This window comes from Dendropsophus ebraccatus, chromosome 5, assembly GCF_027789765.1.
Source record: "Dendropsophus ebraccatus isolate aDenEbr1 chromosome 5, aDenEbr1.pat, whole genome shotgun sequence".
Lineage (NCBI taxonomy): Eukaryota > Metazoa > Chordata > Amphibia > Anura > Hylidae > Dendropsophus > Dendropsophus ebraccatus.
In genome coordinates this window covers 46,491,365-46,615,828 of record NC_091458.1, presented here as the reverse complement: position 1 = coordinate 46,615,828, position 124,464 = coordinate 46,491,365, and the positions used below count along the sequence as shown (strand labels likewise).

Below are 124,464 nucleotides of genomic sequence, written 5' to 3'. Positions count from 1 at the left end.
CAGCCTGTGGCCTATGGCTGTATCCATGTTTTCCAGGACTCCCTCGGGCTGCATCCAATTCCTTCAGCCACTGGGAGTCAAATACAGAGCGTTCGGGTTCAGACAAACTCAAGCATGCTCGAGGTTCACTCATTTCTGTTGAAAACCATTCCAGGTGACTACTTCATGAGACTATTTTCGAGGCAATGCAAAGCTGTCATCAAAACTAAAGGGGTAATGTCAAAGATTCTAAAATATGAAACATGGTGGGGGAAATTTATCTATGCTTTTACCAGAAAACAAGTGTAAAAAGTTGAAACTTGGCATAAAACGTACACAAATTATTATTATTATTATTATTTTTTTTTTACTTTTCTCTGGTTATTTAGTTTTCATGTCTTTAATATGAATGTACAATGTAGGGAATGGAAAAAAAAGGAAAAGCGTGAAATGAGAACTTTTGCTTGCTGCTTGTGTTAATACCCGATAAGCTGCTATAGACATATATGCCATCTCTATGTGTTTGCTAGATGTTTGCATATCCCTGACTGTTTAAATGTGCTTCATATTAACCAGCCCATAAAAGGAGGCCTCTGCAGCGTCTGTGCCTCGGGCCATTTAAAGAGTGCTTCCTTGTTTTTATTCTTGCTCTTAAAGGAAGAGTGAGATTTCTACGAAGGGACCCTGCTCATTGCACAAGGCTCCCATCTGGGCTTTATGTGTTGACCTAGGGTTTTCTGCCGGAATCTCCTTAGGTAACACTTTGATTCTTAGATATTGCACAACTACTGAATGAGAAAGCACGTTTAGCAAAATTTACGTTCCGTGCATGTTAACCTAAAACAGATTTCACCCAAATGTCTGAACACATGTAACTGACTTTCATTGCTGCTCAGTTTAGCAAACGGGTATCAAAAACTGGCACATTACATGATAGCTGAATATGGTAAGTATAGAGTTTTCCTTATGTATGTACTGTACATTTTATTAACTATATGCCATGAGACTACATATGCATACCTCCCAACCATCCCAGATCCATCGGGACAATCCTGATTTTGGGGTGATGTCCCGCTGCCTAACACACCCGCTCCGGCGTCGGCACTGAGATCTTCCTGCATTGGAAGTTCACAGTTCCAGCCCCACAGTGCCAGCACTCTTCCTGCTTGGCCTAGATGTGATGTCATGTCCAGAACCAAGAAAGAGAGAAGAATAGCATCTCCAGGAGGAGAGACTATGGGGGAGCGATGTGAGTATCCTTTTTGTTTTGTTTTTTCACATGGAAGCTACTACACAGGGGGCCTTTACTATGTGGGGGCTACAAGGAAGGATATGTGGGGGCTACCCAGGGGAGGGCTTTACTTTGTTGGGGCTACTGCACAGAGAGGCTTGTAATTTTGGGGTCTCCGGTAGAGGATCAGGCCCTATACTATATTACTATATTGGGGGGGGGGACTATATTATATGGGGACTGCTAAACTGGGGGGGGAGGCTATATTATATGGGGACTGCTGCACAGGGGGACCTATGCTATATGGTGGCTTCCACATGGGGGGGGGCCTAAACTATATGGAGTCTATGTGGGGAGAGGAGGCCTCTTGAGCACATGGGGAACAGATGGGGCCAGAGTACTATATGGGGCTAATAATCCATTCCTGGTTTTGGCTTCAAAGATCTGTCAGATAATGTGTGTGTGTAAAGGCACCCTAAGGGTAGGTTCACACTACGGAATCCGCGCAGATAGTTCCAGCGGATTCTGTCGCTCGTACCTGTTCACGGCGGCGTGCCTCTCTACCCGTGCCATAGACACCATTCTATGGCCATAATTGACATGTCAGTTCTTACAGCGGAACATAGAATCGGCCCGCCCATAAAATGGTGTCTATGGCACGGGCGGAAATCCGCGGATCTATGGAATCCGCCAGAACTTATCTGCGCAGATTCCATAGTGTGAACCCACCCTCACTGTGTGAAGCAGATGTAGATGATACTGGAGAAAAGAGCGTAAAATGTTTGTGTCACAGAATCTGCAGAGACGAGTCATGGCAGGAGAAGTTTTAAGATGACTCGGCATGATGGCAAAGAAACACAAAAGTACAGCCTTATCTACCGCTATGTGGTCAATGCTGATGGAGAATATTGGTCTTTTTTTTCTTTTTTTTTTTTTTTTCTTTAAAAATACATTTAATAATTCAAGCATGATACATTAAACAATCATATCGGTAAGTTTACTTATGCGTTGCGAAAATAGGAATTGAGTAAAAATTAGAGATGCGGGTTAATCATTTTTTATTGCTCCTGATAATTAGGGCAAGTGAATCACAAAAATGCCTTAGGCATATTTATACCGTCTATAAAATCCAGAAATACCCAGCTGAGTCATTTTATGGGAGACGGTCTAAAACCCTATAAAATATGGAATCATACCTATATAAATAAGGGGGGAAAAAACAAGTTCATAGGCAATTTTGTGAAAATTATGAAGCAGTTAAACACGAGAATCACTAACTGCCATAACCATGAAAACCTTCCACTTATATACGTTTATTCAGTATACAGACGAAAAGTAAATGATTCAAAGAAAAGGCCTGTTAACTATAGACAGGAAAATTTAAAGGGAACTTGTGATTACTTTCACGGTTCCCGAACCACAGGCTGCATGCAACTCTATCATAATGATGGAGGCCTCCCTATCATAATACACCGTGCATTCTGAACCGCTGCGCAATCGACCAACCGTGATTGACAGGTCTTTTTTTTTTTATTTTAATTTTTTTTTTTTTTTACATTTATATTTTTCCTTTATTTTTTCTAATAAAATATACAATACACCATAAAAAAGAACAAAATCTCAATCCATACAAACAAACATATTCAACAACCCCTAAATTTCCAACCCTACCCCCCTACCCGCCCCGCCGAAGGGAACAACAAAAAAAAAAAAAAAAAAAAAAATCAACCCACAACCATAATTACTGATAGTATTCTTCATATCTAGATCTACACCTCTCCCAATGCACAATGTTAGGGACCTCAGAACTAATCCATTTTCTTATTAGCAACAGTCTGGCATAAAAAAACCACCTCAGTATTTTCTTCACCGTTTTTTTCCCCTTTTTAATCTCCCCAAAATCACCCAGCACCGCAAGGAGCGGAGAAGGTACCAGTTTAATTGCAAATGCTTCATTGATCTTTTGTCTTGGTCTTTATGTAGTGGATGTTACAGTAAGTCACTGTGGTGAAGATGTAGTGATATTTGTTATATAATAGAAATAGGTGATGTGGCTATAGGGTGTGTCACATTGCCGAGATTGTCTCTTTTTTTTCTCCCAGTAAAAAGTAAGGCGGTATGCATATGTGTCCAGTTCTGTAGACCTCATTTACAAAAAGATATTGATAAAAAAGAACAGGTCCAAAGATGGGCTACAAACATCAGGAAAAACGTAACTAAGGGGGAGGAAGTGATCCAAACCTTTAAGTCTTCTTATTGACAGTCTATTATGTTTCTGTGTAATTTATTCAGTATCAATAATGTATGATCGTCTTGTCTTGCTTCTTATCAAACCTGACCTTTTGCTTCAATGAAAAAGAGTCACCCATGATTAAGTCCATTGGAGCACGCCAGTCATTGTTGTGTTGTAAGAAGACTACCTGAGCACAGACACCTGAGCCCTGACAGAAGACAATGTGACAATTCCTCCATGGTTTCCTTTCAGAAGTGCCACCAGCCCCCTCAGGTATGCACGCAACCTGCAGTTTATGTAAGCCATGCTAAGAGGCTGAAAAAGCTGTCAAAGGGGGAGGTCATTGCCAGCCTCCCCAGAGAGAAGACCTCTACTAACTTCTCAATTGTTCTGTACAGTAACCACTATAGAGATAATTATTCACAATCACATCATTAGAGCAATTCTGTACTTAAAGGGGTTATCCAGTGCTACAAAAACATGGCCACTTTCCCCCTACTGTTGTTTCCAGTTTGGTTGGGGTTTTGAAACTCAGTTCCATTGAAGTAAATGGAGCTTAAAGGGGTTATCCAGCGATACAAAAACATGGCCACTTTTCCCCCTACTGTTGTCTCCAGTTCAGGTGTGGTTTGCAATTAAGCTCCATTCACTTCAATGGAACAGAGTTTCAAAACCCCACCCAATCTGGAGACAACAGTAGGGGGAAAGTGGCCATGATTTTGTAGCGCTGGATAACCCCTTTAAGATGGACCTGCTGGGAGGAAGAACACAGTCTAACACAGTGCTCTCTGCTAATGTCTCTGTCCCAGACAGGAACTGCCCAGAGCTGGAGAGGTTTTCTATGGGAATTTGCTGCTGCTCTGGACAGTTCCTATCTCGGACAGGGATGTCAGCAGAGAGCACTGTGTCAGACTGAAAAGCAAACACTATTTACTTCAGGACATACAGCAGCTGATAAGTATTGGAAGGATTTTAAATAGATGTAAATTACAACATTCTGTAATTCTGATGTTGTTATAAGGGCATGCACAGATTTCAGAGCCATGTATAAAGACTATACTTTGTGAATAAAATGTAAATTGTAAGTGCATATGGTCATAACCTAAAGGGGAACTATCAGCAGGTTACACAAATCTAACCTGTTGATAGCCCCCGGGACCTTAAGAAGGAAGGTATGTGTGTTACCTTTCTCCTTGGCGCCGGTACCATGCTTAGTTGCTCCGGAGTACTGTTAGGAACACCGCCATGTCATCTGGCCCGCCCCTTCTAATGATAATCAGTGGAGGGGGTGGGCTGGATGACATTGGCACTGGCTGCTAACGGTGCTCTGGAGTCGAGTTTATTCCGACTAACAACGCAGGACAGCAGGGAAGGTTAGATGTGTCTAACTTGCTGGTAGTTCCCCTTTAAAGTGTACCTGTCCCTTTTAATCATGTCGTAGTGATTGGTTGGGGTGTGAACAATCGGAACCAGGTTGTCCAAAACTTTTGGCATGTGTCTAACGTCAAATGTTTTTAAAAGTAATGGTGCCCATTTAGGACTCTTATGCAAGTGGCTTGCAACCTCATGCCATATGAGTCCCAATGACATACAATATACACTGTCCTAAATAGGCTCTCTATATCCACCTAATGTAAAGTAGTATTTATATATTGTATGATGCTGATTAATCAGACTCCTCTCGGCTTCCCCACCACTACTTCTGGAGTAATAAATGGCTAAATATAGTGTAGAGTTGGTTTGAGGGAATGTAGCAGAGTGGTGGGAACCCGTAGAGCGGAGGGGATGGCGCTTGTTCAGGACATGGGAGGATCTCTGCTCCTGCTGCCCATATTAGGAGCCCGTTCAGACAGCACAGGAATGTCTCTGGACTTGTGTTTATCCTGTGTGTTCTGCACTTACCAGATGTGTGACCTTCTCAGAGCTTTCCCTTAATGTGGTAGCAAAAGTAACATTTTCTATAGTCTTATGAATAAGCAGTAAATGCAGAGCGATCCTGCTCATGTATAAATTGTGGGGTGGAGAGCTTGGGGAGAAAGGATTTTCCAAATGGGATTACAACATACAATGCGCTGCGGAATCTGTTAGCGCTATACAAATAAATATAATTATTATGCATTCAGAAAGATTTCACTTTTTGTCCATAGTTATGTTGAGGCCTTGTGCTAAAATTAAAAAATAAGCACATTTCCCCTCATTCTGCACTAACTGCTCCATAACAAGAATGTGGAAATCATCTCTGAGATGTTTCTAGACCTTGATTTTTTTACCAGTCATAAGGGGGGGGGGACTGCAACTGCTTGTAGAGTTTATGGCCCTATTCCACGGGACGATTATTGTTTGCATAATCGTAAATGATAAACAATTTCAAACGACCGCTATTGCGAACGGCCTGAAATCGTTTACCCATTTCCATGGAACGATAATTGTGACTTATGATCGTTCTCGCAGTTGTCTTGTCGTCACTATTGTGTTCATTGCTACTGCTAACGACCGAACAACGTCTTATTCAATGCGAACGATTTGCGAACGAGCAACAATAAAAAATAACTCCAGGTTTTTTTAAATGATCGACGATTTCTCGTTCGCCGTTTAATCGTTAACTGCTATTCAACCGAACGATTATTGTTTAGATCCGAACGATGTACAATTCAAACGATAATCGTCCCGTGGAATAGGGCTCTTAGAGACAGGATTGTGTGGAGGCACAGACTGGGCTGAAAGTTCACCTTCCAGGTCAAGACAATAAGCAAACGGGCAAAACATGAGTGGCTTAGGGTCTATTTACAAAGAAAGATTAACTGCCAATAATTTGAAGCCAAAGCCAGGGATGGATTTGAAAAGAGGAAAAATCTCAGGCTTTCCTTTATGACCTGATCTCTGTTTATAGTCTGTTTCTGGCCGTGGCTTCAAATCTTTGGCAGATAATGTGTCAGATAATCTCTGTGTAAATGGACCCTTAGGGACATGAGATAACACCGTGAACGTCCCTGAGTATATCAGCTAGAGCCCATACAATATCATAAAGGGAGTGGGGAAAGAGTTTGGCCTTGTTCCCACATTGCATTTACTGCGTGGGGCTGAAACCAAGCCCCCATGTGGTCACCAATAGCCACACAATGTTGCCAGGACTGATTGGCAACATTCTATGGTTTCAGTGGCATGCAGTGACTGAAATGTAGGAATGCGGTCTTTGGAATCACTAGGGGCATGAACCAACATGTACATATGCCTTGGTGTACAGATAATTCCTCTATTTATACAGTGATATTTATTTTGCAGCACTTTATATTGCTTGTCATTACTCATTGTTCCATCTCCCCATTTGGGCTCGCAATATAAATTACAAATCCAATTCCCTTTTTGTAAGAGTTGTTTATTGTATTTCCATTAGAAACATGTAAATACTAATGTACTTATTGCTTATCTGTGACAGACAGGGATGCTGTTCACTTGCATTGTGCAGTGCCATGCGTAAAGGCCCTATTATATAGAATGATTATCGGCCGAACCCGTGTAATAGTAGGCAACGATCAGCCGACATGAACAATGTCGGCTGATCGTTGCTGTCGTTTGTCTTTTAACATGTTGAAAGACAAACTATGTTAGCAGCGATCTGCAGACGCCGCTCCGTGGAATAGGGGCGGCAGCAGCAGACCGCCGCTACCCTCTATGGGCTGCCTGGACGATCTAGCGATCACCCGGGCAGCCTTCCCGTGGCTGGCAGCAAGCGGGGAATGAGGAGCAAATGAGCGCCGATAGCACTCTTTTTGCTGCTCACAGTCGCCCCGTGTAATAGGGTGTTAACACAGCCAAACAGGCTATTTTCAGGACCGGCCATCAGTATTACATTGGTGATCGTCTATAGCTCTCTGAACCCGCACTGATAAGGTATTTAAAGAGGCCACATGGCCCAATCCAGTCGCTGTAATCTTTACTTGCACACATACTTTTTGGAGTGGAGTTGGAGAGGTATTGTGGGTGATACTGTAATGTGGCTATGAACAGGATCTCTTCACTAAAGCTTTTTGAAGAAAAATTAGGGGGGAGATTTATCAAAGTAGAATTGGCTCAGTTGCCCCTAGCAACCAATCAGATTCCACTTTTCATTCCTTACAGATTCTTTGAAAAAAGAACAGTGGAATCTGATTGGTTGCTAGGGGCTACTAAAACAATTCTACTTTACACCAGTTTGTCAAATCTCCCCCCTAGTCTCTTAATCTAGAATATGGTTTTATTACTGGACTAGCATTACAGTGGGTGCATCCCCATTAAGCATTGCTATATGAAGGACACAGAATGGGGCATAGCAGGGGATTCTACCTACTTGGGGCAACCCACATACCTACTGTCACTCTAGTGCGCATGACACCAAACAGCGGAATTACTACTGTTTGGGGGCCTATAGATTGGAAACAGGGAAGAAAGTTGCTAAAGAAGTGTAGAGCCCAAGATGTTTGACAAACAGATTCAGACTAGATGAATTGTCACCGGAAAAAAAAATATCATGGTCTCCTGGGGCTGATAGAGAAGCTGAAGGAAAGTGAACGTCTTAGGTCAAAAGACAACATCACCTGTGAGTCACTGAATGCAGTTTTTTGTAGAGGATTAATTGGTAGGGGTGCCCCAAGGTGGGCTGGGAAACCCTAGTATTGGGGCTCCAGACTCTCCCAATTTTTAATGCATCCAATCTTGTGACAGTGGCCAAATAAAACTGATGGGGTATATATCACTGCTATAGCATTACAGCATTTCTCTGCCAACAACTGTTGTTGCAGAAACTGAAGTTTCGTGTGAAAATTATTACACAATCGGGTTGCAGCTCCTGCTCCATTCTCTTGCTTCTTCCTTGACATCATTCAGCATTAGGCAGCATGCTGTATTCACTCTGCATTCGATTAATATTTCAGTAAAGTTAAATATGTATCTGTGTGTATGACAGGGAGATGGTGATGTGGGCTAGAGCTTGGTGACATGGTGAAGCTAGAGCATATCAGACAGCAGATCCAGCCAAGCCTTCTGTGACCTCACAGGATATGTTCACACTAGAGATGAGCGAACCTGGAGCATGCTCGAGTCCATCCGAACCCGAACTTTCGGCATTTGATTAGCGGTGGCTGCTGAAGTTGGATAAAGCCCTAAGGCTATATGGAAAACATGGATGTAGTCATTGGCTGTATCCATGTTTTCCAGACAACCCTAGAGCTTTATCCAAGTTCTGCAGCCCCAGCTAATCAAATACCGAACGTTCGGGTTCGGAACGACTCAAACCCGGTTCGCTCATCTCTAGTTCACACTAAATTATTAAGTTATATTTCTTACAGTAATAGTTGGGTTTCAATACTACCCAATAACAGAATACCCCTTTAGGTGTAAACACAGCTTTAGTGGTGCAATTAGGACACGTACTAGCTACTGCTTTCTATGGCTCACATGTTACAACATTATTCTACTTGCAGCTAAGACAAAGCCAGAACTTGGTTGTATGTAGACTTTATTGCTTCTCCTATCATGGATACAATATGAGTCAGACAACATTATTCTGTATAGACAGTATTTATTTTGAGCAGACCTCATCGTATAAAATGCAATTTTAACCTCTCATTGTTCCTGACTGTAATTTCCATAGCTATACCTGTTAGTACAAAGAAAATTCACAGGGAGGTTTTGAAGAAACAAAAAAACATGACATTTTCTGTATTTGGCGAGTGGGAAAATAGAATCTGGAGTCTCTGTACTACCACTCAAATAGTAAATTACTCTTTTTGCCGTCATTCACTCTTGTGGGAGCAAAACTTGCAGTCAAACAGTGCACGGTGGGCACCAGCTTCTTTAGGAGATCTGATGATAACACCACTTCGGAGAGAGAGAGGGACGAGTAGGACAATAAGGGGGAAAGCTTTCAGGGCCCTTTATTTCTATAGCCCAAAGGTCCCTCCAAGTTAAATACCATAACAGATAGAAACATTAATACATGAAGCTGTCCCTCCAGTCTGGCTGGTAGTATAAAGTGCAGAAGATTCAGCCGCTCATTACCATCCGGACAAGTTCTGCAGAAGGAAACGAAAGACAACATTATCATGGAGCCACAGAGCCTGATGTGGGATGTGTGCCCAGCTGCTCGGCACAGGAAATATGAACAATCTTTGAAGTCTTGTAATGTCCAAGCTCAGGCAGAAATTGCTTCAAAGTTGTTTCATATAAACTAAAGCATGAAATGCTAAAAGGCTTGTACACCAGCGAGTCAGGGAGCACACATTCCCATGTGGAGGGGGCAAGAGCTCCTATATTAGCAGATGGGGTGACCATGACATTGACCTTCCAATGTGAATTATATACTGTAAGCCACCTACACAACCTGGATTCTGTCTGTAATCATGTAAAAAGCTCTGTTCACTAGGAACCACCTTTGGATGAACATACAATGTCTGTTCAAAAATACCTTGGCTCTAGATACATCAATGCAGGAAACGTCTAAAATGTCTGGCATGCTTCAAGGTAATGCTGTATAGTGTATCTTACTATAAAGGTATGTTAACTCAGTTTTACATTGTGCATTATAGTTAGGCTGAGAATTTCTGATAACAGGTTAGGCACCTGCTGTGCCATCATTTCAAACCAGCTGAGAGGAGGACAGAAGGGCCCAAATATCTACACTACAGATGATGAGTTGTCAAAACCCTTTAATTTGTGATCTAATAAAATGGATGATGGCAGTAAAATGTATACTGAATGCTTATATAGAATAGTGGAATACTACCCCCATCCAGAGAACCATAGGAGCCCCTCTCCCAGACTAGCAATCTAGAAAGCTGTACTAATCATTAAGGCAAGTCATCTACAGCAAACTAGGCATACATTGGCTGGCAGAGGCAGAGATTTCTATTTACTACAGAAAAGTTGGAAGCAATCAGCAGATTGCCATCAGATGTAAAGCGAGAAGTTTCAGAACTGCAGGACAGAAAACACAATTCACACACCAATCTGATCTCACATCTGGACCATTGTCTGTCAGAACAAAACAACATGCCAGAGACAGTCCAGGGTGTCCATGTAGTTTTTTTTTTCTTATGGTGATCTGACATCAGACTATGCTACTCTATATAAAAGGACAGCATTGCATGGGGACAGGTTCACTTTCCTATTAGAACACCACACACACACCAAAAAAAATATATTATATATCAACCAATTTGCCTCACAGGAGTGATCAGAATGCACAGAATGTGGACAGAGTTAGGTGTATTGCTGAACAGGGTGCTCCCATCCCTCTCAGCAAATGATGGTTGACTGCTGTGTGTGTGTGTGTGTGTGTGTGTGTGTGTGTGTGTGTGTGTGTATCGGCATATAAAGCAGCCAGCAACAGTATGGAGAGGGAGGGGGTGCTCTCCTCAGTAATATAGAAGTGATCAGAGAATACTAGTGTAAGTCAAATGGCCCTGTCCCTATACTATGCTGTGCTTATGCAGCTGATGGCAGACCCACTTCAAGCAGCTAATAATGTTCTGCTTCTGTGGAGAGAAGACAAAAAGCTCACACAAAGCTTCTTACAAAATATCAATTTTAAAAGAATATTCCAGAGGGAAAAAAATATCTACAGCTATTTATGCTGGGTTTTTGGAAAACTCCCGCTGCAGCTTTTGTGCCAAAGCCAGAAAAGGATGCAAATGGGATGGCAAATATAAGGGGAGGACTTGTACTTCTCTTTCCTGTTTGACCCATTTCTGGTTTTGGCACAAAAACAGCAGTGGAAGTTTTCCTCTAAAAAAAATGCTGTGTGTGATTCCAGCAGTAATAATGTTATATAATTGTCATAATGTTAAAGATTTAAAAAATTTCTTTGAGTTATCTACTTTTCTGTTGGGAACTGCTCATGTCTTGGCCCTCCTCACCATTCTATGATCTGCAACGCACACAGTGCCTCCCCTTCACAGCGCCCAGCTAAAATGTATCAGCATATACAATACACTAGGGAAATCTCTCTGTTACTAGTGCTGTGTGCCTTGCAGATCCTAAGCATGGCAAGTGAGCAGACATCAGAGCATGAGCAACCCTGCAGTTCCCAACAGAGAAATTGGTGGCAGCGGAGAGACCCATTTCAGGTCTGACTGGTGCCATACAGGATGTAAAAATATATTACACAAAAATTATACACTTAATTTATTACATAACCAACTTAAGGCAATGTATTAATTTTTTTTCTCCAGAATACCCCTTTAATATGTGGTAGTTTTGCACAATACATATGAAAGCATCCTTAGCTCATAAAGATTTAAGAACTGCTAAGTTTTAGAGACAACTAAGAAGAACTTAAATGGGTTGTCTGGAGAGCAATATACAGCTGATGCTCTGCACTTCCCAGCGCTCTCTCCCCATGTCTCAGAAGTAAACCTGGTACATATGGTGAATATCCTGATCATTGTGTGTGGGTGAAACCACACGTTCGCCAATGGCTGCACAATACTGTTGCATGGTCCGGATCTACACGCCTCATGTATCAGAGAGTATACTCCAGAGATGTGGGAGGAGAGGGAGTAAGTGCCAGGAAGCAGAAAGCATCAGTCGTATTCTAGTCCCTAGATAACTTCTTTAAAGCATAGAATATAATGAGCAGATTTACTACTGCAAATCCACCAAAAGCTGGCTTGTCACTTTTATTCCTTACACACCGTGTCTTGCTCAGCAAAGAAGCGTGGCTTAGCAAAAAGTGGACATGGCTTACCTACAACTCTATGCACCAAAATTGTGGTGTAACATTTTGTTGTATGGTAAGCCAACTAATACTTGGTATATAACTCAGACTAGACAGTCTAGAGAAGTGTCAGATTTTATACCTTCTAGTCTGAGCTTGCACTAAGAATTAGGCAGTATTAGTAAGTCTAAGCCAATGTGTTACAGTCTTCATTTCTACTTCTCAAGCCTAACTACTACACACATGGTCCACACTCAGTCACTGCAGCAAAAGCAGCTGGCCTTCTGCATAAGAGGCTTGGCAGAGTATATAAAGGTGCCAAGGCAAATAGTAGTATGCAGCTCTGGCACAGCAGAGAGCATGCAGAGACATGCCAAGGCATCCAGGAGATTCCAGAGGCTTAGAGAAGGCAATAAGAGTCAAAAAGATCACAAACTGAACCGGATGATGGAACAAGCGTACCCAGGGGTGAGGTCACGCCGACATGATGTGTCTGACAAAGTCTGTAGGAAGGAAGATTCATCAGAGACACTCCATATAAACTCACATACATGGTCCCCACAAATACAGGATAACTCCATTAAATGGCTAAACAGGAGAGAAAATATTAAGCAGTTTTCCCCTAATACACATACTGAGGAAGATGGGAGGTGTAATTGCTGTTTTCAGAGAGCCACACCACTGTCGGGTTACCCCACAGAATAAAAGGTACCAGTGCCATGGCTGAGGGATCCTGGAGGGCTGCTCTGACCACAGATATCAGGGGCTCTGGGGCTAGGTCTTTATTAGTTATCTTTTTAAAGACTGAACAGATAACTAGAGATGAGCGAACCGGGTTCGAGTCGATCCGAACCCGAACTTTCGGCATTTGATTAGCGGTGGCTGCTGAAGTTGGATAAAGCCCTAAGGCTATGTGGAAAACATGGCTGTACCATTGGCTCTATCCATGTTTTCCAGACAACCTTAGAGCTTTATCCAAGTTAAGCAGCCACCGCTAATCAAATGCCGATCGTTCAGGTTCGGATCGACTTGGACCCGAACCCGGTTCGCTCATCTCTACAGATAACCAAAGATTTGTCAAGATAAACCTAAAGCAAGGACATATACAAACCCCCCAGTACTCCTAATAAAGAGTAGTGCAAAGTACATTTGATTTGCAAATCCTCTCTAGATTATGTAACATATTGGATATTGCAGAAAAATCTTATCAGTAAAGGTGCAACCACCAAGAACATGCGCCCTCACTGTGTACTACAATAACTTTTCTTGATAGTGACCATACATGAACCAGACACCCCTGTGCATGACCCATAGATCATACATTTATAGAATAACCAGTTAATAGGAGAAAGTGTCTGTGGTGAGAACAGTACACACCTTTATAAAGTGTCACACTGTAAAGGTTTCTTTTCAGCGCTCATATTGGATATGTGAAGTTACTATGTACTACCAGAACAAGCAATGCACCATCTGTAACCAATATAAAGAATGCTCTCACCTTCATAATTAATGCACCCATTGGCATCTTCATGGCCAGACAGTAGCATCTCCACCTCTTCCTCGGTCATCTTTTCTCCTAAAAATGTACAGTTCCCAGTTAGAAGACATTTGTATATGGCAACACTGGGCTGCTGATGAGGACTATGGGCAACATATAACAAATGCCTAACTAACCAACATACCAAGCATCCCTGGCAGATTAGTTTTGTTCTATAAAGCCATAGACCTGACCAATCTATGGTAAATAGGAGTCAGCCCACAAAAAAAAAAAAGTTATGGCTCATGGAGAACAGTGAAAACTGCATTCCCGAGAAAATGGAGATATTGTGCAAAAGTAGTAAAAAAAAAAACAAAAAACAAACAAACATATATTTGGTATTGCTGTACTCACACTCCCCCCCCCCCCCCCCCCTCCTCCCAAATCATTTCCTTCCTATGCACACAGGCCAAACCCCTCCCTATACTGTCTGCAGCAATAAGATCAGAGGCTGCATGCATCTAGAATGTGACGGCCAGAACAATCTACCAGTGGAGTCTCTCACCACAAACGGCAGGATATCCAGCCTACAGGGGAAGTAACCACAAGTCCCATATCAACAAGTCTCATTACCTAGTGTGACAAGTACATGACGGATCTCTGACCCCATCACTGTGCCATTGCCTTCCTTATCGAATACTCTCATCCCCTCAATAAAGTCGTCTGTTGTGCCCTGGTCCTTGTTCTTTGCAATGGTTTGCATCATGGGCAGGAACTGATCAAAGCCAAGTGTCTTGGTGTTCAGCTCTGGAAGATTAAAGAAATGGATTACATCAGAGGAAACAGGAACAATCTGAAGTGTTACAGACCTGGAGCAGACACAGCTACATATACAAATGAGATTCTAGAGAAGAAATGCTAGGGGGAAAAAAAAAAAAAAAAGCACAGCTACTTTCTTGCTAAAACTGTGCCACCCCTGTCCTCAGGTTATTTGTGGTATTACAATTCACTTCAATAGAGCTGAAAAACCAACACCCAAACCAAGGGCAGGAGTGGTTCGGTTTCTGGAAGACATAGCCATGTTTTTCTTTATTGCCAATCTATTATGTTCTATGGCCGCTGTTTTAGTATGGTCAGACAGAACACAGACTGTTGTATAGGCCACTGGTACAAGTTTATATCCAGAGATCACTCACCTTCAGCCTTAGGGTTTCCTAAGACTTTGAGAACCTCAGCATTTGTGGGGTTCTGGCCCAGAGCCCGCATGACATCCCCACACTGGTTGTATACAATCCTGCCATCTCCAGTGCGATCAAAGAGAGCGAAGGCCTCCCTGAAGTCTGGTAGGAAGAAGCAGATAAAATAAGGGATCATAAAGAAAAAACTTTCAGGTATAGATCCATTGTCATTTTATTTACTCAATATTCTGATATCACCTGTCAGCATGAAAAGCGCAATGCCATGGACACTGGTCACTGTACTTACCTATGGGAGCTAATAGGAAACCTACAACGAGGAGCAGCAGGCAATTTATCACAGTCCGTATGTTACAACCAGGTAAGGTGACGGAAGAACAATATACGATCACTTGCTATAGATAACTACTCTACCAAGGCTCCCTGATGTTTCATGTGGGCCAAGTGTTCTTGCCCCACAAGGTGACAACTGCTGTATAAACAAACCATGGGAGTACATCAATAAGCAGCAGTGCAGAGACATACGTGTCCACTACATTACAGTATGGCGGCTCAGCGCTTAGCATTGTTGCCTTGCAGTTCTAGGTCCTGGACTCATGTCTGACCAATGGCAACATTTGCATTGAGTTTCTATGTTCTCTCTGTGAGTTTCCTTCCTGCCTTCAAAAAACCCCGAAACAGCTGTCTGTGGATGGATACCTTGCTGAGGTGGTTTCCTTGACTGGAGAACGCTTTGGCTTGGTTGTTCCTTTCCGGAGGGAAGGTCTGGCTAGTTCACTGACGTTGAGACATGTGACTGTGTCTCTGCAGTGTTCTTTTGCATATTCGATTTCCCAGGGGGCAATGTTCTAGAATACACTGACGTTGAGACACGTGATGGTGTCTCTGCAGTGTTCTTTTGCATATTCGATTTCCCAGGGGGCAATGTTCTAGAATACACTGACGTTGAGACACGTGATGGTGTCTCTGCGGTGTTTTGGTTGATCTCCCTGAGGTCAACCAGCGTCCTTTTGCATGCACTTACTAGTCATTGCTCCCACTAGCCAGAAACCTACTCCACCCTGATGAGGGGCAAAACCCCCGAAACAGCTGTCTGTGGATGGATACCTTGCTGAGGTGGTTTCCTTGACTGGAGAATGCTTTGGCTTGGCTGTTCCTTCCCGGAGGGAAGGTCTGGCTAGTCCACTGACGTTGAGACATGTGATTGTGTCTCTGCAGTGTTCTTTTGCATATTCAAAAAATGGGCAAACAGGCCCAAGTGTACATATCAGATAGGGTAATTCGATTATTAGCTTTACTGAAGACAAACACAACTAAACTCTGCATAGCCAGAGGCTTTGGCACTTTTAGTCAGATCTGATGTACATCCATAGAGCTATATCCCCAGGATAGTTATGCCAACCTGAATAACCAGATGATCAGGAGGATGGTGATGCACAAGCTCATATACCTCATACTCTGATCAATGTCCCCTGAAGCATATGTACCGAAGAGAGAAACATGTTGGGATAATAGATCACAAATTGCCACCTCATCTATAGATTAGGCAGGGCAAGCCGGAGCAGGGAGTGGGAAGCATCTCAGTGAAGTCTGATCATCGGGACCACCACTGATCGTAAGCTTGCCGATAAACTCAGACCACAAAATAAGCGGGAGAATAAATGCACCTCTGACCAACACAATATTGCATCAGTCCTGACACGCAGTCACAAAGTGCAAGTTACAGTCTATAAAACAGAAATGTGTTCTAATAAATGCTCCTATATCCAGTATATCTGGTTTGCCATCTATACAGACTGTGCATCCTTATATGCATCAGAATGGCAACCATGTAAAGAAGCCCCCACAGCCACAACTGTGACCCCCCGATACCAGACCTCAACCCCCTATATATGAGCACGTAGCCCACCACGTACACTTTCCTAAAGAGCACAGAAACCACTTTATGAGTCTAAAAACCTTAAAGCTGTCCCTGTTATTCTAACCATAAGGCACCATGTAATAAGCAGGATACAGGCATGTTATTACATATAGACCATATGCACACAAACAGGTCTGTTCTAGAATGTTTGTGTGTGTAATGCAGTATAACGTCTATCCTCTATGACATCTCTCCCATAACACGTCCAGCTATCCCCAGTCACAGACCAGGTCTCTGCCGCCTGCCACTTCCTTCCTGTGGCACTCCCTGTATCCACCCCTCCTGCTGCATTCCAGGGAGGGAAGCTCAACCCGTCCCACACAACACCCATAGTAATTCATAGCTGCTATGTCTTTCTGCACCCATGAGAAATCCTCACAGTACACCGTAATCTAGCATTGTGGCATCTGCAGGCAGGGAAGAGAGGGCAGGGATGCCTGGGGCACTCTCCAGACAGGAATGCACAGTCCTGACTTCCATCGACTCCTCCTCCCCCGCAGCTCAGTACTAACCGCTCAGGATGAGGCTTTGTTACCATATAAGGCTTAGAGAGCAGCCTGGCGGCCATCTTCAGGGAGGAGGGAGCGAGCGAGCGAGCAGGGATGTGACACAAGAACAAGGCAAAGAGCTGCATGTACAACACAACATCCCTGCAGCGGAGGCAGCGACCCCTCCTTATAAGGCTGATGCCGCCACATCTGTACAGCATACCGCCCAGGGGGGACAGTGTATCACACGTACATATATGCCGTATACACCAACATAGTAACCATAACTAGTGCAAGATACTTTACATATACAGAACTAGCAGCCATGAAGCTGGGGATATAGTATATACCACAGGTAGCAATCCTAAAACACAGGCCTATAAAAAGAGCTAATACACATCAGGCTGTCATACATCCACATCATACACACTGACACTGATCAAGCAAAGGGTTACACCTCTATAACATAGGCGCTATATCAGAGTAAGGCATGCAATAGGATCACACTATAAAGTACACACAGCATGCAGTTTCACAACTTTATGAGACCTAATTGCATATGATCTTAGGTTAGGGATTTTCTGCAAAAAGCCGACAAATACTAAAACTGCACCGTGATATTGGGTAACTATACACCAATATTAATAAAACCTTCAAAAAACGCATATTTGACACCTATATGGATATACTTGCCCCATAATCAATCGGCTTTAGGATGTGTTCACACAGTCAGGTTTTAGATGCAGTTTTTGGACGCCAAAGCCAAGAAGCGCACACCATCATATACACACATGTAGCATAGACACTGCAGATTTGCTGCAGTTTTCAGCTATTTGTTTGTACAACATCAATTCTGAAGCAGAAGCTCCATATGTGAATATATCCTACAGCACAGGTGTCAAACTCAGGCCTCCCAGCTGGTACAAAACTAGAACTCCCATCATGCCTGGACAACCAAAGCTAACTTAGATGGGAGTTGTAGTTTTGCAAAAGCTGGAGGGCCTGAGTTTGACAACACTGTCCTACAGGATATTCTCATCAAAATGCTTATGGCATATACACAGTGCATGACACAAGTCTGATAGGTGACGGGGGGGGGGGGGGGGGGGGTCCCCACTTATAAATTGTTGGGAATTTAAATACCCTGAAGCGGTTGATGTGCACAGTGTATAACTGCTAGGAACACATCATAGCTCACAGCATTAAGCTGCTTATAAAACTCCCCTTAAAGGGGTTATCCAGCGCTACAAAATCATGGTCACTTTTCCCCTAATGTTGTCTCCAGATTGGGTGGGGTTTTGAATCTCAGTTCCATTGAAGTAAATGGAGTTTAATTGCGAACCGCACCTGAACTGGAGACAACAGTAGGGGGAAAAGTGGCCATGTTTTTGTAGCGCTGGATAACCCCTTTAACTTCTACAGGAGTTACATCACCTGTGCCAGTCTTTCCCGACCACCACAATCCTCCCAGAGGTGGCCACTCATCTCAAGACACCCATGAGTCTCCAAACTGTGGCCCTCCAGCTGTTGCAATACTACATTTCCCATCATGCCTGGACAGCCAAATCCAAAGCTTTAGCTGTCCGGGCATGATGGGAATTGTAGTTTTGCAACAGCTGGAGGGCCAGATATTGGGAGACCCATGCTGACCACACCTGACATTTCTGGGATATCCTATAGATGGGAACACCCCTGTAATATATGTTTCCCATATCTGACCTACTCTCAGCTTTGACTTCCAAAACTGCATAAAAAAACCTGAGTGTGAGAACACACCCTAATGGTACGTTTACACAGACAGATTTATCTGACAGATTTTTGAAGCCAAAGCCACGAACGGATTAGAAGAGAGGAGAAATCTCAGTGTTTCCTTTATGACCTGGTCTCTGTTTATAGCCTGTTCCTAGTTTTGGCTTAAAGAATCTGTCAGATAATCTGTCTGTGTAAACGCACCATTAAAAGTGGCAGTAATGCTCAGGTGTCCAACACGCAGCCCTCCAGCTATTGCAAAACTGCAATTCCCAACATGCTTTGGCTGTCCAGGAATTATGGGAATTGTAGTTTTGCAATAGCTGCAGTTAAGGAACCAAGAAAGGCCCCAGAAATCTCCGTAATAATGAGCTGATAACCTGACCGCAACCGTTCCGGATCATACAAAAGCACCAATATCTGAAGAACGGACATTATAGTTACTGTTAGATGTCACGGTACCAAACAACGGTCTCTGACCAGTGAAGACCACCCGGGTTATGGCAATGCAGGGTTATATAGGCGGACACCACCACCACTACTAGCATAGACATGAGATTAGTAACAGCAGAGGTTAGATGTAGTGTAAGGAGCACAAGACGCGTGCAGGACCCTCCTGGTGCTGGGCAGCTATGGATGGTTGGGGTAGTAGTCCTGCACAGCACACTGCTCACTTACCACCAATCAGGGGACACTCAGCCTGGTCACCAGAGGGAAGGAGAGAGACAGAGAGGGAAGAGCTGGAAGTGAAGGATGACTGCAAGAAGGAAGGAGAACAGAAGCGATGACCCCTGACCTCCCAGACAGCAGAGCACTGGCACCACACACAGGATCGGCCACTTACCGGCGATCTGATCCTCTGAGAAGTCGGACTGTGTGAACAAAGACAAGAGAAAAAAGTGTCAGACAATACACTGACAACTCCCATCCGCACCCAGAGTCTGGGAGGATGACGTCACTTCTATACTGTGCCCGGAGCAAAGGTGAGTCCCCTCTAACCCGCACCCACCGACATGACAGCCACAGCCCCACCGGTTACAGTGTGCCGGGCACTAACACCACTCCGTGACAAGAACCCGGGGACCAGCTGCACCCAGGACACAAGCTCCGGCCCCGCTCACCATGTTGCCTGCTCGTCCCTCTTCCGGAATGTGAGCGCAGTCTGCCGGGGGAGCGCTTTCTAGCTCTGAATACGTCACCGGCCCTGCCTGACCGCTCCCAACCAATCAGACTGCAGCTAGCGTGCGCGTCAGCTCCGCTCAGAACCCGCTTCTACTTTACAGCGCCATCTCCTGCTAGCTTTTAGAATTGTAGGCTGGTGTAGCTCTAAAGACTGTGCGCTCATTCTCACAATGTTTTGACGCGTTTTTGGCGCCGTTTGTTTGTTTGTTTTCTTCAAAGACGACAAATGGAGGAATTAACCCTTTGAGGACCAGGCCCAAAATGACCCAGTGGACCACGCAAATTTTGATCTTAGTGTTTCCGTTTTTCCCTCCTCCCCTTCTAAGAGCTCTAGCACTTTCAGTTTTCTATCTACAAGCCATGTAAGGGCTTATTTGTTACAGGAATAGTTGTACTTTGTAATGGCGTCATTCATTTTACCATAACATGTATGATGGAATTCCAAATATATTATTTATGAAGATATAAATAGGTGAAATCGTAAATAAGAATGCAATATGGTAACGTTTGGGGGGTTCCTGTGTCTACATAATGCACTATATGGTAACAGCGACATGATACTATTATTCTATAGGTCAGCCCGAACACAACCATATGCAGGTTACACAGATTCTCTAATGTTATATATATTTTTTAAATGAAATCCTTTTTTTTGGCAATTAAATATAAATAAAATGGGACTATTGTGACGCTTATAACGGTTTTATTTTTTCACCTACGGGGCTGTATGGGGTGTCATTTTTCCCGCCATGATCTCTAGTTTTTATTAATACTATATTTGTGAAGATCGGACGTTTTGATCACTTTTTATTAATTTTTTTTTATATATAATGTAACATAAAATCGGTAATCCGCGCACTTTTTTCCCTCTTTTCGTGTACGCCGTTTACCGTTCGCAATGACACTTGTTATATTTTAATAGATCGGACAATTACACACTCTACGGTATATTATATGTTTATTTGTTTATTTATTTTTATATGTTTTATTTATATAATGGGAAAGGGGGGTGATTTCAACTTTTATTGGGGGAGGGGTTTTGGGGTAGTGTAATAGTGTTTTTAACTTTCTTTTTTTTACACATTTGAAGTCCCTTTGGGGGACTTTTACATAGATTACTTTGATTTCTACACTGATGAATGCTATGCCATAGGCATAGCATTGATCAGTGTTATCGGCGCTCTGCTCATTGAGCTTGCCTGTGCAGGCTCAGTGTAGCAGATCGCCGATCGGACCGCACGGAGGCAGGTAAGAGACCTCCGGCAGTCCGTTTTACCGATCGGGACCCCCGCAGTCACACTGCGGGGGTCCCGATCGGTAAGTGACAGGGGACTCCCCCTGTCACTTACACTTAAACGCCGCGGTCACGCCGCGGTCGCGCCGCGATCGCGGCGTTTAAGGAGTTAATGACACGCGGCAGCGCGATCGCTGCAGCGTGTCATTGCCGGTGAGGTCCCGGCTGCTGATTGCAGCCGGCCCCCACCTGCTATGAAGCGCGCTCCGCTCCGGAGTGCGCTTCATAGCGGGAGAAACACCCAGGGCGTACAGTTACGCCCTAGGTCGTCTGGAGACAGACTTCCATGGCGTAACTATACGCCCTGGGTCGTCTAGGGGTTAAAGGAGTACTCTGGCAAAAATATTTTTCTTTCAGACCAACTGGTGTAAGAAAGTTATATAAATTTGTAATTTACTTCTATTTCAAAATCTCAAGTCTTCTAGTACTTATCAGCTGCTGTATGTCCTGCAGGAAGGGGTGTATTCCTTTCAGTCTGACACAGTGCTCTCTGCTGCCAACTTCTGTCCATGTCAGGAACTATCCAGAGCAATAGTAAACCCCTATAGAAAACCTCTCCTGTTCTGGACAGTTCCTAACATGAACAGAGGTGGCAGCAGAGAGCACTGTGTCAGACAGGAAAGAAAACACAACTTTCTGCAGGACATACAGCAGCTGATAAGTTTTGGAATTTTTAAATAGAAATAATTACAAATCTATATAACTTTCTAAACCCAGTTAATTTGAAAGAAAAAGGTTTTTGCTGGAGTATCCCTTTAAGGATGTGTGGGAGAAAATACAATATTTTGAACATTCCAGTTTTGTTTTGTTTTTAAGTAAATTTTGTGTTTGTATGAGCAAACAGTCAGTAGCACTTGGGACTCTTATTACTGTGTGGGACCTAAAGGGGGCGCTATGAGTGTGTGGGCCAATTGGGAACTTGTACAAAGGAGGGGAGGATGTTAGAAAAGGAGATGCAGAAAATATTCTGCCAGCCAGCCACCAGATTACTTAGGGGAAGGGGGTGCTAGAGTGGGTGCTGCACCTAGTACCTTTACTGTAAGCACTCTTAATTGGGATGAGTGAGTGATAGAGCTATTCACTCATCCATGCTGTCAGTAGTAGGGCTGGCGTAAGCAATACATTTTACTGCGGCGTCACAATACTGCTATATTGTGGCACAGAGGGGACCTAATAACCCTAAGGGGGCACTGAGAGGACCTGACTACAATATAGGGACACAGAGGGGGCCTTACTACTATATGGTGGTACAAAAAGGCCCTAACTACTAAATGGGGGCACAGGGTGACCTAACTACCATATAGGGGGCACAGAAGGAGCCTAACTACCATATGAGGGCACAGAGGAGGTCTAATACTATATGTGCTAGAGTAAGAAACCTAACATTATGCAAAAAAAAGTTTTGATCGGGTCAGATGGAAAAGTAAAACTGAACAAGGTGATTAGAGAAGACATCCCGGGATGTTCACCAAGCTTGCCCCCCCCCCCCCCCCCCCCCCCCCAAACCCACTGTAACTATGGCGGCACTAGCTTTAGTCTTTTTCTTCCATAATGCAGCCTGTAAAGGACCTGTGGTGACATCATTGTCACATGGTAAGGTCCTTCAGTATGTTCTCTAAAACTACTGCATTGTCTCCTGGCTGCAGTTTGCCCTGATTTATGCAAAATTGTGGTAAAAAGCTGCCATTTTTATGCAAATCATGGCACAACTGAAGCCTGGAGATAATACACCACTGAAAGTCTGTTTGGGGGGCCATGGGCCCCGGGCTACCACCCGAAACGGACCTTTTTTTTAATCCGCTACTGGTCCCTTGTATTCTGGATTATTGGTATTGATCTTGGTATACTGGATTTGCCCACATCTAGCTGTCATCTAGAGGTTCAGTGTAGTGCTGCAACCAACCAAAACCCAAAATGCAAGGAGACATGCACTGCAGGTTTTACACAAAGTATAAAAGTGTATGTTCAGCTCACCCTCCTTGTGGCACTGCAAGAATGAATGTCTGCCCAGCCACTTGTAGTATCCAAAAAATCAGGCATAACTTTGCATAAAATACTTCTTTATTTATCCACGGATCCGCAATTACGGACAAATTTAGAACCCATTGATTTCTATTGGGCTGTTCACACTGTCCATAGATTTACAGATCTGCAAAAATGACTGACAAGCTCTAGTACAGACCATAATTGCAATTATTGGACCACAGATTGTCCCATAGAAATCTATGAGAATTTCACTCCCTGCTTTAGGGCCCTATTACACAGGACGATTATCGTGCAACTCTTCGTTATAACATTCAAATTTAACCAATAATTGTTTCGTGTAAATACAGGCAACGAACAAGCGACCAACAAGAAATCGTTCATTGGTCGTTTGGTGCAGACACTAAAATCATCGTTAATCGTTTGCTGTTATTCCACATTCGTTCAGTAATCATTGAGTGTATTTCCACATTGTTCCTTCATTTGCTGGGATCCGGTGGAGTAAATGATTGTAGTAATCAGAAACAGCACCAGTCTTGTGCTCAGTTTGCCCCAGTACAGTAAGACCTCGGTTCCCAACGGGCGGCTATTTAAACTTGCCACCATGCTCCTGCTCCTTTCAGCTGCGGGGGACACCCTGTAAAGAAGTGGGGAATCCCATCATAATGAGGGGAATTACAGATTACAGGTGTCCCCCGCAGCTGAGAGGAGCAGGAGCAAGGCGGCAAGTTTAAATAGCCGCCCGCTCCTGCCTCTCACTGTTGCGCGGAACATGGAGCGTTGTTACGCTCTGTGGGCCAGGTGCCCTGCACCTGACTCATGGAGCGTAAAAAACAATTAACCAGATTTATGGGAACCTACAGCTCGGTTCTCGAAATGCTCGGTTCCGGAACAGCCTTTCAGAACAGATTATGTTCGAGAACCGAGGTACCACTGTATATAGGTGCCGACAGTATATGGAGGCAATGGTTCTTTGGTCTGTAAAACCCTGCAACTGAGTGCAGCTTTTAACTGTACTCTAAATGCATCTGTAGGGGTTATCCAGGCTTAGAAAAGCATGGCCACTTTCTTTCAGAAATAGCATGATTCTAGTCTCCGGTTTGGGTTTTGCAGCTCAATTCTATTGAAGTGAATGGAGCTGAATTGTAATACCACACACAACCTGGGGACAGGGGTGGCGCTGTTTTTGTGGCAAAGTAGTAGAAATTTGCCAGTGCAAATCATGATCCTGGCAAAATGGTATGTTTATGTATACTGGAGCAGGTCAAGTCACAGAGCCCAAAGAAAATGAGAAAATGTATAGTGATTACAAGCGTTTAGTAAAACAGAAAGGTCAGAAGAAGTGACAGGTTCTTATATTTGGGCTTTTTCTTTGTAATAATGTGACATTTGTGTTCACTGCTTATGTTCTTTTCATACAATAAATCTTTCATATCATATAGCCCATCAGTCGAACTCAGAACCCCCCCCCCCCCCCTAAGAATCACTTCCTGTTACAGACAGACAGCGAGACCATTTTATTGGATAACAAGTAACAATGGTCCAGGATGAATAACATATTGCTAATGGCATAACAAACAAGTGTACAAGCATACATAGAAGTACAGATAGTGCAAATGTTGCTTATCCTTCTCACAGCCGCATATTTAAACTATATTCATATAATAGAAAAGGTAACACAAAAACACAAAATATAAAAAGCTAAACTTTGGCTTCTGCTGGAATGCAAACAATAGGATAATACTATAAAAGAGGCCTAAAGCGGGAATGAATTCACAGGTCCAGACGACACACTGCTGCTCCAGCTACTAACGTGGTTGACATTAATATAATTTCAAGGAGTCCATTGATGTGGTTGGTGTGACTGAGACATGGCTGGACTCCTCACATGACTGGGCTGTCAATATTCAGGGATTTACGTTGTTCAGAAGGGACCGGGTGGGCAGAAGGGGAGGAGGAGTATGTCTGTATGTCAGAAATGATATTAAAGTGAGTGTAAAAGATGCAATAGTGGGAGATGACTGTGATGATGTGGAAGCATTATGGGTAGAACTACAGAAGGAGGTAAAGAGTGAAAAAATTATTCTTGGTGTAATCTATAGACCCCCCAACATTACTGAGGAGGTAGATGGCCAGTTGAATAGACAAATAGAGCGGGCTGCCCGGGAGGGAACAGTAGTGATAATGGGGGACCTCAACTACCCAGATATAGATTGGGGTCACGGTTCAGCTAAAACCACAAAGGGGAGGGAATTTCTTAACCTCCTGCAGGATAATTTTCTGGGCCAGTTTGTGGAGGAGCCAACTAGAAGTGATGCCTTGTTGGATCTGGTTATTTCTAACAACGCTGAGCTGGTTGGGGATGTCACTGTCCATGAACACCTTGGGAATAGTGACCACAATATAGTGACTTTTAGCTTAAAGTGTAGAAAAGAAAAACATGTTGGGAGGGCAAAAACTCTTAATTTTAAAAGGGCCAATTTTCCTGGGTTAAGGGCAGAACTTCAGGGCATAGACTGGGGGCGGCTGCTGTCACATACTGATACAGCTAATAAATGGGAAATCTTCAAATCCACATTAAATAACTGTACTGCCAAATATATTCCTATGGGTAACAAATATAAACGGTTAAAATCCAATCCCACATGGCTTACAACCGAGGTTAGAGGGGCTATAAATGATAAAAAAGGGGCATTCAAAAAATATAAATCAGAGGGGTCAGCTGTAGCATTTAAACATTACAAAGAAGTCAACAAAACCTGTAAAAATGTAATAAAAGCAGCAAAAATTCACAATGAAAGGCAGGTAGCTATAGAAAGCAAAAGGAACCCCAAAAAATTCTTCAAATATATTAATGCAAAAAAACCAAGGTCAGAGCATGTAGGACCCCTAAATAATGGCGACGGGGAATTAATAACTGGGGATCAGGAGAAAGCTGAGTTACTTAATGGGTTCTTCAGTTCTGTATATACAAAAGAGGATGGAGCTGTGGTGGGTGGGGCCAGTACTAAGGTGGGTGGGGCCAGTGCTGCTAACACATGTAATGTACTGAACTGGTTTACTATAGATATGGTCCAAGATAAATTAAACAAACTCAATGTAACCAAAGCTCCAGGGCCTGATGGATTGCACCCCAGAGTTCTTAGGGAACTCAGTTCTGTAATTTCACTACCCTTGTATGAAATATTCCGTGATTCTTTGCTTACTGGTATTGTGCCGAGGGACTGGCGTAAGGCAAATGTAATGCCGATCTTCAAAAAGGGCTCTCGAACTTCCCCAGGTAACTATAGACCCGTAAGCTTAACGTCCATTGTGGGGAAACTATTTGAGGGGCTTATAAGGGACTACATCCAGGAATATGTAGTGGCTAATAGTATTATAAGTGATAACCAGCATGGCTTTACTAAGGACAGAAGCTGTCAAACCAACCTAATATGTTTCTATGAAGAGGTAAGTAGAAGCCTGGATGGCGGCGCGGCTGTGGATATCGTGTACCTGGATTTTGCAAAAGCGTTTGACACAGTTCCTCATGGACGTCTGATGGGTAAGTTAAAGTCTATCGGTTTGGAAAATTTAATGTGTAACTGGATTGAAAACTGGCTTAATAATCGTACCCAGAGAGTGGTGGTCAATGATTCCTACTCCGAATGGTCCCCGGTAATAAGTGGTGTACCCCAAGGGTCAGTACTGGGCCCTCTTCTGTTTAACTTGTTTATTAATGATATTGAGAATGGAATTAACAGCAATGTTTCTATCTTTGCAGATGACACCAAGCTTTGTAGTACAGTACAGTCTATGGAGGATGTGCAGATGTTACAGGATGACTTAGACACACTGAGTGTTTGGGCGTCCACTTGGCAAATGAGGTTCAATGTGGATAAATGTAAAGTTATGCACCTGGGTACTAATAACCCACATGCATCATATGTCCTGGGGGGAGTTACTCTGGGAGAGTCGCTGATGGAGAAGGATCTGGGTGTACTTGTAGATAATAGACTACAGAACAGCACACAATGTCAGTCAGCTGCTTCTAAAGCCAGCAGGATATTGTCATGCATTAAAACAGGCATGGACTCACGGGACAGGGATATAATATTACCGCTTTATAAAGCTTTGGTGCGGCCCCATCTGGAGTATGCCGTCCAGTTTTGGAACCCGATTCATAAAAAGGATGTTCTAGAGCTGGAGAGGGTACAAAGACAGGCAACTAAACTAATAAGGGGAATGGAGCATCTTAGTTATGAGAAGAGATTAAAAGAATTACATTTGTTTAGTCTGGAGAAGAGACGTTTAAGGGGAGATATGATTAACTTATTTAAATATATAAATGGCCCCTACAAGAAATATGGGGAAAAGATGTTCCAGGTAAAACCCCCTCAAAGGACAAGAGGGCACTGCCTCCGCCTGGAGAAAAAAAGGTTCAAACTCCGGAGGCGACAAGCCTTCTTTACCATGAGAACTGTGAATCTGTGGAACAGTCTACCACAGGATCTGGTCACAGCAAAAACAGTAGAGGGCTTCAAAACAGGGCTAGACAAGTTCTTAGAGCAAAATAATATAGATGCATATGTATAGAACCTATCACCCCTCCCCCTTCCCTGTATCCATCCCCTCCTTGGTTGAACTTGATGGACATGTGTCTTTTTTCAACCGTATTAACTATGTAACTATGTAACTATGTAAGGCTTGGCAAATAGTTTGGGTACAATGCAAATATTTAGGTACGTAGATGTAACAGCTGTAGCTATATTAAATTGTAAAAAAAAAAAAAAAAATCTTCGCTATAATCATAATTCTCCATAAGGTGCGTCTGTGTTTCAGGGTTGTCCAGACAGGGAGTGATTTTTGATATGTTCCTGGGGCTGCTGGGAAAATGGAAGTATACTTACCTGCCCTGCTCCCCCACTGCTATTTTCCTGAGTGCCCATTCCCTGTCATGGTCATCTTTGTTGTAGTTCCACTGAAGCAGACAAAAATTGCACATCAGGAGCAGGCCAGGTAAGAATACCTCTATGTTATTTTATCTGCATAGAAACATAGAAGATTGTCGGTAGAAAAAAAGACCACTTGGTCTACTTAGTCTGTAGCCCCAGCAACATATCAAAAGTCCTTCCCGTCTGGAAAGCCCCTTTAAGGTGGATATACCCATAATGAGGCTGATTTACTAACTTGTTCATGTCAGAAAATTGCCAGGATTGCTGCCAGATCTGCCATATGTATTATAAAACTTATTCAGCTTTTAAAAACCAATAGCCTATCTGTAGAATGGGCCATCAAGATTAGATTGGCAGAGATCCAACTCACAGTACCACTGCCAGTCTGCTGGAGAAAGGCTTTATCAGGCATGTTGCATTTTAGGGTGGGTTCACATTGAGGAATTCTCGCGGATAAACTCTGCGGAGTTCCGACGGCTGTATGCGCTCACGGCCGTGCGCCTTTCCGCCGGCTCCATAGACACCATTCTATGGGCAGGCTGATTCCGCATTCCGCCGAAAGAATTGACATGTCAGTTCTTTCGGCGGAATGCGGAAACAGCCGGCCCATAGAATGGTGTCTAGAGCCGACTGAAAGGCGCGCGGCCGTGAGAGCATACAGCCGGCGGAATTCCACGGAGTATATCCGCGAGAATTCCTCAATGTGAACCCACCCTTAGAGTGCTTGATCCTTATTTTCTGCAGGACATAAACCACAGATATACAGGAGCAGACAAGAATATCCTATCACATTGGTACACCTCAGCACCTGTGGACGTAACATGTAATACATTCAGAATTTATCTTTAGTTGCAGTAAGCATCAGCTCAGAGGCAGTGTTGCTTTAAACCAATATACACATATTCAGTTGTCTCTTGACCCGCATGAGAGGACATCTCACAAGATGGCAACAAACGCTTAAGCTACAAAAGGTATAAAATGTAATTCGCAGGAATATGTTATGTCTCTAAATCGGGTGTACTCTGCCCTCCCTGAACTGTGAACATGATAAATAGCAGCGATCATACACCACTGAACGTTAGATCTTAGCATCCTGGTGCACACCAAGAACAATGGAACGCTCTATCCAGCTGAATGCATTGTGTTAGAACATTATGAGGCAGGTGAGGCACTACTTCGCAGTGGATGGCGTGTATAAAGCTACAAAAAAATACAGTAACATAAAATAATCAAATGTAACACTGAAATGTTAACAGGACAAAAAGTAACAAAGTTAGGTGTACACTACACTCTGGAGATCAGCTCTCCTGGACATCTTTCTAGATTGCAGCACAAGGTAGATGGAATGCATTCCTTTTTATTCCCTTAAAGTGTCCCTGTCACTTTAATAAAAAAAAAACAACAACTTTTGACAAAAAAGTTTTAATTGATTAGGGTCTGGGTGTTCAGACCTCCACCATTTATTAGATACAGCCGGGTGAAGCGCTTGGCTAAGCACTTCAACCCTCAGCTCAATCAAGGAGATGCATTCCATTGTAAGTCTATGGAGCCGCCTCCTGCAGTGTGATAGAGAAGTGCTCAGCTGTAACTAATCATTGGTGGGGTTCTGAACACCGAGACCCCAATCAATCAAAACTTTTGATGTGTCTGTGCGACAAAGACACATCATAAAATGTTTCCTGTCTCCTCCATTCCACTATATGGGTCTGAATATTAGTCTTAAAAGATGCAGGAGAAAACAGATCTGCCCTAGGTGATGTTATCCTGACCTAACGGGTAACAGGGATTCATATTCCTTTAAAAAAAAAAAAAGTAAAAAAAAATATATAAATGCAGTTAAAACAGCCCAAATAGCTATTAAAAAAGGTAAAAACTTATAAAAATTGGCTAAATGCTATCTACTCACAAAGTATGTAGAAGTGGATGTAACCGGAATAACCAGGGTCAGGAACAAAAGAAATGATGTTACTTTAGGGTTTTAGTACAAGTTGCTGGAAACCATAGAAGCTAAAATGGGAAAATTATAAAATCAAGAACATCCAGAGCTAACAGGTTCCCAATTGCCAGCATGTTTGTATGTATATATATATATATATATATATATATTACATACACACACCTATGTATGTATGTATGTATGTATGTATGTATGTATGTATGTATGTATGTGCACATACATACTCACACACAGACTACTACTTCCAAGTGGACATTCATCTTTGTAAACTAAAACTAAGCACTAAACCCTTCTCCAGACATTTCGATAAGTCTCCCCTATCAGGTCCTCATGTGACAGGGAGACATCTTTCTAATTGATGTTTCATATCCCCACCTGTTTTCAAGCAGTAACACGTACATACATTAAGTTCTTTACGGAAAGGGCCAGCAGATTGCTGTACATAACTTGGACTACATTCCCTTGTAACAACAACAGCATCGGCATCAGGTCCCATTGTATTGTAAGGTGCAGAAGATCCCAGGAATGTCGCCGCTTCTCTTGATATTGTGAGATGTTCTCTTCTGCTAGAGATGCCCTTAGATTGTCCATCAGGTGAGGAGTTTGGCAGGGAACATCTCCCAGAAGAGAACAATGGCTCATCTTATTGTCATTGATGATACAGGTTACACACTTGTATTCTCTCCCCTCAGGTCGTACCTGGAAATGAAAAAAAAAAAGTTGTGAGAAAGAGAAGGAAAAATACATTTTGGGGAAAGGGAAGGGAGATTGGAAAGCATAAAGCAAAGATGGGGAACCGCCGGCCCTCCAGCTGCTGCTAAACTACAAAACTCATCAAAGCTTTGGCATAAATTGTCATTTTGCAACAGCTGGAGGGCCAAAAGTTCCCCATCCCTGCCATAAAGGGGGACCCGTTCCCCTCACTCCCTGCCTGCACTGTATTTATCATTCTGGCCGGACGTCTACTTCAATGTTTCCATTCGACACATGATAGCCTTCAATAAAGGCTTCTAATCTACACCCCACTGCATGCACTAAATATGTAGTTATGTAAGTGATTACAGGTGCGGTCTGATAACACAATGGGAGTTACAAGAGGGCTTAAAAGTACCCCCCCTGCTTTATAAAAAGGCTCTCAGAGGCTACTTTTGGGTAGTGTACCTATAGAGATCATTGACTGAGCAGAGCTCATTATGAAGTAGCCTTTCAATGCCGGTTATCACAGCTTCATTTTGCACCTAGACGGCATATTACATGACGGTGACAGCTATCTGAGGTCTGTACAGGTTCTGCTTCCTTTGGCAATGCTGCAAATGCATACTGCTGGAAGCATGCTGCAGGGTTAGAACGTGCACCTAGTAATGGGGCATCTACGATGGGCATATGATGGGTAATGGGGCATCTATGATGGTCATTGGGTGTAAAGCCAACCATAGAAAACTACAGACATAGGACAAAATGTCTGCCTCCTACTAAACATGATTGTTTAATATGTCCATGCCTCTTTTATAGGAAAGATGGTGACAAGCGGTTGACAAACACTTCTGACACTTCTTTTATCTCCAGGGCGCAACTAAGGATTGAGCTTGTTGAAGTCAACACCCACATTATTGTGAAATCCCTGAGTGTTATTAGGTAATAACTGGAGGTCTAGTGTACAAGACTTACCATTGATTCAGTCCCTTAGATAAGTCAATCTGGGAAAGGTCAATAATAACCTGTAGGATGAGAAGGAGACAGATCTCATCAGTATCAAACATCATGAAACAGCTTTTATAATGCTACACTTCTGTCCAAAATCTGAAGGATCGGTATGATTGATCAGTCTAATATTTGATACATTGCAGACAGTAATATGAAAAAGTATATGCATTTTTTGTCCCACTTATAAATTAAAGGGTTAGTCCTACCAATAACACATCTCCTTGGATGTGGATAAGAGTAGGATTGCTGGGGGCGGGGGGAGGGAGTGGAATTCCATGCAGAAGGGCACATCAGTCCAATAATAAGCATACATTAGGATATACTGCTGTGCATAAGCCTATGTGAAAGGATGATCAAATGTTTTTATTCATTAAGAAGAATGAATGAATGAATGAATGAAGCATTTCTATAGGCTGTACCTTCCCAAGCAGCTCTTTTGAACTTGACATGAAGGACACACTGTTCTTAACAGAGATTTCTAGTTTTCGCTTTCTTGCTTCTTCCAATGGTATTTCCCACTCCAACCTGCAGAAAACACAAGGATATGTAAGGGCTATATAGATTTACCAGTCCTTGCATCATACGTTTGGCTCTCTGATCAACACACAGCGTCTACAACTATAGGCTGGGTTCACACTACGTATATTTCAGTCAGTATATGTATATTTCAGTCAGTATTGCAACCAAAACCAGGAGTGGATTAAAAACACAGAAAGGATCTGTTCACACAATGTTAAAATTGAGTGGATGGCCGCCATTTAATGGCAAATATTTGCTGTTATTTTAGAACAACGGCTGTTATATTGAAATAATGGCTGTTATTTACGGTTATATGGCGGCCATCCACTCAATTTCACCATTGTGTGAACAGATCCTTTCTGTGTTTTTAATCCACTCCTGGTTTTGGTTGCAATACTGACTGAAATATACTGACTGAAATATACGTAGTGTGAACGCAGCCTTCGGCTGGGTTCACACTACGTATATTTCAGTCAGTATTGTGGTCCTCATATTGCAACCAAAACCAGGAGTGGATTGAAAACACAGAAAGGATCTGTTCACACAATGTTGAAATTGAGTGGATGGCCGCCATATAACAGTAAATAACGGCCATTATTTCAATACAACAGCCGTTGTTTTAAAATAACAGCAAATATTTGCCATTAAATGCCGGCCATCCGCTCAATTTCAACATTGTGTGAACAGAGCCTTTCTGTGTTTTTAATCCACTCTTGGTTTTGGTTGCAATATGAGGACCACAATACTGACTGAAATATACGTAGTGTGAACCCAGCCTCAAGGTGTATGGAGTCGAATACTCTACAAGAAGCAGTACCTCTAGAAGAGAGTATTTTTGTAAGACAACTTTCAGACAAGCATATTATATATGGATTGCCGCACACCTCTCTGCTATATACAGAGATCGATGGGAATCAAGGAGACAATGATTGATTTAAAAAAAAATAGTTTTAAGTGCTCTAACACTTTAATACACATGTGATCATGAGGCCTTTGTCCTTGTGGGTTTTCCTTGGATTTGTTCCATGTCTATAGCATTGTTAAACAGGTCGGCAATATACCCCACGTCTTTACCGTCAAACACATAGTGATCATGTGAAGGCGCTTACTTTTCATTGAACTCTGGATTAAAGGTCCGTTTCTTGACACTTGTTTTTCGTTTTGTAGCACGGTTTTTATCTGGTAACAAGACAGCTGACAAGTAGGGATCAGGAAGCTCCTTGAAACTGACGCCTAAATTCCTGACAGGGGCCAAAAAGGAAACATTAAATTCACATTACAATAAACCCATAATGACCATGGCAGACAGCTTGAAAAACTGATCTTAACCCCTAAAGGATGCAGCCAATTTTTATGTTTTTATCATCGCCTTTACTTTTAAAAGCCATAACTTTTTATTTTTTTTCTGTCTAGACACCTAACAGAGCTCCTTAGAATAGCCAATGGGGGTCCCCAATCAATCAGCTGATTTAAAGGGGCCATTGTGGTTATGCAGTCTCTTCACTTCCTACTAAACCCAGTGCACTGAGCAGCAACTTTCCTGGTATATCAGTGAATATATTCATGTACTATCAATAATGTGCTAACAAGAAACACATATGAAGCTTACCTGCAGCGATGCATCACTGCTAAAAGCTTGCCCTCTTTAGCTGGATAATACACTGTCACTTGTAGCTGACTTGCTTTGGATTCCATGGCATCTGGATCACTGTGGGGAAAACATCAAAGGTCATTTACTTCTTATTGTTTCCTATTTATATTATTGTAATTGTCCCAGGCTTCTTCCCTGTACAATTTATTTGCCTCAAGTTGGAAAGATTCTTTGTCAGCAATTACAGATTTTGAGGTACTACTGGGTTTGGGCATTATTTTCTGGGGATCTTTCAGGACCACTCCCAGGGCAGATAGAGAAACACCTATCAGACTTTAGAGAGAACCTATTATAACAGGTTCATGTGGCCTTGATTGAAAGATCTCTCCTTATACCCAAACAGACAGAGACCTATTAACCCTTAGGGGACACAGCCAGTTTTCATTTTTGCGTTTTCGTTTTTCCCTCCTCGTGTATATAAGGCCATAGCGCCTGCATTTTTCCACCTAGAGACCCAAATGAGCCCTTATTTTTTGCGCAACTAATTGTACTTTGCTAAGGCAGATGTAATTTTTGCCTAAAATGTGCCGGGAAACCAGAAAAAAATTATATGTGTGGTGAAATTGAAAAAAAAAACGCATTTCTTTTATTTGGGGGAAATGTGTTTTTACGCCATTCGCCCTGGGGTAAAACTGACTTGTTATGCATGTTCCTCAAGTCGTTACGATTAAAACGATATGTAACATGTATAACTTATATTGTATCTGATGGCCTGTATAAAATTCAAACCGTTGTTAACCAATATACGTTCCTTAAAATCGCTCCATTCCCGGGCTTATAGCGCTTTTATCCTTTGGTCTATGGGTCTGTGTGAGGTGTCATTTTTTGCGCCATGATGTGATCTTTCTATCGGTACCTTGATTGCGCATATATGACTTTTTGATCGCTTTTTATTACAATTATTCTGGATTTGATGCGACCAAAAATGCGCAATTTTGCACTTTGGGATTTTTTTGCGCTGACGCTGTTTACCGTGTGAGATCAGGAATGTGATTAATTAATAGTTCGGGCGATTACGCACGCGGCGATAGCAAACATGTTTGTTTATTTATTTATTTGTTTACTTTTATTCATAAAATGGGGAAAGGGGGGTGATTCAGACTTTTATTAGGGGAGGGGGTTTTGTGTTATTAAAAATACTTTTTTCTTTTACTTTAGACATATACTAGAAGCCCCCCTGGGGGGCTTCTAGTATATGCACTCTGATCTCTCATAGAGATCCATGCAGTATAGTTATACTGCATGAATCCATGAGATCGGTGTTCTATTACTTTTGGCTGCTGCAGCCAAAAGCAATAGAATGCCGAGCCGGGATCAGCGCCATTACGGAGCAGACCCCGGCCCGGTATGGATGCAGGGATCGCCCCCCCGCAATCGCGCCGCAGGGGGGCGATCCCCCCACTAGACCACCAGGGATGTGTAACCGCAAGTATTTAGAAGCAGCTGTCAACTTTGACAGCTGCTTCTAAGTACTTAATTAGCGGGCACGGCGATCGGACCGTGCCCGCTAATAGCCGCGAGCCCGGGCTACTCGCGGCACCCGGGATCGCGGCAGTTCAGAGGGTGGTCGCCGCGCGACCCCCCTCTGAACTCCCATAGCGGCACGAGGACGTTAAATAACGTCCTGGTGCAGCTATGGGTTAATCAAGACGTACGTGTGTGTGTGTGTGTGTGTGTGTGTGTGTGTGCATAATATAGATAGATAGATAGATAGATAGATAGATAGATAGATAGATAGAGATATACACACACACACACTAAGTATCAGTCCTTTTAGGATTGCTGTGCCATGGGAAGTAGCAATGACCAGAAGTGTCAGTGATTGGTACTACCAGGCAAAATCAGTGTTTATATCGATGTTTCCCATGCACACGAGGGTGGAGAAAATGAGACACCCCCATACATGCTGAGAGTGTCATCACCTGTACTTCTTTCTAGCAGTATAGATGTGGGTGCTCACCTGTTTGTATTGGCTAGTCTGTGTCTCAGCTCCCCTGCAGAGCTCTCGTCATTGTCCACAGCAGACTCTAAGGTAAATGATGAATCCGGATGGTTTGGTGGTTTTGAGGGTGCAGAAGAGCTCAGGCTAAGAGCAGCGAGCTCTGGACTGACATTAGGTGAAGAGATGATCTGAAAACAAAAATTATTTTAGTGTAAAACCGCAAAATACTGTATTGTTAGGAATATGTAAATATGCATACAGTTTTGTGCACCACTTAAAAGTGGTTCAGTGCAACGCTTTCTATAATTCCTTAACATTCAATGGAAGTGACTTTATAGGCTGCTATCCCTCAAATAGCCACGACATAAGTCAAAGATCTGTGTCACACTGCCTGGGTTTTATTGCATCGACATTAATAAAGTGAATGTGGTCACGCTGCAGCACAAGATGCTTAATGTATTTATGGAGAAATTGTGTGCTGGAACACGTTCACTTTTACCATCTGTATCATTGTGATCTTTGTCTGTGCTTGTGTCTTGTGGAAAGAGTTGCCATGTAGCCCTTGCCTTACTTTGAAAAGCTGCAGCACATCAGACCGATTCATAACTGTCAATGGGGCCAAGCTTCGCTGGGAGAAGTTGCAGTGGAGCCATCCAACATTGTTCCCAGACTCTTTTTAAAATGTAATTCTCCAGGACTGACTTCAATCCTTATGTAGTGTCCCAGTACAGGTGTGCCACTAAGTTTTTATTGCAACTGGGCAAAGTAACTCACTCAGGTTCCCACAGTGGGATATAGTCAGAGTGTATTCTGTGTTTTTCCCACTAGGTGACACTACTGTGTTTTTGTATGCCTTATGTTATGCACAGCTGAAGGAAGCATTGGGTTAACTGTTTGTTACATGTTTATTTTCCTCCTATCACAGGTGCAGGTCTGGATTCCTCTCACTTTTCTACCTATCCTCTTTCTTCTCTTTTTGCACAACACAGCCCCACCAATCACAAGGGGGTTTGCCCCTATGAAAGGAGGTTAGTTCCTGGTGGGAGGGTCTTCTAGTTTCAGTGACCAGAGAGAGTAACAGAGTGTAGTTCCAGCTGCAGTGAGGTCAGGGACCAAAAGACTTTTTCTATTTTTTCTTATGCAAGCAACTACCACTAGCATGCAGTGCTAGACCACTCAGGAGGAAAGGACATCCTCTGAGGATCACCTTGTCCACATCAGGGATACTTTCTACAAGATACAGGGCAGCATACCTGGGTTAGCTACTGACCCCAATAGCACAATGCTGCTTCTTGCCTACGTATCCTGCTGTAACGCACGGCTGTTCTCAAAAGTTTCGGGAAGTCTGCTCAGGACCTTGTACTACCTTAATAGGACAGATATCCCAACACTGTAGTGCATAAGGCAGTCAGATTCAAGTTAACTATACATGAGTACGAGCATCTTCTTCTTTTCCTCTCAAATACACTATCCCGGCAGAGTACACAGCTACCTTGTACAGGGCCCTCAAGACGCTCCTCTACTCTCACTTCTACAGTTACTGCTTCTTCTACCTCTTGCCTGCATCTGCAGTTACTGAAAACTTATTTTCGTATTGCACTGAAGAATTTAAGTAAACGGATGTTATTCTGGTTAAGCTACTGGACTCTGTCTATCATCTTGCACCTACGCACAAGGTTACACTTGGGCTATTTAAACCTGCGGGAGCAGGCCTGTATGTGTCCTGCTCCTGGAGCCGCACCCGTTACCGAGATATCACAGTCGAAAGTCCGGCGTGCGAGTCAGAGAGTCGTCATACGCTCATAGAGAATGATGGCTGCCTTCATTCTCTATAAGCGTCGGACTCATCTGACGCGCACCGGGCTTCCAGTGGTGATATCTTGGCAACGGGAGCGGGACTTCGTGCACGGGGTAAGTATAAGGGGGGAGAAAGTCATAAGAAGCACAGTGCAGAACGCTGTAGATGCATTTATTGTCTATCCTAACACACAGAGACTCACCCTCATTTTAAGTCTCATGAGAACCTCACTGTTTGCTCCAGGAGAAGTTAGAGGGAACCAGCCATCAAGGGTCATAGACTCAGCAGTCATGAGGTCAGCAAGCGGCATGGTGAGAGACCCTAGGGACTTATTAGAATCATCTTGGACCTTAAAGAAAACAAAGAACCAATATCACCATCTGTCAAGATAAAAGAGAATTTTGTTTCCAAGAACTGCCAATGGAAGGAAATCTTCAGACTATGGTTTTCTACTCACTTGAAGCTGCAAAGTCTCATTTTTGGGGTTCTTGACAAGGAAGGCACAGCTCTCATCCCACACTGGCTCACTGCTTTTCGCGAAGACCTATGGTAAATTATTATTAGTATAAGTAACAATAAACAACCTATGCTGTGGCACTCTATGAATTTCTAGATATAGTGTGCGGCTGTTAATTTCTCTATGATCTTCATTACCTTGCACAAGATGAGCTTCATTTTAGGTCTACGGAGCTCATCTTAAGCAGAGAGGCAGAGATCACAGGGAAAAGCACCCAGCCTCACACTTCTCCCAGCTGTAACTAGAGATCACTGGGGGTCTAAACACTTACATGTCATTTCTTAAATGACTAAACACTTTAAGGCTGGGTTCACACTATGTATATTTGAGGCTGTATTTGTGAGGCTGTATAGCAACCAAAACCAGGAGTGGATTGAAAACACAGAAAGGCTATGTTCACATAATGTTGTAATTGAGTGGATGGCCGTCATTTAATGGCAAATTTTTGCTGTTATTTTAAAACAACGGCTGTTATATTGAAATAATGGCAGTTATTTACCGTTATATGACGGCCATCCACTCAATTTCAACATTGTGTGAACAGAGCCTTTCTGTGTTTTCAATCCACTCCTGGTTTTGGTTGCTATGAGGACCTGACTTGAGGACCAAATACTGCCTGAAGTATACAGTGTGTGAACCCAGCCTAAGGGTATAAACCCACACACCGTATATGCAGCGTATTTACTGCTGCGATACGCAGCAAATACGCAGCAAACACGCAGCAAATACGCAGCAGATTAGATCTAAATAACTGAACACAGCATCAAGTCTGTACTAGGGATGTCACGATACCAAAATTTTGAGTTCGATACCGATACCAGCTTTCGGATTTCGATACTCAATACCAATTCGATACTAAATAAAAAAGTTTGAGAAAAAAACACGTAAAAATACAAATATAATTTCCCTTTTCCCTGACTACAGATATGTTCCCCCCATGCACAACATTTTTATTTATGTGACTTCTTGATCACTTTGTTACATTTTATAGTTCGGACAATTCATATGTAATGGATACATGTATGTTCTTTTTTTTTTTTTTTTACTTTTTTTTTTAAAAAAAGGGAAAAGGGGGGATTATTAGAACCTTTATTTTTTGTTTTATTTTAAAACACTTTTTTTTACATTTTTTATTCCCCTCTAACCTCAAGCATACCTCCCTGTGCACAACAACTCCCAGAATACCTTCTTGTGGGGAGTTGTAGTGCACAGGGAGGTATGCTAGGAGTTGTAGTTCATAAGAAGGTATGCTGGGATGTTTTGAACGGCTGCTGCCGCGCAACTGCAACTCCCAGCATACCTCCTTGTGCACTACACCTCCCAGCATACCTCCTTGTGCACTACACCTCCCAGCATACCTCCTTGTGCACTACACCTCCCAGCATAACTCCTGGTGAACAACAACTTCCAGCATAATTCCTTGTGCTTTGCAACTCCCCACAAGAAGGTATGCTGGGAGTTGTAGTGCACAAGGAGGTATGCTGGCAATTGCAGTTGTGCAGCTCCTGACACAACTCTGTGCAGCATACATTCTTGTGCACTACAACTCCCAGCATGCCTCCTCGTGCACAAAGAGGTATGCTGGGGGATGTAGTGCATAAGGAGGTATGCTGCTGGGAGTTGTAATGCATTAGCAGCCTCCTGGCACAACAACTCCCAGCATGCCTCCTTGTGAACAACAACTCCCCACAAGAAGGTATTCTGGGAGTTGTTGTGCCACTGTATCGGTGGGCCCCGCGGGAATGGAGGGGCGGCGACAGGATTGTGGACCCGGAGGTTGGGGAACTGGCTGGTGTAAGGGACCGCTGCCGCAGCACCGGCGGGTCCCGTATTTGGAATGGTTGAATGACTGCCGCCCGCGGGATTGCGGGCCGCAGTCATTAGCAGTGAGGGGCCGATCCATATGCAGCAGACTCGTGCTGCATATGGAGCGGCTCTGCAGGGGTTAAATGCCGCTGTCGGTTATGACAGCGGCATCTACCCTTTAGGCCAGGGGTACTCAACAACTTTTAGTGAAGGTCCACTTACCGGGGTCCATTGTCAGGTGAAGGTCCGAGCTGAACATCAGTAGGAAACGTGTTTTGTTACTTTGTCACAAACGTTCAACTATTTATATACAGAATTGCTGCTTCTTAGCGGGAAAATTGGCATTTTTTTCTCTCTCACCAGGCCTTTGATATTAGGTACAAAGGGGGTGACTGCCCTGGTAGTATATAGCCCCCCTGTTGCTCCCCCAGTAGTGTATAGCCCCACCTGTGCGCTCTCCTTCAGTAGTATATAGCCCCCTGTTGCTCCCCCAGTAGTATATAGCCCCCCTGTGCGCTCTCCCCCTGTAGAATATAGCCCCCTGTGAGCTCCCCCCAGTAGTATATAGCCCCCCTGTGCGCTCTCCCCCTGTAGTATATAGCCCCCTGTGCGCTGTCCCCCAGTAGTATATAGCCCCCTGTGAGCTCCCCCCTAGTATATAGCCCCCCTGTGCTCTCCCCCTGTAGTATATAGCCCCCTGTGAGCTCCCCCCAGTAGTATATAGCCCCCGTGAGCTCCCCCCAAGTAGTATATAGCCCCCCTGTGAGCTCCCCCCTGTAGTATATAGCCCCCTGTGAGCTCCCCCTGTAGTATATAGCCCCCCCATGCGCTGTCCCCCTGTAGTATATAGCCCCCTGTGAGCTCCCCCAAGTAGTATATAGCGCCCCTGTGCTCTCCCCCCAGTAGTATATAGCCCCCCTTGTGCTTTCCCCCTGTAGTATATAGCCCCTGTGAGGTCCCCCCTGTAGTATATAACCCCCTGTGCGCTCCCCCCAGTAGTATATAGCCCCCTCAGTAGTATATAGCCCCCTGTGAGGTCCCCCCCGTAGTATATAGCCCCCTGTGCGCTCCCCCCAGTAGTATATAGCCCCCTAAGTAGTATATAGCCCCCTGTGAGGTCCCCCCTGTAGTATATAGTCCACCTGTGCGCTCCCCCCAGTAGTATATAGCCCCCTCAGTAGTATATAGCCCCCTGTGAGGTCCCCCCAGTAGTATATAGCCCCCTGTGCGCTCCCCCCAGTAGTATATAGCCCCCTCAGTAGTATATAGCCCCCTGTGAGGTCCCCCCCGTAGTATATAGCCCCCTGTGCGCTCCCCCCAGTAGTATATAGCCCCCTCAGTAGTATATAGCCCCCTGTGAGGTCCCCCCTGTAGTATATAGTCCACCTGTGTGCTCTCCCCTTGTAGATGCCCCCCAGACAGAAAAAAAAAATAACAAAAACAACTCACCTAGCACCTCGTTCCCCGCTGCGGCTGTCTTCGTCTCTTCCCGTCGGTCCGGCCCCCGGCTGATACGCGCTCTGTAGGGATGTCCCGGGGATTCCCCAGCAGGGCGCGCATCAGTGACCTCAGCGTACGCCGCCGGCCTGCACTTCCGGGAAGGACAGGCCGGCGGCGTACACTGAGGTCTGTGGTGCGCGCTCTGCTGGGGAATCCCCGGGACATCCCCAGAGAGCACGTATCAGCCGGGGGCCGGACCGACACTGCCCCCAGCCCCACAGGCGTACTGACATCTAAGGACAGTACGCCTATGGGGCGGGCGGCAGTGCGGTGGGGAGCGGGACGGACCGGATCCAGGGCGGTTAGGAGGTCTGACCAGGGGTCCGGACAGCTGGCCTCCGCGGTCCGGGTTCGGACCGCGGTCCGCCAGTTGAGGACCCCTGCAAATAGCCGGCACTACACATCGCTGTGTGCCGGCTATTTAAATTTGGCGCCGCCGGGAGCGGAGAGCTCGCGGGCAGAGGAGGGGACACCAGGGGGCAGGGGGCGGCACACAGAGAACACGGCCGGCGCTCAGGTAGCTGCCGGCCGTGTTCTCTGCACCATACTTCATGTTGATCTGCACTATTATGCAGATTAACATGAAGTATCGATACCAGGAAATCCTGGTATCGAACCCTTTTTCTGACCGAAATATCGATAGTAGTATCGATATTTCGGTGCATCGTGCATCACTAGTCTGTACCAACAAATCTTCTGCGTATTTGCTGCGTATTTGTTGCGTATCTGCTGTGTATACGCTGTGTGGGTTTGTACCCTAAATAATAAAAACACCTGAACAAATACACCTCATACTGACAGCCAAACCTGGTGCGGGTGACTGGTATAGCTGACAAAAGTATAAAGTGTATGGGGACCTTAAAGCTTTAAGTTGAAGGTTTCTTCAATTCATTTCTTAATAGGGGAAGTGTAATATTAATTTCTTAAGAGGTGAACTGTAATATTAAAGATGAACTCTAAATAGTCAAGTGGAAAACTATGTCCATAAACCAAAACATTAGGAAAACAGGAAATGGAGTATATACAAAGTAAGATATGTACGGTTTTGGTTGTAAACATTACCTTGGTCTTGTAGGTGACTTTCCTGACTGCTATCTGTGCACTTGCTGTAGGAGGTTTGTCACCTTTCTTTGCCTAATTGAACAATGAGGTTAACAAAAAATTAAGGGAGTAAATGACACATGGAGGCACAGAAAAAAAAAATACAGAACTGCAATGTGTGTGTGTGTGTGTGTTTGTGTGTGTGTGTTTGTGTGTGTGGAATAGACACGATGAACAAGATGCTTCCATTGTATTTGTTTTCCACTCAGGCAGAGGCATATAAATAAGTGCACCAAGGTTACCATGTCTGCCAAGCAGGCCGAATGGTCTCTTGAGCCAGCACTCCTTTGCTGACAATTCAGGTTTATTAGAGAGCGGAGTTCTGTACAGAATCAGAATGTGGTACAGAATTGAGACCACAACACCTAGAATCAGCTGGATAGCTTGCCTCTGTCGTCTTATGCTTTCCAACTTCCAGACTGCATTGGTTTACCCTTTCCTGTATACACTCTAGCCACAAATTTAGACAATTCTTCCTCCCACTACACTTTCTTCACTATAAGCCCTCTCAACCAGTGCTAGAGAGAAAGAGTTGGCTGTATTACCAGCTAGAGTGTACAGCAGAAGCAAGATGTTCGTTATAGAATGTACACAGACAAGGCAAAAAGTTGGGCTAATGATGATAACAGAGCAAAGAGTTTGCATTTAAATTAAAAGGAAAGCATGACAGACTCCAGAAAGAGAAACACCTTTAGGATATCACAGTGGCATCATTTACACCAATCTAATTCTTTTTAGATATTCAACTGTTGCAAATTTTTCAAGAACATTGATGCATTTTGTTTATGAAAACAAAAGATGGAAAAGTAGAAGTAGCAAAAATTATAGAACTCACTAGCAGGTTAGCGGCTCGCTCCAGATACACACACAGGAGGGCGCTAGAGAACTCCTCACTATGTGCTGACTGAGAAAGGCTGTTCACCATCAGTACCTGGCAAATTAAATAAGGACAGTTCAATACCATACAAGAGATGCAGGTGAAAAAAAGCAGCGTAAACTGAGGAGAACCAGAGGGGGTGTGTGCATTATAACTTTATCAATGTAGAAACAAAAGCAAAAGACTACAGACCACAGCAGGAAGGCGGTATAAAGACATTACCTGATCGAACTGAGAAGGGTCCGTAAGCAGAGACAAACACTCTACTTTGACATGCAGCCTTCCCGATTTTACCTCCTCCAGGGGCAGCCACTGTGGGACAGTCACAGAGTTAGTGAATACAGCCCTCTCTCCTTTGTGTTATATATATATATATATATACATATATATATATATATATATATATATATATATATATATATATATATACATATATATATATATAAAAACCTTTTTATATGGGGTAGAGACATATCAAAAGATTTGACTGGTCGGGGTCTGATTGTTCAAACCTTAAGTGCTAGTTGGAGCTGGGTGTGTTCTCCGTACCACGTGAAAGAGACGGTCTCATAAAGCAGGTCTATGGAACCATCTTGGTGCGAAAACAGAGAGGGGCACATTTATTAATGTGTGACCCTGCCGTACGCCGTGGAAAGGTAAGTAGCAGGCTTGGCCTCTTTCCATGCCTAATTTATCATGGTTTACGCCAGGTGTATATTATGGCAGAAGTCTACACCTGCTCTGCAGCAGGAGCAGGTCCTGATGGATTTTCTAAGAGGCATGTCTCTTAGTAAATCAGTCTAGGTGAATGGTGCAAGGCTTGATTTAAAACTGGTACACAGGTATGCCAGCCTTAAAGGAGAAGTCCAGCGAACTTTTTTTATTAAAGTATTGTATTGCCCCCCAAAAGTTATACAAATCGCCAATATATACTTATAATGGGAAATGCTTATAAAGTGCTGTTTTCCCTGCACCTACTACTGCACCAAGGCTTCACTTCCTGGATAAAATGGTGATGTCACGACCCAACTCCCAGAGCTATGCGGGATGTAGCTGCTGGAGAGGAAAATGGCAGAGGGATGCTCAGTGTCCCTCCAGTGCCCTGTGTCCCTCAGTGTCCCCTTGCCATCATCCTCTTCAGCAGCCACAGCTGGCACAGCTCTGGGAGTCGGGTTGTGACATCACCATTTTATCCAGGAAGTGACATCACCATTTTATCCAGGAAGTGAAGCCTTGATGCAGTAGTAAGTGCAGGGAAAAAAGCACTTTATGTGCATTTCCCATAATAAGTGCATATTGGTAATTTGTATAACTTTTGGGGGGCAATACAATACTTTAATAAAAATTTTCGCCGGACTTCTCCTTTAATAAATGACCCTCAGAATGTGGAGAGAAGCACTCAGTGTTGTGCTTCTCTCCATGCTCATTCTAGTGATTGCTCAAGGTCTGAACACTTAAACCCCAACTGATCAAAACTCTTAAAATGACTAATGACGTTATTAAAGTAACAGCTACACTTTAAATTACACAACACAGTGAACACGAATAGATCATATAGGATTTCATGTGTAAAATGGGATCACAATACTGGTTCGATCACAGTGATGGAACCAAAAATGTAGCACAGGAATGCATAGGAGAGTATAGCCTTATACGTCCTGTGTTACTTTCATCAGTTATACGATTATTACACCTGTTTTCTGTGAAGATGAGCAAACCTTAAGCACGCTCTAGTTTGTCCGACTCTCAGCATTTGATTACAGGTGGCTGAACAAGTTGGATGTGGCCCTAGGGAGTCCAAGATACAATCATAGGCCAAATTCATGTTTTCCAGGTAGCCCTAGGGCTGCATCCAACTTCTTCAGCCACCGATAATCAAATGCTGAGAGTCTGAGTAAACCAGAGCGTGCTCAAGGTTTGCTCAGCTCTCATTTTGTCCAGTGATACAAGCACATATATACAGGGTTTAATCATTACCTCATCAACGGTTTTCTGTTTTAGCACTTTTTTCACTGGAACTTTACAGCTGAAATGAGATGAAAAATCTGAAATGCTTCATTGATAAATACAGGTATTTCAGTACAGACACTGAAGGGACAGACACTGGCGCTATATATATATTTATTATTATTATTATTATTAATATTGGAACAGTCACACTAGCCAAAAGCCTTCAAGTTATTGATGTCCCAAAAATTTCCCTCATCTAATAAACTGGACACAAACCTGGAGGGTGAAGAGTGAAAAACATCTGAACCTGCCACATAGTAAACTTATTTTCCTGTTGATGGGACTATTACTCCCTATAGTTCTCACTTCTCATGTTACAGCTCAAAATACCAGTTACTTTTAGTACAAGGCACACTAGGACCCCCAGTGACGTTGAGCAATGTTTGGAAAGAGTTGAAGAGAACTTTCTTGCCACCTGAACCACAAGTTATTGGAATGATCAGAATAAATGGCCAACCATGTACTACTTGATCATGGACGTATCTTCAGAATGGAGGCTGCTCTTTCTTAGAGGGATTTTTTCATCTCAAGGTCTTAAGTTCCTATAACTAAGATATGCTACCACTTTATAACTGATGACGACTTGGGTCCTATTAGCTGTCACCAACATTTGTGTCAGGAACTGCAAGGCTGTCTAAGTACTGCAGTTCTCAAACCCCTGCTCTGACAAAATGCCCACGTACAGCGATATACAGAGCAGGGGCCTGTTCCCACCTGACACTATCGCTTTGTGAGGCAGCCTCTGTACAGTGAAAAAATATACAGTACATGGATTGGGGGGAGAGGGGATCATCTGTATAGCCTTGTTTGGCAGTAAAGTGGGCTGTGTTGCCCCTTATTGCAGCAAATCAGTTCCTCCTCCGGAGTACCCCTTGAAATATTTCCCTGCATAGTGGCGCTCCTGACCACACTCTGCTATAGGGGGAACTGCCGCTAGACCAAGTCCCTTGGTAAATAGGGTGCTGCTGCAGCTGAAAACCAGGCTCTGCTGCAAGGTAGAAACAGTGAGGTAAAGAAGCAGCTTACATTCCCACTATCAGTAGGGTCTCATAGGTCAGAATCCTACTATTCATAAAATGATGGCATATACTAGTGACCTGCCATCACTTTATCATATGGAAATAACCATGTATATTGGCTGTAATAGAACTTTTGCAAAGTACTTAAAAACAACTTTCAATGTATAGCCCCACAACAGTGAATAATTCCTTTCCCTTATAAGTTCTTTACAGTGGACCTGGCATGGGTGGTCTGCTTATGAACAGAGATTATCCTTCACATATACTGACCTTCCAAGAGAATCATCTTTGTCAATATCTTTGTCAAACAAGAGAAACTCTATATCCTGTCCTGGGACGTCAGTGACCATTATCTGCAGAATAAGCAGAATGTATCTGTATCATATTCTCTGGTAAAAGCCTTCACAGTATCAATCCTAAAGGCTCCGCATGAACAATACCTCAAAGGTCTGATCCCAGCGTGGATTCAAGGTCTCCTTTATTACTCGGGTTTGCACAGATTTTCCTCCAGATCGAATCACGACATAGGGGTCAGACTTCCCTTTAATCATACCTCCCATGAAGTTATCCTTTGCGATTAGGTTTTCTGCTTCAAGAATAAAGACACGCAGCACATTCTAGAAAAAGAAGGGGGAAAAAAGTTACCTTCTAAATTTCTATTTACATGATTTAAAAAATAGCTGTATACACTGCCATAATCATCATTTGGCATCCTGATAATACTGTCTACGTATTATTGACCCATTCTACTTTTATACATACAGGTCAAGGATTAGAACTTATGTGTCTCGGAAGCTATTTTTACTTAGGTAGGACTCCTTACCAAACAAGAGGAATATTTCCAGACCCTGGACGCTTACTATTGCTGTAGCAATATCCTATAAGAATTGCTCTTTTATTACTTTACAAGTTTAGATGCAAAAGATTGCATTGGCACATCCTCCATTACTGTATATGTAGAGAGGTGTGTTCTGTTCCAATATTTCACTGGATCCTCTCCCAGTAGACGTAAGCGGTGTACCTCATATACTACTCATACCTGTATTCTGTTCTTTGTGGTCTGGCATTATTATTTTGGACTATTGTGAGAAACAATAGAGCTCAGATCTTCTAAACCAGGATGTTTACTGATCCTTCTAACAAGCTAATAGCTAACAATACCAAAATACATTATCTGGCACAATGATAGGTTATTTTGTGCAAATGCAGCAGCTGGTAAACATCACAGAGCTGGCTACACTACAAGGTCATTCATAATGATGTGTATGTGTGTATATCCACCTCCATGGGTGAAAATGATCGAAATCTACTACACAAACCAGGATATTTGGAGTGGAACAATTCATGGGAGAACCTCCAGTTGTGATCAAAGGTGAACTCCGGTTAAAATCTATTTTTTAATATGTTATTTAATAAGCAAAGTTAGACAAATTCCTACTATACACTAATTATGGGAAATACACATATACTGGTATCTCCCTCAATTCTGCAGGTCAGGCAGGCTTCAATTGCTCAAAAAATATCTATACCTGAAGGGTCCAGCAGGGGGCAGAGTTCAAATAGAAATTACAAGTAAAAATTTTGGCACAAGATTCAGCTACCCCCCCCCCCCCCAACCCTCTGAAAAGCACAGGAAGGCTTATTATTGTTATAATTTTTTACACGTAATGTCTACATATACTGCGCCCCCTGCTGGACCCTTCAGGTAAAGACCAAGTCGGGATGTACCGTATTTTTCGCTTTATAGGACGCACCTTTTGATAAGACGCACCCCTGATTTTAGGGGGGAAAAAAATAGAAAAAAAAATATTTTGCTCGTTGTCACAGTTTGGAGATAGCAGCAGTGTGATTGGTGCCGATCCCCCCATATAGTGCCCCACATAGTAGCCAATGCCCCCATACAGTGCCCCACATAGTAGCCAATGCCCCCATACAGTGCCCCATATAGTAGCCAGTGCCCCCATATAGTGCCCCACATAGTAGCCAATGCCCCCATACAGTGCCCCCATACAGTAGCCAATGCCCCCATACAGTGCCCCCATATAGTAGCCAATGCCCCCATACAGTGCCCCATATAGTAGCCAGTGCCCCCATATAGTGCCCCACATAGTAGCCAATGCCCCCATACAGTGCCCCATACAGTAGCCAATGCCCCCATACAGTGCCCCCATACAGTAGCCAATGCCCCCATACAGTGCCCCCATATAGTAGCCAATGCCCCCATACAGTGCCCCCATATAGTAGCCAGTGCCCCCATATAGTAGCCAATGCCCCCATACAGTGCCCCCATATAGTAGCCAATGCCCCCATACAGTGCCCCCATATAGTAGCCAGTGCCCCCATATAGTAGCCAGTGCCCCCATATAGTAGCCAGTGCCCCCATACAATGCCCCCCATGGTAGCCAATGCCCCCAGACAGTGCCCCCATATAGTAGCCAATGCCCCCCATAGTAGCCAATCCCCCCTGCGACCAGAAAAACAACAAACAGGCTACTCACCCGTCCGCTGGCCCCAGCAGCTCCTCTCCCGACACTCCGGTCTCCCGCCATCCTCCGGCACAGGCAGCGGGGGACAGAGAGACTGCCGCTGCAGAACACTTTTGGGACACAGGCAGCTTCTCTGTACCCCGCTACCTGTGCCCGGAGGATGACGGGAGGCCGGAGCATGACGGGAGACCGGAGAGTCGGGAGAGGAGCTGCTGGGGCCGGCGGACAGGTGAGTAGGACAGCGATCCCCTCCGCCCGCCCAGCCGGCCCCCTCCATCGCCGCTTAGCTGATCAGGATCCCAGGAAAGTGCTGCTCATTGCACTTTTCCGGGCTTCTGATCGGCTCAGCTGAGCGGCCATAGAAGGGGCGGGGTAGGCGGGCGGAGGGGGTCGCTCAGGGCCGCTCACTATACATATGCATAGTGAGCGGCAATACAGGGGGCGGGCGGGTCGGCTTCCATGCGGTGCTCAGCACTGCTTGGGAGCAGTCTTCGCTTTATAGGACGCACTTAGTTTTTCCTCCCACTTTGGGAGGAAAAAAAGTGCGTCTTATAAAGCGAAAAATACGGTAACTTTTTTTTTAGAGAAATTAAAGCCTGCCTAATCTACTAGATTGAGGGAAATAGCGCTATATGTGCATTTCCCATAATTAGTGTACATTAGAAATTTGTCTAACTTAGATTTTGGCCGGTGTTCTCTTTCAACTGTAATGTTAGTGATAGTGAACAATGGCAAAAAAGCCATCTTTGCTGGATTTTTGTTCAAATGTTGCACCCAGCTTTGCCACCACTCACCTCTCATTGTTCTAAAAGTTGGCTATCTAGTTAACAGAAAAATTGCGCAACTATATTGGTCACATGACTTGATGATGCAACTTGCTGTCACTGGGTAACCCAAGTTTTACTAATGGAGGAACTGTAATTGGCAAGTTTCAGTAAGTGTACGATGTATGTTTCTTCTTCCAGTATAACGTTCTGTCCAACATGAGCATGACACACTTACATTCTAAGCCGTATCCAAAGGTTCTTGCGATGTAATATAACTAGATGTAACAGTGAATTATAAGACATCTTACTTCTGTGCCAAAGTTCTCAGGGGGGCTGGTTGTATTTGGTCTTGGCGGCATATCCACACTGGAGCCACATGTTGCCTCCTCGACATCAGAGACTTCAGATCCTGTGACCACACATACAGTTGGGTCCAAGTACAGAACCTGGGTGTCAAAAGAAAAACAAAAAATTATTAGCAAGTATCACAGAGAAACAGGTCTTAAATGATGTGACAGTGCTTGTTGCTAAATGATGTAAATCTGATAGAGATAGGTGCTGGTGCAATAGATGGTGCAGGTGCAATAGATAGCAGAGCTGTACGTCAACAAGATGCAACTCAATGATAGCTTATCAGTCCAGGCTGACATACAGGGACACGATAACCCCAACAGGACATTATAGCAAAATAAAATGTTGCTACAGAAAAAAAAACAAAAAAACACAGCCTTGGGAAATTACAAACTAACTTTTTACCTCTCACCAACAATATGCCATATAGCGTAAAATAGAGGGATAAAAGCAAAGGATAAATGGGATAGATTGCTCGCAGAAGCATGCTGTCCAGGTATTCTGATAAGGAATATTGCTGTCATGAGGGGGTCACTAGGTTTTTCCAATGTTTAGGTAGGTGGCATGTGTCAAATTAACTTTCTGAACATTTGAATACAGAATTTTAGCTATTAATGGGAATCTCGGCACCGCATTCCCACTGGTCAATACTTCTGTTCGAAAGGGATAGCCATGTTATGCAGTAGTTTTTAGAGGGAACACGTCTCATTGTGCATGCAATTTTATACGTGGGCATCATGTTACAGGGCAGGAGATTTTGCGATAAAGGGATGTCATTAAATAAATCTTTTATGTACAGGAGTCCAGTGGGCGGTCCCTCTCAGTGACTGACAATCTATTCCCTATGACTTTCTAAACAGAAGTAGATATCAGTAGGTAGTAAGAATTACTACACTACAGACAGAACAGGAAGTGTCAGCTAAGTTTTAGCCCCAGTGGTGAGAATGAAAACTACAAGATTTCCAGATTATTTTATAATATAGGTGGAAAATTTATTTATTTTTTAAAAAAAGGTTACCAAAAATTCATAAAAAAATTACTTAAAAAATAAATAATTTTTAGATGACACAATCCCTTTGAGGCTGGGTTCACACTACGTATATTTCAGTCAGTATTGTGGTCCTCATATTGCAACCAAAACCAGGAGTGGATTGAAAACACAGAAAGGATCTGTTCACACAATGGTGAAATTGAGTGGATGGCCGCCATATAACAGTAAATAACTGCCAATATTTCAATATAACAGCCGTTGTTTTAAAATAACAGCAAATATTTGCCATTAAATGGCGGCCATCCACTCAATTTCAACATTGTGTGAACAGATCCTTTCTGTGTTTTTAATCCACTCCTGGTTTTGGTTGCAATATGAGGACCACAATACTGACTGAAATATATGTAGTGTGAACCCAGCCTAAGACTGTAAAGACAGCAGCCAACAAGGTGTAGGATCAATTCTAAGCATATATTAGTATTACCCTCATAACAAGCTTCAGATAGATCTTGCTTCTCTGTCCAGAGTTCTCGAGCTGAAACCATTGGTCTAACGTCAGCTGATCAGCAGAAAGGATTTTCGCCAGTGGAATGGACAAAGAGCCCAGAGTGTACTGCCGGTCATCATCCTTCACCTGGTGACAAACAAACACAGGTCTCTATCTAACCCAGAATTATAGTAGTAGTAACTAAGAAAAGAAGTGATCTCACCTGTATGTCTAGGTCATAAAGGTTAGGATTACGTAGAAAGAATTGGAAGGGCTCCTCCCATAGAGGGCTGTTTGTATTGTACACAGTCTGCAAAATCACACAATAGAGTGAATTACTGCAATGCTATAAGCATCGGGGGTGAAGCACAGTTAAACACTCTCTTAGGCTCTGTTTATATCACAGTCATGAGTTGCCCTCTAAATGGAGCAAAGAAAGCATGTTCAGAGCCGTATCCAAACTGTTCCCAACAAATCCCACAGACTTCTAAAGAGATTCATTGTTCTTGATGGAAAGAACACAATGTTGCAGACTACGCTATTTTAGTTGTCAAATGGAAATTCTGGTGTGAATAGAGACTTACATTGACATGCATTGTAAATAACCCCGATTGCATTGTGACTAAAGGGGTTATACAGTGTTTGAAAGAAAGTGCCCATGTCTTTCTGAGACAACATGACTCTCGTCTCCAGTTCAGGTGCGGTTTGCAATTAAGCTCCATTTACTTCAATGGAATTTATTTGCAAAACTTACACCCAAACTAGAGAAAAAAGTGGTGTTGTCTCTGTAAGAAAGTGTCCATGTTTTTGTAGAGCTGGATAACCCCTTTAATGGAGTGTGAACCTTGCTTTACTAGTCTAAAGGACCTATTAGGCTGCATTCCCGCGTCCCGGAAAATTGTCTGTGGTTGTGGATCCGCATCCACAGACAATTTTAGGGACCATTGAAGTGAATGCAGCCATTCACATGATCCCGGCAGCGCAGCCTTCTTCTCCCAGGAGCACAGTGCAGGTCACCTTCGGTGAGCGTGTGTAGCTGGACTGCACAGGGGAATAGGTGAGTAGTAGATGCGATGACAGGAGAACACATCATGGGGGCGGCAGGGGGGCTCCAGCTAGGGAATCCGTGCCATGATCCTCCTCCGGATCGTGTGAATGCAGCCTTACACGGGACAATTTAGAGGAGCAAGCGAGCAATGTCGTTTCAGCGCGCACTTGCTCCTCGTTCCCCGCTTACTGCCAGCATTATTACACACACCGACAGCAAGTGGTTAAGGGCGGGGGGCCGCAGGGAGCTACGGGCAGCTCATAAGTGTCCAGCAGACCTTCGTTATGGTTCAAAAAAATTTCAACAATTTGAAAGACAATGTTGAGCAGACATCGTGCATGTCGGCTGATAGTTGCCTTTTACCAGGAGCTATTACACCAAGTGATCATGGGCCATAATGGCCAATAATCGTTTGATGTAACAGACACAATCGCTCGATAGCTCATATGCAAACCGATACATACAGCCCCCTTCTCCCTGAGGGGGTCAAAAGTGTGCCATACATGTCGAGCTTTGCTGAATGGAATAGCACAGACTACCAAACTAAATGTTCAGCTGTGCCCAACATTCATGTGTATGGGGAGGTCAGAAGAGATCGATGTTGGCTGAACGAATGCATGGTTACCTTACTATTCATCCGGTAGAGACCAAGAATACTGTAACCTCATAACCTGGGATAGTCTACATTTACCAACACTTTGGGCCCATTTCTTATTTCTCCACTGCTAACTGAATCTTACTGTAGACCCCACCACTTACCTTGCTTTCATGTGTCACGTCCTGTATTGATAACTGTACCATAGGATTTGGCGGTTTTATTCCTTTCTTTAGCTAAAGAAACAAAGCAAAATTAAAAAAAATAATAAAATGTTATAGAAAGCAGTCTGGGAATTATAACTAGAGGGTGCCTTCACACGTACTGATCCACAGCGAATTTCACGCTCCGAAAAATCCACAGCCTGGGCTCAGAACATACATTACCTGCTCGGCATGGCGCCGAGCAGGTATTGCATGCTCCGGGCCGGGGGCTGCAGGGGGTTAAAGGGGCCAGGTCACATACTACTAGCAGTGGAATGAAAATTCCACTGAGGGTATGTGACCCCATGTAACTTCATCATACCAGGATCCACAGCGGATTTTGCTGCAAACTAAGGGGGCCTTCACACCTACCGGATCCGCAGCGGGTCTCACTTCTGCGGATTCGTAGCAAGAACCGCTGTGGATCTGGTACCATTCACCCCTATGATAGCACATACTCGCAGCGGGATTGACATCCCACTGTGAATATGTGTTTTTACCACCCGCTGTCCGCAGCCCCGCCGCCGCATCCCCCATCCCCGGCCGCATCCTGCAGCCCGCCGCCACCCGCATCCCCCCATCCCAGGCCGCATCCTGCAGCCCGCCGCCGAGAGCATACATTACCTGCTCGGCTGCAGTGAGGCTCCTGGCTCTGGTCGCACTCAGCTGATCTGTATGCAGGTACTGTATGCTCTCGGCGGCCGGCTGCAGGGTGCGGCCAGGGAGGATGGGGGGGGATGCGGGCTGCTGGATGCGGCCAGGGATGGGGGATGCGGCGGGGTTGCGGACAGCGGGGGACTAAAGCACATATTCACAGCGGGATGTCAATCCCGCTGCGAGTATGTGCTATCATAGGGGTAAATTAATACTGGATCCACCTCTGATCTCGCTGCGAATCCGCAGAAGTGAGATCCGCTGCGGATCCGGTAGGTGTGAAGGCACCCTAAAGGGGTTTTCTAGGCAAAGCATACTGATGAGCTTTCCACAGGTGCTGACACCTGGCACTCCCACTGATCAGCTGTTCAATACACAGTGAACAGGGCATGAAGCCTTTGTCTAAATTCACTATGTAGCAGTGGTGACACAGTAAAAAATTATCAGACGCAATCTTTGCCTAACAAGCTGTGTAACAGCTTGACCAAAAAGATTATGTTAGGGTAGCAAAAAAAAAAAAAAAAATCACATATGATAAAAATCAGCTGAAAAAGGTAGCTAATTTGAAACCATGTCCTCTCCTGGTGCAAAAACTAATAAATGGAGAACGTGCCTTGATGAATGTTGCATTAAAAAAAAATTAAATATACACTGTGCAAAATTAAAAAAGCAAACAAGGTATACTACTGAGCAATGGCGCAGCAGACCAAGTCACATTCAACTAGCATTTATTAGAGGAAATTGGGCTGAATGGAGCCACCAGGTCACTATAAGGAATGGCCCCTACTGTTGTACACCACACTATACAATGGGATGCCCTAGGGCACTTGTTTAACCCTTTACGATCATCCGCTGGATAATATGCCTCTTGACACAAGCTCTACAGAAGAATAACTGGTCAGTGCAGTGACTGGGTATAACACCAGTAATGTATTACACTTGACTTGTTTGACAACTAAAAAGCTTGAACCCGGCGGATACAGGCGGCTCTTTGTCTGTAAATGTCGCTTTCATAGACATGAAGCAGAACCTAATGGCAGCCGTGAAGTGAAGCAAACGGTCACCAGAAATAGAGGCAGCCATGGCAACATAAGGGGAAGAAAACAAAGCCGTCCATTTGTAATGTGCCACATTTCATTAGGTTCGTGTTAACACGACGCACAACACCTGCTTTATTATAAGCCACAGGGAATAAACGTTCTACACTTAGCAATAGGATCCGCTGTTTGATGTCTGTTCACAACTAAACTCCGCAGGCTGTATACCCGGCCGTAAAGAAATAATGCTGAATTTACACTAAGGCTTAAAGGGGCATTCCAACTGCTCATTGTTCTCATCCTTTACATATATGATAATAACCTCCATATGAAAATGAATAGATTACAAAAAACAATCAGATTACACAAAAAATTCATTTCTACTGTCTAAAAAATTAAAGGAGAACTCCAGCCAAATGTACATAAAACAGGGAGGGCAGAAGGTGGTGGGAACATAAAAAAAGAAGTCATACTTACCCGTCCTGGTGCCCCCGCAGTAGAGAGTCACCACTCGCACTCACCCGCTGGTCTCCTGTAGCTCTTGATCCTGTGACATCAAGGTAAGGCTCAGAAATGCCCGCTTAGCCAGTCAGTGACTGAGGCCAGACACCACTGCAGTCACTGATTAACTGAGCAGATAGTTCCTGCCAGGTTATGATGACACAGAACTGAAAAAAAAGCAGGAGACCGGAGGCTGACAGTGAGCTGGTGGTGCTCATTGACCCAACTTCCTGTCTTGTGTACATCCTGTGACAGACTTCTTGTGTACACTCTAGCTGGGAATTTAGTCAACTTTCTCTCCCTCCCATAGCACCTTGTTCACTATATCCTCTCATACATAGAGAGAGAGACCCAGAGTTGGCTGAATTCCCATCTAGAGTGTACACAGGAAGTCTGTTACAGGATGTACATTGGACAGGAAGTTGGGTTAATTATAATAGAGCAGACAGCCTGCTTTAAAAACAGAAAGAAATCATGAAAGACCCCAGGAAGGTAGTAAAATAACTATTTACCAATATATGTTTATTTACACAGTCAAATCATATTATTAGGAGCACTTCATAACTTCATATTTTTAGCTGCACATAGGCTCATGGAGGAAGTGACATGTGGGGAGCTGACCTGGTGGGTATATACGGTGTGTAATAGGCTTTCTGCTCACATATCCCTCATCGCTGTCATGGGCAAAAAGGTGATTTCTCACAGTAGCAAAAAGGAATAATTATTGGCTTTTGGACCAAGGGTGGCAGTATTTTTGAAACTGCGGTTTGCTGCTGTGATGCAAGTGTATGGAGAGTGGACAAACTGCACCAATGGGAATAAGCAATGTGGAAACTACAGAGAACATACCGACATGCTACAGTGGATCAGCTCACCGCCAAAATAAACCAGGGGACTACCAGACAAGTGTCAAACAGACCAGAGAACCCTAATGCATATGGGGCTCCGACGACAGATGTCATGGCATCTCTGCTAAGTTTCACCAGCAGAAAAGGCTTCTACTTTTGGGCTATGTTCACACATTGTATTTCCGGAAAAAAAACACAAGCTGATGGTGATGTTATGTTCTAGGGAATGTTTTTTTTTTAGCATTCACTGGGCCACTCATCCATGTGGAAGCACTCTCAGCCGATTTAAATATGAATCTATCCTTGCAGATTATGTACACCCATACATGCAGATTGTCTTCTCGAAGGCAAGTGGGATCTTCCAGCGACATTGCAATATGTCATACAGCTAGACATGTCCGACATGGGTTAGAAGAACACGACCAAGGCTTCCAGGAACTACCCTGTCCCTTATTCCACAGACGTAAACCTAAGCAAGCATGTATGGCACCACCTTTTAATGTCTGCTCTATGGATCCTCCACCATGCACCCTCCAGCAGCGGTGGGATGCTCTGCAGTCAGCATGGCTCCAGATACCAGTGACAACAAACCTAGTGCCTCCCAGCCTGTCTAGCGGTTATTCTGGATGTTCTGACAGTGATAATAATGTGATTTGACTGTATCAGTTCATATTCGCTTTCATTACTAGAAAAACCTTTTAATGGTGCGTTCACACCTACAGGATCTGCAGCTGATTTTCTGCAGCAGATTTCATTTAAATAACTGAACACAGCATCAAATCTGCTGCAGATCCTGTAGGTGTGAACGCACCCTTAAGTTCTATTATGGGTGACCCTCTGTAAAGTGCATCATAAGGTTTGCTGTTTTAAACTAGGGAAGTGCAGACAAATGGCATTCGTCCCCATGTGTACTTACAGGGAGCTCTTCTGCCCGGTCCAGGTATACTATAAGAATGGCAGCAGATGGTTCTTCATTGGTCTTCAGCGTTATCTCCTTGTTCATTTTCATTACCTAAGTGACAAAGATGGGAAGAAAAATAAGAATATCACTCCTATGATGACCCTAGATCTTTCAAGTAGAATATTGGTAGGATGTAAACACAAATATCTATCTCCTAAAGATGAACATGCACCTTCAATAGCAACTGATCCCTCAGTAAACATGAATACTCAACTAAGCATTCATTGAGGAGGGGTAGGTTGCGGTCAGATGCCTCAGGTGGGGGCTTGTATGTCTAAAACAAAAAGATTGGGTGGGCAAAATAAAACATGCCCAATTCCCCTCTCCCCAAGATCATTTGCCCAGTGAGAGCCAAGAGACACCCCCCCCCATACATATTAGACAGTAGTCCTGTCCCATCAAAGTTGGCAGGTTTGGCCGATATTTCTCGAATATATAAGGCGGCCTTGAAGGTATTCAAAATATATCAGTTGAATGCTTCCTCCCCTAATGTGTATGTGGATGGTAAAGCACCTATATAGCACTGTGCTCGGTCTGAGCCACGGGTGACAGTACATTACCATATATCATGAGCACTCCAGCACTCAGCTGGAGTAAACACCATTTACAAACAGTCCAGTACATCCAGAAACATGAAACCATTTCTGCCATATAAACCTCTGAGAAGTTTAATATGAATGATAAAATCTGAAAAATGCTTCTTGTTTAAGGAAGAGGTTACAGGAGGAAATCTTGGGGGAGATCTGTTTGGGTACTGGGGATATCAGCTGTGGTGATTTCAGTAACTTTCCATAGATGAGAGGCTCATAGATAAGGACACACACTATCCAGAAGCCATCTGACTCTTTGATGTTAACAAATAGGGTAGATAAAGGGATAAATAAAGAACAGCAAAAACTAGACATGTCTGCAGACAGGATAGGGTCCTTTGAGACAAAGCAATTCTTAAAGGGAACCTGTCACCCCCCGTACCGGGGTGACAGGTTCCCGACCCCCCGTTAGAGACCCCTATACTTACCTCATCCCGCCGGGTCCCGCTTCTGGATTCGGTCGGGTCCCGGAGATCTCAGCCGCTGCAGCCCGGCGCGCGCGCTGAGAGATGAGTCCAACACCCATAGAGAATGACAGGAGAGTCCAGCGCTCCGTCATTCTCTATGAGCGTTGGACTCATCTGTCAGCGCGCGCGCCGGGCTGCAGCGGCTGAGATCTCCGGGACCCGACCGAATCCAGAAGCGGGACCCGGCGGGATGAGGTAAGTATAGGGGTCTCTAACGGGGGGTCGGGAGCCTGTCACCCCGGCACGGGGGGTGACAGGTTCCCTTTAACTATAAACAATCCCAAACGACATAAAAAATCGTTCACCATAGTACACAGAATGACGGTCATTATTTACGATCCTTACTATTATCGTTTACGCCATCTGATCCCAGCAAATGAAGGAACAATTTTGTAAGAGCTGTGGGGGCTGTGTGTGTGGGGGCTGCGTTTTGTGTAATGGGGCCTTAAGGGGCCCCTTTGCATGTGAAAAGGTACAGATGAATCCTAGCTTGTCTTGTTCTCTGAAGGCCCTATTACACCAAACAATTATCGGCTGTTGATAGACTAAGTTCAGCCCACATTGTGCATGTTAAGCTGGTTGGGCCTTTCAACATGTGCTATTATACTAAACAATTATCGGACTGATAACCATTTAGTGTAATAGGGCTTTAAGACCAACCCCTTATCCAGACCAGATTTCATCGGACAGATTTTCAGTCCACCACACATTATGTGTAGTGGCCATTTTCATTGCGGAGCACCCAATGAGAAGCACAACCCAAGTTACAGAAATGATTGTTTACCTGCTCAAGCTGGGAAGCATTGGGCTGGAGAGTAAGCCATTCCAGTCTGAGATGTAACTTCCCGCTTTTGGTATTATTAAGTTGGTACCACTGAGAAGACAGAAACAATTCAGCACCGCACAAGGCCACAAGGAAATGCCATATGCCATATGTCATCTGTCATAGTCTCTAACCTTGTCAAGTACTTGAGCTTTCTTCACCTCGCCAAGATCTAACTTCATTCTGAGAAAGGGAAAATGTGATTAATACAAGAGGGGTAAAAAAAAATTATATATCTAAAAAAAAAAAAACAGTTATCCAGCCAACAGTTATTAAGGGTGTATAGACTAATCTGCTCAAGAAACAGCACCCTATATACAGATAACTTACACAGGGTCATAAGAAATTACATAAGAGTTGTCTAGGCGGAATATTTGCAGCCTGATGAGAAAATCTATGATCTAAGAGAATGCTGAATGGTCAAAGAGGACACTTGGAAGGCACCCAGAGATGTCTATAACCAAATATCTGCTATATGCCTATTGCTCTATGGATATATCACATCTATGGAAATACCTCACCAGCATGATATACTCTGACACTTAAATCTACATTAAGGCTATGTTCACACTGCGTATGAATCCGTCCGCAGTGCGAACCGCGAATATAGGCACGTAGCTTTGAGGTTGATGCGTTCGCTTAAAAGTATACGATATACGCCCGCACAGTGCACACTACGTATGAGCTTACGGCCGGATCGTATACGGCGCCGTGAAAAATGAACAAGACCATTGTTTGAGGACGGAAATGTTGAAACTCACAGCCATGGATTTCCATGCGGTCCCGTACGAAGTACTTATTTCAGCCAAATTGAACTTGATTTTTCGATCCAAAAGGTTCTGTGTGGTTTACGGGGCTGGGCGAAGATTTCCAAGTAAATGACCTGCTTCAGATCGCTTCGAATCAAGCTAGGGAAGCATAACTGTACTGCAGGTGTATGTTCGCGGTGCGTACGCATCCGGCCACATGTCGATTTTTCCCACGCCCGTAGTTTTAGTCGCACATGTACGGCGGCGTACGATCTACGGACGGATTCATACGCAGTGTGAACATAGCCTAAGGGTGCGTTCACACTACGGAATTCGCACAGAGAACATCCTGCGGATTCCGCCGTTTGCGCCCACGCACTCCCACTCACATGTCCGCCAGTGCCAATGGCTCCAGTTTATGGACAGGGGGATTCCGCCATCCACCAAAGAATGGCCATGTCCATGGGAATGGCAGAATATGCGGGAACCTCTCCTTGTGGATTCTTCAGTGTGAAAGCACCCTTGAAATTGCATTAATGACAAATCATGCATGTGTTTCATGTCACCAGTCATTCGGGCAGCATGAAACTGGTGTCAGGTTCCCTTTAAACAAAATGACCAATTTACAAGGTGTTATGCAAATTAACTTTTAAAGACATTACATTTCATTTTCCCTTAATAATTTGAATTTTACCTTCCCAAGAAGTCATCTTTATCAGGATCTTTGTCAAACAACTCAACCTCAAGTTCTTGTCCTGGCACCTCATGTACTATAACCTGTATAAGATAGCAAGAAAACCATGAGATGGCAAGTAACATCCGGCACAGCTAACCATGTCAAACAGTGATCTTCACAGTAGAGGAAGAACTTATTAAACATATATTTTTAAAGTAATAATAATCTATAATGGATACTAATGCTCATTTACAAAACAGCAGTGCAATACATGGTATGTGTATAAAATATTCATACGTATATATATTTTTTTTTATATGACAACCACAGCCTGCATTAAGATTCCAAGAAGCACTTTCAATCCTGTAGAGAAAACAGCAGCCACATGCAATTGTTGCTATTACGTGTCAATGGAAGGACCAGGGGTCAAAGGATGCTCTAAAAATCACTATGTATCTTAACTCCTATTCACATTCATGAAGCATGTCGGTCTCCCAGTGCTGTGGATGGTTCCAAGCATTTTTAAAACATATTCCATACAGGAAATATACACACTGTGCTGTACCGATACAAGTACGGAGCGATGTGCTGTACCTCATACATTTCTTTCCATACAGGGTTCAGATTTTCATTTATGACGCGGCTGGTGAAGACCTGTGTTCCAACTCTCAAGATGGCATAAGGGTCAGACTTTCCTGACAGTAAACCTCCCATCTGAAAATCCTTAGGAGCCAGATTTCGGGCCTCTATAAGATGAATGCGTACAATCCCCTTTATAGAGGAAAAAAAAAAAAAAAAGGGGAAAAACTACATGAGAATTGAAAGCTGTATACAAAAGACATGACTTTCAAGAGTGTGAAAACGGTAAAAACAAATGTGTAAATTCTATATAACAGTGAAGTGGTCTCATCTGATGGGATATTCTCGGCCAGTGATTGGTTGAGATGGTATCGCCAACATCTTTAGCAGGAATCTCTGAGCAGCAGAACGGGCAGTGCCAAAATGGTAGCAGCACGGAGCAGTGGCAGGTGAGTGAGTGTTTTTGGATGTTATATACTACCACTTTGAGCACTTTTAAATGTAACTTTTTTTCTCTCTCTGGAATATCCCATTATGTTCTCCAAACATTGTAACATTTACTGTTCTATTGCCTTAAGTAAAAAAGGCAATAGTAGGGGTAGGGAACCTTGGCTCTTCAGCTGTTGCCAAACTACAACCCCGTCATGCCTGGACAGCTAAAGCTTTGGCTGTCCAGGCATGACAGGAGTTGTAGTTTTGCAACAGCTGAAGAGGCAGGGTTCCCTACCCCTGGCCTATAGGGTAATGGAGACTCTTGCCAAGAGACACAAACATTTTAATGAGAAAACTATTCACATTGTTTGAAATGCTATTTCCAGGTTAACATTTCAAACACAAACCAAAGAAATGTTCATCTTTGGAGGGGAAAGATCTTTACATCTATGTTTAAAGAAAATAAGGAAACTTTATTCCAACCAAAGACATGCAGGGAAAAAAAAAAAATCAATGAACAAATGAGGAAGTTACCCTAGGCAATGGGGAACGCAGCTCTGCTGTATGAAGATCACCGGCGAGTGGGATGGTGAGGCGATTTGGCAAAACAAGGAAGCCAGAAATGATGTCCATAACCATTGTGTCTGACATAACACTAAAGATATGAAAAAGGTGATAAAACAATGTGAGGAAGAGGTGAGGAAAGAAACATACAGCTAATGCACTGTTCCCGCTCTGCCCGGACAAGACACTGTAGGTCACTAACATGAGAGGTTTCAAAACCTCAGTACTAAGCAAAAAAAAAAATAAAAAAAAAATAGAGATTGTAAATCAGACTGAGCAGTGAGACAGCATGTGAAGCGCACAGCCGCGTGCTTCACTCTACTATATTTCAAAATTGTTAAGGGTGGACCCTAATCGATCTGAACCACTTACTTCAAGCCAGGGATGTCCAGCAAATTTGTAAGCCCAGTCCAATTTAAGTCTAACATCTGTCAGAAAAGGAAACAAAAAGTCAGATGTGTTTTGTCTCTGCACAAAGTTCCCTTCTTTGAGCCAAAATAAATAGCCACTATGTAAGAGGAGTTCTAGCTCTAGTGAAACCAGCCTAGCCATGCCTGAGACCTGCTGTGAGCCCGAAATACAGCTGCTAGAGGTACAGGCTGTATCTCAGGATCACAGCATCATCAGATGTGAGCCCAAGGGCAATCAGTAACTTTTGACATGTTACAGTTACTGCAAATGACAGTAACGCTACAAAGTGTTGATCGGTTGAGGCCTGGGTGTTATTCATACAGTAAATTGCTTAGGATGTTGTTTCGGTCTGCTTTTAATATTAACCTACCGGCCGTCTAATGAAGAATATAGTTATAGCTCCGATGATGGGAACATCGCCTATGAGTGGTTCCAGGATCACCCGGATCGTACCATGTAACTGATAAAAAGAAAAATCCATACACAGGTCATAAAGTTCTTTTTTACAATATACAATCTTGTGATTTCACGGACGTCACTTACCTGCACGCCCTTCACGCCGGCTTTACAGAAATATTTCTTCACCTCAACATCTATTTCCATGTCTCCAACATAACTGTAGAGAATAAAGTAAGGTCAGTGCTGCCTGGAAGGAAAGGCAACAATAAGGAGCCAGGCTTGGGTTACAAAGGGCTTGGTGGTTTGGCAGCCGCTCTAAAGCACAGGAAATCCTCCACATTAGGGTGGTAGGAAAGGAATCTCCAGTATAAGAAGCCGGGCTGCATGACATATATAGCAGAGGAAGTGATGCTTGGGGCCTACCATCGAGCCACACAGATACGGCTCACTTACTGTTATTATATTCAGGTACGCAGAAAGTATTAATTATTCTATAAAAAGTTTATGGAGCAGATTCCATAATGATTGTCACTAGTGATTACATAGCAAGTGATTTTATTCTAAATCAACTTCGATCCCCATTGCCTTCTGTTGGACCTTTTACTGTGTTAGACCCTGGGATCACAACAGGATCCTCAGGTTCTCCAACCCTTGGGTGTTGTTTCGTTATAAAGGAAATGTTTAACATATTGGCAGACTAAGGTCCCTATTACAAGGCCTGACACATTTTGTCAATGAGTACTGATCTTGTGGATCAGCTGAGGGATGAGTGCTTGCTGTATTGTCGGCTGAGCCTCCTGTGCCCTGGACTCGAGTCTTCACATTTTGGATAGTAATATTATAGGAGGACAGACGCTCCAAATGAAAATTCGAACAAAATATCAACTATTTCTAGCATGATTTACCTTAGATTCAAATCCAAAATAACTTGTTTCTTGTCCATTTCTGTGTGAGCTTTAACACCGATCACCTTTGGAGCCTGAACAGCACAGACACAAAGATCAGAGTTTGCTTATCGACATTACATATACAGGTTATTCATGCTTAACATGTCAATAAAGGGTAATATCCTAAAGTCAGTATCAATAAAATATATTCATGTGTACAGTAGATAGAATCAGTGAAAGAAAAAGAGAAAGAGAGAAAGAAAGAGAGAAAGGGTCCTATTTCACCGAACGATAGTTCGCATAATCGATTAACGATCTCAAACGACTGCTATTGCAAAAGACCTGAAAACGTTCACTCATTTCCATGGAACGATAATCGTTACTTATAATCGTATTTGCGATAGTTTTTCTTCGCTATTGCGTTCGTATCTACTGCGAACGACCAAACGATGTCTTATTCAATGCGAATGATTGGCAAACGTTTTTATGACCTCTGCCCCTATACATTGTGCCTGTCCTTTTCAGTTGTGATGTGTCAGCAGTCATAGATAAATGCAGATCCCATTAACCATGACATTTACCTTCTCTCCAATACTGATCTTTGTGAAGTGGAATGTGGACAGGTGGGTGTTACATGATCGCACTAGAGGTGCTATAGTACCTATGAGCAGCTTCTCCAGGTACTGCCCAATGAAAGGCCACATCTGTGCAAGAACCTGAAACACAAGAAATGACACATAAAAACCTACACACTGCTCTACAGGTGCAAGGCTGGGTTACCTAGATCACTAAGATGTTCCCTAGTACATTCATATTTGTAGTAGAAATAATGGGATTATCCTACAAAATGGAAGCAAAGGGGGAAAAAAAAAAAAAAAAAAAAAAAAAAAAGAGCCTGTGGTAATACTCCACTATTCTACCACTATCCGTGCACCCCTCCAATAACAGACAGAAAGGGCGCCATCACCACCAATGTTATATAGACTCATTTAGCGTAACTTACCTTGTTCAGCCATTCTACTTTCTCTACGTCAGGAAAGGTGACCTGCGGAAACAAAACCAGATGGGTAAAGACTTCATCAAGAACATGCCTTTCTACACAACTCCAATGCTATTTGTATAGCTTCATTAGATCCATCTTCAATAGATCCCTACCTTGCACAATGGCAGCATTACAACGTCTCTGACTGACGCCTACTGGGATTTTTTTTATTTTATTTTTATTTACCTTCAATATTTTACTTAGGTAGTAACCCCCCAAACAGAATAATGGGCCTATTACACAGGTCGTTTAGAGGAGCCAAGGAGCGCTCTCAGCGCTCGTTTGCTCCTCGTTCCCCGCTCGCTGCCGCCGCTATTCAACGCGGCTGCAGCGAGCGGGTGAGTGCGGGAGGGGGCGGCGGGGAGCTGCGGGGGGGGGGGGGGGGGGGGGGGGGGCGCTGCCCTGGTGATCGCTGATTGTCCGGGCAGCCCATAGGATATAGCAGCGTCTGCTGCCGATGCTTCTATTCAACAGAGCGACGGCAGCAAATCGCTGCTATATCAGTCGCTTGTTTTTCAACATGTTGAAAAACAAGCGACTGCAACGATCAGCCGACATGAACGATGTCGGCTGATCGTTGCACTCTATTCCACGGGACGATTATCGTCCGTAGCGGCCGAATACGAACGATAATCGTTTCGTGGAATAGGGCCTTAAGTATATACTTGTATACAAGCTGGGTGACCAGATGACCAAAACATAGCTCCAGGGTAGCTGACAATCTTTGCAGCTCCCTGCCCCCACTTACACAGAACAGCATGAGAGCAATGGAAATAGTACACGTTGTGCGGACTGAGGTAAGAAGAATACAGGCACATTATGTGGGTGGCACGTTACAGGTTTAGGAGCTTTTATTACATTTTCTAGTTTGCATGCATTACAATGAAAAGACTAGCACTACCTTGCACACCCATATATACACGGTAGACGCAATTCTGTGTCAGGTGTCAAGTAAAACCGTACTGTAGAAAGTCAGCTATATCTTATCTTTTGACTACTATTCTTGATAGTGAGTAACCTTTCAAGCAACCTTAAAGATATACTTGTATGCACAACAAATTCACTTAAAAGGGGTTATCCAGGATTTATAAAAAAAAAAAAAAATATTATATATATATATATATATATATATATATATATATATATATATATATATATATATATATATCTGCTTACTTCTAAAAACAGGTTGGTGTCAAACTTTGGTTATGGGCCCAGGATGTGATATTTATATATTTACTGAGTCACTTTGGAGCACTGTTACCCACAGCAAGACAGACTATGCCCTCCCTATAACACTGGTTATAGGTTATAGATTACAGATTATAGGAATCCAATTACTTAATAATTCTTCCTATAGTCCCTGATGAACCCATCCACAATGGTTGGGAGAAACACTTTAAAAGATTAAAACACTAGTGTCTCTCCGTATCCGGATATTGGATGGATACTTACGTGTATTATATCACTTTAAATGCTACATATCTTAGGAGGAAATGTGGCACCTGACCATTACTCAGAGTTGAATGTGGCTCACGAGGAACAAAAAGAAATTTGCAAAGGTCATCTAAGATGCAGGCAGTGAGTAATAGAGCAGCAGCAGACAGATATACAGCTTTGTGGGAAACGTATATGTATAACTTGTCACTTATTTATGTAACGCTCTGCTCCTCCTTCTGTTCTCTATAGGCACACATACACAGAGAGCTGTCAATCACTGAGTAGGACTGCCCACTTGACTCAGAATTAGCAGGGGACTACATGAATATCTTACAAATTATCCAATAATTTTTTCCACAAAACTATATATCAATCTGCTCAACACCTTCTCTATTACATGCTGCCTGCAGATCAGGCTGCATTTTCAGTATTTCAGGTTACTTTAAGAGGTTAGGTGCTCAGCTTAGATACACTGAGTAACATCCAGTCCATGATATTTGTTATGTGCTGCACATATAATGGTATATATATATATTATACATACACACACATATATACACATACACACACAAACACAATCTTGAACACTAGGACTGATGTCTATCACTATTATCAGTAAGGCAGCTCTGACAAATGGCCATATACTAACCAAGAAGTATATGACTGTGAAACTAGCTAAAACAAACCACAAAAGCACTTTATTTCTGCCTTTTATGGGCTATCAACCCCCGATCTTTATTTCCGTTTGTTGCTAAGACGTGACTATCTCCTGCCCATGATACCATCGGTGTTTGTGAGGAAGCTGAGGTTACAAGTGAGCAGAAGGGGAGGGTGCACAATAATCACCAAGCAAAATTAAAGTATATACCAGTAATAATATACCAGAACTGCAGAAATGTTCCTTTATGTATATATATGTGCAGTCATACAACCCTTAGTAACTGGACAGTGGTACATTGTATTTAGTATTCCTAATCGGAGAGGCTGATGTCATGTCTGGCCGGCATGTCTAGCTAAGACCCAACCTTAATGCAGCACTTACAGCAGTATTCTCCAGGGACCACTGTGAAATGTACAGAATCTCTGAGCGGTGTAGTAAATTAAACTGGCTGTCTAGTTGTGGTCTTAAAGTAAGTCACTATCTTTAGTAATAGCAACTAATAAGCCACTTTACATGGGCTGGTTATACGTTCATAAGAACATTTGTCCCCGATAACTGGCCCATATATAAGGGCAAGCCACTGACCAACAAACAGACTAGGTGGGGTTTGCCGTTCAGGAAGTCCATCTATTAGTCAGAGCCAAGGGAAGCTTTATAGAGGGTCTGTCGTCAACCCCCAAAAACTAAGATATTACTATGATTGATTATCTTAGGGTGCCCCGATTACACACCTTTCACAGGTGTCTTTATATGCATCCCCCAATTTCCTAGATAAGTGGGGTTATAGATTGTCTGACAGTTCAGTTGATAGAGGGGCATGAACTTAATTTTAATAATGAGAGTGATCAGGTGATAGACATGACTATACAGTCAGGGGTGTGAATATTTTATGTTTAGGATCACAGAAACATATGTAATTTCCAGGGGGGGTCACTGTGAGATCACATGACTTAGCTGAAGTAAATATTAGGAATTTTCAGATAAAAAGAAACTAATTTTGGTAATAGCTAAATTATAAACAGTAAGTAAAGAAAGATAATGTCCAGCAGCACTCACCATAAAACTTGATCTTCATTCAATATCCAAAAGACATATAGAAGAGGAACATGGAGACACCCCCTCTCACAGCCTCGGTCAACGGCCATTTCACGCTTCCAGGCATTTCCTTGAGGCTGTGGGGAGAGGTGTCTCCATGTTCCTGGTTGTATGTCTTTTGGATATTGAATAAAGATCAAGTTTTATGGTGAGTGCCGATGGACATCATCTTTCTATACTTATTCACACGTGGACTGTCCTATAACTAAGCTGAGCACCACTGAATTGATCATATGTGGATTTAGGACCGGATATCTGTGTCTGCTGGGAGTTGTAGTGCCAGTGAAATCTCTTGCTTTTTGGTGAAGCATAAACAGTGTCTGTCCAGCTTCCTACTGAATAATAAAGCACTCTTGGACTCCTTTTTAACTAAAAAAATGGAAATTATATCAAAAACTTAAAAGGGTTATCCAGCAAAAATCTTTTTCTTTCAAATCAACTGATATCAGAAAGTTATATAGATTTGTAATTTACTTCTATTTAAAAATCTCCAGTCTTCCCATACTTATTAGCTGCTGTATGTCATGCAGGAAATGTTGTTTTATTTTCAGTCTGACACTGTGCTCTCTGCTGACACCTCTGGCCGAGACAGGAACTGTCCAGAGCAGGAGAGGTTTTCTATGGGGATTTATGGCAAACAGACAGAGTTCCTGTCTCGGCCAGAGATGTCAGCAGAGAGCAGTGTGTCCTTCTTCCTGCATGACATATAGGAGCTAAGAAGTATGGGAAGACTTGAGATTTTTTAAAAGAAGTAAATTAAATCTGATATCAGTTGATTTGAAATAAAAAGATTTTCGCTGGATAACCCCTTTAGCAGAGAACCAATAGAACAGCAAAAGTTACTAAAAGTAATCCAAAACACAAACCTAGCCGTACAGCCTTCAAATGCATCTGATGTATCAGGCCGCAATGTTTTATAAATCTGACATCTCTATAGGCCATCTAGTCAATTTAGGCCACACCTGTGGGTGTGTAAGTAGTCTTTTGGCATAAAGATTTGCAACAGTAATGCTACGTTTACACAAAACAATTATCGGGCGAATTTTCGCAATAACGATCGAATTCGAACGATAATCGTACGTGTAAACGCGGTGAACGATCGAAAAATCGTTCATTTTGATCTTTTAACATGTTCATAAATCGTCGTTCGCTGATCGCAAAAAAATCGCCGATCGTTCCGTGTAAACAGTCGTTTACTGATTTTACCTATGTGTGAGATAGGATTAAGCGTTCGCAAAACGATCGCATAGCGAATTTTCTGTACGATATATCGTACCGTCTAAACGCTGTTCGTTAAAAAAAAAATTGTTACTTCGAAATCGTTAATCGTACGATCGGGCCAATAATCGCCTCGTGTAAACTTAGCATAAGGGTGGTATTACACGGGCCGAGCAGGGCCCGATAATACCTGTAAACAAACAGCGATCTGCTAGATCGTTGCTCGTTTACTGGGCCTATTACACGGCCCGATAATCGTTTGACAAGAGCTGCAAGGACATCGTTACCGATGTCCTTGCAGCCCTTACTAAACTGGCATACATTACCCATCCACGTTCCAGGGCTGCTTCTGCCGTCCGCTTCTCCCAGGGTCCCATGCGCGCTCTAGCTTCACAGCGGCCTGTCAGCTGGTAGGCCGCTCAGCCAATCACAGGCCGGGACCGCCGCGGATCAGCTGACAGGCCTCTGTGAAGCTAGAGCGCGCGCGGGACCCCGGGCGACCGGAGCGGCGGCGGGGGCGGCGATGAGAGCGGCGGGGGTGGCGATCGAGCCGGCGCAGGGGGCTGCGGATGAGCGGAAGGCCGGGCAGCGGGCGGGCCGGGCGCACGATCGCAAAACGATTTTTCCGTACGATATATCGTACCGTCTAAAAGCTGATCGTTATGAAAAAAAATCGTTACTCCGACATCGTTAATCGTACGATCGGGCCAATTATCGCTTCGTGTAAACGCACCATAAATCTTCCCAATAACAATCACTAAATAAGAATAAGTTAATAAATAAAATAAACAGAAACATACAAATATGCTTGGATATGCAAGTTTCACCGGAAGGGAACATATCCTGATGGTGGTAATGAAACATAACACGTGTCTTTTGTTAATGATCCGCTTTAGTGTTGTCAATGCACCGTAACTGTAAAGTGGGTGTGTGAGCAAGGCCCTACAGCAGTTTACCAGCAGTATATGAGAAGGTGCAGCTAGCCCTGGGCTAGTTCTTCACGCTCAAAGACAGCACTGTTATTGTGTGACACGTCTCACTGACAAATAATATATTATTACAGCAGAAGCAGCTGCAAGCAAAAACACAAGGTAACCACCTTCCTTAGTTAGTGTGACATATGATGTGCAAGTTTAATGAGTTTGTTTTCTTAAAGGGGTAGTTTGCCCAAAAAATTGTTTACCTTTTAATCAATTGGTGCCAGAAAGTGCCAGAGATTTATAATTCACTTCTATAAAAAAAAAAAAATCTCAAGTCTTCCAGTACTTATGAGCTGATGTATGTCCTGCAGGAAGTGGTATTCTTTCCGGTCTAGAGAGGAGAGGTTTTCTATGGGCATTTGCTACTGCTCTGGACAGTTCCTGACATGGACAGAGGGGGCAGCAGAGAGCACCGTGTCAGACTGGAGAGAATACACCACCTCCTGCAGGACATACAGCAGCTGAAAAGTACTGAAAGACTTGAGATTTTTTAATAGGAGTAAATTACAGATCTCTGGAACTTGCTGGGACCAGTTGTTTTCAAAGAAAAGAATTTTTGGTGAACTCCCCCTTAAAGAATTACTGGTTTGAAACAACTATAGATACCAAGCTACAACCTATAATGCCAAGTATAGTCAATCAGAGCTGGCCACAGTCATACTGAGACTATGGTTCCTTACCACATCCTCCTCAGGTCTCCACTGTAGTTGTGCTTCTCGGAAGACATTTAGCACATGGAGGGCACACATAGTGGTTTTTGATACATTATTAGAATGTTGGACTAAATCCATAACTGTGCCATTTGAAGGGTAAACGTCAGACCCCCAGGCTTACATCCCATGTAAAACCATATTCACTTACAGAGAACTGAATGAATCATCTACTGCTTAATGGTATGCTACTATTGCTCATACATAACAGGCCCCTCTTCATCTGTCCATATACACAATGAGCTAATAGATAGGACTTTGTCCCGATGACATCCCATACCAGTGTGAGCCGCCATGTGAAAGGTGGTTGTCCAAACCAGATAGACTCCCATCATGCCTGGGAAGAAGAAGAACCAGGAGAGCATGAGGATCAGTATCTCTTATCTTATAAAGCCCAGAAAGGTTAAAGGGGTTATCCAACGCTTTAAAATTACCTGTCCTCTGAATAGGCCATTAATATCAAATCAGTGGGGGGTCTGACAGCCAGACCCCCAGGGGAATTCAATGCAGTGATGCCCTATTGGTGGGTGCTGCTCTAATACTGATGATCTGGAGATAAGGCCAACAATTGACACCCTTTAAAGAGACTCTGTCAGTGGGTTTATGGTGTCCTACCTAAGGCTAGCATAAACTAGTGACAGAGAAGCTAAACAGAATGATGTATCACTTACATTTTTCTATGCAGCTCATCCTGAGATATCCTGCTGAATAACATGGACAATAAGTAGTCCTCTCTATTATGTGCATAAGCCCAGTAGTCCTCAATATTCATGAGCCGAAAACTCCGCCCACCAGCTGCTGATTGACAGTTATCTATCCATGCTGTGTATAGGCAGCAACTGTCAATCAGCAGCTGGAGGGTGGGGAGGGGTGTGGCAAGAATCCTATTCTCCTGCATACTAGGAGAACAACTGAACAGAATTATGTAAGTAATACACTGATCTGTTCAGCATTTCTGTCACTAGTTTACTGTACAGGCGATTTTAAGAAACTTTGTAATTGGGTTTATTAGCCGAAAAATGCATTATCATAAAAAAGCAGTTTGAAGCTTTCCCCCCTGTCTTCATTGTTCTCTATGGAGAGGGGAGGGGTGGAGGGAGATGAGGCACCAAAACAGGACAACAAAGAGTTAATTTACAGCTACATCACCAGGCTATTTCCTTTGAAGTCAGCACTGACCTCTCTGACCTCTGAATACTGGCTTTCACACAGGTCCTACTGTGTAATCCTTTGTTCTCTGCTGGCTACTAATTTCCCTCCTCCCCCTCCATAGGTTACACAAGGCTCGACTGATGTAAACTAGTCGAGATTTCCTGATAATGAGCAGTGAATGAGAGAGGCGGAAGGGGGGGACCTGGGAAAAGTCTTTTTGAATGCAGATAATGGCATATTTGCCTAATAAACCCAATTACAAAGTTTTTTGTTAAAATCGCCTGTACTTGATTTCTGCAAAAAAAATAAATAAATAAAAGAGACAGTGAAACTTTAAGGCGGAATAGACCTTAGTGACAAATTCCCTTTAACATAGCAATATCTATAATATTTTTTAAGGCAAAAACCCTAAAACAAAAAAAATAAAATGTTGATTTTTGTAACCGGGGCATAAGATCTGCTTACACATTACTTGGCAAGGCTAAGTGTGTCACATTATCACTATCATAAGAATTGTTGTGTAAAGGGGAAATACACAGAATATCTGTTAAAGGCCGATAGGATGGGACTGTGGGAATAATAGGCCACATAGAAAGATTTTACCAGCAGCTGTTATTTCTCTCTGTACTTTATCATGTCTTGTGATGCGGAAAACCCATGATGACTGCAATGAAACCATTAATGATGAATTCTCCCCAATGTCTACCTGATATTACAGTGAGTTTGGGATCATCCAAAGCAGAACTCTCTGCATTTGACTCCTGATGGCTAAAGATGGATGCAGCCTATGACTGTATCCATGTTAGGGTATGTGCACACTTTGAAAAAGCAACGTAAAATCCGTTGCGGACTCCGCCGCTCGCAGACTGCAGCGGGCGCGCATATTCACCCGTGTCATAGATTCCATTCTATGCATGGGCGGATTTCGTTGTCCGTCCAAAGAATGAAAGTGCCCGCTCGCGGACTGCAGCAGGAGGGGGCGCACGCTTCTCCGCCTGTGTCATAGACTCCATTCTATGCACGGGCGGATTCCGTCTAACGAACGAACAAGCTCCTGGTCATACTGGATAAAGTCCAGGAGATCTGCCACTTTGGCCAAGTTCTTCTGCCAGAGCTGAATAGGTGAGGAATTTCAAGCAGAAAACTTTCCTCTTCAATTCCTTGCTGAAAACTCGCCTAATGCAATGTAAATAAGTATACATTTTCTTAATAAAGTTACAATAGAAAGTTAAAGGTTAAAGGAAACCTGTCACCCTGGCTGCTGGGGCAGAGCCCGCCCGACCCCCCAGCTGCTCCCAAAATTTTCTATGGACGTCGGACTCCTCTGTAGTGATTTGCATATAGCATACGCACGCACAGCTATTTCTCCGCCCTGGGACCGGGACCAGGAGAGGGACTTCCTGAAAGGATTAAAGTGTCACTGTCGTGAATTTTTTTTTTGCAGAAATCAATAGTCCAGGCGATTTTAAGAAACTTTGTAATTGGGTTTATTATCCGAAAAATGCATTTTTATCATGAAAAAGCAGTTTGAAGCTCTCCCCCCTGTCTTCATTGTTCTCCTATGGAGAGAGCTAAAGAAAAGACCAAAACAGGACAACAAAGAGTTAATCTACAAATCCCTCACGGGATATCTCTACTGACCATCACCAGTGACCTGTCTGAGCTCGGATTACAGCTGTCACCCAGCTCCGTGCCTGTAATCCTCTGTTATCTGCTTTCTGCTGCCGGCTAACTCCCTCCTTCCTCCTCCCCCCTCCCCTCTCCCTAGAGCAGACAGGGGACGTCTCCTGCAACAAGTCACAATTTTCAGATTTTTCAGAGTGGATGAAAAAGAGGAAGGAGGGGGGGACCTGGGAAAAGGCTTTTTACATGCAGATAATGGCAGATTTGGCTAATAAACCCAATTACAAAGTTTCTTAAAATCGCCTGGACTATTGATTTCTGCAAAAAAAAAAAATACGACAGTGACTCTTTAAGTATTCAGGGCTCCATTGGGAGGGGGGGGGGGGGGGGGGGTGTCGGGCGGGGTCTGGTAAATGCAGAAATGTAAAAAAAAGACATTTTATATATATATATATATTATGCAATTCCCAATTTTGAAGAAGCTTCCTTTCAGAAAAGTGCACAGTCACAGCCATCTGTATGGAAAGAAGAACTGTACAGGATGAGTCAGGGACAGGTCTATTTCTTTCTCTTACATCTGGCTGCTGTTCTGGCAGATGGTGAGGCTGAGATGACCCAATAAATAACGCTGCTAGATTAATCATGGAAACAGCCCTGTGGATGAACGAATCAGGGCCGGCCACAAGCCCTTCATGCTGCCAGCGTCAGAGCATTGTTCTCTCATCCAGGTGAAATACAGAAAAGAGAAGCAGATGGGAAGACGCTTACTGCTGTCTGTAACAGACTCCATTGTGCAAAACATAAAGGTACATTGCTCGCCATATATCACAGTATACACTTATTATATACAACACAAAACAATATGCTTTTCAGCAATCAGGGGTATAAAGAGCAAAAACAGCCTCCTGTTAGCAATGCATGATGGAAAATAAAGTATGTTACCTATATGGAGCACTATTAGTCCCCCCTACTTTTGCTGTTTTTAGAAGGAGCACATAGGAAGCAGACGTGTAGTGTAGCGATACATGTTTTGGATGTAGGATTATCATTATTCAGCTTTCTTATGAGTTTCTCGTACAAATGCTGGAATACCCCTTTAAGCACTGATCACCCCATATTTTTTCTACTGCCTTCATCATTTATGTTCTACATTAAAAATAGGTTACTCCCTGGGTCAACACTGCAGCTTATTTGGATTGAACAGAATGTGGCATACTATTGCATTGTTTGCTAAAATTGAAAACCTGCCAATGCAAAGCTCTTTGGCACAGAGTGATTTTTGCTGAGGGCAGATGCCATGTGACGAAAGGGTCCAATTTCTCTTTCTGAGATAAGGGAGAGTCCGATCTTCAGGATGCTTCTAAATGATCTCAGCTACAAGGTGATTTATTATATATCATAGCTCCGAGCAATCAGATCATCCTAAAATTAGTTAACGCCAAGCCGTAATCCTAAAAAGAAGGATATCTATAAATGTATAAAAGTAAATGTAACCATATATAAGGCATCTGCTGCACTGCAGCTACTTCATGCAGCAAAGCATGCATACAGCAGTGTCTGCATATAGGAGAGGAATTATTTACTTAGCAAATGCAGTTAGGATCGTCCATATGAATTATTCATAGGCCACTACCAGGTGTATACAAATTTAATATAGTAAATGCTATAATGTATAATGCAAATGTACATCAACCTTTGCACTCAAGTCTTCCCAGTGATGTAGACCACAAACATATGCCATGTTTGGGGTCACTTTTACATTGTCCACAGTCATTTCCTTCAACCTGCTAAAACTACAACTCCCAGCATGCCCTGACAGCTGGGGGATTACAGAAATCCAGTGTCTCTTATGTCAACAATGAAAATGAGCCGTTAAAAAGCCGCCTGGAGTGAAACAACCACAACTTATAAGTCCCTAAACTGGTCAAACACGAAAAGGCTGGAGCTACACAAGCTTTCTCTACAAAGCAAAGGTAACCAGTCATGCTAAAAACCTATGGTCCTAATCTGTGACTGGCCACCTTCCCTGTATGGGTGTGCTTTAAGGGATAGCTGTCTATATAAACAGGACTCCTCATACACCTTCATGGACGAAAGATCGTCCAGCTGTCAGTTCTATCTCCTGTCCGCCGCTCATCCTGCTATGTACCATAATGTCTGCAGATTAGACTGCATTTTTAGGGTACACCCCTAAGCTGATGAAGGCCATGCTTGGCCGAAACGCGTCCTTGTACCATATGTTTGCTACACTACAATAAAGAAGCATAATCTACTTGGTGAGTGCCGGGCTCTTCCTAATATCTGAACATTTTTCTCACCTCGAGCACCACCGCCACGGAAGTGCCGTCTTCTACATATTTCTGCATTTTCAATAAGACAGGTTCCTCTTAAAGGTGACCTTGTGATTGTGATGGTTTTAGATTATAGGCCAATAGCCTGAGGCTGTAATAGGAGACATTCTGATGACATCACGTCCCCTCCTGACTTGTAAGCCGCTGACACGGAGGTTGTTGGTATACTAATCCATTTGTTCACCTAAATATATGAATTTTATCCATCTACTTAACTTGTAAATATACACGGATATATATATCCTATATGTAGAATACTACGTTTTTATTGTGACACGAACAAGTGAAGCTAAGTTAAAGACAGCAATCATAAATCTGCAGTATTAAAGGGGAACTATCAGCAGGTTAGACAAATCTAACTGATGCCGATAGCCCCCTATAGCGCCAGGGACGCTGAGGAGGAAGGTCTGTCTCTTACCTTCCTCCTCAGTGCCGGTCCCTCACTCTTAGATGGCATAATCTTCGTCCGGGAGCACTGCCCAACCCTCCCAGCGTCATCCGGCCCTGTCTAGTGATTATCAAATATTGTGTACATTTAAAAGAGCTCAAAGTGGAGGTGAGGGAGCAATAATACTGATACTCACCTTCCACTGCCTGGAAATTCTTGCCTGTGTCTCGATGCCTAGAAAAAGCTCACCCAGCAAATCACTGACTGAGGCAGATCACCTCTAAACCGAATGATAGCACTTTCTATATACTAGTTACATGATCAGCTGGGAAGTTTCTATGTGATCTTGGTGGTGACCCAACCCATGCGAGATGCAACCATGTGCTGCCGCAACAGATGGAAGTTAATATTAAACAAAACTGGTTCACTTCATGCACTTGGCAAAGAGGAGTTTTTTCACCTGACAACCACATGCTGGGAGATGTAGTTTTATAACAATAGAATGGAGACTTGCAGGTTGGAATATGACGCCAGTAACATTGCACCAGGCAGAATACACCTATTATAGAATCTAAAATGATCAATGACCTACACCAGCGATGGGGAACTTTTGGCCCTCCAGCTGTTGCAAAACTACAATCCCCATCATGCCCGGACAGCCAAAGCTAAAGATGTCCCTGGCCTACACACAGATGTGAATACAGTCTGGTTATTAGAAGTAGCTGTGTTCTAAAAGTTCAGAAGTTTCCGGTCATCTTGTCTCCTCGAACTGAAGTATGACTTTCTTGACCGCTCTCACGGTTCATCCGTTCTTCTGTTTGTTCTGTCTTGAAACATCAAGCTTTAAAAATAAAAGTGTGACAAGGGTGGAAAAATGGTTTCTATGGAAAACTAGACAACAAACTCCAGCACGGGGGTAATTTTATCCCATATAGTCCGTGGAGAATGAGGAATTCCACATATGTTACAAGCAGATGTATATACCGCACATAGGAGGACGGTGCCGGCAGCAGATCAGGGTGTTAGGTAGAAAAACTTGTACAGACAAGAGGAGTATCGTGTGCCCTGGGATATTATTATACAGATAGAAAATGAAAGCAGCCATCAGGGAGGGGACACTGTAAGACATTATTTTTCATCAGGCCTGTATACCTGCTGCGAGGCTAGAACAAGCTGATCCTGATATCAGGCTATGCACATCTGCAACATACAGATGCAGTTGTTGGAATAGTCGTTTCTCAGTGTGTTCTTTACCTATATACATGTTCAGTTAGTCTGATGATAAATTAGGGACAGGTTCCCTTTAAGGATCCTCATGTATCATGGTGATTGACAGAAAGCTTCTGGAAAGGAAAGAGTCATAATGGGGAAAAAGGATGAAAGTGCTATTCCTGGAGTCCCCTGAGATTGTGGCCACGGATGCAGTATTACTTACAATTATAGCTGTGTGCTTAATTCACTAAAATAGATGATGTCTGTATCTATCTTATCCTTCAGAGCCAGACTTTGTATCTAGTAGGCTCTGCTCCCCCTTCATAATGGAGCCTGGGCAGATCAGTCTACAAACAGATCCTGACTAATCGGGTCTGTATGGTTTCCATTGGGGTTTCAGTACTTTGTGATGGGAATACTATTGCAGCAGACAACCATTCAGCAGACAGCTATAGCTACAGTGAAAGATATCGGATCCTCTACTAGAAGCCTAAGCTGGTGATGGGCCTTGGCTGTACTGACCATTGTATAGTATTGTTTCACAAACTCAGAACATTGGGGTTCCATGAGGCTCGGGTTGGCTTCCACAGCAGACAGCATTACTGAATGCAGCAATAAAAATGGAGAAATCGTGCAACCTCACCTCGCTCACCTTTTTTAAAGAGAGTGCTGCACCTGATTGGTTGAGCAGCTGGTATACTTTAATTTGTTCGAATTTTGAAGCTAATAGGAGAACGACACAAAGCCAATGCCAGGGAACAAATCCAACATGCCCCAATTCTTCTCTGTCCTGACAAATGTCATTGCCAGGAGGCTCCCAAACACGAGATGGTCAGCCAACTTAATCTAAAGTTGTTAAAAGAACAGACAATCAGTGGCTGCGGCGGGGTACTGCACCAGTTGGCTGAGCGGGACGTCCAGCTGGGAACCCCCAAAGCAAGCCTGAGCGTGAAGCAGGTACAGTATGCTCCAGCCGGCGAGGGGGGTAATCCTGCTGCGAGTATGTATTCTCATAGAAAATACAAGGCAATGGATCCGCAGTGGATTACGCTGTAAATTTGTAGCGTAAAATCCATTGCGGATCAGGTACATGTGAATGCCCTCTTAAAGGGAACCAATCAGCCCAATTGGGCTGATATGGTTCCCAGGAGCGCTGTATAAAGCTCCTGCAGCAGCCGCGGCACGTACCAGCTGCGGCTGCAGCAGGAGCTTTATACCGGAGGGGAAAAAAAAAAGTTTTATTCTCCGGGCGCGTTACAGACACGGGCGGGGAAGTAGTCATCTGGGCGGCTCCCTGCCCTTGTCTTGTCACCGCTCTCTGCCTGTCAGCACGCTTGAAAGGGATGGCTGACAGGCAGAGAGGTCAGTTACTGGCCTCTCTGCCTGTCAATCATCCTGCGGAGCGCGCTGACAGGCAGAGAGCGATGACTAGACACGGGCGGGGAGCCGCCCAGATGACTACTTCCCCGCCCGTGTCTATTATCTCTAATCTGACCTAGTACTGTCTGCTGCCACCTTTGACCATGCCTGGAAATGTCCAGAGCAGTAGCATATCCCTATAAAAAAAAAAACCTCTTCTACTCTCCAGACTAGAAATAATACACCACTACCTGCAGGACATACAGCAGCTGATAAGTACTAGAAGACTTGAGATTTTAAAATGGAAGTGAATTACAAAACTAATTTTTTAGAGAAAAAAAAAAAGAATTAAATGAACAACCTTAAATCACAGTGATCATAAACAAGGTATAGACCAGTTATCAGGACAAACACAAAACAATTGTGAGCTTATATGAAATCAATTTAAATAAAAAAAAAACTAAGAAAAAAAAAGGATATATCTGATAAGAATCAGGTTTACTTGTGGATAAGACGCTGCTGCAATCTCTGAAAAATGAATCACAAAAGCAAACAGGAAAAAATAGGATTAGTCCTTACCGGTAAGCCGGTTTCTTCGAACCTTCACGACGGCACCATAGGAGGATGGGTTGTACCCTAGGGACAGGAAAAAGCACGAGAGTTTAAAAGCCCCTCCCCTTCCTCCCAACACCAGTGCCTTATAACAGTCATTTAGCACCACGTGAGTATCATATTTAATACAATACTAGGGAGGGATACTGGTGCCGTCGTGAAGGTTCGAAGAAACCGGCTTACCGGTAAGGACTAATCCTATTTTCTCTTCTCACCTTCACGACGGCACCATAGGAGTAATACCAACCATTAATCTTAGGGAGGGACCACAGCCTGAAGAACTTTTCTGCCAAAGGTCAGGTCTTCATTTGACTGCAATAGTAGTCTGTAATGTTTTATAAACGTATGGGGAGACGACCAAGTCGCTGCCCTGCATATTTGTTCTAATGAGGCAGATGCTCTCTCTGCCCAAGTAGTGGAGACTGCTCTTGTAGAGTGTGCCTTGATATTGATTGGAGATGGAAGGTTTTGAGCTTTGTAAGCTTCTGCTATGGCATTCCTTATCCATCTGGCGATGGTACTCTTTGATACTTTCCTGCCTTTATTCTTGCCCTGAAACTGTATAAATAAATTCTGGTCTATTCTCCATGGTCTTGTAGCTTCAATGTACTGGAGAACTGCTCTTCTCACATCCAGGGTATGGAATTTCTTTTCCAGATCATTTTTTGGTTCTGGACAAAAGGAAGGCAGGACAATATCTTGGGATTTATGAAATTCAGTCACTACTTTAGGAAGAAAGGAGGGGTCTGTTTGTAGTACTATACGGTCATCAGATATAGTACAGTAAGGTCTACGGAGCGTGAGGGCCTGAATCTCACTCACCCTTCTTGCGGAGCAGATGGCTACCAGGAAAACTGTTTTGTAGGAAAGTAATCTACTGTTGATTTCTGAAATGGGCTCAAAAGTAGATTTTGTCAGACCCTCTAGGACCACATTTAGATCCCATGTCGGATGGGAAATCTGAGTTCTGGGATTAATCCTAGATGCTGCCCTGATGAATCTTTTTATCCATCGATGATCTGCTAGATTAGTGTCGTAGACGGCTGATAGGGCAGAGATCTGAACTTTTAAGGTAGCTGGTTTGAGACCTTTTGATAGTCCCGCCTGTAAGAAGTCTAATATCTGAGATATATTAGGTTCTGCCGGGAAAGGTGGAGGACTTCCGCACCAGGAAGAAAAAACTTTCCAAACCTTTAGGTAGATGGAAGTTGTTACCTTTTTCCTACTTTGCATTAGTGTTGATATTACACTTTCTGAAAGTCCTTGACTTTTTAACATTTCCCGCTCAGGATCCATGCTGAGAGGTGTAGTTTTGTCGGATCTGGATGGAAAATTGGGCCCTGGAATAGAAGGTCTATTTGTTGTGGGAGAATTACTGGGTCCTCCCGCGTCAGGTTCTTTAGAAGACCGAACCAGCTCCTTTTTGGCCAATAGGGAACAATAAGAATGACTTTGGACTTTTGTTCCCTGACCTTCTGTAGAACCTTTGGTATTAGTGGTATTGGAGGGAATGCGTACGCTAGTTTTGCTTCCCAGGTCTGGGTTAGAGCGTCTATTGCCGTAGGATGGTCCTTTGGATTCAGGGAGTAAAAGTTTTTTACTTTCCTGTTTTTCCTTGTAGCAAATAGGTCGATCTCGGGAAGGCCCCAACGATCCACTAGTTGATGGAACACTTGATCTTTTAGACACCACTCTCCTGGATGTATTTGGTTCCGGCTGAGAAAATCCGCTTCGGTGTTTTCTGTCCCCTTTAGGTGAGTTGCCGATAGGGACAGCAGATGTGACTCTGCCCAGGAAAAAATCTGTTGGGAGGTTAACCACAGGTGATTGTGTTTTGCACTCCCCTGGTGCCTTAAGTGTGCTACCGTCGTCATATTGTCTGAGAGTATGTGAACGTGTACCCCGTCTAGGATGTTCTGAGCTGCCAGAAGGGAGTTTTGTACTGCTTTTAACTCCCTGAGGTTCGAGGAGTCCTTCCTTTCTTCTGGTTTCCAGAGTCCCTGGAAGAAATGGGTCCCCAATTGGGATCCCCAACCTATCTGGCTTGCATCGGTTTTTAGAATTGTCTTGGGATGAGGATTCCACTGTATCCCCTTCTCTAAGTTTTCTCGATTTAGCCACCAGTGTAGTGATTTTTTTACCTGTGGCGAAATTTTTATCTTTTTGTCCAGTCCGGATGGCTCTTTGTTCCATACTTTTAGGATCTGCGCCTGTAGGATTCGTGAATGGGCTTGGCACCATGGCACTGCCGGTATGCATGATGTCATTGACCCTAGCACTGACATGGCTTCTCTCACCGAGGATAGAGGGGCATTTTTGAATTTCCTTATCTTTGTTAGAAGTTTTATAATTTTTTCTTCCGGGAGAAAGGACATCTGTAGGTTGGAGTCCAGAAGAATCCCCAAAAATACTTTCCTGGGAGATGGTATTAAGTCTGATTTGGACTCGTTGACAATCCAACCCAGTCTGGATAGTAGGTTGTGAGTCGTTTGTAGATCCTGACGGACCTTTTCCTGAGAATCTGCAATTATCAGAAGGTCGTCCAAGTATGCCACTATATTTACTCCCTGTAAGTGTAGGGAGGAAACCACTTCCGACATCACGTTGGTGAATATACGTGGAGCCGACGAGATCCCGAACGGGAGAGCCCTGAACTGGTAGTGGTATATCTTTTTGTTGATCTGGATTGCAAACCTCAGAAATTCCTGAGACTGAGGGTGAATTGGGACGTGGTAATACGCGTCCTGGAGATCTATGGAGGTCATCCATGCGTCTGGAGCTATTAGAGGGGTGGTAGACTTTATGGATTCCATCTTGAACTTGGTGTATTTTACAAATTTGTTTAGGGGCTTCAAATTTATAATTAGTCGGAAGGATCCATTTGGTTTTTTTACAAGAAAGAGATTCGAATAATGACCCGCTCTTCTTTCTTTTAATGGTACTGGAGAGATGACTTTCATAAGATGTAACTTTTTTACACTCTTCTCCAGCTCTGATTGTAGGGGAATTGTAGACTGCTTGGATATGGTGAACCTTCTTGGAGGGGGATGAGTGAATTCTATCTGGTATCCCTTCCTGATGATGTCTATTACCCAGTTGTTCTCGGTAATAGAGGCCCACGCTCTTGAAAAGTCCTGCAGTCTTCCCCCTACAGGACAAACGTCACTGTTTGTCCTGGGAGGCTTTGGGGTTGAAAAAAATATTTCTCCCCTTGCCTCCTTTTGAATAGCTCCATCGGCCCGTCTTCCCTTTGCCTCTATAATTCTCTTGAAATTTTGGGCGCTTATATTGTTGTTTCTTTACTGGTATTTTTTCTTCGGGTAGGGCCTTCTTTTTATCCGCCGTCTTCTCGATAATTTTATCGAGAGGTGCGCCGAATACGTACTCTCCTTCGAATGGAATACCGCATAAGTTTGATTTTGCGGTGTTATCCCCCGTCCAATTTTTTAGCCAGAGAGCTCGTCTAGCGGCATTTGTGAGGGCACCATCCTTGGCGGCGAATCGAATAGATTCTGCTGTGGAATCTGCCAGGAAGGCCGTAGCATCTTTTAATAGGGGTAGTGAGTCTATTATTTTTTGTCTAGAACATTTGCTATTTAAATGGCTCTCCAACTGCTCTATCCAAACATGCAGAGCCCTGGCCACGCAAGTCGCCGCAATGTTATTTTTTATAGAGTATGACACGGTTTTTCTTTTTTGGTAGTAGGAGTAGGGTCCTTAGTCTCTGTTACCGCAGTAGCAGTCTTGTCAGACGTGGAGGGATCCATCGTTGAACAGAGACGATCCGATCCACCGCTTGCCGAGCTTTTGAATGACGCGCGCGGGTCCTCGGCGTGGGTTTCCGGGACGCGCGGCGTCTGACGTCACTTCCGGCGTTCCGACGTCAACCGGAAGTGCGTCGCCCGGAAGTGCGTCATTCCGTCTGGCGCTGCGACCGCGGCCATGCACGCGGTGAGCAGAGCCCTTGATAGCCGCCAACTTACCCACAATCTGAGGAGATCGCGCGGCTTGTCCTGGAGTCGGCGCGAGGTTCCACGGAACGCCGGAGCCGCTCCACTTAGTTTGGCTTGGGGAGGAAGGAAGCCCAGAGGCCCCGATCGACCCCGCCGGTAAAAACAGAGAAAAAAAAAAAAAAAATTAAGGAATAAAAGGTAATTTCGAGGGGATCCCTTCCTGCTTCATGCGGATCCCCTCCCTCTCGTGCCTGCCCTAGTGGGACAGGAAAAAGCACTGGTGTTGGGAGGAAGGGGAGGGGCTTTTAAACTCTCGTGCTTTTTCCTGTCCCTAGGGTACAACCCATCCTCCTATGGTGCCGTCGTGAAGGTGAGAAGAGAAATGAGTAATTTAACTCTTAAAGCCCCAGAATGTTTTCCTGCTTCCTCAATGGTCAGCACTTATTCTCATGGCCTGCTGTAAGTGCATAGTGCAAAGAAAGATGCAGCCATGGTTATATTTATATGTACAAAGGTGTCAAACTCAGGCCCTCCAGCTGTTGCCAAACTAGAATTCCCATCATGCCTGGACTGCTAAAGCTTTGGGTGTCCAGGCATGATGGGAATTGTAGTTTGGCAACAGCTGCAGGGCCTGAGTTTGACATCTGTGAGGTAAAATGTGCTATTTCTAGTTGTAAGAGTTATACAGAGAATTCTTCCAGGTCTATACAGAATAATGAAGTTGTCTTGTAAGTGAGATGAAGGCCGCAGTGTTTGCTTTCCCTCAGCTCTTCATGTATGACAGGAATGTGACTCAGAAGATGGGGGGAAATATCTGAGAATTTGCCAGCAGTAACAGAAGTCCATAAATGTCCATGGAAGAGAGAAAAGCTTCTACAGACACAAATCCACACAAGATAGAAGGACTGCAGCCACGCTCCATATCTACTACTACATAAAAGACTGTCAACTGCATACATAGTAATTACAAAATAGACATTGTCCTCAGAGCTCACACTTCTATACATTTATTGTATGTAGAAACTCTTTATGCCATCCATACTGCAACTATAGTCAGAATTCATTATCACTTTAAGAGCTCTATAACCCAAAAAGATGACAAATTAACTAAAGAGTCACGTATTTCATCCACTGTACACAGAACTATCAGAAAACACCAAGACATAGTGAACAATGAGAAAACAATAAAAGGTAGAAGGTCAATGATAAGATAAGAAATAACGTAAAATAAGTAATATAAAGGCTCAATGACTGCTAATGTGTCAATTACAGATCACAAGACCTGAAACAAAGATATCCAATCTATAAATGAATCACATGTGAGGCACAGTATATACTGCCACAGTGCAACATGGAGATATACTGCTATATAACTCCTGCTATAATAACAACTTCTGGTATAATAATGCAAAAGAAAAAAACACAACAGTAACAAAGTAAGACTAAGGCCTGAAAAATTTGCATGTAATTGCTGCAAAAATGTACTGATGTGTGAATGAAGCCTAAATGGTCCCAGCGGCATAAACCCAGCAGTACAAGTATATGGGCCCCTAAAGAAACATCAGCCAAACCTACAGATCTCAGCATGACCCGCCGTCTAATGTGCATGGAGTAAAGAAGAGCCCAGCTTGAACACGCTCAGGTCCATCTCAAGCATCTCTAGAGAGGTCTCCTGATTCTCCTCCAACACAGGATGACAGAACCATTGTTATACAACCCTACAATAAAGGACAGGATATAACACTATTATGTTATTACAATAAATATATAGACTTAAGAAGTTTGCATACACACTTACGTGTATGTGTGTGAGGGGGGGGATCTCTGATCTTTAAATGGATGGCATGCATAGTTTGTACATTTTGGCAAGTAAAATTCCTCCTCTAGTAAACACAACCATGGAAATCATAAAAGTAACGTACCGTGACACCAGACTGTGGGAAACTGGATAAGGCATGGCCAGTGGAAGGATGTATTCTGCTCTTTTAGGCTGGGTTCACACTATGTATATCTCAGTCAGTATTGTGGTCCTGCAACCTTAACCAGGAGTGGATTGAAACACAGGAAGGATCTGTTCACACAAAGTTGAAATTGAGTGGATGGCCACCATATAATGGTAAATATTTGCTATTATTTCAATACAACAGCCGTTGTTTTAAAATAACAGCAAATATTTGCCATTAAATGACGGCCATCCACTCAATTTCACCATTATGTGAACAGAGTTTTCAATCCACTCCTGGTTTTGGTTGCAATATGAGGAACACAATACTGACTGAAATATACGTAGTGTGAACCCAGCCGTAGGCTGTGTTCACACTACATATATTTCAGTCAGTATTGCAACCAAAACCAGGAGTGGATTAAAAACACAGAAAGGATCTGTTCACACAATGTTGAAATTGAGTGGATGGCCGCCATATAACAGTAAATAACTGCCATTATTTCAATATAACAGCCGTTGTTCTAAAATAACAGCAAATATTTGCCATTAAATGGCGGCCATCCACTCAATTTCACCATTGTGTGAACAGATCCTTTCTGTGTTTTTAATCCACTCCTGGTTTTGGTTGCAATACTGACTGAAATATACGTAGTGTGAACGCAGCCTTAGAGTGTAATGGAACAGAGAATTGATTATAGTGGATATCTGGGGAAGGAACTGGGCATTTATCATAATGATGACTACAACATGTATATGGGCCCTAAGCTGAGACCATTGTGTGTCTACAGGCTCCCTCCTACCGTCTCACTTCTCATTCTCTTCTTCTTATCTCCTGGAAACACAAGCAACTCGTAATGGCTAAAGGGGGCCTGGTGTGCGAAAGGGCAAAGCATTCCAGTGCCTGGTTCTGGCCAAGATCTGCCGTCCCTGCCCACGTACTGAGCCACTCTGGGCAGCTTTTTATGTCTGCTTGTGCCAACCCTCAACCCAGGCAGGGCGACTCCTGTAAACCACACACCCACATTACATGTTATATACATACATTCTAATGCAGGGGGGTAGGGAACCCTGGCTCTCCAGCTGTTGCAAAACTACAACTCCCATTATGCATGAACAGTTAAAGTTAAAGCTTTGGCTGTCCAGGCATGATGGTAGTTGTAGTGCGCAACAGCTGGAGAGCCAAGGTTCCCTACCCCTGATCTAATGTATCAACTAGAAACATATATGGAGCTCAGTAATGGAGCAGGTCACAAGATAGAGCTAAAAATGTGTAAGACTCAGTTTTTTGTGGCTCCAAAAAGCCCTTGACATTCCTTCAGTATCGGAGCTCTCCCCGCCTGCAGCGTCTGTAATGTCTCTACATGCACTACTGTCCTATACTGGAAATGAGGAAAAAAAAAAACATTTGTTATAACATCCGCCTTCAGCGTTACTGACACCCAAGTAAATGCACAACATAACGTCCACAATAGGACATGGTGCACATATGAGGACAGCCCATTCCGTAACGGTCTGGGTTCAGCGCCCCCCAACCAGATGAAGGAGCATCAGCCGGTATCAGAGTATTTTCACCCTGGCTAATCTCATCTGATCCGATTTTTGTCAGTCTTGCTCTCATTGAGAAAAAAAACACTGAGCCTTAGCTGAGGCTTTAGGGTTTGGTAGCTCTCTGGATGGATGTCAGGTATACTTTCTCTCTTCCTGTATGAATTCTTGTATCTGCGCCATATGAATAAGTAGTCTAACAGGTTGATCGATTGTCAGGAGATCCAGGAATCCACACCGCCGCGATATAGATAGGGATAGTAACACATAACTATCAACAATATAAAAGAAGTGATCATTCCTACATTCAAATAGTTATACGTCTATTAGGGCTGCAATACCAGACCCCATATGGTTCTTCTGAACTGAACTTGTATCAACATAAAAACTAGAGATGAGCGAACTTATCGGCATTTGCTGTATCTATGTTTTTCAGGCAGTCCTAGGGCTGCATCCATCTTCTCCAGCCACCAGGAGTCAAATGCTGATAGTTCGGGTTTGCACAATCTGAAGTTCACTTATCTCCAATAGAAACCTATGGTCATCTGTATGCTGAAAAAAGAACGGATATGGAAGATTTACTGCCAAAAGTGACAAGAAACTTCTTGGTGCGTATAGAACGTGAACTTAGAGCCCAAGAAAAGGACAGGCAAACTCTGATGATGCATGCTAATGACCACCCTATGAAGGTGGATAAGGCCTGCGCTACACAATCACTGCGTTCACATTAAAGGTTTTGCCCAGGCTTAAAAGGGAATCTGTCAGCTGTAATTCATGTTCTAAACGTCTGACACTGTTAGATGCTGTTAGAACAAGGAGACACATGGTACCTTTCTTTTATCTATCTGTGCTTCCATTATGTAGGGAAATGCTTTTATTCTCTGGTACAAGGAGTCAGAAACTTTTCCAAGCTTCTGTATTGCTGAAAGCAGGAATGTCTCTTCTCTCCCTCCTCCCTGCTTGACTGACACCTGGAAGCAGAGTCCTAAGCAGGATCACGTATCAGAGGAGGATTAAGGAAGTGTTACAGCTTGGGAACGCCTCTTTGACTCTTCTTACTATGTGACAAATGCATTTTTCTATGTTCTGGGATCACAGACAGGAGGCAAATAAAAACATACCTCTGCATACCAGAGAGTAGGGCTGGGTGGTATACCGTTCTATTGTGTAGTATTAACATACCCTTAGGCCCCCTCCACACCTCCGTGGCCATTTTTACGGTCAGGAACCAATGATCAGGAAGGCTTTCAGGAGGCTTCAGGAAGCCATTAGTTTTTCCGGACAATTAAACCATAAGAACATAAAAACGAAGGGAAAAAACAAACAAACACAAACTGCTGCAAATAGGGTCCTATGGGGCATCTGTGCTGGAATTCTGGACAATTGTAGGACATATTTGCTGGCCAATTTTCTGGCATGGACACCCTCTAGGAAAAATCCTGAAGGGTGTCCATGCCCCATAGAACCCCATGGGTAAGAAGATCTATTGGTTTTCTTGATAAGAAGTCTGGATAGATTTTCCTGAAGTATGAAGGGAGCCTTATACTCACTTAACTGCTCCCTACCTTGTTCCCATTCTGAATGGGCAGATCAGTCATGTGTCCAAGTAGATGGGGGCGGCTGGAGAGGACAGAGAATGCAGGGGGCCCAGGAAGCAGTGGAAGATCAGGAAGGTATTACTTGTTTTGAATACATTTTTGACTTGTTGCAGAGACATGTCAGAAGTCGGAGATCTCACCAATCTTTAGATCAGGGTTGTCAAACTCAGGGCCTTCCAGCTGTTGTAAAACTACAATTCCAATCATGCCCGGTCAGCCAAAGCTTTAGCTCCCCAGGTATTATGGGAATTGTAGTTTTGCAGCAGCTGGAGGGCTGCCTGTGCTGCAGATAGAGGCAGGAGAAGCGTGCAGCTGTGTGCTTTACTCCCTGGCTTGCTGCATGGCATGAGCTCTACTATACATTTATAAAGCGAAGAGACAGGGATCATTTGTTATATGTCCCGTCAGCAGGATATAGTGCTGACACATTCCCTGTAATGGTCAGATACAATGACTCGCCCGCATTGATTTTACAAATGGCTTCTACCCATTGTAAAATGCAGCTGATGTGAGACCTCCCTAAGCTCCAGAGAGGACATGCGTCCCTGACCCTCGCTCAGCCTTCAGTAAAAGGTTAAAGTGCCGTTCTAATGTCAGAAGAGACTGATGATCGATAGCAACCTTCAGCTTTTATGTGCAATACACATCCAGCTTATTTCGGCCATGTAGGTGACAGGAGACACCACACAGAGAAGCAGAAGTGAAAAGTAGGTGCTACCCCCCCCCCTCCCCTCCCCAACCCAGAGGGGCCATTCACATCATGTAAGTGACACACATGGCTACATCTGCCCCAAATATAAATATGCCAACCACATACACCCTCATGGGCGTCATTCCGGCCAATCACACGACACATTCTGCACCGGTGAACACTGCAGAGGCTGGAGGACTTGTGCGTCCTCTTCTCATTCACTATAGAGTTATTTCCACCATCATCACTATCTCCGCACCTGGGCTGGGACAGACTGGCAGCCACTGATGTTGGATTTCCTGACATTTATTCAGTCTAAGATTCCTTTAGACCGGTGTGCCCTAGTATGTGGCTCTGCAGCGGGTGTAAAACTACAACTCCCAGCATGGCCTGACAGCTGGGAGTTGTAGTGTCACAACAACTGGAGAGCGACAGGTAGAGAAAAGAATAAAGAAACTCCATACTATTCCACCAAACACTGAAGACAAGAACTTTGTGACATATTACTGCCCTGTCCGAATGGGCACTCAGTTCACAGCCCTGGTCTGACTAGGGGCACAGTGGTGGCCACACAGTACACAGGGGCACAGTAGTGAGCACTTAGTCTGAACAGAGGCATAGCAGTGGGCACAATGGGGCACACAGCCTGACCACGGGCACAGCGGCGGCCCCACAGTCTGACCGGGGGCACAGCGGCGCCCACACAGTCTGACCGGGGGCACAGCGGAGGCCACACAGTCTGACCGGGGGCACAGCGGAGGCCACACAGTCTGACCAGGGGCACAGCGGAGGCCACACAGTCTGACCAGGGGCACAGCGGAGGCCACACAGTCTGACCAGGGGCACAGCGGAGGCCACACAGTCTGACCAGGGGCACAGCGGAGGCCACACAGTCTGACCAGGGGCACAGCGGAGGCCACACAGTCTGACCAGGGGCACAGCGGAGGCCACACAGTCTGACCAGGGGCACAGCGGAGGCCACACAGTCTGACCAGGGGCACAGCGGAGGCCACACAGTCTGACCAGGGGCACAGCGGAGGCCACACAGTCTGACCAGGGGCACAGCAGAGGCCACACAGTCTGACCAGGGGCACAGCAGAGGCCACACAGTCTGACCAGGGGCACAGCAGAGGCCACACAGTCTGACCAGGGGCACAGCAGAGGCCACACAGTCTGACCAGGGGCACAGCAGAGGCCACACAGTCTGACCAGGGGCACAGCGGAGGCCACACAGTCTGACCAGGGGCACAGCGGAGGCCACACAGTCTGACCAGGGGCACAGCGGAGGCCACACAGTCTGACCAGGGGCACAGCGGAGGCCACACAGTCTGACCAGGGGCACAGCGGAGGCCACACAGTCTGACCAGGGGCACAGCGGAGGCCACACAGTCTGACCAGGGGCACAGCGGAGGCCACACAGTCTGACCAGGGGCACAGCGGAGGCCACACAGTCTGACCAGGGGCACAGCGGAGGCCATACAGTCTGACCAGGGGCACAGCGGAGGCCACACAGTCTGACCAGGGGCACAGCGGAGGCCACACAGTCTGACCAGGGGCACAGCGGAGGCCACACAGTCCGACCAGGGGCACAGCGGTGGCCACACAGTCCGACCAGGGGCACAGCGGTGGCCACACAGTCCGACCAGGGGCACAGCGGTGGCCACACAGTCCGACCAGGGGCACAGCGGTGGCCACACAGTCCGACCAGGGGCACAGCGGTGGCCACACAGTCCGACCAGGGGCACAGCGGTGGCCACACAGTCCGACCAGGGGCACAGCGGTGGCCACACAGTCCGACCAGGGGCACAGCGGTGGCCACACAGTCCGACCAGGGGCACAGCGGTGGCCACACAGTCCGACCAGGGGCACAGCGGTGGCCACACAGTCCGACCAGGGGCACAGCGGTGGCCACACAGTCCGACCAGGGGCACAGCGGTGGCCACACAGTCCGACCAGGGGCACAGCGGTGGCCACACAGTCCGACCAGGGGCACAGCGGTGGCCACACAGTCCGACCAGGGGCACAGCGGTGGCCACACAGTCCGACCAGGGGCACAGCGGTGGCCACACAGTCCGACCAGGGGCACAGCGGTGGCCACACAGTCCGACCAGGGGCACAGCGGTGGCCACACAGTCCGACCAGGGGCACAGCGGTGGCCACACAGTCCGACCAGGGGCACAGCGGTGGCCACACAGTCCGACCAGGGGCACAGCGGTGGCCACACAGTCCGACCAGGGGCACAGCGGTGGCCACACAGTCCGACCAGGGGCACAGCGGTGGCCACACAGTCCGACCAGGGGCACAGCGGTGGCCACACAGTCCGACCAGGGGCACAGCGGTGGCCACACAGTCCGACCAGGGGCACAGCGGTGGCCACACAGTCCGACCAGGGGCACAGCGGTGGCCACACAGTCCGACCAGGGGCACAGCGGTGGCCACACAGTCCGACCAGGGGCACAGCGGTGGCCACACAGTCCGACCAGGGGCACAGCGGTGGCCACACAGTCCGACCAGGGGCACAGCGGTGGCCACACAGTCCGACCAGGGGCACAGCGGTGGCCACACAGTCCGACCAGGGGCACAGCGGTGGCCACACAGTCCGACCAGGGGCACAGCGGTGGCCACACAGTCCGACCAGGGGCACAGCGGTGGCCACACAGTCCGACCAGGGGCACAGCGGTGGCCACACAGTCCGACCAGGGGCACAGCGGTGGCCACACAGTCCGACCAGGGGCACAGCGGTGGCCACACAGTCTGACCAGGGGCACAGCGGTGGCCACACAGTCTGACCAGGGGCACAGCGGTGGCCACACAGTCTGACCAGGGGCACAGCGGTGGCCACACAGTCTGACCAGGGGCACAGCGGTGGCCACACAGTCTGACCAGGGGCACAGCGGTGGCCACACAGTCTGACCAGGGGCACAGCGGTGGCCACACAGTCTGACCAGGGGCACAGCGGTGGCCACACAGTCTGACCAGGGGCACAGCGGTGGCCACACAGTCTGACCAGGGGCACAGCGGTGGCCACACAGTCTGACCAGGGGCACAGCGGTGGCCACACAGTCTGACCAGGGGCACAGCGGTGGCCACACAGTCTGACCAGGGGCACAGCGGTGGCCACACAGTCTGACCAGGGGCACAGCGGTGGCCACACAGTCTGACCAGGGGCACAGCGGTGGCCACACAGTCTGACCAGGGGCACAGCGGTGGCCACACAGTCTGACCAGGGGCACAGCGGTGGCCACACAGTCTGACCAGGGGCACAGCGGTGGCCACACAGTCTGACCAGGGGCACAGCGGTGGCCACACAGTCTGACCAGGGGCACAGCGGTGGCCACACAGTCTGACCAGGGGCACAGCGGTGGCCACACAGTCTGACCAGGGGCACAGCGGTGGCCACACAGTCTGACCAGGGGCACAGCGGTGGCCACACAGTCTGACCAGGGGCACAGCGGTGGCCACACAGTCTGACCAGGGGCACAGCGGTGGCCACACAGTCTGACCAGGGGCACAGCGGTGGCCACACAGTCTGACCAGGGGCACAGCGGTGGCCACACAGTCTGACCAGGGGCACAGCGGTGGCCACACAGTCTGACCAGGGGCACAGCGGTGGCCACACAGTCTGACCAGGGGCACAGCGGTGGCCACACAGTCTGACCAGGGGCACAGCGGTGGCCACACAGTCTGACCAGGGGCACAGCGGTGGCCACACAGTCTGACCAGGGGCACAGCGGTGGCCACACAGTCTGACCAGGGGCACAGCGGTGGCCACACAGTCTGACCAGGGGCACAGCGGTGGCCACACAGTCTGACCAGGGGCACAGCGGTGGCCACACAGTCTGACCAGGGGCACAGCGGTGGCCACACAGTCTGACCAGGGGCACAGCGGTGGCCACACAGTCTGACCAGGGGCACAGCGGTGGCCACACAGTCTGACCAGGGGCACAGCGGTGGCCACACAGTCTGACCAGGGGCACAGCGGTGGCCACACAGTCTGACCAGGGGCACAGCGGTGGCCACACAGTACACAGGGGCACAGCGGTGGCCACACAGTACACAGGGGCACAGCGGCGGGCACACAGTACACAGGGGCACAGTAGCGGGCACACAAGCAGGCACAGTAGCGGGCACACAAGCAGGCACAGTAGCGGGCACACAAGCAGGCACAGCAGCGGGCACATAGGGGCACAGCAGCGGGTACACAGGGGCACAGCAGTGGGCACACAGTACACAGGGGCACAGTAGTGGGTACACAGGGGCACAGTACACAGGGGCACACAGTACACAGAAGTGGGCACACAGTAGACAGGGGCACAGCAGTGGGCACACAGTAGACAGGGGCACAGCAGTGGGCACACAGTACACCGGGGCACAGCAGTGGGCACACAGTACACAGGGGCACAGCAGTGGGCACACAGTACACAGGGGCACAGCAGTGGGCACACAGTACACAGGGGCACAGCAGTGGGCACACAGTACACAGGGGCACAGCAGTGGGCACACAGTACACAGGGGCACAGCAGTGGGCACACAGTACACAGGGGCACAGCAGCGGGCACACAGTACACAGGGGCACAGAAGTGGGCACAGCAGTGGGCACACAGTACACAGGGGCACACGGTACACAGGGGCACAGAAGTGGGCACACGGTACACAGGGGCACAGAAGTGGGCACAGCAGTGGGCACACAGTACACAGGGGCACAGAAGTGGGCACACGGTACACAGGGGCACAGAAGTGGGCACAGCAGTGGGCACACAGTACACAGGGGCACAGAAGTGGGCACACGGTACACAGGGGCACAGCAGTGGGCACACAGTACACAGGGGCACAGCAGTGGGCACACAGTACACAGGGGCACAGCAGTGGGCACACAGTACACAGGGGCACACAGTACACAGGGGCACAGCAGTGGGCACACAGCACTCACCCAGGAGGGCAGCTCGTTCTTGCTCTTGAAGATGCTGTGCGCCGTGATGCGCTCCTCGCTCTCCAGGGACTCGCACGCCAGCTTGAAGCTCTCCCATTTGTTGCTCCGTGTACTCTTCCAGCACAGGAAGCCCACCAGCCCCAGCACCACAAACACCACACTCAGCCCCAGGTAGCCGCACAGGTAGACGGGCAGTAAGAGCAGCAGCCTCTGCCCCACAGCCCACAGGATGGCCACCACGTCGGAGCCTGGGGCAGGGGTCGGTTCGGGGGCAGGGGCGGCTGGGGCGCTCTGGGCATCGGGCATGGTGAGGAGCAGCTGCTGACACTGTACACGGCTCCCTGCCTACCGCATACCACTGCCCCGTTACACGCAGCGATGTTTGGAGGGGCGGGGCATCTCGTCACGTGCACAAACTGGGTGGGGTCGGCAGTGCAATAGAATGAATTAGACGAGTCTGAGTGGGAGGTAGCGGCTGCAGAGGAGGCGGGGTGCCGGGGAACACTGGCGGGCTTGTTCGGGGAGGCTTCCTTGTACGTCGGATAGAACTGTATAGGAGAAAGCCCCTGTGATCTGTACATACGTGCGCCTCACAATTATCTATACCCTCAACTTTTAAATAATCATGGGCGGCTAACGCTTTCTGTAAACATTTGGTCCGGAGGTGCTACCGTAGCTGATAAGCGCATGCGTGTGGAAGAGACCAGCTGTACTTTTTGCGGGCGCCTGTTTAGAGGCAGCGTATGAATGATAAAGAAAAAACAAGCAGTGTTCTGCATTATACAGTTGTTGCCTACTACTCCCATCATGCCTTGCCAGTCTTCAGCTTATAGTGGATTTACACGGAACGATGTATCGTTCGAATTTGCACAATAACGATCGAATTGTAACGATAATCGTGCATGTAAACGCAGCGAACGATCAAGCGACGAGCGAAAAATCGTTTATTTTGATCTTTCAACAAGTTCTCAAGTCGTCGTTCGCAAAAAATTCGCAGATCGTTCAGTGTAAACAGTCTTTCAATGATTTCCCCTATGTGTGAGATAGGCTTAAAGGGGTAGTCCACCAAAAATGTTTTTCCTTCAAATCAACTGGTGCCATAAAGTGCCAGAGATTTGTAATTCACTTCTATTAAAAAAACTTAAGTCTTCCAGTACTTATCAGCTGCTGTGTGTCCAGCAGGAAGTGGTGTTTTCTTTCCTGTCTGACCCAGTGCTCTCTGTTGCCTCCTCTGTCCATGTCAGGAACTGTCCAAAGCAGGAGCAAATCCCCATAGAAAACCTCTCCTGCTCTTCAGACTGGAAATAATACAACTTCCTGTTGGGCATACAGCAGCTGATAAGTACTGGAAGGCTTGGGATTTTTTAATAGAAGTAAATTACAAATCTCTGGCACTTCATGGTAGCAGTTGATTTGAAAGAAATTTTTTTTGGGTGGACTACCCCTTTAAGCGATCGCAAAACGAATATTCCGTACGATGTATCGTTCCGTCTAAACGCCGATCGTTATAAAAAAAAAAAATTGTTCATTCAAAATCATTAAACGTGCGATCGGGCGAATTATCGCTCCGTGTAAAACCACCATTAGTCAGCTACATAATCTGGGATGTGGTTTCCTAGCTGTAACAAAACTACAACTCCCAGTATGCCAGGACAGTCTTAAAGAGGTTATCCAGCGAAAATCTTTTCCGTTCAAATCAGCTGGTTTCAGAAAGTTATATAGATTTGTGGTTTACTTTTATTGAAAAATCTAGTCTTCCAGTACTTATCAGCTGCTGTATGTCCTGCAGGAAGTGGTATATTATTTTTAGTCTGACACAGTGCTCTCTTCTGCCACCTCTGTCCAGAGCAGCAGCAAAACCCCATAGAAAACCTCTCCTGCTCTGGACAGTTATTGTCTGGGACAGAGATGTCAGCAGAGAGCACTGTGTCAGACTGAAAAGAATACACCACTTACTGCAGGACATACAGCAGCTGATAAGTACTGGAAGACTTGAGATTATTTTAATAGAAGTAAATCACAAATCTATATAACTTTCTGAATCACATTGATCTGAAAGAAAAATATTTTCGCAGGAGTACTCTTTTTCAGCATAGTCACCAGCCATGACATGTCAATTCTTTGAGTGGAGAAGAGAAGTGAGCAAGAAATCCCACTGGCCTGTCACTGCACAGACGGGTTAAGAAGCTTCAGTGGCAAGCGGGGAACAGACAGGAGAACACTAGGGTATATGCTTTATTACTTTCTATATAAGCAAGGACTGCACAGACATCGCTAAGGGTCCATTTACTCAAGATTATCTGCCAAAGATTTGAAGCCAAACCCAGGAACAGACTATAAACAGAGAACAGGTCATAAAGGAAAGCCTGAGATTTCTCCTCTTTTCAAATCCACTCCTGGCTTTGGCTGATAATCTGTTAGATAATCTTTCCGCAGCGGTCCCGGCCTGTAATTGGCTGAGCGGCCTGTCAGCTGACAGGCCACTCTGAAGTTAGAGCGCGCGGGACCCGTGGAGAAGAAGACGGCAGCAGCAGCCCTGAAACGTGGATAGGTATTGTATATAGTTAAGCAAGGGCTGCAAGGACATCGGTAACTATGTCCCTGCAGCCCTTGTTTAACGATTATCGGGCAATGTAATGGTGCGTTTACACAGGCAGATTTATCTGACAGATTTTTGAAGCCAAAGCCAGGAATGGACCATAAACAGGGAACAGGTCATAAAGGAAAGCCTGAGCTTTCTCCTCTTTTCAAATCCATTCCTGGCTTTGGCTTCCAAAATCTGTCAGATAAATCTGCTTGTGTAAACGCACCATAATAGGCCCAGTAAACGAGTGACGATCTAGCAGATCGCTGCTTGTTTACAGGTATTATCGGGCCCCCATCGGCCCGTGTAATACCACCCTTAGGATAATGTACAATCATTGAGCTATTTAGTAGGCTCTGTAAGCGCTTACTGCTGTGATCAGGCCGTGTAATACAGCTCTTAGCAATCCTCCATACACAAAAGACATTCATCCTGTCCAGCTGGAATTAGTGGGTTTGCCTGACCTTGCATTTAAAGTGTCACGTCATTTCGCAAAACTTGTGACATGTCATACATCAGATTTCAGAAAAAAAACTAATTGGCAGCAGAAGTTCAACAGCAAACTGAAGGTGCAAGTGCTTACCGTACATACTTCCCTCGGCGTACATAAACACCTGCTCTGTAGATATCAAAAAATGAGGATCTTAGCAAACCATTTGATCAAACAGAGTGTACCATGTCATCAAGTTAAAGGTGTTATCCAGCGCTACAAAAACCATGGCCACTTTTTTTTCCCCTCTGTTGTCTCCAGTTTGGATGGGGTTTGGAACTCGGTTTTATTGAAGTAAATGGAGCTTAATTGCAAACCACACCTGACCTGGAGACAAGAGAGAGGGAAAAGTGGCCATGTTTTTGTAGCGCTGGATAACCCCTTTAGGGTGCGTTCACACCTACAGGATCTGCAGCAGATCAGCAGCAGATTTGATGCTGTGTTCAGTTATTTAAATGAAATCTGCTGCAGAAAATCAGCTGCAGATCCTGTAGGTGTGAACGCACCATTAAGGTGTTTTCAGGGACATGGTCCTACTCCAGCATTCCCACACTAGCAATAACCTCTCCTGGGTAAATAAGCCTACAATGGGCAGATAGGGGGCCAAATCTTTATTTATAGCACCCTTGGGACATGAGTGGAGTGCAAGCCAACAGCAGGTAGCCACCCCCCCACATTCAACAGAAAAAAACAAACAAATTGGCAGCACCTCTATGCCTCTGTTCACACCGTAGGTTGTACACCACATGTGGCTAAAAAAAAAAAAAAAAGTGTAGCAGCAACCTGCAGGTTGACGTTGCACTATTTGTATTATGTCATAGGGACATGTCAAAGGTTTTGATCAGTCCAGGTCTGAGTGGTCAGACCCATACCAATCGGGAGACCACGTTAAACGCGGTCCTCCCCCGGCTCTGTGTCACATGATCACTCTGGCTTATTATGGAGCCTGACTGATTATGTGGACACAGAGTGGGAAGAGGACGCAGGGCAGCATGGTCCTCTCCCCGATTGTTCTCTCAAACAGTACGGATCTGAACACTCAGACCCGAACCGATGAAAACATAGGACATGTCGCTTGTATCTTTATGTCAAAAGTTTTGCAAAATGACAGTGACAGTTTAAGGGCCGTTCACACTACGGAATCGTCAACCTGCAAGTGCTAGGATGTATATACCAGGGATGGGTAATCTTCGGCCCTCCAGCTGTTGCATAACTACAATTCCCATCATGCTTGGAAGGAAATTGTAGTTTTGCAACAGCTGGAAGGCCAAAGGTTCCCCATCCCTGGTATATACACTTGTGTATTACGGGGGGAGAATATAGGGTTAGTCCTAGCCATGCAGGCTGCTGCATTGGACGTTTTTCATCCTGTTGGATCTAGTCTCACGCAATGCAAATCAGTATTTACTTGTAATGGGTCCAGAGTCTGGCCTCCTCCTACTTTTATCAGTAAGTGACAACCTTCCCTGTATATATTCCTTATACAAGATAAGACATCACTGAAGTACAATCAGTTGTTGGTGAGATACTGTTAGCCATTTCTGTCCACGTTTATGATACCTTATGGGTGGCAGAGGAACATTACTATTTCCCAGCAAGAACTTTTACAAAGATATAAAAAAGAATAGGACCCAGAACAGACCCAAGTGGCCACGACTTGTCAACACAGAAATGGCCAGAACATAGTCACTTACTCATTTGGTCTATTGAAATGAATGGGTACAAGCCAGTATATATTGGCATACTGTTCTGCTGATCTATACCCTGCATGTAGTCGACATTACAAGTGTAAGGGCCCTATTCCACCGGACGATTATCGTTCAGATTATCGTTAAATCGTTCGAATCTAAACAATAATCGTTCGGTAGAATAGCAGTTAACGACTAACGACCGAACGAGAAATCGTTGACCGTTTAATAAGACCTGGAACTATTTTTATTACTGCTTGTTCGCAAATCGTTCACATTGAATACGACATCGTTGGGTCATTTGCAGTAGTGACGAACGCAATAGCGACGACAAGACCGCAAGAACGATCATAAGTAACGATTATCGTTCCATGTAAATGTGCGAACGATTTCAGGTCTTTTGCAATAGCGGTCGTTTGGATCATTTACGATTATGCGAACGATAATAGTCCCGTGGAATAGGGCCCTAAGACCTGGACCTATTTTTATCGTTGCTCGTTCGCAAATCGTTCACATTGAATAAGACGTCGTTCGGTCCTTCGCAGTAGTGACGCACACAATATCGACGACCGCAAGAACGATCTTAAGTAATGATTATCTTTCTGTGTAAATGGGTTAACGATTTCAGGTCTTTTGTAATAGCGGTTGTATGGATAGTTTATCGTTAACGATTATGCGAACGATAATCGTCCCATGGAATAGGGCCATTAGTCTAGCCTAAACTGATATGCAAATGGTTGCCGACTGATGCAAACTGATGGACAAAGTCAGTTTTTTAAAGCCAAAATGCAAACGGACAACGAAAAAAGGAGAGCATTTTGCAATCAGTTTGCATCAGTCTGCTCAGCAGTTTTTTGCTTATCCATTCAATTAATATGAACGGATCCGTTAGCAAATAAGAAAAACGTTAGTGTGAACTCAGCCTTGTTTTTTTTTCTTTGGTTTCTCACTTCTGTGCATGCTCTGTGAAATGACCGATGAAAATTGTTTACTTGCAAACGGATGTAAAGGGCACTTTCCGTTTGTGTTTCTTTTTTTCAAACGGAGGGAGAAAAGCTGCATGCAGGACTTCTTTCTCCGTTCACAAAAACGGAACCCTGACAGAATACATGCAAACGGAGCACAATAAAAATACATAGAAATGAGTGGGGTGTTGGATGGCTACGTCAGATTCTGTTTATGTTGTTTAAAAACGCAACAGCTAAATGGAACTGTGGCGGAGAGAAAAACGTCAGTGTAAACCTAGCCTAAGAGACATAGGAGAAGGTTTGGTAGGTTAGGATAGTGACATAGGAGACGGTTTGGTAGGTTAGGATAGTGACATAGGAGAAGGTTTGGTAGGTAAGGATAGTGACATAGGAGAAGGTTTGGTAGGTAAGCATAGTAACATAGGAGAAGGTTTGGTAGGTAAGGTTAGTGACATAGGAGAAGGTTTGGTAGGTAAGCATAGTGACATAGGAGAAGGTTTGGTAGGTAAGGATAGTGACATAGGGGAAGGTTTGGTAGGTAAGGATAGTAACATAGGAGAAGGTTTGGTAGGTAAGGTTAGTGACATAGGAGAAGGTTTGGTAGGTAAGGTTAGTGACATAGGAGAAGGTTTGGTAGGTAAGGTTAGTGACATAGGAGAAGGTTTGGTAGGTAAGCATAGTGACATAGGAGAAGGTTTGGTAGGTAAGGATAGTGACATAGGGGAAGGTTTGGTAGGTAAGGTTTGTCTGTTTGCTGACGACACAAAAGTGTGCCATAGGGTTGATATTCCTGGAGGTGTCAGAAATATAGAAAATGATTTAGCTTTGCTAGATAAGTGGTCAAAACAATGGAATCTGCAGTTCAATGTTTCCAAAAGTAAAATAATGTACTTGGGGAGGAGGAATCCTCTATCCGAGTATCACATCGGCAGTTCTGTGTTAGCAAAGACTGCAGAAGAGAAGGATTTAGTAGTGATTTCTAAAGGTAGGTTCAGACTACGGAATCCGCGCAGAGAAGTTGCTGTGGATTCCGTGGCTTGTACACAATCCATAGACACCATTCTATGGCCAGGCCGATTCCGAATCGGCCCAGCCATAGAATGGTGTCTATGGAGCCGGTGGATATGCGCGCCGCCATGAACGGGACCAGCCATGGAATCGTATGCTGGGCTGTATAGCAAGAGGTATAACCAGTAGGAATAGGGAGATAGTGATCCCGTTGTATAGAGCTCTAGTGTGTGTGTGTGTGTGTGTGTGGGGGGGGGGGGGGGCTTTCAAAACCATTACACATGTTAAAGGGCAATACTATAGGATTCCTCCACTTTTTCTGATCCGTTCCTGGCTTTTTATACGGTAATTTATGGCTTGGCTGTGTGAACACACCCTTAAGATCAGAAATAAGTAATAATAAAGAGCTGTTCAATCTAGGAAATCAGGAGTACACGTTGCTCTGTATCACAGTTGGATAGTGATTCACTTCTTCCCCACAGAAAATGAAATATAATAAAAATGAATGTGCAATTGAAGGAAGTGAAAGTGGGTGTGGGTCGGCATTACTAAAGTACCAAGGCATATTGCAGCAAATGAGTGCTAAACTGGATGCTAAAAGTTTTGCCTCAGCAATATTACTTAGTGTAGAAGGGGGTTGAGAGAATAGGACAATCTGAAGGTGTAAGAATCTCATCTCAGCTCTGCTGCTTTCATACATATGGAGTCATTTCTTTATTGCAGCTTTGGCCAATAATTGGTCCGTATTAGCAATCAGCCAACGAGCAGGAAAATGCCTGCATGTCGGCTGACTGGATCTCTTCACAGACAGTAAAATTTATCTCTATAATCTAATACAGGAGACGTGTGGTCGATAGAAAATAATGTTAATGGCTGCACAAACAATACTGTGATCAATCGTGTGGCCCGGCCACGCAACTGATCATACCTTATAAAGACACTGAAAACAAGTTCCAATCTCGCTGTTCAGCACTTGCTTTCTGGCATGGACTGGAAAATATCACTGCATGTGAAAGGGTTTTAAGGGCCCTATTACACGGAAAGATAATAGTGAAAAAAAAAAAAAAATCGCTATATTGTTCGAATTTAAGCAAACGACTAACGAAAATTTGTATGCTGACCATAAAATTATTGTTAATCACTAATCGGAAACCCTTTGGTGTATGTACACATCATTCATTCGTTATTACGATTGAAAACTAGACTGTACTAAGGATTGTAATTACAACTATCGTTCCATGTATTATGGTCAATAATTGTAGGACATTCGCAAAAGTTTAATAATCTACTGTTTAATAAACTGTTGCCTTTGAGACTCATGAAAAACAGAAGTCATTTATTTTATGTGTAGCTGCTCACTCCATGCCTCCTTAGACATCAACATTTAACCCTCACAAGATCTTCCAGTAAATGTTTTTGTCACGCTTGTGGTCAGTCGTAGGCCGTGGCTTTACAGAATTTTTTGCAGTGCAGCAGTGGCATTCCATTGAAGTACACTAACGTGCAAGTTTTTACCCGATTTTAGCATGACCTTTTTTATTTTTTAAACAACGAAGTATCAAAGAGAAAAATAAAAAATGTGTGAAGGGAAAGCAGTTGGACTTGAAGTCACGCAACAATAGTCTGTGTGCAGGCCTGATAGCAATAAATGAGCTCATACTGCCATCTGCTGGGCGGAAAAAAAATTGCTGATGAAAACAAGCTGATGATACCCTATCATAGTCTACTCACAGGCATAATACACTATACTATTAGTTCTGTAGTGTATTAGTATCTCTTAATAAGGATGTGATTCAACAGCCCCTTACAGCATACCTGTCATAGTCAGGGCTTTGAAGTGTCTGTGTGCTGCCTCTGAAAACGCCCTAAGCATCAGTGAGTTATGCTCAATAGCCCTTTTCTTCTTAATAAAGTTCGTGCACAGAACTCATTGAAGTTTCCACAGCAAACCAGACTTCCATGGACAGTTGTGGCACTATTTTTGGAAGAAATCAGCCATGTTCTTCCACTGTCAATAATCCCTTTAACCCTTTAGGGCCCAAGACCCTTGGGCCTGGTCAGCCACCGTAGTTATGACACAGGAGGCTTCAGGGAAGCATCCTGGTGTCATAGCAACCATTGGGGCTGTGCGATTGCTTCCGCACAGCCCTGATGGGAAAAGAGGGAAGAGTCTCCCTCTATTCTACAATTGCCCTGATCGCAGCACCTATAGGGTTAACTGCCAGGATCCGCACTTGGCGAGGGTCGTGACAGAAGCGGCAGGTGCCTGGCTATCACTGACAGCCAGGATCCGCCACGGGATGGCACTGGTGAAGCTCCTGCATCTGTTTCATAACAGGACGTAACTGGACGTCCTTGAGCGGTAACTCACCACAAAAAAGGATGTACAGTAACATCCTTAGTCCTAAAGGGGTTAACGCTTCTTCATAATAATTTTTTTTATGTCCCTCTTTATGCAGTCTAAATGAGATAACTTTATTCTGCAGACAATACCCAATGTATATACTTGTTCAATGATTTCCAACTTTTTACACCATAGAAGGATATGTATTTTCATGTCGCCATATTCTGGGCACCATTTTTTTTTTTTCCACTGACCGAGCTCTGACAGGTTGAATTTTTGCAGAATGAGGTAAAGTTTTAGTGGTATCATTTTAATCACTTTTTATTACATTAGGATAAAGGGCCAAGTAGTGCATAGCCATGACTGGCAGACACAACGGTGCACCGCGTCCTCTCTCTGCTGTACTGTGCATGTCCGAAATAGCCTCAGCATAATCAGTCTTTCTAAACACGCGCAGTACATCAGACATAGGACGCAATTGCACTGCGCATATCCACCGGATTCGGCTGCACATTACTAGGCCTGCCTCAGGATGACTAGTTTAAGCACCCGGCCTTGGTTTTTCCCTTGTCATTACATTGACTTATAGGGCCACTTAAAGTGACTCTGTACCCACAATCTGCGGATAGCTGCTTTTTAACCAAGGTCTGTCCTGGGGTCCGTTCGGCAGGTGATGGCGTTATTGTCCTAAAAAACAACTTTTAAACCTGCAGCCCTGAGTCAAACGTCCGTCGTACAACAGGAAGTGACGTTTTTTTCCATAACAAAAAAAAAATTGACTATATTGCAAACTTGCTTTATATCACAACTGCTGTTGATTTACATTTTGAAAGTTATAACGACAGGTACACTTTAATGTCCGGCCAAAATAAAAATACATAGCCAGCAGGGGGAGCGGGAACATAAGAATCAAAAGTTACCTGTCCCCCATGCTGCACTGTTACCAGCTCCCTTACCACCACCGGGCTCCAGTCTCACTCAGGTTCTGGTGTTGTCACAATACGACGGAAAGAGCCTGCTCAGCCAGTTAGTGATTGACTAGCTATGCAGGCATTCATGAGCCGGTTTATGACGTGGTAGGAGGCCAGCAGGGGCCCTGGACCGGTAATGCAGTGGTTAACGCGCATGGGGACAGGTATTGATTCTTATGTTTTCGCACTCTGCCTTCTATGTATTTTTTTTGTTTTGGCTGGAAATCTTTAATAAATGGCTACAGGCAAATGCAGACTGTTACATATACATTCATAGTAGTCTGTATTTGCATATCCAAAGCTATTGCCAGCACTATGGATGTGTGAAACGAGCCTTACATTGGCCAGCGGCAGCATCTTCTATATTTTCCCGGCCACCTACATCAGGCAATGGAGGACATTCATGTGCTATTCGTCTTGTTTTCCAAGCTTCAGCTTAGTGCTGTGTAGTAATCCATGATTGTGCACTGGCCCCTGTAATTATAACACCTTTCTTCTCTACATAGCAGAGGGGAAGTGACGCCTATGTAGATGCATCCTATAACAAGCTGAGAAGGACCTGCTAAGGCAGCCAAACATCATCGGTCTTCACTGTTCTAAGCACAATAATTTCTATTATGGGCAGGTGCGGCCAACCTGCCCCTGTACAACTTTGTCTCAGATTTATCAAAAGAGAAACTAGAGTAAACTTAGAAACCCATCACATCTCAGCTTTCATCTTACCAGAGCTAAACAGTGAGCAGGTTTTGTTTTACATGCAAACTGATGAATCTGGGCCTCTGAGTTATGGGGCCACTGGTTTAATGACCATTTAAAGGGGTACTCCGGCCTTTATTTTTTTTTATATGGCCGGGGATGACGTTGCTGAGAGCAACAACGTCCACTCACCTCCCCAATTCCAGCGTCGGGTCCCGTATCACGGCGCTCCAGTCCCCACTGCCTTGCCGCTTCCTGGTGTCTCTGACACGGGCTTGAGAGGTGACGTTTCAAATCCACTCAGCCTGTGAGTAACAGAGGCAGGATCCCGCCTCTGTCACTGACTGGCTCACCTGATAGGGAGTCGGGAGCCTGTCACCCCGGCACGGGGGGTGACAGGTTCCCTTTAATAGCTGAATCTCTATATATCCCCTACCAAAAAAATGCAATACTGGACAATTGGATTTGAATTTGTTACGACTTGAATTTATTGTCCAGCATTGAGGGTTTGTTTGTATAAATAGATAGATCTCTCTCTCTCTCTCTCTCTCTATATATATATATATATATATATATATATATATATATATATATATATATATATATATATATATTCTAATGTAATGCTGCAGTGTCATTTAACGACCACTGTTTAATGTAAAAATACACAGTGTGAAAATGTGTAGTTCTATTTCTGGTGCAGTCTGTGTTCAGGCCAAGATTTTTAAATTACCATCAGGAAAAACCTACAGCCAAGACAGCATGCCTTACAATGTGAAAAGCCTGCAAAATTCCTGTTACAAGAGCTGTAAAGGGAAGCCTTCTAAGGGGCCTATACACCTTCCGTAGTGAGGTCTTCTCAGCTAAACATTCAAGTGTTCGCTGCTTAGGGAAAGACTATTGTGGCAACGGCTTATCTTTTCCATAACAGACATTTTTACCTTGCCCATTAAATGGCAATGGCTACATTGAGGCAAGGCTTACAGAATCAAAAATGTCATAATAAAAAAGTGACCTTTTTGTTCAAAATGGGACAGACAGAGGTTTGATAAATGTCCCCCCTTTGGTGCAGTTTTTGGAGTAGAAGCCAACTAATATAGAGCAAACTTAAAGAGTACATATGACATGTGTACCTCACCTGATCGGCATGTAGTTGCTCCAGCCCTTGGAAGCTCAGGCGACTATGGACATGACCACGGCAGTCCAGTTTCATAAACCCTGCTGGATTAGAATATGACTCGTGCACATGGTTTGCTGTGTTGTAACAGAGTATAATGGAGTGTGTGGGGTTTAAAGTAAAAGCAGCTTAAACAAGATAAAGATGTTTAGAGACTTTATATACTTCACAAAAACTCTACACACAAGATCAATTTATTTTCTACGTCACAGTAACATGAATAGAACTGAAATGATATGCAAACAATGAAATGCTGCCATTCACCATGCAAAATAGATCACAATAGTAAGCAATGAAAATAGACTGAAGTAGTACAGAAGTCATTACATAGCATCCTAGTTTCAAAGTAGTCCAAAAACAAACATTCTTTGGGAAGCCATACATTAGGTTTTTTTTACCCAATTGTGGGGAATTGAGGACCTTTGACTATCTGAAGTACCCAATCACAGGAACATCTCTAGATATTACCTTTCCGCACAGGATAATGGAAAAATTGGGCAGCTGCGACCAAGCGGTCCTTACAACAAAAAAACGGTCTAAAGAAAACTGACTATACAATTATAGATGTCAGCTAGATGCCTATTCTGCTGATGGCCGTCTCCACCATGTCCCCATGAATGTGCACACTTAGTCAAGTATGCATGGCTATTTCAATGGGGGGAAAAAAAAATGTTTTAGCAACTCACTGCCAGATACTTCTGGTAATGCATAAGGCACTCAACAGGCCCTATACACACACTAGATGGTCAGTACAAACATCTGATGAGCAGAGGAGCAAGAGTGGGATCACAGGGGTTTGACCGAAGAACTCTCCTCAAGTATTTGAGTGGAGCATTATGTTGCACATCTATGCCGCCACTCCATTAATGGTCTATGGAGCTGCTGGAGATAACCAAGTACAATGCTCCACTATCTTCAGCAGTTCCATACACAATGACTGGAGCAGCAATGCGTATTCATAAGTCACTGTTGAGAAGCACTGGAGACCACAAGGGCTCCTCAAGATCAGACTCCCCATGATCTGACACCTACCTCGTAGATAGAGGATGTTGCTTTAACTAGCAATACCCCTTTAAGAAAGTGACTGGTAGGTTTCTTCATGTAGAAAGTACTAAATATGTTGTGGGCAACATCTCCAGATGGGCACAGGCTTTGTAATTTAGTAAAGCAAGTTTTAAATAAGGAAAACTATTGCCTTCCTTACATCTCCCATATAAAGTATTTGGATCATGTACTGTGAACACAAAACATAGGAAATTCTTAAAAAAAAAAAAAAATAGAAACCCACCTTAATAAAACCTATAATTTATGTGTAAATAGATACACATTTCTCGATACTTGTGTTATGCACTATAATGCATTAGTACCTCCCCCCACCAGCATAATGCACTACACTGATGGCACCCATTATCTTGGCAAAATGTCACTAGGGTGCTGGACATCAAAAGGGCTAAGACAAACAGATTAGTGTGGCATGGCTGTTATGCGCATGCTTTGTGAAGCTATGGGATAAGTTACCATGGGTGTAGTGGCATGGCTCATGGTGATGCCAGGAAGGGGCTGAGCCATAGATACAGCAACTGGAGCAACAGACACTGCTACAGGTGCCATGGAGACAGGTGGGGGAGCCATGCCTTGAGCAATGGTTTGCGCCAGCGCAGCAGAGAGGGGTGTAATTTCAGGGTTCAACTGAGGGGCTGCATTGGTCTGTGTGGGAGCAGGTGCACCAGTGGAGGCCACCAGTTCCTGCTGTGTGACTGGTCTGGGCTGCAATGCCTGGCTGCTTAGTGTGGTGTGAGTTTGCGCGATGCCGTGGTTATAGTTAGTCACGGTGCCCACTGCCTGTTCGCTGGTTGGTGCTGTGGTGCTTAGGGTACTAAGTGTTACCACCTTGGCTTGACTGCGAAACTGAGCATTTTGGTCAAGCAAAACTTCATTGGTTGCTGCCAGAATAGAGACTTGCTTTTTCAGCTCCTCAATACGTCTCCTAAGCATGACGTTTTCTTCTTCTAGCATACGGTATTCAACAGGGGATGCATTGTAGTAACCATCATATCCCACTCGTCGCCTTTTCATTACAGGATCATCAAAACGGTCACCAAAGCGATAGGTGGATGAGAAGTCAGTTTCAGAAATCCCATCGTGTGCTCCGTAATGCTCAAAAGAACGTGCTGTGGTAGCCGGTAGGCCTCCGGAACTCAAGCCTGTATTGAGGGCCCCTGCCCTTATATCACAGGGGTATTCAAACTGATAATCATAGTCCCGCTGCAAATGGCGAAACTTGCACCTATCCCCACGCTGGCAGTCACCTTTTAGGAAGTCTCGACAGATTGGAATCTCATCCTTATTAGCCAGGTCGGTGGGTGACAAGCCAAGGCCGACCGCCACTTTGTGTCGCAAGCGAGCAGGCAACTCTCCAGTTTTCTTGTAATGCTCTTCATCCTCCTTGGTGCCGTGGATAAATCTGCAGTTAATGCGAACGCACTGCTTATTCTGAAAGTCGTGACAGAAGACAAATTCGTTCTTTTGCACCCCGAGATCAGAAACGTCGCTGGAGTCTGGATGCTTAAAGCGGCAGCGCTTCCCTCGCCTGCATACGTTGCGGAGAAAGTCACGGCACAAATAATCCACAACCGAAGCCGCTTCCTCACCGCCACTAACGCTGCTGCCACCATTCGCATAATTCTCCCTGTTTGGCATTGTTATAGCAGCGCTTATTTGCGTTTAATTTTTATAAATCGCCAACACTTATCGCTGCGCCTTAGTGTGTGAGATGTACCCGGCAAAGCGCTCTGCGTAAAAGCTGTAAGAGAGAACATTACATTCAGCAAGTTTAGGCACAACAGGGATCTATATATTTATACTGTAAAAACTGGAGAGATCATTCTGCACAGTAGCCTGTAACAGGTAACCCTAGCGTCATATTAAAAAAAAAAATGGAGTTTCCATTAGTTTGTAATTGTATTTGGCTAAGAACTGTTCCATTCTAGCATTGTCAATATGTACTAGTGTGGAAATGAGAACAAAAGAATTCTTAGGGTCAGTTCCATGTGGCATTTGTCAGATTGAAAAAAAACCCTACATATACCTCTCTCGATCTTGCCCCCGCAAACCGGATAGCAGAAGTCCTGCTGACATGGAAGTTTTTACAAAGTACCTAACCACAGGGGTATGGGTTGGCTTTCTCTCTATCAATCAGCATTTTTACCCCAGAACGAGGAGTGGAACCAAAGCAGAGAGATCACAAGCCTTGAATGATTGGTATCTATGATTGGTATCCAGATGGGAGTAATAATTTTGTAACAGCTGGGGAGCCACAATTGAGGAACACTGCTCTATATCATGCTGCCAGCTCCTCTATTTGCAGGGATCTTCCTGGAAAAACAGATTTATGAGCTATCCACAGGACAGGTGCTCAGTCACTGATCGCTGACACCACAGCTGTTCAGCACCCACACTACATAGGGGGAGAAGCAGTTCGCTCCATTCACTATGTAGACCTGGGCACTACATACTGAACTCAGCCAACTGCTGGCACCCTGCGATCCATGGCCCATGACCTACCCTGTGTAGATAGACCATCAATCCCTAAAAAAACCCTTTAAGGGTGCCTTCACACATACCGATTCCGTAGCGGATTTCATGCTGCGAGTCTTCAGCAAAACCCACTGCAGATCCCGTTATAGTGAAGTTCTATGGGGTCACATATCCGCAGCGGAATTTTCATTCCACTATAGAAATGTGACCCAGCCCCTTTAACCCCCCCGCATCCTGGAGCCCCGGAGCATACATTACCTGCTCATCGCCGCGGCTGTGTGAGGCTCCCGGCTTCTGTTACTCCCCATCAGCCAATCAGTGCACAGCAGCACTGATTGGCTGATGGGGAGCGAGGGGCCAGGAGCCTCACACAGCCGTGGTGCTGAGCAGGTAATGTAAGCTTCAGGCTGGGGCTGTGGAATGTGGGGTTTAAAGGGGCTGGGTCATATCTACAGCGGAATGAAAATTCCTCTGCGGATATGTGACCCCATAGAACTTCACTATAACAGGTCTGCAGTGGATTTTGCTGCAAACTCAGTGTGAAATCCGCTGTGCATCCGGTGCATGTGAAGGCACCCTCAGGGGTATTCCGGAAAAAAAGTAGGAGATCACAGGGCTCTGGCCCCCGAACCCCCCGGTGATCTCCGTATTGGACCCCACTGGCTCTGTTATGACTAGAGCCTCCGGTCGGCACAAACAAGTACAGCGTTTTTCCAGTGTACTCGGCTCTTTCCGACGCTCCATAGGAATGAATAGTCACAGGTCACATGCTGGCCCGGAAGCTCTATTCATAACAGAGCTGGCAGTGTCCCATACGGAGATCACCAGGGGGTTCAGAATACCCATTTCAAGTTTAAAATGACTACCACCAGGCCCAGGCTGAAGCACAGGATTACTGGCACTTTCTGACATCAGTTCGTTTTTGGTTGTCTGGATCTGTACAATGTACAATCCTTACACCCCAGCTTCTGTGTTCTGGGAACAAGGACTGTCGTAATATTTTAGAGTTATAGGGGATAAGTGGTATTTGCCCCCCAAAAAACAAAAACCTTTAGGGTGCGTTCACACGTACAGGAAATGCAGCAGCTTAGGATCTGCAGCAGCTTAGGATCTGCAGCAGATTTGATGGCAGTTACTTTGCATTGAATCTGCAACTTTAAATCTGCTGAAGATCCCGTACGTGTGAACGCACCCTTAAAGTGACTGTACCACCAGGCCCAGTCTGAAGCACTGGAGGCGGCCGACCCACCCTTAGTGGGAAGAAATCCCAGCCCCTCCATGACGTGACTCCATTAGAATCAATGGAACCCTATCATAGAGGGGCTGGGGTTTCCTCCCACTAAGGGTGGGTCGGCCGCCTCCAGTGCTTCAGCCTGGGCCTGGTGGTACAGTCACTTTAACCAATAAGTCTACCCTTGATGTAGCCCAGCAGCACTCTACAGATCCATACACAACTAACAGCAGTGTTCCTGCACAGGGATGGCTCTCCAGCTGCCACTAGACTACAACTCCCAGAATCCCCGGATCCCAGCAGTTGTAGTGATGCAGCAGCTGCAGTATACAGACATTACCCTGTATATCCGCGGAGAGCAGCTCCTTCAGGAGTATCACACAGACACGAGGTGTGGGGCTGCCTCCATTGTGTGGCGCAGCACGGAGGACACGGCCCACACGTGTGAATACGCTGCTGCGGCCTCCCGCACAACACTCGCCCATCCTAGGGGAAAGCTCCCGCCAAGAGCCGCTACGTCACAGCTGGCCGCCATTATCAAATTACGTAGTCCCAGGAGCTGCTCCACAGTCACAACCAGCCTCCACCCGCATGGTACCGCTCTCCACACACACACCGGCCCATACCTACCAGATAACGCCTCGCAGTCGGTGCCCGCTAAAAGAAACCGCGACCCCCGGTAAGCGCAACTACGGCACGAATAACGACTGACCAGCGACACAAAGTCACGACGCCAGAAGGCAGGCCCGCACGGCAAGACACCACGCCCATATCCGGAGCGTAACGTAAGGGGCGGGGCTCTGTGGAACGTGCGTGTAGAGACGTAATGGGGAGAAGAGTAGGCGGGGCTTATACCTGGTGCTGCTAGTGGGGTTGGGACTAGGGGAAATCTATCAAGGTGGCTTCAAATAAAATTATCTATTGCCATGGCAACCAGTCAGTCCAGCTTTCCTTTTAACACAGGAATATGACAGATAAAAGCTGTATGGGGTACAGGGGCATTACTATATAGTGCGGAGGCCAAACCTTGCTGGGCTTTCATAACTGTTCTCCATATATCTTCTCCATATAGTTGACCAAAGGTGTGTGCTCTATGAGGAGGAGAGAGGAGCTGGCAGATTCTTCTTAACCGCATTCGCAGCAAGACTTGCTGCGGATCCCTGCCTTGCAAACTCTATGGGCAAACAAACTCAAAGTTTGTCCGCAGTCCGCCCCGGTAACCCCCCGGCCGCCGGAGCCTATACGTCACTTGGTCCTGCATTGGCTTGCTTCGGGGGTCCTCAGCGCGTCCCGCTCGGCCAATCAATGCACTGCCCTGCCGCAGTGCACTGATTGGCTGAGCAGGACGTGAAGACGCCGGGAGCCCCGAAGCAAGCCAGGGCAGGGACCAGGTGATGTATAGGCTTCAGCGGCCGGGGGATTACCGGGGTGGGCTGCGGACAAACTCACACCGGAATGTGCATCCTGCTGCGAGTTTGTCTGTCTATAGAGTTTACTGGGCAGGGATGCGCAGCGGGTCTCAATGCAAATTCGCAGCGAGAAATCCGCTGCGGAACCGGTACATGTGAAGATGTGAAGTCAAGTTACTAAAGAAGTCAAGCGATTTTTAAACTTTGTCAACCAGCCGGGGGGGGGGGGGGGGGGGGTTTAGCATAATTAACAATAACTACTTACCTCTCCATCTGCCCCTGAAACATCACATCACAGGGCTTGGGGACCCCACCGAAAGGCATTTTCCCTTGTGAGTTCCGATTCATCTGGAAAACAACCTGGCTGATAGGTTGCCCCATCAGCCAAGCTGCGGTGTCCTGCCCTAGTCACAGACTAGATGAGTGGGCAGTCCATCAACTGGGTGGTGACATTCCATCAGGAGGTTCTGGAGCAGCAAGCCAGAGCTGCAGGGGCACAGGGAGAGGTAAGCAAAAATTATATTGTTAATTTGTTTTCCCTGAGACCCATTGGCATCACAACAGAATGGGGTATATTCGCCCCTGCGAGCCCCTGGGACGAAGGAATCTTTTTAATGAAAACAATTAATCAATTATTTTAATCCCCTCCCACGGAAGTATAAGTGGCCCCCCCCCCTCACCTAGTCAGTCTCATAGCACGAAACATAACAGGGAGGGAGTCCTGTGATGCCAATGGGTCTCAGGGAAAACAAATTAACAATATAATTTTTGCTTCCCTATCGTCCCATTGGCATCACAAGAGAATGGGGAACTAGCAAGTAAATTTCCCTAGGGTGGGTCATCTGTAGAGGCAGCGTTAAGAACAGCCCTGGCAAAGGCCGTTCTTGATGAAAGATTTTCCTCAATCCTATAGTGCTTGACAAAGGTAGACAATGATGACCATGAGGCAGCTTGACAGATGTCCTGCAATGGCACTGCTGCTCTTTCTGCCCAAGACGAAGCCACTGATCTAGTGGAATGGGCTCTTGTAAACTCCGGTGGAGGTCTTCCTGCAGAAGAATAACATAAACCAATAGAATCACAAATCTATCGGGAGATGGAGGGTTTGGATGCTTTCTTTCCCTTATTTTTCCCTGAAAACAGAATTAGTAAGTTTTCCTCTTTCCTAAACGAATCCAATCTGGATAAGTAAATTCTTAGAGCTCTAGAAACGTCCAACAAGGAGAGATCAACTTGACTCTGAGGTTGGGTCATGGGAGAAAAAACTGGAAGAATAACCGGTTCATTAATATTGGCAAATGTCGGAACCCTTGGTAGGAAGCCTGGTAGAAATCTAAGTGTCACCTTATCTTTAGCGAAGATGACGTATGGAGGCGTAGATCCTAGGGCTTGAAGCTCTCCTACCCGTTTAGCAGATGTTACTGCCAACAGTAGGGTACACTTAAATGTAAGAAACTTTAAGTCAACCTCGTTCAGAGGTTCAAAAGGAGGAAGGCAAAGACTTCTGAGGACAAAAGATAAATCCCAGGAGTCTACATGTTTGGTGACTCTAGGTCTCAATCTTGTTATGCCCTTAACAAAATTCTTGATATCCAAAATCTGGAACAATTTATAATTCAGATGGGCAGAAATTTCCGCTATCTGAACCTTAATGGAGCCCGACCTTAACCCTTTATCAAACCCTTCTTGAAAGAATTCTAGCAATTGAGGAGTGTTAGGTTTGGAAGGGTTGATCTGTTTTGAAAGGCACCAAGCCTGAAAGATCTTCCATATCCGGGAATAAGACTTATTCGTAGACGCACTACGAGCATGAGATAAGGTAGAGAGTACCCTCTCAGACAAACCTCTGGCATTTAATATGGCCCCCTCAGTCTCCACGCCGTGAGACTGAGGCTTTGAAGGTCCTGGCATAGATAATGTCTCTGCGATATCAGGTGTGGTATTAAAGGAAGTTTTCAAAACTACCCCCTGCTCATATTCATGAGGAGGTTGAACCATGACCTCTTGGGCCAAAAGGGAGTGATTATGATCACTGACGCCTGATCCATCCTGATCTTTATGAGTACCCTCGGTATCATAGAGATTGGAGGAAATATGTATGCCAACTGGAAGGTCCATCGAATGGACATGGCGTCCACTATCGACGGATTGTCTACTGAGTAGAGGGAACAAAAGTTCTTCAGATTGGCATTCTCTGCTGATGCCATGAGGTCTATTTCTGGAAGACCCCATCTCCGGGTTAACAGAATGAACACTTTCCTGGAAAGAGACCATTCTCCCGGGACCGTTAACCCTCGACTCAATCGATCTGCCAAGGTGTTGTGGATGCCCCTGATGTGTAGAGCAGATAGCCTGGCTATCCTGGGCTCTGCCCATCTGAAGATACACTCTACTTCTCTGAGAAGTAGAGATGATCTGGTACCTCCTTGCTTGTTGATATACGCCACACAAGCTATGTTGTCTGTTCTGATCCGGACAGCCTTCTGTGTTAATATTGGGGAGAAGTGTGACAGAGCTAGGTAGATTGCTCTGAGCTCTCGAACATTGGATGGAAGGGAGGATTCCTGTTTGCTCCATACTCCCGAAATCATCTTCTCGTCCAGATGTGCACCCCAACCTGAGCCTGAGGCGTCCGTCGTAATCGTGGTCCACTGTGGTTCGGCTATCGAAACTCCATGTGTTACCTGTCTCCACCAAGTTAGTGACTGTCTTGTCTCCGTTGACAGGACATGCAGAGCGTCTAGGTCTTCTAGTCTCCGATTCCATGTAGAGAGAACTTCTTTCTGGAGATACCTCATATGCCAGAGCGCCCATGGAACTGCCTCCGCAGCAGAGGAGAGCAGTCCCAGGAATCTCATTAGGGTTCGGAGTGAGACCTGTCGAGGAGGAATGAGAAACTGTGCGCCTCTCTGGATCCGAATCAGTCTGGGAGGAGAAAGAAATAATTTCATCTGTCTGGAGTCTATGATGAATCCTAGGAATGACTTCGTTGTGGACGGGATCAGGTCTGATTTCTCCTGGTTGACTAGCCATCCCAACTGGAGCAAAATGTCCATGACATACTCCAGTTGAGTACTCAGAAGAGTCTGAGTCTGAGCCATAATCAACCAGTCGTCGAGGTAAGGTATAATCTTTATCCCTTGTAACCAGAAGTTGACCATGATCGCCGCTATCACCTTTGTAAAAATGAAGGGAGCTGGAGGAGTTCGGACGTGTCCTGCCTGAGCTCCGGCCTTTCCAGCGTTTACCAGCAGTTGTACCGCACGGATTGTACCTGTTCCTGTCCTGGGGGCTCCTGACCGACTCCCTCTTCCTCCAAGATGCCCCTCACCTCGAAGAAAGCTTCAGCAGCGGCGCGGAGAAGGGCACAGTCTTCTCTCCCGACGGCCGCAAAGAAGCAAGATGGCGCCGGTTCAGCTTTTGGTTCGTCGCTTGATGCCTTGGATGCGGAGGTACGCGCAGTGTGGCAGGCTTCTCTATCCCCTGAGCCCACCGCCCGGCACCGAGAGGTACCAGCTGCTGCTCCCACATTCTCCCGGGCGGCTAGGAGGAGGAACCGGAGTGTCAAGAACACAGGCTCTGACTCCCCTCGGCCGGATCCGGCTGATATATGCCAGCAACAGCGTCAGTTCTCCCCGGTGTTAGAGCCCCCACCAGCCTCTTCTCCTCTTCCATCCGAGACTGCTGCGGGCTCCTGTGCATCATCTATTGCGGATCTCTCTTGGCTCTTTACCGACAAAGGTAATTATTGTGAGACTGCAGCTCCCGAGCAAATTTCTCCGGCAGCGTCTTTGCCCACTCCATTAGAACCTGCTTCTGAAAAGAGCGCTGTGGAGACCGGCATACTTTCACCGCTGGCTCCTGAATTCCGCAGTGTCCGTGTCCTGGATGGGGAACTACCCAGCTCAGTTAGTCCCCCTCAGCCTGGTACCTTAATGCCTGCTTTTGCATCATGCCACCAATCTTCCTCGCCAATGTCTGCTGCTATTGCTGCTTTGAGCTCTCCAATACTGGTGGAGGTAAAGAGGGACACTGACAACTGCTTGGACCGTGTATCCCAGGTGCTAGCTCCTCAACTCAAAGAATGGCTCCTATCGTTCAGAGATTCCCTGCTTGCTGGCTTGGACCGCCTTTTTTCTTCCCTGTCTTCCCCGGTGAGGGCGGTGGATGACAGGGCTCTCTTAGCTGAACTAAAACTGAGCAAAATCATTGTGGCCCACAACGCTCTGGCAGACACTTGTCAAAGATTGGAGGAGGAGGTGCGTTCACTGAAGGCTAAGAATGCGTTGCAAGAGGATTTTAACAGGCGGAATAACCTCAAGTTTCGCAATGTTCCGGAATCTGTTACCTCTTTAGAACTACCTGCCTACATTCAATCGCTTATCAAACGCACTTTGCCTAATGTTCCTAACCGAGAACTAATGATCGACTGGGCAAGGAGAATTCCTAGGCCACAGCACCTTCCTTCCACTGTTCCTAGGGACGTTATTGCGCGGGTGCACTTTCTACCTGTGAAAAATTCACTACTACAGGCGATGAGGGGAGGCACAAAAATGTCTGACAATCACCACAGCATTGAGGTATATGCGGACCTTTCACCGGAGACCCTTCGGGCTCGCAAAACTTATGGCGCCCTTACCAGGTCACTCAGGGACAAGAACATTGCTTATAAATGGTATAATTCTGCGCACTTGTTAATTACTCATGGCCAGTCTATGCACTATGTTACTAGCTTAGAAGATGGACTTCGCCTACTCAACTCCTGGAACATTGAGTGACTCTTCTACTAATTGGACACGTCACTGGCTCCTCGCTAGGCTGGACTCTTTACCCCCAACACTCTCTCCAGTCGTATTTGCTTCTCAGCATTACGACGTGGGTCCTAATAGCTTTTTCTTGCTTAATCTTTATCAGAACAATTGTAATTATATCCTCGCAATGTGGCCTATACCCATTATACGCTGTTTAGCGTTTTACACTGTCACTTTCTACACCCGCCTTACTTTTCCGTTATAACATATACGGTGTTAGACGTAACTATCTCACATAGGGCCACTAATCTTTCTGTGTTATCTTTCCTAGCACACGTTGTCTTGTGTTTGTTTGTTTGTTTTATGTTTTATATTCATGGTCCTTTGATGCTTATTGTATGCATAAGACACTGACTGTGTGGTCCCTGGCGTCTTAGGACTATTTAATCTGCAACTGTTACTAGATTACATATGCCTGCTTTTTCCTATATATTTGTTTAGCGTCATGCAAACATGTTTCCAACATATCTACCACTCACTGAGCCCACCGGCTATTCACTATCATTGTGATGCTGTTTAACTGTATCATTATTATATGGGTGGTTGTTATGCTTTTTTTTCACTGCGACTTGTTATGACTTTCTCTGTGTTTTTCCGGCTTACTGTATGTAAAAACTTTGAAAAATTGTACTAATAAAAACTTATTGAAACAGAAAAAAAAAAAAAAAAAAAAAAAATGAAGGGAGCTGAGGTTATTCCAAATGGAAGTACCTTGAATTGCAGATGTCTTATTCTCCCTTGGAGTTGAATCGCTATTCGTAGGAATTTCCTGTGGGCAGGCAAGATAGGTATGTGGAGGTAGGCATCCTGGAGATCTATTGATACCATAAAATCCCCCTCCTGGAGGAGGGATTTTACGGTCCTTATATTCTCCATGCGGAATTTTTTCTTTTCCATGAACCGATTTAGATACCTTAGATCTATAATAAGCCTCCACTTTCCGGATGGCTTCGGCACGAGAAACACTGGAGAATATACACCTAGACCGATGTCCGCCTGAGGGACATCTTCTAGGGCTTCGACCGCTAGGAGGTGGAGAACTTCCTCTTCCAACACCGGATGTTTTATTGGACCTAGATTAAGGGAGGTAAGAAACCTTGGGGGGGGGGGGCAGTTGATAAAGGAAGCACATAACCCTGTCTGATAATGCTTACGATCCAAGGATCCTTTATTAATGCTTCCCAAGCATGAAGAAAATGAACTAGACGCCCCCCCACAGGTATGCTTCTGGCGTCAGAAGTCCGGCTTCTTAGTGGACTCCTTTTTCTGCTGGTTACCTCCACCTCTTTTATTGTAATATCTACCTTTCCCCCTGGATTGGTAGCGACTTTTTCCTCTCTGAGGGGATCTGTTCCTACGAAAGGAACTACGATTTTTGTATGATCCGCTCGAGGAGGTCAGTGGAAGGGATTTACCCTTCTTATCGGACATTTCCTCCATGATTTTATCTAATTCAGGGCCAAATAATCTGCCAGGTTGGTATTCTAAGTTACATAGCTGGAATTTTGAATTGGCATCACCAGCCCATGGTTTTAACCAAAGGGCTCTGCGTCCGGCTGTAGAAAGGGCCATAGATTTTGCGGATAATCTGGTTCCTTGCGAGGCGGCATCGCATAGGAAATCTATAGCCATGTTAACTTTTTTGAATGAACGAAGGACCTTGGCCCTGTTCACCCCACCTTCAAGATCTTCTTGGACTTTAGCAAGCCACCTTCTGAGGCTCCTAGAGACCTCAAAGGAGGAAATAGACACAGCTCCTTGAGCTGTAGCAGCATTGTATGATCTTTTAAATGCCACCTCTACTCTTCTGTCCATAGGATCTTTTAGGTTAGAGCCATCCTCAGATGGTAAGACCGTATTTTTTGGATAGCTTAGCAATAGCTGTATCTACTTTGGGAGGCTCATTCCAATCCTTACAATGTTCCTCCTTGAAGACATATAAGGTTTTAAACTTTTTACTTAAAACTGGAGCTTTCTCCGGTTTCTTCCACTCATTTTGCATCATGGACAAAGATGTCTCTCCAACCAAAAAAGCCCTAGGCTTTCTGGCGTGAGAACCCCCGTCTTCTCGTTCCTCTGGATGAATCTCCTCCTGGACAGCTCTACGCAACTTGTATATACTGTCCATAGGAAAATATCCCTTGAAGGTCTCATAGTCATCTTCAGAGGGAGAAGAAGATTCTGACGATGATGATGATTTATCTTCATCAATTGTCTTTACAATAGACCCCTAAGGCAAAAAACACACAGACTTAACCGGAGGAGGAAAAAAGAGAACTCCAGGCCTATAAAGACTGTACTTACAGGCTGGGATACCAAAGGAGATATGCTACGTTTTGATCTCTTTTTATGGCAAGAATGGCGACATTCTTTGTTATTCATTGACTTTTCGACGTAATCCTTTACCCATACAACAACATCTTGTACATCGGGTTCTTCATTAGGCTTAGGCCGACAGGAAGTACAACGGACTGAAAATACATATATAACCACGTAACTAATAAGTAATATACACATGAGGAACCTGAAAGTTGATAGAAGAATATCTCCGTACGGTATTCATATCCATCTGGCAATGGTGTCTCACAGTCAGCACACATAAAATGTTTGCGTTTAGAACCTCTTTTCCCAGAGGGACTGGTTTCCATAGCTGACATCTGTAATAAAGATGCATATTTCAATATTTATAAGTAGTGGTAAAGTAATACAAGCCTAGCTTGTAATATCCTTCTTATCCACTAGATGGCAGCCTAGTATTAGGAGACTATCTCCACTTACTTTGCCGGAGGAGCAGAATCAGCACACAGGTGATGCAGGAACAGCAGATCACAGCAGAAGAGGTTCAGTAATGAACTTAGCAGAGGATCCCAGTAAAGGTCAATCTCCTAGGAGCACCAAGACTGTACACCCGGCTTGAGTAGCTCCCCGCCGCCATATGAAGCGAGGAGCTACGGCGGCCGCTAGTGACGTCACGAGCGGCGTCGGCGTCATGACGAAGCGACGCCGGCGTCTGATGTCATGACGCCGTCCGGCCTCCAGGAGGAGGCACCTCATGGAACGCAAGGCCTAAGCCCCGCAGTCCACGAGCGGCGAACAAAACAATGGCACCGCTACAGCACAGACACAGGCTGTGTCTTAAGGTACCTGAAAGAGAAATATAGAAAGTTAAGCAGGAGGGGCAAGGTCCCTTGGGGCTTTAACAGGCGAAGCAAAAAAAGACTGACTAGGTGAGGGGGGGGGGGGCCCACTTATACTTCCGTGGGAGGGGATTAAAATAATTGATTAATTGTTTTCATTAAAAAGATTCCTTCGTCCCAGGGGCTCGCAGGGGCGAATATACCCCATTCTGTTGTGATGCCAATGGGACGATAGGGAAGTAGTGATTATTATGTTCCCCCCGATCCTGCCAGCTGACAAATTTTAAAAATTACCAGATTTGGATGTGGAAATATGTGGTTTTTGGGGAGAAGTACTTGAATATGTGAGGCAAGAGATGGGGATGGACCTTTGAATGCCTTCCGGAGTGGAACTTCTGTTGGGTGGGTTAATATAAGATGGAGAAGCTAATTCCCTGTTAAATAAAATTCTAAATTGTGCGATTGTGGTAATAGTAAGAAGATGGTTGGATGTGAACACCCCATCCTTGGAGGAATGGAGGGGGACAGTGAATAAAGTTAAAACGTATGAAGGGATTGCAGCTAAGGGAACTAAAAAAGGGCTTGTGCGACATAATAAGATCTGGAAAAAATGGAAGAGAAAGGCTGGGCTCACACTGCATTTTTGCAATCCGTTTTTTTAAAAAAACGGATGAAAAAAACGGATGCATTTGTGTGCATCCGTTTTTCCGTTCACCTCCATTGTAAAAAAAACTGATCAAAATGGATGTTTTTTTTAACGGACACAAAAGTAGTGTCAGCTACGTTTTTGTGTCCGTCAAAAAAAAAGGATCCGTTTTGATCCTTTTTTTTTACAATGGAAAAACGGATCAAAACGGATTGCAAAAACACAGTGTGAACCGAGCCTTAATGGGAAATGGAGGAGGTGTATCCTTTCATTAAAGGGGTAGTGCGGCGCTAAGAAATTATTCACAGAATAACACACATTACAAAGTTATACAACTTTGTAATGTATGTTATGTCTGTGAATGGCCCCCTTCCCCGTGTCCCACCACCCCCACCCGTGTCCCCGGAAGTGTGGTGCGCTATACATTACCTGTCACGTGCCGACCACGGTCTCCGATCCTCAGCAGTGACGTCTTCTTCGGGAGGCCGGCGGATCTTCCCGAGTGCCGGCTGCCCTCTGCAGCGTCATCCAAAGCTCAGCCGCGATTGGCCGAGCATAACTGTGCTCAGCCAATCGCGGCTGAGCGGCTGATGACGCGGCCACGTCATCAGCTGCTCAGCCGCGATTGGCTGAGCACAGTTATGCTCAGCCAATCGCGGCTGAGCTTCGGATGACGCTGCAGAGGGTGGCCGGCACTCGGGAAGATCCGCCGGCCTCCCGAAGAAGACGTCACTGCTGAGGATCGGAGACCGTGGACGACACGAGATGCGGTGAGTATAATGCACCACACTTCCGGGTCTAGCGTGGGTGGGGGGAAACACGGGGAAGGGGGCCATTCACAGACATAACATACATTACAAAGTTGTATAACTTTGTAATGTGTGTTATTCTGTGAATAATTTTTTATCGCCGGACAACCCCTTTAACTCATCTAATGCTCATGACCTATTTGCAGCATAGGTGACGTAGGTGATAGTGGGTGTACTGCTGGGACTTCAACAGATCATGAGAAAGGGGCATACAGGGCCAATCATTAGTTAGGCCCCTTTTACGCCTCAGTATTATACGGTCTGCAATGACAGAAGAGTAATCATTGATTTCCTTTTTTGAATCCATCCATTTCAATTAATGGGTCTGTGCAAATGCAGACAGCTAAACATCTGGCTCTGGTCTTTAATTAGAGAGTTGTGAATATGGCCTTGAAGTGGAAGTTAGCATGGGTAACTACTCTCATCACAAGGTGGGAAAGCACTAGAGCTTGGATTCTGATCAGTGGGGGTCTCTTAGAGGGCATCATGCAATTACATAAGCACTGATAATGTGACCATTTGTAAGGTTCTCTGGCCATCTGTTTTTTAGGCTGCACAAATTGTGAACTTCGGTGAATTTTATTTATCGATATGGATTAAATGTTGATCCTGCTTACAAATTCATGTGTGTCTTAGCACCTGAAAGTAATGGCTATTATTTTAGAGGCAAGTTAAAAAATAAAAAATCTTAAAAGAGGATGTACCCATCAGGTACACTCTCTTTAAAATTACACGTGGATCGAACGTTGCCGACATGGTGAAGCGGGTGCTGCAGTCCTTCTTCGAATCAATGAAGCAGCGTCATAGAGGGGCAGGGGTTTCCTCCCACTGGGGGCGGGCCGGCCCACCTCCAGTGCTTCATAACCTTGAACAGAACGACGCCATACACAGGAACTGGTTTTCCCGTGTCGGCGCTGTTCAACCCATGTGTAATTTCAAAGAGTGTACCTGATGATACATCCTCTTTAAGGCTGGATTCACACGTTCCATGTTCTCTCTGTGAAGCAGGGACGTGGAATCCCTGTCCGTGAACATTTCTCCGCCAGCATGATGTATAAATATCGTGCCGGTAGCAGGGGAACAGTTTATATTTACAGGGCTCTGTAACGATAAGAGACGTGGAGATTGTTTCCCCCTTCTTGGCATGTTATTCATACATCATACCACGCAGGGAAAAGCTCTAGGACAGGGATTCACCGCCTGTGCTTCACGGAGCATGAAACGTGTCAATCCAGCCTAACAGACACTCACCAGGTGTACTTGCTAGAAAGGAGCAGCTAATTTTCATCCCTTTATACCATGGGTCTCTAAACTGCGGCCCTCCAGCTGTTGCAAAACTACAACTCCCATCATGCCTGGACAGCTAAAGCTTTGTATTTGGCTGTCCAGGCATGATGGGAAATGTAGTTTTGCAACAGCTGGAGGGCCACAGTTTGGAGATCCCTACACACACGATACCTACAGATGCATTTGACAACACAAACCTGTTCTGAAACTAAAACTTACCAAACAGATAAATCCAATATGTAGCAGTGAATACAGGGTGCGCGTACATGCACTTGGTGTCTGCATTGAGTAACCCCAGTCACTAGCAGTATGTGAAACCACCATTACATGTGATATCTAGTTTTAGCACTATCAATCCTAGGCTGCACCTGTTCTCCCCTTCAAGCAGAAACTCCAGTCAGTAGCAACACCTAGGGGGAGATTTATCAAAGGGTGTAAAATTTAGACCAATGTTATTCAATGGCCCCGTTCATACATCCGTGTATATGTATACGGGCCCACGATCCGTGCCGCAAAGGAAAAAAAAAAAAAAGGACCGTAATGCGGACCGTTTTTTTTGCGGGACAGATGGCTGGGGTAATGTGTGAACATAGTGCTCCATGAAGCACGGAGCACTACAGAAGCCCATTCATAGTGCAAGCCCAGACTGCACTATGGATGTGTGAATGAGGCCTAAGATTTCAATCCTAGAAGGCTGGTTAATAGACAAATTTGGTTACAGAAACAAGTCACAGCCCAGCTCAGTAAGTCCCTGTCCCAAAAAGGCTACAAAAAAGGAGGAGGATTTTATGCATAAAACCAGGGGAAAAACGTTCTAAATTTAGAAGGGAACATTGAAAGCTTTAAACTTAAAGTGTCACTGTCGTGAATTTTTTTTTTTTGCAGAAATCAATAGTCCAG

General features: G+C 44.9%; 3 protein-coding genes across 4 annotated transcripts; all 3 read right to left on the bottom strand.

Annotated features, from left to right (window-relative positions):
• Window positions 1–8,920: 8,920 nt before the first annotated feature.
• MYL6 (myosin light chain 6) lies at window positions 8,921–20,190 on the bottom strand. 2 transcript variants are annotated; one of them, XM_069970028.1, is made up of 7 exons: window positions 20,088–20,190; window positions 19,811–19,838; window positions 14,809–14,952; window positions 14,246–14,419; window positions 13,634–13,711; window positions 12,598–12,638; window positions 8,921–9,493 (listed from the first exon to the last, which is right to left on the bottom strand). In XM_069970028.1, the coding sequence occupies exons 1-6, from the start codon at window positions 20,088–20,090 to the stop codon at window positions 12,610–12,612; spliced, it is 456 nt and encodes a 151-aa protein (XP_069826129.1). In that variant the 5' UTR covers window positions 20,091–20,190; the 3' UTR covers window positions 8,921–9,493; window positions 12,598–12,609. The 2 variants fall into 2 exon arrangements, with proteins under 2 accessions (XP_069826129.1, XP_069826130.1); XM_069970029.1 differs by lacking the exon at window positions 12,598–12,638.
• A 10,526-nt stretch (window positions 20,191–30,716) lies between these two features.
• On the bottom strand, window positions 30,717–95,191 carry ESYT1 (extended synaptotagmin 1). The gene is made up of 31 exons (XM_069970056.1): window positions 94,772–95,191; window positions 65,270–65,311; window positions 64,848–64,982; window positions 64,285–64,358; window positions 63,524–63,596; window positions 63,351–63,440; window positions 62,942–62,997; window positions 62,540–62,660; window positions 61,589–61,765; window positions 61,013–61,095; window positions 59,704–59,752; window positions 59,531–59,620; window positions 57,645–57,740; window positions 53,650–53,721; window positions 52,066–52,152; window positions 51,840–51,989; window positions 50,322–50,459; window positions 47,201–47,377; window positions 47,031–47,113; window positions 45,709–45,757; window positions 43,954–44,043; window positions 43,690–43,785; window positions 42,816–42,887; window positions 38,388–38,474; window positions 38,133–38,279; window positions 36,151–36,320; window positions 34,149–34,247; window positions 33,649–33,780; window positions 32,440–32,545; window positions 31,985–32,034; window positions 30,717–31,015 (listed from the first exon to the last, which is right to left on the bottom strand). Exons 1-31 carry the CDS (start codon window positions 95,075–95,077, stop codon window positions 30,982–30,984), a joined length of 3,231 nt encoding a protein of 1,076 aa, XP_069826157.1. The 5' UTR covers window positions 95,078–95,191; the 3' UTR covers window positions 30,717–30,981.
• Window positions 95,192–106,875: 11,684 nt separating this feature from the next.
• ZC3H10 (zinc finger CCCH-type containing 10) lies at window positions 106,876–112,259 on the bottom strand. The gene is made up of 2 exons (XM_069970027.1): window positions 112,096–112,259; window positions 106,876–109,500 (listed from the first exon to the last, which is right to left on the bottom strand). The coding sequence occupies exon 2, from the start codon at window positions 109,395–109,397 to the stop codon at window positions 108,162–108,164; it is 1,236 nt and encodes a 411-aa protein (XP_069826128.1). The 5' UTR covers window positions 109,398–109,500; window positions 112,096–112,259; the 3' UTR covers window positions 106,876–108,161.
• Between the last annotated feature and the right edge of the window lie 12,205 nt (window positions 112,260–124,464).

What these genes read in the sequence shown, in the direction of transcription:
- MYL6 (XM_069970028.1), bottom strand. An exon ending in CTCAGAGGATCAGATCGCCG is followed by an intron (nt 14,953 to 19,810) that starts GTAAGTGGCCGA and finishes TCTTCCTACCAG; the next exon opens with ACTTCAGGGAGGCCTTCGCT. An exon ending in TGGGTGCATTAATTATGAAG is followed by an intron (nt 12,639 to 13,633) that starts GTGAGAGCATTC and finishes TCCTTCCTACAG; the next exon opens with ACTTTGTCAGACACATCATG.
- ESYT1 (XM_069970056.1), bottom strand. Translation starts at nt 95,077, where the DNA reads ATGCCCGATGCCCAGAGCGCCCCAGCCGCCCCTGCCCCCGAACCGACC. An exon ending in TGCGTTCCCCATTGCCTAGG is followed by an intron (nt 61,766 to 62,539) that starts GTAACTTCCTCA and finishes TCCTCTATAAAG; the next exon opens with GGGATTGTACGCATTCATCT. An exon ending in TCATGAGACTTAAAATGAGG is followed by an intron (nt 36,321 to 38,132) that starts GTGAGTCTCTGT and finishes TTTTGTTTTCAG; the next exon opens with ATCATCTCTTCACCTAATGT.
- ZC3H10 (XM_069970027.1), bottom strand. Translation starts at nt 109,397, where the DNA reads ATGCCAAACAGGGAGAATTATGCGAATGGTGGCAGCAGCGTTAGTGGC.